This window comes from Polyergus mexicanus, unplaced genomic scaffold (assembly GCF_030449975.1).
Source record: "Polyergus mexicanus isolate NDT 795.1 unplaced genomic scaffold, iyPolMexi1.0 SCAF_14, whole genome shotgun sequence".
NCBI lineage: Eukaryota > Metazoa > Arthropoda > Insecta > Hymenoptera > Formicidae > Polyergus > Polyergus mexicanus.
In genome coordinates this window covers 7565025-7709203 of record NW_027223334.1, presented here as the reverse complement: position 1 = coordinate 7709203, position 144179 = coordinate 7565025, and the positions used below count along the sequence as shown (strand labels likewise).

Genomic DNA, 144179 nt, shown 5'->3' with positions numbered 1-144179 from the left:
AACCTACACCTTAACCTACACCTTAACCTAAACTTATACAGTAGCCTAAACGAGACGTTAGGATCTAAATAGTGTCCTAAACGGGCAGTTAGCATTTAAATAGTGGCCTAAACGGGACGTTAGTGACACACACTCACACACACTCACACACAGTCACACACACTCACACACACTCACACACACTCACACACACTCACACACACTCACACACACTCACACACACTCACACACACACTCACACACTCACGCACACTCACGCACACTCACGCACACTACCACTCACACACACTCACACACACTCACGCACACTCACGCACACTCACACACACTCACACACTCACACACTCACACACTCACACACTCACGCACACTCACCCACACTCACACTCACACACACTCACACACACTCACACACACTCACACACACTCACACACACACTCACACACTCACACAGACTCACACACTCACACACACTCACACACTCACGCACACACTCACACACTCACACACACTCACACACACACTCACACACACACTCACACACACACTCACACATACTTACACACTCACACACACTCACACACACTCACACACACACACTCACACACACACTCACACACTCACACGCTCACACACACTCACACACACTCACACTCACACACACTCACGCACACTCACGCACACTCACGCACACTCACGCACACTCACGCACACTCACGCACACTCACGCACACTCACACACTAACACACACTCACACACTCACACACACTCACACACACTCACACATTCACACACACTCACGCACACTCACGCACACTCACACACTCACACACACTCACACACTCACGCACACTCACGCACACTCACGCACACTCACGCACACTCACGCACACTCACGCACACTCACGCACACTCACGCACACTCACACACTCACACACACTTACACACACTCACACACACTCACACACACTCACACACACTCACACACACTCACACACACTCACACACACTCACACACACTCACACACTCACACACACTCACACACACTCACACACACTCACACTCACACACACTCACACACACTCACACACACTCACACACACTCACACACACTCACACACACTCACACACACTCACACACACTCACACACACTCACACACACTCACACACACTCACACACACTCACACACACTCACACACACTCACACACACTCACACACACTCACTCACACTCACACACTCACACAGTCACACACACTCACACACACTCACACAGTCACACACACTCACACACACACTCACACACACTCACGCACACTCACACAGTCACACACACTCACACACTCACACACACTCACACACACTCACACACACACTCACACACTCACACACACTCACGCACACTCACGCACACTCTCCCACACTCACACACACTCACTCACACACTCACACACACTCACGCACACTCACGCACACTCACCCACACTACCACTCACACACACACTCACACACACACTCACACATACTTACACACTCACACACACTCACACACTCACACACACACACTCTCACACACTCACACACACACACACTCACACACACTCACACACACTCACACACACTCACACACACTCACACACACTCACACACACTCACACACACTCACACACTCACACACACACACACTCACACACACACTCACGCTCACTCACTCTCACTCACACACACTCACACACACTCACACACTCACACACACACTCACACACACACTCACACATACTTACACACTCACACACACACACACTCACACACACACACTCTCACACACTCACACACACACACTCACACACACTCACACACACTCACACACACTCACACACTCACACACTCACACACACACACACTCACACACACACTCACTCTCACTCACTCTCACTCACACACACTCACACACTCACACACACTCACACACACTCACTCACACACACACTCACACACTCACACACTCACACACACTCACACACTCACACACTCACACACACTCACACACACTCACACACACTCACGCACACTCACACACTCACACACTCACACACACTCACACACACTCACACACACTCACACACACTCACACACACTCACACACACTCACACACACTCACACACACTCACACACACTCACACACACTCACACACTCATACACACTCACACACACTCACACACTCACACACACTCACACACACTCACACAAACTCACAAACACTCGCACACACTCACACACACTCACTCACACTCACACACTCACACACACTCACGCACACTCACGCACACTCACGCACACTCACACGCACTCACGCACTCACTCACACTCACTCACATTCACATACACTCACACACACTCACACACACATTCACACACACACACACACTCACGCACACACTCACACACACTCACGCACACTCACGCACACTCACGCACTCACGTAGTCACACACACTCACACACACTCACACACACTCACACACACTCACACACACTCACACACACTCACACACACTCACACACACTCACACACACTCACACACACTCACACACACTCACACACACTCACACACACTCACACACACACTCACACACTCACACACACTCACACACACTCACACACACTCACACACACTCACACTCACACACACTCACACACACTCACACACACTCACACACACTCACACACACTCACACACACTCACGCACACTCACGCACACTCACGCACACTCACGCACACTCACGCACACTCACCCACACTCACCCACACTCACACACACTCACACACTCACACACTCACACACTCACGCACACTCAAGCACACTCACACACACTCACACACTCACACACACTCACACACACTCACGCACACTCACGCACACTCACGCACACTCACGCACACTCACGCACACTCACGCACACTCACGCACACTCACGCACACTCACACACACTCACACACACTCACGCACACTCACGCACACTCACGCACACTCACGCACACTCACGCACACTCACCCACACTCACACTCACACACACTCACACACACTCACGCACACTCACGCACACTCACGCACACTCACACACACTCACACACACTCACACACTCACACAGTCACACACACTCACACACTCACACACACTCACACACACTCACACACACTCACACACACTCACGCACACTCACACACACTCACACACACACTCACACACTCACACACACACTCACGCTCACTCACACACACTCACACACACTCACACACTCACACACACTCACACACACTCACACACACTCACACACTCACACACACTCACACACACTCACACACACTCACACACACTCACACACACTCACACACACATTCACACACTCACGCACACTCACGCACTCACACAGACTCACACACTCACACACTCACACACACTCACACACTCACACACACTCACACACACTCACACACACTCACACATACTCACACACACTCACACACACTCACACACTCACACACACACACTCACACTCACACACTCACGCACTCACGCACACTCACGCACATTCACACACACTCTCACACACTCACACACATTCACGCACACTCACGCACACTCACGCACACTCACGCACACTCACGCACACTCAGGCACACTCACGCACACTCACTCTCTCTCACACTCACTCTCACTGACCCACACTCACACTCACTCACACACACTCACACACACTCACACACACTCACACACTCACGCACTCACGCACACTCACGCACACTCACACACACTCACACACACTCACACTCACACACACTAACACACACTCACACACTCACACACACTCACACACTCACACACTCACACACTCACACAGACTCACGCACTCACACAGACTCACACACACTAACACACACTCACGCACACTCACGCACACTCACACACACTCACACACACTCACACACACTCACACACACTCACACACTCTCACACACTCACACACACTCACACACACTCACACACACTCACACACACTCACACACACTCACACACACTCACACACACTCACACACACTCACACAAACTCACACACACTCACACACACTCACACACTCACACACACTCACACACACTCACACACACTCACACACTCATACACACTCACACACACTCACACACTCACACACACTTACACACACTCACACACTCACGCACACTCACGCACACTCACGCACACTCACGCACACTCACGCACACTCACGCACCCTCACACACACTCACACACACACTCACACACTCACACACACTCACACACACTCACACACTCACACACTCACACAGTCACACACACTCACACACACTCTCACACACTCACACACACTCACGCACTCACGCACACTCACGCACACTCACGCACACTCACGCACACTCACGCACACTCACCCACACTCACCCACACTCACACACACTCACACACTCACACACTCACACACTCACGCACACTCACGCACACTCACACACACTCACACACTCACACACACTCACACACACTCACGCACACTCACGCACACTCACGCACACTCACGCACACTCACGCACACTCACGCACACTCACGCACACTCACGCACACTCACCCACACTCACACTCACACACACTCACGCACACTCACGCACACTCACGCACACTCACGCACACTCACACACACTCACACACACTCACACACTCACACAGTCACACACTCACACACACTCACACACACTCACACACACTCACGCACACTCACACACACTCACGCACACTCACACACACTCACACACACACTCACACACTCACACACACTCACGCACACTCACGCACACTCTCCCACACTCACACACACTCACTCACACACTCACACACACTCACACACTCACACACACTCACACACACTCACACACTCACACACATACTCACACACACACTCACACATACTTACACATACTTACACACTCACACACACTCACACACTCACACACACACTCTCTCACACACACACACACTCACACACTCACACACACTCACACACACTCACTCACTCACACACACTCACACACACACACACACACACACTCACACACACACTCACGCTCACTCACACACACTCACACACACTCACACACTCACACACACTCACACACACTCACACACACTCACACACACTCACACACTCACACACACTCACACACACTCACACACACTCACACACACATTCACACACTCACGCACACTCACGCACTCACACAGACTCACACACTCACACACACTCACACTCACTCACACTCACACACACTCACACACACTCACACATACTCACATACACTCACACACACTCACACACACTCACACACACTCACACACACTCACACACACTCACACACACTCACACACTTACACACTCACACACTCACACACTCACACACTCACACACTCACACACTCACACGCACTCACACACACTCACACACTCACTCACACTCACTCACACTTACTTACACTCACGCACACTCACGCACACTCACGCACACTCACCCACACTCACCCACACTCACACACACTCACACACTCACACACACACTCACACACTCACACTCACACACACTCACACACACTCACACACACTCACACACTCACACACACTCACACACACTCACACACACTCACACACACTCACACACACTCACACACACTCACACACACTCACACACACTCACACAAACTCACAAACACTCACACACACTCACACACTCACACACACTCACACACACTCACACACACTCACACACACTCACACACACTCACACACACTCGCACACACTCACACACTCACGCACACTCACGCACACTCACGCACACTCACGCACACTCACCCACACTCACCCACACTCACACACACTCACACACACATTCACACACACACACACACTCACGCACACACTCACACACACTCACGCACACTCACGCACACTCACGCACTCACGTAGTCACACACACTCACACACACTCACACACACTCACACACACTCACACACACTCACACACTCTCACACACTCACACACACTCACACACACTCACACACACTCACACACACTCACACACACTCACACACACTCACACACACTCACACACACTCACACAAACTCACAAACACTCGCACACACTCACACACTCACACACACACTCAAACACACACTCACACATACTTACACACTCACACACTCACACACACACTCAAACACACACTCACACATACTTACACACTCACACACTCACATACACTCACGCACTCATTCACACTCACTCACACACACTCACACTCACACACACTCACACACACTCACACACACTAACACACACTCACACACACTCACACACACTCACACTCACGCACACTCACGCACACTCACGCACACTCACACACACTCACACACACTCACACACACTCACACACACTCACACACACTCACACACACTCACACTCACACACACTCACGCACACTCACGCACACTCACGCACACTCACACACACTCACACACTCACACACTCACACACTCACACACTTACACAGACACACACACTCACACAGACTCACACACTCACACACACTCACACACTCACACACACACTCAAACACACACTCACACATACTTACACACTCACACACACTCACACACACTCACACACACTCACACTCACACACACTCACACACACTCACACACACTCACACTCACACACACTCACACACACTCACACACACTCACACACACTCACACACACTCACACACACTCACACACACTCACACACACTCACACACACTCACACACACTCACACACACTCACACACTCACACACTCACACAGTCACACACACTCACACACACTCACACACACTCACACAGTCACACACACTCACACACACACTCACACACACTCACGCACACTCACACACACTCACACACACTCTCACACACTCACACACACTCACGCACTCACGCGCACTCACGCACACTCACGCACACTCACGCACACTCACCCACACTCACCCACACTCACACACACTCACACACTCACACACTCACACACTCACGCACACTCACGCACACTCACACACACTCACACACTCACACACACTCACACACACTCACGCACACTCACGCACACTCACGCACACTCACGCACACTCACGCACACTCACGCACACTCACGCACACTCACCCACACTCACCCACACTCACACTCACACTCACACACACTCACACACACTCACGCACACTCACGCACACTCACGCACACTCACACACACTCACACACACTCACACACTCACACAGTCACACACACTCACACACACTCACACACACTCACACACACTCACACACACTCACACACACTCACGCACACTCACACACACTCACGCACACTCACGCACACTCTCCCACACTCACACACACTCACTCACACACTCACACACACTCACGCACACTCACACACACTCACACACACTCACACACTCACGCACACTCACGCACACTCACGCACACTCACGCACACTCACGCACACTCACGCACACTCACGCACACTCACGCACACTCACGCACACTCACCCACACTCACACACACTCACACACACTCACACATACTCACATACACTCACACACACTCACACACTCACGCACACTCACACACACTCACACACACTCACACACTCACGCACACTCACGCACACTCACGCACACTCACGCACACTCACGCACACTCACACACACTCACGCACACTCACGCACACTCACGCACACTCACGCACACTCGCCCACACTCACACACACTCACACACACTCACACACACTCACACACACTCACACACACTCACACACACTCACACACACTCACACACACTCACACACACTCACACACACACTCACACACTCACACACACTCACACACACTCACACACTCACACACTCACACAGTCACACACACTCACACACACTCTCACACACTCACACACACTCACGCACTCACGCACACTCACGCACACTCACGCACACTCACGCACACTCACCCACACTCACCCACACTCACACACACTCACACACTCACACACTCACACACTCACGCACACTCACACACACTCACACACTCACACACACTCACGCACACTCACGCACACTCACGCACACTCACGCACACTCACGCACACTCACGCACACTCACGCACACTCACGCACACTCACCCACACTCACACTCACACACACTCACGCACACTCACGCACACTCACGCACACTCACGCACACTCACACACACTCACACATACTCACATACACTCACACACACTCACACACTCACGCACACTCACGCACACTCACACACACTCACACACACTCACACACACTCACACACACTCACACACAGTCACACACACTCACACACACTCACACACATTCACACACACTCACACACACTCACACACACTCACACACACTCACACACACTCACACACACTCACACACACTCACACACACTCACACACACTCACACACACTCACACACACTCACACACACTCACACACTCACACACACCCACACACACTCACACACTCACACACTCACACAGTCACACACACTCACACACACTCTCACACACTCACACACACTCACGCACTCACGCACACTCACGCACACTCACGCACACTCACGCACACTCACACACACTCACACACTCACACACTCACACACTCACGCACACTCACGCACACTCACACATACTCACACACTCACACACACTCACACACACTCACGCACACTCACGCACACTCACGCACACTCACGCACACTCACGCACACTCACGCACACTCACGCACACTCACGCACACTCACGCACACTCACGCACACTCACCCACACTCACACTCACACACACTCACACACACTCACGCACACTCACGCACACTCACGCACACTCACACACACTCACACACACTCACACACTCACACAGTCACACACACTCACACACTCACACACACTCACACACACTCACACACACTCACACACACTCACGCACACTCACACACACTCACACACACACTCACACACTCACACACACTCACGCACACTCACGCACACTCTCCCACACTCACACACACTCACTCACACACTCACACACACTCACGCACACTCACGCACACTCACCCACACTACCACTCACACACACTCACACACACTCACGCACACTCACGCACACTCACGCACACTCACACACACTCACACACACTCACACACACTCACACACACTCACACACACTCACACACTCACACACTCACGCACACTCACGCACACTCACGCACACTCACGCACACTCACGCACACTCACCCACACTCACACACACTCACACACACTCACACATACTCACATACACTCACACACACTCACACACACTCACACACTCACACACACTCACACACACTCACACACACTCACACACTCACACACACTCACGCACACTCACGCACACTCACTCACACTCACTCACACTCACTCACACTCACTCACACTTACTTACACTCACTCACACTCACTCACACTTACTTACACTCACTCACACTTACTTACACTCACTCACACTCACTCACACTCACGCACTCACGCAGTCACACACTTACACACTCACACACACTCACACACACACACACTCACACACACTCACACACTCTCACACACTCACACACACTCACACACACTCACACACACTCACACACACTCACACACACTCACACACACTCACACACACTCACACACACTCACACAAACTCACACACACTCACACACACTCACACACTCACACACACTCACACACACTCACACACACTCACACACTCATACACACTCACACACACTCACACACACTCACACACACTCACACACACTCACACACACTCACACACACTCACACAAACTCACAAACACTCACAAACACTCACACACACTCACACACTCACACACACTCACACACACTCACACACACTCACACACACTCACACACACTCGCACACTTACGCACTCACGCACACTCACGCACACTCACACACACTCACACACACTCACACTCACACACACTAACACACACTCACACACTCACACACACTCACACACACTCACACACTCACATACACTCACACACACTCACACACACTCACACACTCACACACACTAACACACACTCACGCACACTCACGCACACTCACACACACTCACACACACTCACACACACTCACACACACTCACACACACTCACACACACTCACACACTCACACACACTCACACACACTCACACACACTCACACACACACACTCACACACACTCACACACTCACGCACACTCACGCACACTCACGCACACTCACTCACACTCACTCACACTCACTCACACTTACTTACACTCACTCACACTTACTTACACTCACTCACACTCACTCACACTTACTTACACTCACTCACACTCACACACACTCACACACACTCACTCACACTCACACACACTCACACACACTCACACACACTCACACACACTCACACACTCACGCACACTCACGCACACTCACGCACACTCACGCACACTCACGCACACTCACGCACACTCACTCTCACTCACACACATTCACACACACTCACACACACTCACACACACTCACACACTTACACACTCACACACTCACACACTCACACACTCACACGCACTCACACGCACTCACACACACTCACACACTCACTCACACTCACTCACACTTACACTCACTCACACTTACTTACACTCACTCACACTCACTCACACAGACTCACACACTCACACACACTCACACACTCACACACACACACACTCACACACACTCACACACACTCACACACTCACACACACTCACGCACACTCACGCACACTCACGCACACTCACCCACGCTCACACTCACACACACTCACACACACTCACGCACACTCACGCACACTCACACACACTCACACACTCACACACTCGCACACACTCGCACACTCTCGCACACTCACGCACACTCACCCACACTCACACTCACACACACTCACACACACTCACACACACTCACACACACTCACACACTTACACACTCACACACTCACACACTCACACACTCACACACTCTCACACACTCTCACACACACACACACATACTTACACACTCACACACTCACACACACTCACGCACTCACTCACACTCACACACTCTCACACACTCTCACACACACACACACATACTTACACACTCACACACTCACACACACTCACGCACTCACTCACACTCACTCACACTCACATACACTCACACACACTCACACACACTCACACACACACTCACGCACACTCACGCACACTCACGCACACTCACGCACACTCACACACACTCACACACACTCACACACACTCACACACACTCACACACTTACACACTCACACACTCACACACTCACACACTCACACACTCACACGCACTCACACGCACTCACACACACTCACACACACTCACACACTCACTCACACTCACTCACACTTACTTACACTCACTCACACTTACTTACACTCACTCACACTCACTCACACAGACTCACACACTCACACACACTCACACACTCACACACACACTCACACACACACTCACACATACTTACACACTCACACACACTCACACACACTCACACACACTCACACACACTCACACACACTCACACACACTCACACACACTCACACACACTCACACACACTCACACACACTCACACACACTCACACACACTCACACACACTCACACACACTCACACACACTCACACACACTCACACACACTCACACACACTCACACACACTCACACACACTCACGCACTCACTCACACTCACTCACACTCACATACACTCACACACACTCACACATACTTACACACTCACACACACTCACGCACTCACTCACACTCACTCACACTCACATACACTCACACACACTCTCACACAGTCACACACACTCACACACACTCACACACACTCACACACACTCACACACACTCACGCACACTCACACACACTCACACACACACTCACACACTCACACACACTCACGCACACTCACGCACACTCTCCCACACTCACACACACTCACTCACACACTCACACACACTCACGCACACTCACCCACACTCACCCACACTACCACTCACACACACTCACACACACTCACGCACACTCACGCACACTCACGCACACTCACACACTCACACACACTCACGCACACTCACGCACACTAACGCACACTCACGCACACTCACACGCACTCACGCACTCACTCACACTCACTCACACTCACATACACTCACACACACTCACATACACTCACACACACTCACACACACTCACACACACATTCACACACACACACACTCACGCACACACTCACACACACTCACGCACACTCACGCACTCACGTAGTCACACACACTCACACACACTCACACACACTCACACACACTCACACACACTCACACACACTCACGCACACTCACGCACACTCACGCACCCTCACCCATACACTCACACACGCTCACACACACGCTCACACACACACTCACACACTCACGCACACTCACGCACACTCACCCACACACTCACACACGCTCACACACACACTCACACGCTCACACACACACTCACACGCTCACACACACACTCACACACTCACACACACTCACGCACACTCACACACACTCACACACACTCACACACAGTCACACACACTCACACACACTCACACTCACTCACACTCACACACACTCACACACACTCACACATACTCACATACACTCACACACACTCACACACACTCACACACACTCACACACACTCACACACACTCACACACTTACACACTTACACACTCACACACTCACACACTCACACACTCACACGCACTCACACACACTCACACACTCACTCACACTCACTCACACTTACTTACACTCACTCACACTTACTTACACTCACTCACACTCACTCACACAGACTCACACACTCACACACACTCACACACTCACACACACACTCACACACTCACACTCACACACACTCTCACACACTCACACACACTCACACACACTCACACACACTCACACACACTCACACAAACTCACACAAACTCACAAACACTCACACACACTCACACACTCACACACACTCACACACACTCACACACACTCACACACACTCACACACACTCACACACACTCGCACACACTCACACACTCACACACTCACGCACACTCACGCACACTCACCCACACTCACCCACACTCACCCACACTCACACACACTCACACACTCACACACTCACAGACTCACACACTCACACACTCACACACACTCACACAGACTCACACACTCACACACACTCACACACTCACACACACTCACACACTCACACACTTACACACTCACACACACTCACACACACACACACTCACACACACTCACACACTCTCACACACTCACACACACTCACACACACTCACACACACTCACACACACTCACACACACTCACACACACTCACACACACTCACACAAACTCACACAAACTCACAAACACTCGCACACACTCACACACTCACACACACTCACTCACACTCACACACTCACACACACTCACGCACACTCACGCACACTAACGCACACTCACGCACACTCACACGCACTCACGCACTCACTCACACTCACTCACACTCACATACACTCACACACACTCACATACACTCACACACACTCACACACACTCACACACACATTCACACACACACACACTCACGCACACACTCACACACACTCACGCACACTCACGCACACTCACGCACTCACGTAGTCACACACACTCACACACACTCACACACACTCACACACACTCACACACACTCACACACACTCACACACACTCACACACACTCACACACACTCACACACACTCACACACACTCACACACACTCACACACACTCACACACACACTCACACACTCACACACTCACACACACTCACACACACTCACACACACTCACACTCACACACACTCACACACACTCACACACACTCACACACACTCACACACACTCACACACACTCACACACACTCACACACACTCACACACACTCACACACACTCACACACTCACACACACTCACACACACTCACACACTCACACACTCACACAGTCACACACACTCACACACACTCTCACACACTCACGCACACTCACGCACTCACGCACACTCACGCACACTCACGCACACTCACGCACACTCACCCACACTCACACACTCACACACTCACACACTCACGCACACTCACGCACACTCACACACACTCACACACTCACACACACTCACACACACTCACGCACACTCACGCACACTCACGCACACTCACGCACACTCACGCACACTCACGCACACTCACCCACACTCACACTCACACTCACACACACTCACACACACTCACGCACACTCACGCACACTCACGCACACTCACACACACTCACACACACTCACACACTCACACAGTCACACACACTCACACACTCACACACACTCACACACACTCACGCACACTCACACACACTCACACACACACTCACACACTCACACACACTCACGCACACTCACACACACACTCACACACTTACACAGACACACACACTCACACAGACTCACACACTCACACACACTCACACACTCACACACACACTCAAACACACACTCACACATACTTACACACTCACACACTCACACACACACTCAAACACACACTCACACATACTTACACACTCACACATACTTACACACTCACACACACTCACACACTCACACACACACACACTCACACACACACTCACGCTCACTCACACACACTCCCACACACTCACACACTCACACACACTCACACACACTCACACACTCACACACACTCACACACACTCACACACACTCACACACACTCACACACACATTCACACACTCACGCACACTCACGCACTCACACAGACTCACACACTCACACACTCACACACACTCACACACTCACACACACTCACACACACTCACACACACTCACACATACTCACACATACTCACACACACTCACACACACTCACACACTCACACACACACACTCACACTCACACACTCACGCACTCACGCACACTCACGCACATTCACACACACTCACACACACTCACACACATTCACGCACACTCACGCACACTCACGCACACTCACGCACACTCACGCACACTCAGGCACACTCACGCACACTCACTCTCACTCACACTCACTCTCACTGACCCACACTCACACTCACTCACACACACTCACACACACTCACACACACTCACACACTCACGCACTCACGCACACTCACGCACACTCACACACACTCACACACACTCACACTCACACACACTAACACACACTCACACACTCACACACACTCACACACACTCACACACTCACACACACTCACACACACTCACACACACTCACACACTCACACACACTAACACACACTCACGCACACTCACGCACACTCACACACACTCACACACACTCACACACACTCACACACACTCACACACTCACACACACTCACGCACCCTCACCCATACACTCACACACGCTCACACACACGCTCACACACACACTCACACACTCACGCACACTCACGCACACTCACCCACACACTCACACACGCTCACACACACACTCACACACTCACACACACTCACGCACACTCACACACACTCACACACACTCACACACAGTCACACACACTCACACACACTCACACACACTCACACACACTCACACTCACTCACACTCACACACACTCACACACTCACACATACTCACATACACTCACACATACTCACACACACTCACACACACTCACACACTCACACACACTCACGCACACTCACGCACACTCACGCACACTCACGCACACTCACTCTCACTCACACACACTCACACACACTCACACACACTCACACACACTCACACACACTCACACACTTACACACTCACACACTCACACACTCACACACTCACACACTCACACACTCACACGCACTCACACACTCACTCACACTCACTCACACTTACTTACACTCACTCACACTTACTTACACTCACTCACACTCACTCACACAGACTCACACACTCACACACTCACACACTCACACACTCACACACTCTCACACACTCTCACACACTCTCACACACACACACACATACTTACACACTCACACACTCACACACACTCACGCACTCACTCACACTCACTCACACTCACATACACTCACACACACTCACACACACTCACACACTCACACACACTCACACATACTCACACACACACTCACACACACTCACACACACTCACACTCACACACACTCACACACACTCACACACACTAACACACACTCACACACACTCACACACACTCGCACACTCACGCACACTCACGCACACTCACGCACACTCACCCACACTCACACTCACACACACTCACACACACTCACGCACACTCACGCACACTCACGCACACTCACACACACTCACACACACTCACACACACTCACACACACTCACACACTTACACACTCACACACTCACACACTCACACACTCACACACTCACACACTCACACACTCACACGCACTCACACGCACTCACACGCACTCACACACACTCACACACTCACTCACACTCACTTACACTCACTCACACAGGCTCACACACTCACACACACTCACACACACACTCACACATACTTACACACTCACGCACACTCACGCACCCTCACCCATACACTCACACACGCTCACACACACACTCACACACTCACGCACACTCACGCACACTCACCCACACACTCACACACGCTCACACACACACTCACACGCTCACACACACACTCACACACTCACACACACTCACGCACACTCACACACACTCACACACACTCACACACAGTCACACACACTCACACACACTCACACTCACTCACACTCACACACACTCACACACACTCACACATACTCACATACACTCACACACACTCACACACACTCACACACACTCACACACACTCACACACACTCACACACTTACACACTTACACACTCACACACTCACACACTCACACACTCACACACTCACACGCACTCACACACACTCACACACTCACTCACACTCACTCACACTTACTTACACTCACTCACACTTACTTACACTCACTCACACTCACTCACACAGACTCACACACTCACACACACTCACACACTCACACACACACTCACACACTCACACTCACACACACACACTCACGCACACACTCACACACACTCACGCACACTCACGCACACTCACGCACTCACGTAGTCACACACACTCACACACACTCACACACACTCACACACTCACACACACTCACACACACTCACACACACTCACACACACTCACACACACTCACACACACTCGCACACACTCACACACTCACACACTTACGCACACTCACGCACACTCACGCACACTCACCCACACTCACCCACACTCACACACACTCACACACTCACACACTCACACACTCACACAGACTCACACACTCACACACACTCACACAGACTCACACACTCACACACACTCACACACTCACACACACTCACACACTCACACACTTACACACTCACACACACTCACACACACACACACTCACACACACTCACACACTCTCACACACTCACACACACTCACACACACTCACACACACTCACACACACTCACACACACTCACACACACTCACACACACTCACACACACTCACACACTCACACACACTCACTCACACTCACACACTCACTCACACTCACTCACACTCACACACTCACGCACACTCACGCACACTAACGCACACTCACGCACACTCACACGCACTCACGCACTCACTCACACTCACTCACACTCACATACACTCACACACACTCACATACACTCACACACACTCACACACACTCACACACACATTCACACACACACACACTCACGCACACACTCACACACACTCACGCACACTCACGCACACTCACGCACTCACGTAGTCACACACACTCACACACACTTACACACACTCACACACACTCACACACACTCACGCACACTCACGCACACTCACGCACCCTCACCCATACACTCACACACGCTCACACACACGCTCACACACACACTCACACACTCACGCACACTCACGCACACTCACCCACACACTCACACACGCTCACACACACACTCACACGCTCACACACACACTCACACACTCACACACACTCACGCACACTCACACACACTCACACACACTCACACACAGTCACACACACTCACACACACTCACACTCACTCACACTCACACACACTCACACACACTCACACATACTCACATACACTCACACACACTCACACACACTCACACACACTCACACACACTCACACACACTCACACACTCACACACACTCACACACACTCACACACACTCACACACTCACACACTCACACACTCACACGCACTCACACACACTCACACACTCACTCACACTCACTCACACTTACTTACACACACTCACACACACTCACACACACACTCACACACTCACACACTCACACACACTCACACACACTCACACACACTCACACTCACACACACTCAGACACACTCACACACACTCACACACACTCACACACACTCACACACACTCACACACACTCACACACTCACACACACTCACACACACTCACACACACTCACACACACTCACACACACATTCACACACTCACGCACACTCACGCACTCACACAGACTCACACACTCACACACTCACACACACTCACACACTCACACACACTCACACACACTCACACACACTCACACATACTCACACATACTCACACACACTCACACACACTCACACACTCACACACACACACTCACACTCACACACTCACGCACTCACGCACACTCACGCACATTCACACACACTCACACACACTCACACACATTCACGCACACTCACGCACACTCACGCACACTCACGCACACTCACGCACACTCAGGCACACTCACGCACACTCACTCTCACTCACACTCACTCTCACTGACCCACACTCACACTCACTCACACACACTCACACACACTCACACACTCACGCACTCACGCACACTCACGCACACTCACACACACTCACACACACTCACACTCACACACACTAACACACACTCACACACTCACACACACTCACACACACTCACACACTCACATACACTCACACACACTCACACACACTCACACACTCACACACACTAACACACACTAACACACACTCACGCACACTCACACACACTCACACACACTCACACACACTCACACACACTCACACACTCACACACACTCACACACACTCACACACACTCACACACACTCACACACACTCACACACTTACACACTCACACACTCACACACTCACACACTCACACACTCACACGCACTCACACGCACTCACACACTCACACACACTCACACACACTCACACACACTCACACACACTCACACACACTCACACACTTACACACTCACACACTCACACACTCACACACTCACACACTCACACGCACTCACACGCACTCACACACACTCACACACTCACTCACACTCACTCACACTTACTTACACTCACTCACACTTACTTACACTCACTCACACTCACTCACACAGACTCACACACTCACACACACTCACACACTCACACACTCACACACTCTCACACACTCTCACACACACACACACATACTTACACACTCACACACTCACACACACTCACGCACTCACTCACACTCACACACTCTCACACACTCTCACACACACACACACATACTTACACACTCACACACTCACACACACTCACGCACTCACTCACACTCACTCACACTCACATACACTCACACACACTCACACACACTCACACACACACTCACGCACACTCACGCACACTCACACACATTCACACACACTCACACACACTCACACACACTCACACACACTCACACACACTCACACACTTACACACTCACACACTCACACACTCACACACTCACACACTCACACACTCACACGCACTCACACGCACTCACACACACTCACACACACTCACACACTCACACACACTCACTCACACTCACACACTCACTCACACTCACTCACACTCACACACTCACGCACACTCACGCACACTAACGCACACTCACGCACACTCACACGCACTCACGCACTCACTCACACTCACTCACACTCACATACACTCACACACACTCACATACACTCACACACACTCACACACACTCACACACACATTCACACACACACACACTCACGCACACACTCACACACACTCACGCACACTCACGCACACTCACGCACTCACGTAGTCACACACACTCACACACACTTACACACACTCACACACACTCACACACACTCACGCACACTCACGCACACTCACGCACCCTCACCCATACACTCACACACGCTCACACACACGCTCACACACACACTCACACACTCACGCACACTCACGCACACTCACCCACACACTCACACACGCTCACACACACACTCACACGCTCACACACACACTCACACACTCACACACACTCACGCACACTCACACACACTCACACACACTCACACACAGTCACACACACTCACACACACTCACACTCACTCACACTCACACACACTCACACACACTCACACATACTCACATACACTCACACACACTCACACACACTCACACACACTCACACACACTCACACACACTCACACACTCACACACACTCACACACACTCACACACACTCACACACTCACACACTCACACACTCACACGCACTCACACACACTCACACACTCACTCACACTCACTCACACTTACTTACACACACTCACACACACTCACACACACACTCACACACTCACACACTCACACACACTCACACACACTCACACACACTCACACTCACACACACTCAGACACACTCACACACACTCACACACACTCACACACACTCACACACACTCACACACACTCACACACTCACACACACTCACACACACTCACACACACTCACACACACTCACACACACATTCACACACTCACGCACACTCACGCACTCACACAGACTCACACACTCACACACTCACACACACTCACACACTCACACACACTCACACACACTCACACACACTCACACATACTCACACATACTCACACACACTCACACACACTCACACACTCACACACACACACTCACACTCACACACTCACGCACTCACGCACACTCACGCACATTCACACACACTCACACACACTCACACACATTCACGCACACTCACGCACACTCACGCACACTCACGCACACTCACGCACACTCAGGCACACTCACGCACACTCACTCTCACTCACACTCACTCTCACTGACCCACACTCACACTCACTCACACACACTCACACACACTCACACACTCACGCACTCACGCACACTCACGCACACTCACACACACTCACACACACTCACACTCACACACACTAACACACACTCACACACTCACACACACTCACACACACTCACACACTCACATACACTCACACACACTCACACACACTCACACACTCACACACACTAACACACACTAACACACACTCACGCACACTCACACACACTCACACACACTCACACACACTCACACACACTCACACACTCACACACACTCACACACACTCACACACACTCACACACACTCACACACACTCACACACTTACACACTCACACACTCACACACTCACACACTCACACACTCACACGCACTCACACGCACTCACACACTCACACACACTCACACACACTCACACACACTCACACACACTCACACACACTCACACACTTACACACTCACACACTCACACACTCACACACTCACACACTCACACGCACTCACACGCACTCACACACACTCACACACTCACTCACACTCACTCACACTTACTTACACTCACTCACACTTACTTACACTCACTCACACTCACTCACACAGACTCACACACTCACACACACTCACACACTCACACACTCACACACTCTCACACACTCTCACACACACACACACATACTTACACACTCACACACTCACACACACTCACGCACTCACTCACACTCACACACTCTCACACACTCTCACACACACACACACATACTTACACACTCACACACTCACACACACTCACGCACTCACTCACACTCACTCACACTCACATACACTCACACACACTCACACACACTCACACACACACTCACGCACACTCACGCACACTCACACACATTCACACACACTCACACACACTCACACACACTCACACACACTCACACACACTCACACACTTACACACTCACACACTCACACACTCACACACTCACACACTCACACGCACTCACACGCACTCACACGCACTCACACACACTCACACACTCACTCACACTCACTCACACTTACTTACACTCACTCACACTTACTTACACTCACTCACACTCACTCACACAGACTCACACACTCACACACACTCACACACTCACACACACACTCACACACACACTCACACATACTTACACACTTACACACACTCACACACACTCACACACACTCACACACACTCACACACACAGTCACACACACTCACACACACTCACACACACTCACACACACTCACACACACTCACACACACTCACACACACTCACACACACTCACACACACTCACACACACTCACACACACTCACACACACTCACGCACTCACTCACACTCACTCACACTCACATACACTCACACACACTCACACACACACTCACACATACTTACACACTCACACACACTCACGCACTCACTCACACTCACTCACACTCACATACACTCACACACACTCTCACACAGTCACACACACTCACACACAGTCACACACATTCACACACACTCACACACACTCACACACACTCACACACACTCACACACACTCACACACACTCACACACACTCACACACACTCACACACACTCACACACACTCACACACACACACTCACACACACTCACACACACTCACACACACTCACACACACTCACACTCACACACACTCACACACACTCACACACACTCACACACACTCACGCACACTCACACACACTCACACACACTCACACACACTCACACACTCACACACACTCACACACTCACACACTCACACAGTCACACACACTCACACACACTCACACACACTCACACAGTCACACACACTCACACACACACTCACACACACTCACGCACACTCACACACACTCACACACACACTCAAACACACACTCACACATACTTACACACTCACACACTCACACACACACTCAAACACACACTCACACATACTTACACACTCACACACTCACACACACTCACGCACTCATTCACACTCACTCACACACACTCACACTCACACACACTCACACACACTCACACACACTAACACACACTCACACACACTCACACACACTCACACTCACGCACACTCACGCACACTCACGCACACTCACCCACACTCACCCACACTCACCCACACTCACCCACACTCACACTCACACACACTCACGCACACTCACGCACACTCACGCACACTCACACACACTCACACACTCACACACTCACACACTCACACACTTACACAGACACACACACTCACACAGACTCACACACTCACACACACTCACACACTCACACACACACTCAAACACACACTCACACATACTTACACACTCACACACTCACACACACACTCAAACACACACTCACACATACTTACACACTCACACATACTTACACACTCACACACACTCACACACTCACACACACACTCACACACACACTCACACATACTTACACACTCACACACACTCACGCACTCACTCACACTCACTCACACTCACATACACTCACACACACTCTCACACACTCACACACTCACGCACACTCACGCACACTCACACACACTCACACACACTCACACACACTCACACACAGTCACACTCACTCACACACACTCACACACACTCACACACACTCACACACACTCACACACACTCACACACACTCACACACACTCACACACTCACACACACTCACACTCACACACACTCACACACACTCACACACACTCACACACTCACACACACTCACACACACTCACACACTCACGCTCACTCACTCTCACTCACACACACTCACACAGACTCACACACTCACACACACTCACACACTCACACACACTCACACACTCACACACTTACACACTCACACACACTCACACACACACACACTCACACACACTCACACACACTCACACACACTCACACATACTCACATACACTCACACACACTCACACACACTCACACACACTCACACACACTCACACACTCACACACACTCACGCACACTCACGCACACTCACGCACACTCACTCACACTCACTCACACTCACTCACACTTACTTACACTCACTCACACTCACTCACACTTACTTACACTCACTCACACTTACTTACACTCACTCACACTCACTCACACTCACGCACTCACGCAGTCACACACACTCACACACACTCACACACTCACACACACTCACACACACTCACACACACTCACACACACTCACACACACTCACACACTCACACACACTCACGCACACTCACGCACTCACACGCACTCACACACACTCACACACTCACTCACACTCACTCACACTTACTTACACTCACTCACACTTACTTACACTCACTCACACTCACTCACACTCACGCACTCACGCAGTCACACACACTCACACACACTCACACACTCACACACACTCACACACACTCACACACACTCACACACACTCACACACACTCACACACACTCACACACACTCACACACACTCACACACACTCACACAAACTCACAAACACTCACACACACTCACACACACTCACACACTCACACACACTCACACACACTCACACACACTCACACACACTCACACACACTCACACACACATTCACACACTCACACACACTTACACACACTCACACACTCACACACACACTCACGCTCACTCACTCTCACTCACACACACTCACACAGACTCACACACTCACACACACTCACACACTCACACACACTCACACACTCACACACTTACACACTCACACACACTCACACACACACACACTCACACACACTCACACACTCTCACACACTCACACACACTCACACACACTCACACACACTCACACACACTCACACACACTCACACACACTCACACACACTCACACACACTCACACACACTCACACACACTCACACAAACTCACACACACTCACACACACTCACACACTCACACACACTCACACACACTCACACACACTCACACACTCATACACACTCACACACACTCACACACTCACACACACTCACACACACTCACACACTCACGCACACTCACGCACACTCACGCACACTCACGCACACTCACGCACACTCACGCACACTCACGCACCCTCACCCATACACTCACACACGCTCACACACACGCTCACACACACACTCACACACTCACGCACACTCACGCACACTCACCCACACACTCACACACGCTCACACACACACTCACACACTCACACACACTCACGCACACTCACACACACTCACACACACTCACACACACTCACACACACTCACACTCACTCACACTCACACACACTCACACATACTCACACATACTCACATACACTCACACATACTCACACACACTCACACACACTCACACACTCACACACACTCACGCACACTCACACACACTCACACTCACTCACACTCACACACACTCACACATACTCACACATACTCACATACACTCACACATACTCACACACACTCACACACACTCACACACTCACACACACTCACGCACTCACGTAGTCACACACACTCACACACACTCACACACACTCACACACACTCACACACACTCACACACTCACACACACTCACACACACTCACACACACTCACACACACTCACACACACTCACACACACACTCACACACTCACACACTCACACACACTCACACACACTCACACACACTCACACTCACACACACTCACACACACTCACACACACTCACACACACTCACACACACTCACACACACTCACACACACTCACACACACTCACACACTCACACACACTCACACACACTCACACACTCACACACTCACACAGTCACACACACTCACACACACTCTCACACACTCACACACACTCACACACACTCACACACACTCACACACACTCACACACACTCACACACACACACACTCACACACACTCACACACACTCACACACACTCACACACACTCACACACACTCACACACTCACACACACTCACACACACTCACACACTCACACACTCACACAGTCACACATACTCACACACACTCACACAGTCACACACACTCACACACACTCACACACACTCACACACTCACACACACTCACACACACTCACACACACTCACACACACATTCACACACTCACGCACACTCACGCACTCACACAGACTCACACACTCACACACACTCACACACACTCACACACTCACACAGTCACACACACTCACACACACTCACACAGTCACACACACACACACTCACACACACTCACACACTCACACACACTCACACACTCACACACATGCTTACACATACTTACACACTCACACACACTCACACATACTTACACATACTTACACACTCACACACACTCACACACTCACACACACACTCTCTCACACACTCACACACACACACACACTCACACACTCACACACACTCACACACTCACACACACACACACTCACACACTCACACACACACACACTCACACACACACTCACGCTCACTCACACACACTCACACACACTCACACACTCACACACACTCACACACTCACACACACACTCAAACACACACTCACACATACTTACACACTCACACACTCACACACACACTCAAACACACACTCACACATACTTACACACTCACACACTCACACACACTCACGCACTCACTCACACTCACTCACACACACTCACACACACACACACACTCACACACACTCACACACACTAACACACACTCACACACACTCACACACACTCACACTCACGCACACTCACGCACACTCACGCACACTCACGCACACTCACCCACACTCACCCACACTCACCCACACTCACCCACACACTCACACACGCTCACACACACTCACACACAAACACTTACACACTCACACACACTCACACACTCACACACACTCACACACTCACACACTCACACACTCACACACTCACGCACTCGCACACTCACACGCACTCACACACTCACACACTCACACAGACTCACACACTCACGCACACTCACGCACACTCACGCACACTCACGCACACTCACGCACACTCACGCACACTCACGCACACTCACGCACACTCACACACACTCACACACACTCACACACTCACACACACTCACACACACTCACACACACTCACACACACTCACACACACTCACACACACTCACACACTCACACACACTCACACACACTCACACACACTCGCACACTCACGCACACTCACGCACACTCACGCACACTCACGCACACTCACTCTCACTCACACTCACTCTCACTGACTCACACTCACACACACTCACACACACTCACATACACTCACACACACTCACACTTGCTCACACTCATTCACACTCACTCATACTCACTCACACTCAGTCACACACTCAGTCACACTCACTCACACTTGCTCACACACTCGCTCACACACTCACTCGCACTCAGTCACACACTCACTCACACTCACACACTCACTCACACTCACTCACACTCACTCACACTTGCTCACACTCATTCACACTCACTCATACTCACTCACACTCAGTCACACACTCAGTCACACTCACTCACACTTGCTCACACTCACTCACACTCACTCACGCTCACTCACACTCACTAACACTCACTCTCACTTGCTCACACACTCGCTAACACACACTCACACTTGCTCATACACTCGCTAACACACACTCACACTTGCTCACACACTCGCTAACACTCACTCACACTCACTCACACACTAACTCACACTCACTCACACTCACTCACACTCACTCACACTCAGTCACACACTCGCTCACACTCATTCACACTCACTCATACTCACTCACACTCAGTCACACTCACTCATACTCACTCACACTCACTCATTCACACTCACACTCACTCACACTCACTCACACTCATTCACACTTGCTCACACACTCGCTCACACTCACTCACACTTACTCACACTCACTCACTCTCACTCACACTTGCTCACACTTGCTCACACACTCGCTAACACTCACTCACACTCACTCACACATTCACTCACACTCGCTCACACTCACTCACTCTCACATTCACACTCACTCGACAATTAACTCGCATTCACACACTCACTCACACTCACTCACACTGACTCACACACTCGCTCACAGACTCGCTCACACACTCACTCACACTCACTCATTCACACTCACACTCACACACGCTCACTCACACTCACTCACACGCTCTCTCACACTCACTCACACTCACTCACTTACACTCACACACGCTCACTCACACTCACTCACACACTCACTCGCACTCACTCACACACTCACTCACACTCACTCACACTCACTCACACTCACTCACTCACTCGCTCACACTCACTCACACTTACTCACATTCACTCACACTCACTCACACTCACTCACACTCACTTACACTCACGCACGCTCACTCACTATCACTCACACTCACTCACACTCACTCAGCCCGACCTTGCCCGACCTTGCCCGACCTTGCCCGACCTTGCCCGGCCTTGCCCGACCTCAACCGTCCGACGACGACAAACGGCGACGACACGCGACACGTAACATACACTTAAAAAAAAAAAAAAAAACCTGTTGATACGGGCGCTCTGTTACACGCTGTTCGTATACCTGTGATTCCTATCCGCTTGAGTGTTATCTCTACTATCCCATGCAGCGGAAAATGCGAAAACGGCCGTGCGAGCCAATAATGTGCACTATTCCGATAGATACAATGAATGAATTTATAGGAAAGTTCTTGTTGATCGATAAGCGCAACTTGCGTTTCCGCGATTTCCGCTCCATGGGACAGTAGAAAATATATTTCAGCGCAACGCAATTGGCGGAATGTCTTAGCGATTGGACGGATTTTGTACCGCCATTCCGCGTTGCGCATACGTTCCGTACCATGGGATCGCACCATAAGAGGTAGCATGTATTCTGCATTTTATGATCTTATCAAAGACTGAGAAAGTTGTTACGTTTTTGTTAGAAATATATTTTGTATTTGCATCATCTTGTGTTCTATTACGTACTTTGAAAAGCCCTGAGTAACGGTAGCCGCTACAAGTCTATTGTATAAGTCTATGGTTATTTCTCGCTTCTGACGTCATCATTCCAATATGGCCGCGGCGACTCGGGAATCAGGGGTTTTAAATGCTTACTCGTTTCGTGAATAAAGAATATTATAAAAGCACAGAATAATTGTATAGACTATCACCATATTATTTTATTTTTATTTAATAATGGATATTTTCAGAAACATAAATAAAACATTTAGAGTATCCATAAGAACAAAATATATTCTTCTATGTTCTTATTTTCCATGTCCAATGATTTTACCGCAAAACCCATGTGTGTTTTCATATTTCAATTTTTTATACAGTTCAGAAATCAAATGATAGATGATTAGGAAGACCTGAGTGTCATTGATAATTCCTAATGCTACATTAAGATTACACATTAACATTATTGTTTAATTATTTACTTATAAGAAATAAAATAAATCAACATATATATATTTTTAAATAATTGCATTGCAGATCTTATCTAGTATTTCAACAATGTTTTTATTACCTACCTTAATTAAAATTTCGTATAGTATATTCTTAAGATAAAATAAAATGTGCGAATAAAATTATTTCTTTTTCTTCTTAGGAAAAAAAAATCTTTTCCCATTATTAATAATATTCGATCGTTACCAATCAATTATCATTTTGGTTTTTTATATCTAAATTGTCATGTTTTTTTTGCATAAGAGTTCGCAATTCATCCTAAAATTATGAATTATTTATTACTTATGTATGTATAAAAAGAGTACAGTTTTATTTATATTTAAACAAAAACAAAAAGATGAAAACGTGCAAATATTAATTATATCCCGTATAATAAAACAACAGAAAATAAACAATAAAAATATGTATATAATATAAAAAATTTTACCCCCCAGCCAAGTTTATCCGCCAGTAGTTGACAACCTGTGTTGCAATCACCGAGCCAAGCTATATCGCGTCCTCCTTGCGTGTTCTTGGTGTCGAACATTAAACCCTGTCGTAGTCCTAAGAAACGCGATAAACGATCTTGCATACCTACTTTTTCATTGTTGATAAGCAGACGTGGACAAGTAGCTCGCACTCTTAAACAAAACAATTTTTAATATTATATATATATATAATGCATAAAACATGAAAACTAAATATTGCCGAAAATATACTAATGTTATAATAATGTAACGATAATGATAATATGAAGAAAGAATTATTAACGAAACTTTTTAGACAGTTTAAGTGTTAGCAAGGGGACACATTTTCGAGTCTATTCATATTTATTTGTGTAGTCATATTAATTGTGTATTTATACTCAAGTCAAGGACAAGCTTTGGTTAAAATTTCAGTGCAATCGGAGGTTTATCGTTTTCGGAACTTTATCCAATATAATATAGATAAATTCATTAATGCTATTTATAAATTATATTATTTATTCTAAAAAAATCTTTAGATTCCTTTTCATTTCATTGCCGAGTTTATTGATATCATATATTTATATCCTATCGATAAAATATATATGCTATCGATAAAATCTTAGATGTTATAGAACATAAAAAAAAACGCATATTTCTTACACATTTCTCGCGTGTTGAAACAACTCCTTGATTGTATCGAAAAATTCAATGTGTTTTTTCTTCGATAAAACAAAAAGTAAAGAATAAAAACAATGTAGATATAAAATGACACAGTATTATTTCCTTATGCATAGACAAATCGTTTATCATTATATTGTAAAATGTGTCGTACATTATGCAGACGTACAATTAAAAATATTTAGCTTGTGGTCATTGAGGTAGGAAAAATTGTTATTGCATATTGTGTGGCATAAGCGCAACACATACATAAGCATATATAATGTGTAAAATTAATTTCTCAAAAACGCAATTTTGTAAAGCAATGTTATAAACACATAGATTTGGCATTAAACGCTCTCTTTGCTTTTTGTTCTAATACAAATTTTAAAATCTGCTCAAACAATAACAAGGAAATATACTAAAAAATATTTTTAAAAAATCTAAATATGCAATTATGAAGTACATAAAATATCGTAAAACTTGTCTGAAATATTTTTTCATATATCACACACACAATGTTTATGATATTCGATAAAAATCAAATATACCGAATTAATTTCGAAGAATTGTTTTAATTTCTAAACATGCGAGAACGCCTACAAAAAAATGTATCTTTTATTTTTAGTTGAAACATATCCAAGTCCATCAAAATCAATAACAGACACACACAATTCCGACCCTTTTCTTGTAAAAGCAATTATTCGTCAATTTTAAGCTTTCCTTAATTCTTTGCGATCCTATGTCGAGTCCGATTCGACATCACATCACATTTCATTTCAGCGAGTTTTATGTCAAGTCTAGTATAACTATTTTAGTAACTTCGAAAATATCTCTCGTAATATCATGATTGCGCATATACTTCTGTGCGACTTTTCTCTTTCTTTTATACATTTTATGTAATCCAAGAGATTACTAAAATATAAAAAATATACAAGCCGTATAGTAATGTAAATAGCTGAATTGTGCGTAGATCTATTGATACGAAATATCAGAAACAGTCCGGACCGAAAGATTAAAAACTTGCATAAACGCAATTTTACCAGAAAAGAAAAAAAAAGAAAAACGTACTTTTTTACAGAGAATTGAAATATGGATTCTGTATGCGCTTGTATACATCCTGTATATGACATCCTACAAGTTTTAAAAATATTGTTTTTAATATTTATGCATACCTGTCTATTAACGATGCAAAAGGTTGTACTACCAAACTTGATCCCATAATAATTAAGAGATCAGCTTGTACAAAATCTTGATCAGCGAGTACTTGAAAACGTTCAGGTAACGCTTCACCAAAAAAAACTATGTCAGGTTTTACAACACCTTCATTACATTCTTCGCATTTTGGTATCATACCTTCTAGGATTTTTTCTACAATTTAAAGTCATATAATAAGTATTTTTTGAAATTAATATCTTGCTAATATCTAATTTGTTTATAGATTTTTTTGGAAAATCCAATCTACTCAAAAGCCAGAAATTTTGCTATACTTCCTTATTAAAACATTTAGTTTCACATATTCAAAAATAATGTTATTAATTTACAAAAACAATAAAATTAAGTTAAAGTTGTATATAAATATAAGATAAAAACCTGGGAAAGAATCCCTTAATGTAACATACTTTAAAGATTTAGTGTGTAAAGCAAAAGAATATATTTAATTACTATTAATTATATAATTCACGCGCGCGCACACACACACACACACACACACACATATGCACGCACGCACGCACGCACACACACACACACACACACACACACACACACACACACACACACACACACACACACACACACACACACATATGCACGCACGCACGCACACGCACACACACATGCACACAATACTATTAAATATTATAATTATACTATTAATATATAATTAACTATTGAAGCTTCATAATATAAGCTATAATATATCTCAAATTTTAAATCACACAGTTCTAATATGATAAATATATATATGGGTAATATGATAAATATAAGTAATATAGGTAAATATACCTTTCATCCATGGAAGCATATATGGCGCTCGGCATTTAAGACAACGACCAGTATGAAATGTTCCATGAGCTTCTACTAATTTCTCAGAAGGTAATCCAGCTATACGTTCCAGTGTATCAATATTCTGTGTATAATGTCGTAGTAGTAGACCTTTTTCCCATAGCAGACGGATAAAGTAATGACTAATTGTAGGTCGAAACCCTTCTGGCAACAATTCTCTTGCAAGTGTGAAGAATGGTTCTGGATTCTTCATAAAAAAATCTAACTCAAAAATAGCCTGCGGATAAGGTAAATTATATTTGTCTAATTTATGATAAAGTCCACTAGATGGAGATCGAAAATCTGGTATTCCAGCAGCTAAAAAAATATAAACATTACTTATGTACATATTTGTTATACATTCATATATGTAATATATAATATAGCATTAATATATTCTATCATTTCATATAACCAATGAAATATGACAAATCTAAACATAACAATTATATATAACTGCCATTGATACAAGAGAATAAAAAACATGAATATCTGATGAAAAATAGTAAAAAAAAAAAAAAAAAAAAAACAATAAATATTAAAATAAATTGAAAAAATTATTATGAACTAGAAATAGAAGAAATCTATTATAGAAAAGTTATATGAATATATCTTTAGATATATACTAACAGGTAGAGATTCCAGCACCTGCCATAGTAATGATTTTGCAATCTGGTTTTTCTTTAATATATTCGACAATTCCATCTAAGCTAAGTTCACGAAGAACTCTTTGTTGTGGCTGATCATTTTGATTACTCGTTGACAAATCAACAAGTCTTAACTTCTGAATTAGATATCTACGTAATCTTTCCATTTCAGAATCCTCTACTTCTGATGATCCAGAAGAAATGTTTTGTTTTTTTTCATTTAAATTATCGTCTAAGACAGAAAAAAAACTTGATATACAATACATTCAAACTATGTATTGTATTCTAATAATAAATGTTTTTAATAATCATGAAATTTATATGCATATTATTTTTATGTTAAAAGTGGCTTATAAAGATTATTACAAGTTTTCTATATGTTTACAATTTCCAAGATATAAAATCATAGAAAAAATAACAATGTTAATTAAATGATAATAATTTTCTATTGTTCGACCAACAAATCATTTAAAGAAGATCACTCAATAATGTTCTATTTAATATGCTAATATACTAGTTTGCAAACAAATTTTATCTTTAACCGACATTTTATGAGCTGCTTAAATAAACCCCATACATTTTATGCTAATATATGCAAAATTCAGAAGTTAGTTTGCACAAGACGAGTTTGTTATTCTTGGCTGAACTTTTTACATTTCTCGTTTTTCCTTTTTTTTATATAATTTTTGAATATATTTCTATTTTATTTTATTCTCTCTCTCTATTCCAGTTCAGCTTAAAATAACAAACCTCATTCACGTTTACAACACCATTATAAGAAAAGATATAAGGTTACAATACAAAAAGTAGACATTTACATGATACCGTAGCACATGATATCATAGCACATTATTCTTTGTATATTATTTCTTGTTTATTTGTGATTGAAGAAGAGAATGTGGCATACTATCGTCTGAAAATTACCTCTTCGATCTTCTTCGGTCTTCTTATCCATAATGCAACTTTAATACAATTATTTATATTTATACGATTAATGTATGATTTTGTAATTGCGTTTTATTAAAGCTATCAACGATACATCACTTCGTTTGATACACACATGATTCGACACGATCTGATCAAGAAATTTACAATAGAACGAAATCTATGCGCAATGCGATTCTGATGTATGTACTTCACTCTTTGAATTGTACATAACTGGTACTGGTACCTGGTACTCATAAATAAAATAAATTGCAATATGTGCAGATCTACATTCGGAAAAATCACCCGTTTACACCAGTGATGCGCTGCCGTGGAATTTTTTCCCATGTGGGAACCTCCGTGCGCATGCATAAACTGACATCACAGCCACAGCTCACGAACTCACAGCTAAACGTCAGCTGCATCCACGGATGTATCTAGCTGCAACATTATGCCCGTATCAGACTACGCATTGAAGATTGAAATTCAAGATTCAAGATTGTAATTTGACCAATCAGGATAAAGAAACTTTAGTACCTTTTGTTCTGATTAGTCAAATTCCAATCTTTAATCTTCAATCTTCACGTAGTCTGATACGGGCATAACCCCAACCGCAACCGAGCCCGCAACTCGTAACTCGTAATGTAATACGGGCTTTTTACGCTGAAAATTCCATACGGTTGAAATTTTTAAATCTTATGTCTTAGGCCGGTATTCATAGTCAGTTCTTATTTCAAGGCCTTCTTAAGTAACGTTTTAAGATGTTAATACGGCTCTGTGATTGGTTTAGGATATCTTAAGATTTTTCTTAAGACGGTCTTAAATATAAGAACTGACTATGAATACCGACCTTACTACTTAAGTTTCTCTATGTTCACGGCCCTTAAGCCCGTATCAGACTACGCATTGAAGATTGAGATTAAAGATTTAAGATTGAAATTTGACCAATCAGGACAAAGAAATTTTAGTTCCTTTTGTTCTGATTAGTCAAATTCCAATATTTAATCTTCAGTCCTCAATTTTCAATGCGTAGTCTGATACGGGCTTTATTCATTGGAACGGACTCTATGTGTATAGAGCAGTGAAATACATACACATACACCATCAAATACACAGCATACACATATTACTGCGCAATATTCTCGTCTCGATCTATTCTATTCTATCCTATTCGCATAGAATGACAGTTTTGTGTCACGTAAAAGCATATGTAAATAAGATGTATATCGCTTTAAATTACTTGAAATAATGTATCAAAGTAATTCTTAATCTGACATGTACTGGACTTTACGATAGAAGTGTTAGAAGTTATTACAACATTCGACAATTGTTAATGAAACAATCGTAAATATAACATATATGCGTTTCACGTATAATATAATTATACAATTTGATTTTCGTTTAAAAGTTGAGATGCATGATATTAGCATATTCTTTATAATCCATGAGCATTTTTAAAACGTGTTTAATATCGAAACATAAATATTTTCAATTACATTATGTTGGTATTATATGCCAAATAAAAACTATACTTTTAATTATGGAGGTTATTAATATTGATTAAATCTCATATGTGCGTATGGTTATACGAATATTAGGTATATGTAGAACTGTTTAATAAATTTGTGCAGCAAAAAGCTCGACCGATGGCATTATGGAGAAGTTTGTGATTGACCTGGATAAAGTTCTCAATGATTTTGAATTCAACGAAGGTAAAAAATTTTCAAGCTAAGCGTATAATTATACATAGATATTTTCGTCTCTTAATTTCTAGATTTTATAATTAAACCTTAAAAGAGAGAGTCTTTATCATATAAAGTTGTTGAGAGAGAGAGAGATAAGCATAATCTCTGGTGGAAATATTTTTACAACAATTATATATTTCCACGAAAACTTAAAATTTTCTACAAGTTTGTGAAAATTGTAGAAATTCACGATAAGTTGTAGCGAGTTGTAGAAAATATTAACAAATTTTTACAAGTTTCTATAACTTTTTACAAATATTCTTATAAGCGATGTAGTAAATTGCAAAACTTGTAGATTATACTATATAATGTAGTTGTAAAAAATCTCAACTTTCTATATAAATTTATGATATTGATAAGCTACAAACATGGCCCAAATTATAGCTTGATATAAAAATTACATAGAAATAATCTAAAAAGTTGTAGATTATATCATAAAAAACTATAGTTTTTACACATAATTTTTGCAAGTTATTTTGGAAAGTTATAGGATTATTTCCGTCAGAGATGTGCATATTAAGAGGCAGATAGGGAGGTAGAGAGGAAGGAAAATATATTACATAAACTATGAATGAGTTTTCATTTTGTATATATGTTGTAATATAACATTGTGAAATATGTGTAATTTCTTGTAGATTGTGCAGAACAAGTAGCATCAGTAGCAACTTCTACAATTAATGCATCTACGGATAAGCATGCAATTGAATCTGTGCCTCCAAAAATGTACAATATTAACCCTGGAAAAAGCATAGCGATTGATACAATGCCACCTCTTGAAAAACACAGAGACGCTCAACCAATAGATGTTGATTGCAAATATTTATTAACTGAAAAGGGTGTAGCGGACAGTAAAGATTCTATAAACAATTTTTACACGCATGATTGTGTCATTGATAAATCAGGACAGAAATCATGCGTTCATACTCATACTCTTGATCAAATGTCTTTGACAATATACAATGACATATCGTGTAACATAATACAGAAACAGCAGAATGGAAGTAATGATTCAAAGGATAGCAATAGATATGATAAAAAGTTAAATCAACCAAGTTTCAAGCCTAGTATTAGCAATGTTTTTAATAGTTTAAATGAATATATCAATGCTCCTACTGGAAGCTTAAGTTATGTTCAGCCTATGTTAGATGATATACCTAAAATGTCCATAGATAATGTAATGGAGAAAGATCTTATATTGAATAAAGATGTAGCAACCACTAATAAATATCCAGTTTCAAAGAGAAAAGATATAATGGATGTAACTGATAAAAATGTCTTAGATTATAAAAATATCTTACCAGTGGAACCAAGTACATTTGTTGAAGTTGAAGTTGAAGTTGAAGTTGATAACAAACAAGATAATGCAATGCAGAATGTTATATCACAAGATTCTACTCTGATACAATCAGAAAAAAATAATAGTATTACAATCTTTGTACCGAGCACAACTATTTCAAAAAACGAACATGGTAGTATCACAGATACAGAAATGTTTAAAACTGATGTTAATGAAAAGGCTTTGGTTAATGATGGAATGTTTAAAGAAGTTTATGGAAGTATTGCTAATGAACATGAGCATTTAGACTTAAAGGATCAAAATTTCATTGATAAATGTGTATTTATCGAAAATAAGGGAAGCAATTCTGTATTTGAAAATACTACCAAATTAGATACAAGTATAATGAACAGTAAAGATCATAATGAAAATGCACAAATGATTAAAAGCTGCAACATCTTATCCAATATGATACATACAATTGATACTAGTGATGACTTTTCCGAGGAAAAATTAAATCAATATTTGTTAGAGTTGGAAAAAGAAGAAAAATCTAAAATGGAAGATATATTACGTTTGGATGATATTTGGTCGCTAAAAACACATGACAAAGTAAAAGATAGTAAAGAAAATATTGCAAGTCAGTGTCTTCAAGATGATATTAATAAAGCACCGATAGTTGAGAAAATTATAATTGGTGAACTGCAAAAAATATCTGAAGAAAATATTCAGGAGAAAGTAAAAGAATTTCCTGTAATTGATTATATAGATGCACATAATGAAAATATAACAGATGTAGAATATAATGATGCAATAAAAATTGTGTTTAATGAAAAAAGTAATTCAGACAGACAAAATAATGAGCTGGATAAAATAATAAAAGATAAGGATGTAATTAAGACAATTGATCAAGATATACCAGAGGATACCTTGCAGTCTGAATCAAATATTGCTGTTGAAGTCATATCAAAATTTGAAAATGTTAGAAAACAGGATAATCAACAGAATAATATCAATACGGCACCGAAATTACAAGATATCATTGAAGATACGCGATTACAGGATAACAATAATGTAGAAAATTTTTCACAAAATAAAGATTATAACGAGAGAGTATACCAGCAAGATATTACTGAGGATAGTGAAGATGTTCCATTAAATGATGACAGAATATACGATAGTGGTTTGATTTCTAAAATGGAAATTGCTGAAATTACTGATGCTTGTACAATCTCTTATATAAATGAAAATAATCAAGAAACCGGAAAACCAGTTCGTCCTCAGACATTGGATATTATTTTGACACATAATAAAAACGACTGCCATACTCTTGGTATGTTGCTGTAAAATTTTAGTTTTATATTTCCACATACACATTATGTCATTTATTATATTATATTATAGTTTTATATTTTCATTAAGCTACTTATCAGATTGGTGCATAATTGCATAATATTTAAGTGAAATATATATATATATATATATATATAAAGAATGATAAGAATCATTGTAATAGGATCATTAAGTACTACACCAGGGGAACTCCGACATTCAGAAACCGGAGGCATTGATGAAGATCGGGGTGCTTCGTCAGATGTTTCTGATAATTCCTTAGTCGAATGTAATACCATATTGGGAAAGCAACCTCCGTTTTGGGTTCCAGATAGTGATGCACCTAGTTGTATGTTATGCGATATTAAATTTACTGTACTTAAAAGACGTCACCATTGTCGGGCTTGTGGTAAGGTATGTGAAACTTGATAAAAAATCAATTTGGCATCTATTTATATCATTTATTGAAATATCCTGATAATATTGTTGATAATATTTTTATTATTTGATTTTAAAAATTTGCAATATTGGTTTTTCATAATAGTTTGTTATTTATTTGCAATATTGGTTTTTCATAATAGTTTGATATTTATTTGCAATACATTTCGCAGGTGTTATGTAACAAATGTTGCAATATGAAATACAGATTGGAATATCAGGGAAACATCGATTCCCGCGTTTGCGTCTCGTGTTACCATTTACTCACAAAAGGTAAATAGAAATAGATATATATCTTGTAATAATTTTTTTTATTGCTAAATAAAGCAAAAATAATGAATTTGTTATGCAAAAAAAATTCTTATACATAATATGTATTTGCACTTTTAGTTGAGAACGGACAGGGAACTAGTTATAATTGGTCAACTAGTTATAGTTTATATGCAGATTCTAGTGATGTCAATTCTTCACAGGTATGTTATTTATTTATGATCTTTTTCGATTAAAAGCTGTAATGAAAACTATAATATATTTTTAAAGTCTTTGTTTATTGAAATTTAAACAAATAAACAAGTTATATATTTAAACTTATATTGACAAATTATTTTTATAACTTTATCTACTGGTATATAAATTCCATCTAATAATATTAACTTCTAAAGCATTAAAAAAATATAAGTCTGATTAGATCCTATAAGAACTTGTTGAATACTATTTTTAAGTTTTATGCTATTTTTTAAGTTTTATTGTATAAACAATTTATTTATATCAAAAAAAACAGATTAAATTAGTAGATATTTCATATTTGTTTTTATAACAAACTATTAATATATAAATACAAATTTATATTACAATATTTTTTTGTTGTAATATGAAAAAGAGCTCTTTATAATATAATAGAACATTTATATTAGAGATTATAGATAATTTTTTAGATTGGTAGTTCTTTATATATATATATATATATATATATATATATATATATATATAAAACAAAGATATCTCTATTAAATATAAAGGGTGTCTCAGACCACCTGTACACCCATTTTAAAATGAAAATAAATGGCTTTTATCAAAAATCGCGAACATTTTTTAAGTATATCGGATATGTTCTACCGAATGATGATATTTCCAACTTTTGATTCCGACCGGAAATACGGACCGGAAGTTGAATTTTTTTAAGGGAACATAATACTTTTTATTGCAGATTCAAATTGTACGTGAAAAAAATAAGAAACTTTTGTATCAAACGTTTTTTCTGAAAGTGCCTTTATCAACAATCTAGTAATCTAATTTTAATAATGGCTTAATTATTATTTATTAGGTTCATTTTTCTTATAATATCAAAAAAGACATCAATTCGTTTATCGAAATCGTAGAGTCTTTTAAACAAAAATTCAGAGATATAATGTTCATAGTTATTTTTTTGAGTACCAAAACGTGGTATATCACAACTGTTTATATACAAAGCGCTTGTAAAGAAAAAGTAAACAATATTGTTATGACTGTTCATATATATATATATATATATATATATATATATATACTTGCAATTCTATCTATACAGTATCAAAAATATGAATTGTACCTATATATAACACTTGTTTTGTTAATAATTTTTTAATGGGTAACGGTCAATGGCTAAATCCTTTTGAAGGTCACTCAGGATGATGACCTTGACAATATATGTCAAGGTCAAGGTCATATGAGGGGGGGGGGGTCCCCTTTTATGCAGGTTTACCAATACTTATTTTATTAAAATGAAATATACGCAGTATATAATTAAATCTCTATTCTGCAATAATAAAGTCTGATTGTGATGTATCGTGATAAATACTAAAAAAGCGAATGGTACTTACAAATAGCTGAAGTTTAAATATTTAAAGAGCAGTGTTTTAAAATTTAATCTTTTAGTGATCAAAATTATGTTATAAATATGTTAAGGCACGGATGATAATATCAATTCTTTTAACAGAATAATAAAATTTTTTTCACTGACATTATCATAAAAATTTAAAAAAAGAAAATCACTACTGTTTTTGTATGCGAAAGAATAATTTATATATATATATATTTTATACTAAAGTTGTACTATTAAAAATTGTTTAATATACAAACTCATATATTTCATATTAGCTACAATTATATAAATTTGTAAATACATAACACATTTTTACACATATTTATCTATAAGTGTGTTTGCTAAACAGTTGAACAAATGTCGATATTACAAGTATTTAACAAATGGTTATAGGAAAGGCAGCCTAATCCAAATAATCCCATGGAGTACTGCTCAACTATACCACCCTTACAACAATTAGTCGGCGGTTTACCGCCACCACCAACAGTGATGGTACCTGTCGGCGTTCTAAAGAGAGAAGGTTCAAAACATCGTACAGAAGGACAAAAATCTGTAATGTTCAGTGACGGTACGTAGATGTTTATCTTATTAGGTATTTTTAAGACGTTTTTTTTTTAACTTAACTTTTTCTAAAAATTATATATTATACATGTTATATAATTTTTAAATAATACTATTTTGTATTAAATATACAGGGTGACCAGTAATGACCGCCCACTAAGTACATAGCGTTATTCCTTACCAAAAACTGAGACGAAAAGTCCTGAGCTATTTTTTTTTTTTATATTTTTTTTAATAAAGGAGTTATTATTGAGTAAAGTTGGGCCAATCAGCGCCGACCTTTAACTGGGCGCAATGAGCCGCGCTCCTAGTAATATGTATGAGCACTCCGCTGCTAGCATAGAATATTCTTATGGATCATAATAATAGCAATAATTCTTTCTTGAAGTTTTCTTGTTTTACAGAGTAGACGAAGTAAAGCGTGACGAATTTTTATCTCTAAAAATATTGTTTCTAGAGAAATATTTCGAATAAAAGTTGCAATATTTCAAGGGGAACATAAGTCAATGTTATAGGAATGTTTGTGGGTGACGACTTTCAAGGTTATTTCAAGGTTAATTTAATTTTTTTAATAGAAACTCTGTTTTTTTATCGCATATTCTTATAGCTTTTCTTGAGACCCTTTTAAAACACTATAACGAAATATTTTTTCATTGAATGTTTCTAGAGTTATTTTATATTTTATATGAATATGATTTTTAGTACAAGAAAAATTATTTCTATTATTATGATGCGTAAAAATATTGCATGCTAGCGGCATGCGCGAAGGGAAAATATCGCCGCACCATTATAGCGGCGGAGCGCTCACGCACACTATCAGGCGCGCGGCTCACCGACGTGCGCCCCCCGGTTAAAGATCGGCCCTGATTGACTAGACTTTACTCAATATAATAACTTTTTTATTAAACGTTATAAAAAAAAATAGCTCAGAACTTTTCGTCTCAGTTTTTCGTAAGAAATAATGCTATGTACTTAGGCGGGGTCACCCTTGTATACATACACAATTTAAATTGTTATATTGTATATACAGGGTGGGGCATTTATATTGAGACACCTAAATATCTAAAAAATAAAGCAAGATAGAAAGAAATGTTTCAGATAAAAGTTGTTCGGTTTTAAGGGGCTCATAAAATAGTGCCATTAGTTTGACTTTCGGTGGAGGCGCTTCGGACATTTCAATGTCAATCTTGTTTTTTTAAGTGGAAACACTCCAATTTTTTTACATAAATCAATTCCTTGCAATATTCCGCATAAAAAGTTATAGAGGTATGATGGCCAAAAGTTTAATAGTTTATGAGATATTTTATACTTTATTTTATTACTTTACTTTGACATAATTTTACATAAATTATGAAACATCTCATAAAATTATTTATTTTGCAATAATGTTATCTTAATATTTAAAACTCAAAAAATGAGAGACATCAATTGGTGTAAAGAAAATAAAACAAGATTGACATTGAAATCTCCGAAGCGCCTCTACCCAAGGTAAAACTAATGGCACCATCTTATAATCCCCTTAGAATCGAACAACTTTTATCTGAAACATTTCTTTCTATCTTGCTTTATTTTTTAGATATTTAGGTGTCTCAATATAAATGCTCCACCTTGTATATTGGCCAAAATTATAAATTTATGAACATATAGTAATTTTCATGTCTTATAATGTGGTAATTAGGTATTACACACATGCACACGCGCGCGCGCGCACTGCGTGTGGGATGGAGGTGTGTGAAGTTGTGGATGTGAATATATGTAAAATTTGTTATTTCTATATACAATTATTTTATAAATCATATATAGCACTTTTCCTGTTATATTATATTTTGAGTTTTGTTTCGTTTGTTATTCCTTCATCCAATACATCCGATACAAAAGTTATTAGCTATTTATCTCTGCCTCTTTGGAACGTGTCGTCACGTTGTCAGTCCCAATCTTTCCTGTTTGTTTTATTTTTACGCACCTATAACTAAAACACAGGAATAAGGCCTGGCTGTGACCTGACAGAGCTAGACACGTGTTGGGACCCGAAGCCATCGTATCGTAAACAAGGAATTAAACGGATTTTTGCGTCGGAATCCACGTTGACAGACACCGCCACGAGGAAACAGAGTCATCCTCTTCTAGACAATACGACTAACAGTTATATACCGCATGATCCTAATTTATTGCCCCCGAACGTCACTATACACAAAGGCCGTAAGGATGCTATATTGTATGAAGAATTTCCAATCACAATAATATATATATACATATATATATATATATATTAATATTGTTTTCTTTTCTTTTTTTACTAAAACAGAAATTACGTATCATCCACCTATGGATGAAAGTGTACTTTATAAGACGCTAAAAAATGAATGCGAATCACCGGTAATGTTCGCGATTAATCGGAATCTGTATGCGTATGTGAAAATAATTAATTGTAAGTAAAAGGATATTTTTAAACAATATTCTCATTTGCTTTATTGTAGTAGGAGATTTTAAAAACGCTATTTTTAGTAAACTGCTGTGTAAACAAAGTCTGCTGGAATCTGACATCAAGAGGTCTTGCTTGCGTTGGCCAAGACGAAATTATTTTATTAATCGAGATTTTACCGGATGAAACGCGAATTCCAAGGGATGTTCTCGTATATATCAATCAACTATATCTCGAAGCTATTAAAGGTAACTTAATATATCGTATATATCTTTACATCTAATATATAAATGTATCTAATATCTCAATAATAACTTAATACTATTTGCATTCTACATTGCAATGAATTATCTTTGCTGTCATAGGTAATACAATAACGGAACTCGGATTTTCGGTATATCAAGGTAGTAACCTGTTGGGTTCACGCGAGCATTCGGGATTTCTTTTTATTCGTCAAACATTACAATGTTTACAAAAAATTATTTTACCACCTGCACCTTTCCTAATTGGACTCTTGATTCATAGGTAAAAATAATAAAATATTACTAACATACACAGCGCATATTTTTATTTTGTCAGATATATGAATCTGTTCATGTTGTAAATACATACATACGTAGTATTTTTATATATAAAAATTTTAGTTTTGGGATAATAATATATAATTAATGTCAATATTTAAACCGAGAACACATGCAAACACGCATTCGTGCACGCATGCGTGCACGCATGCATACAATCAAGTATTGATATGTAATAAATCTGTTCAATTTTTTCTTCCATCTTTTAACTCTTTAAGTATTTCATTAATGTAAATCGATTTATATAAATTATTGTATAATTTCTCCTTTTTACGTATTTATCACATTATTACTTTTATTATATGTATGGTTTATATATTTATTTAATTATTTATGTTACACAGGGTGACCAATAATGATCGCCCACTAAGTACATAGCGTTATTCCTTACCAAAAACTGAGATGAAAAGTCCTGAGCCTTTTTTTTTTTTTTTTTTTTAACGTTTAATAAAAAAGTTATTATTGAGTAAAGTCTGGCCAATTAGGGCCGATCTTTAGCCGGATGCACGTCGGTGAGCCGCGCGCCTGGTAGTGTGCATGAGCGCTCCGCCGCTATGGCGGCGCGGCAAACATTTTTCCTTCGTGCATGCCGCTAGCGTGCAATATTTTTACGCATCGTAATAATAGAAATAAATTTTTCTTGTACTAAAAATCATATTCATATAAAATATAAAATAGCTCAAAAAATACTTAATGAAAAAGTACTTTGTTATAGTGTTTTGAAAAGATCTCAAGAAGGACTATATAAGAATATATGCGATAAAAAATCAGTTTCTATTAAAAAAAAAAAAATTGACCTTGAAATAACCTTGAAAGTCGTCACCTACAAACATTCCTATAATATTGACTTATGTTCCCCTTGAAATACTGCAACATTTATATGAAATATTTCTCTAGAAACAATATTTTTGGAGATAAAAACTCGTCACGCTATATTTTGTCCACTCTGTAAAAATACTGCAAGAAAAGATTATTTCTATTATTATGATGCATAGAAGAATATTCTATGCTAGCAGCGGAGTGCTCATGCATACTACTAGGAGCGCGACTCATTGCGCCTAGTTAAAGGTCGGCGTTGATTGGCCCGACTTTACTCAATAATAACTTCTTTATTAAGCGTTATAAAAAAAATTACTCAGGACTTTTCGTCTCAGTTTTTGGTAAGGAATAACGCTATGTACTTAGTGAGCGGTCATTACTGGTCACCCTGTATATTTATATTTGTTATATAATTAGCTGTATCTATTTTAGCTATTTTGTTGTTTTAAATTTGAAACCAAATAAAATTACAGTTTATGGTATATTATGAGAAAATTTAATAATCGTAAATAATAATAAAATATAAATATTTATTTATGTGAACAATAATATATATATATATATATTTTTTTTTTTTTTTTTTTTTTTTTTTTTATCTACATATATAATAAATCTTTATGTATTATGTGATATCACAAAAAAATTGTTAGTACTTTCTTTATGTTACAATTTATTTGTAAGATTATATTAGATATTATAATATTAAAATATGTTACTAAATTATATTTAATATTATTAACATTTTTTACAATTAAATATATAAAAAGTTAATATTTTAATTTAGAAAGAGAGAAAGATACGGTGTATGTATAATATACTTTTTAATTAGCGAATATGATTGAATGTTTTGTCATAAACAAAATTATAATCAATCTTGCAGTTTGTTTTAATTATATGATTCTGTTTGTCTGATCATAATAATTTTATTTATATTTCTTGTTTATTTTAGGTGGGAAACTCCATGGGCTAAAGTATTTCCATTAAGACTTCTTTTACGTCTTGGTGCGGAATATCGTTATTATCCTTGCCCATTGGTGTCTGTTCGTTTCCGGGACGCGTTATACTTCGAGATTGGGCATACCGTCATGAAAGTATTAGCGGATTTTAGAAATTTTGGATATACTTTACCAGGAGTAAGAGGTTTAACAATTCATCTCAAGAATCGAACGACGGACGTTATGCTTCCTAGAAATCGATATGACCAAGTTATAAAAGGACTTTATAACTCGAATGATCATGTATTGGCTTATGCTTCAAATTTTAGTATAGCCGCTGATTCACATTTGGTTTGTATACAAACAAATACTGGCGACGAAAGCAATTATCAAACGCAAGCGATAAATATTCACAACAAACCGAGAACAGGTGAGGTCATATACAAAATTTCTGGTGATATGTAGGATGTTTAAAAAAAAATCAACAGGAATTTATAAGGTAGATAGTACAATACTTACTAAATCAAGTAAAGGATGTTCAATGAACATAGATAGAAAAATCAATTCTGTTAAAGTTAAAAGCGATATCTGATATTTACTAAGGTAATGATCTTCCTATTTTTATTTATTATCCTATTATCCTATTTTATTTGCAAGCGATGTGAAAACAGAATTATTTTACATATTCTCACTTGGATCTTTATGAAAAATTAGCTGCTTTCAATTCTGCACGCCTTATAATAAAATATTATCTAAATGTTTTGTTTGGCTGCTTTAATCCCCGATTTAAATCTGTTAAATTTTTATATTAATAAATGATATTACAAGGTTTACATTAGCAAATTCGGAATATTTGTCAAATGTAGAATTTTTGAAAAAATTCGAAATTCTGGGTTACGTTCTGAAACTGTTCTTAGAGGAAACGAAAGGAGTAAACGAGGGTAAAGCAGCTAAAGTGCATGAGGAAAACGAGAATTATTCAGTTTTGGAACATGCTGAATATAATTAAAAGAAAAAAAAGTTAAATTCAAATATTAATGGGATTTATATTATCCATTTCGTTACAATTAAAAACTTCAGACATAAATGTAATTTAAACTTGCACTTTTCTTTTTCTGCCATTTAATTCCTCGTCATTCACTCATGCAAAATGTAGATGAGAATTTTACACGAATGAAGGAAACACGAACGCTTTCTCTCAGTTTTGGAACGTTCTGGATCGAAATTAATCGGAAACGCTTGAAAAGACCAGGAAGTAAATTTTTTTTTTGAACATAATCTTGGAGTCAAACAATTTCATTACTAAAATTCATTAACAACGAAAAGTTTCCGCACCAATGACCACGCCGTGATTCTTATTTGCCAGTTTCTCCATATTGTATTGCTTGCACTCTGAGTCTATTACCGATGTTATTATAGAAATTGTAACTATAACTTTGTAGAAGAGCTGATCAATTTGTTAGAACATAAATAACATTCATTGTCAGTAAATTCAGAAGAAATTGAATCAAGACAACGCACTGTATTGAATGATGTGACTGGTACGACGGGTGGCGTTCGAATCTATGTGATAAATAAAAGCAAATAAATAATTTGCTTTATTAAAATTGAAAATCGCTTTTGATTTAGATAAAGTTGATTTTTTGACTCATGTTTACTCAGTATTTTCTACTCTATTTAATATTACTAAATATTACTTAATACTCTCAATTCTACAAGTATTTTTAACACATATAAAGAACATTGTTTATATATTTTTTCATTATGCAGTAACCGGTGCTAGTTTTATTGTCATCAATGGTGCTCTGAAATCATCAATGGGACTTTCCGCCAAGTCCAGTATTGTAGAGGATGGGTTAATGGTAGAAATAATGCCAGAAAAAATGGAAGCGTTGAAAGCTGCTCTTAAAAATATGCAAGATTTTTCAATTGGTTGCGGACGTCAGGGAGCACCGGAACCGGATGAGACTGTGAATATAAAATGGGTCGATAACGATGTGCTGTTTAACTTGGGGTAAATTATCTCGATAAATCTTATCATTGTATGAAATAATTGCGTACGAATTTTATAGTCAATTTTTTTCTTCTTCAATTAAAGTGTTGTTTTTTTTTTTTTTTTTTTTTTTTTTTTTTTTTTTTTTTTTTTTTTCCCTCCCTCCATATAACAAATGCTGTCTGTATGTATATTTGTATGTATACACATGTGGATGTATATTAATGTATCTTTTATATTGCCTTATATTGTGAACTTTTTGTTTCCTTAATTAATAAATAACATATAATGATTTTTTATTGCCAGAGTCAAAAGTCCCATTGATGGACAATTAATGGACGGTATACCATCTATTAGAGTACATAATGGCACCGATTATAAAGGTGTAACCCGATTTATACGCTGGACAGAAGTATTTATTATAAAAGTATGTATCAATAACATAAAGAATATCATTATTATATACGTATATAAATCAGATAATTACTAAAATAACATTATTTTAAAAGTCGGATGATCATTCGAATGGCGTGAATGATCCTGTGGATATAAATAAACTATCTGGAAATATAGCAAAAGCAACATGTGCGGCATTGGTTAAACTGTTGGATCTTCTAGCGACAGCAGGTTTAACAAAGCTTGGAGTGCGAGCAACTATTCATTCAGACAACGTAAATGTATTTCCTGTTTCTTATAGTTTATCCAGCAAACACAGATATATAACTGTAACATTGCCATAATGAAACGGAATGTAACGAGTGATAATATAACGTGATCGTTACATGAAACATTATTAATCGCCGACATCATGCATAGATCAAAAATAGACGTCATTATGTCATCTTTTGACGTTACTCTGCTACTTGGGCTGTTACATTACATATGTTACATAGCAGTTATATTCTGGTGTTATATTGCATAAATAAAAGACAGTTATATAATCCTAATGTAAATTAGGTATAACAATTGTTACATTATGTGTTACTCTCATGTGTTACATAGCAGTTATTCCCATGTTATATATATATATATAGTAGTTATATTCTGTGTTTGCTGGGTTCTTTGTTAAGCATCGCAGAAAAAAATAGTTCAGGACTTTTCGGCTTATTTTTGGTCAAGGTATATTGCTATGTATTGTATTTAGAGAGCGTGAATTAATGAACACTGTACACATACACATGCGTACACGCACACGCACCCGCAAATACACAGAATATATCGAAAATCAAGAATAATAAAATTGCAACATAAAAGTTTGTGAAAAATTAAGTAATGAAAAGTGCATGCTACTTTTTATCGCAAAAATATAGTTTTTTAAATATTAAAGTTTAAAATCTTTGGCTAATTATGAGCGTTGTTTAAAAAGTCATCTATCTGTGAAACGCGCCTATAGTATTAAAAGTTGGCAGACACTTCGCGAATACTAAATAAAAGATTGTGCCGCCATTGGCACATGGTCGCTAAATTTTTTTAACCAACGTTCATGATCATATTTTAAGTTCTTTTATAAAAAATTATTTAATTATGAGCATATTCTTTCTTTACTATATTTTTCACAAATTTTTGTGCTATTATCTGTTATCCTATTATCTTCGAATTTCAGGATACTACACATACACATCACACAAAGCACACATATAACACTGGAGTTACAGCTATATTATTATAAGTTATTTCAATGTGTTATGAAATTTAATTTCTATTGTATATAGGTGGGCTATGAAGCTGGAAGCGAGGGTATAAAATTGCCGCCTATCTATATGAAGAGCTTAGATAATGAATTAATTCAAGTTTTACATAAAGCTGCACAAAATAGTCAGGATGCGCATACAGTGCTTGAATTGATATTCTATGTACTTGAAGATTGAAAAGGTAATATGTATTCTATATTTTTTTTAATTGGTGATGTTTTAGGATAACATTGAATAATTTTTATTCAGCGGGAAAGATGTGCAATCACTGAACATTATGACGTAGCAATTATATGATATGTATGTTATTTCTTACTGTGTATATACACTTCGTTTTATAATTCGAAATATTATCTTCCTAATTTTTTTTTTTTTTTTTTTTTATCTAATTTCTCTATTTTTCTAATTTTAGTTTATCAAATCACAAACAAAATATTGCGACTAGTACTAACCATCTAGTGTTAACCGTCGAGAATGGGTGATGCATCTTGCGAAAGCAACCGAATTTCGTACACCCGTGTCGCACGAACGGAACGGAAAGCCTTAAGACGGTGTATACCCGGTGGCATTTCGTAACGCGAATCCCATGGAATTATGGCAACGGCGGCCGGTATAATGACGTCGCCTTCGATGGCAAAATCCTCTTGGAGGGAAAGATGAATATCTTGATATGGGAATCCGAACGGGCGTCGTGTGAATGCGAACGCTCCGTGCGAGCGACAAAGTACGTCTCGCAACGAACAAACATTGTAGTCCCAGATGAGGATCGCGAAATTACAGACGGCAAGAAGACGCAATTCTTCTTCCTCAAGTCGAACCGGGAAAAGAGAGTCTCTCGTTCTCAAGCGGACGTTTGCCGTTTTTCGTCGATAAAGCGCGATAAGAGATATCAATGATGATGTATGGCGAGCAGTTATATACTATCATCCACAGAAAAGGCGTGGGGGGGGGGGGGGGGGAAGATTATAAATATAAAGAGATTACAAGGAGAGAAGATCATTGATGAAAAAATAAATGTATTACTGTACTAAATACTTTCAAATTACTGAATATTCTCGCAATTTTCTGAATTTGTGATAAATTTGAAACCTATTATACTTTTTTAGCGAAAGCTTTATAATTATTATTCTTACAATTAAATATAACGTGCATTGTTGTCTTTAATATTTACGATAGTCTTATTGTCAGAAAATTTTAAGCTTCTAAGGCATAATAAATAATTATTTTCTATTTATTCTTGCAAAGATTTATAGAAAGACTTGATATTTTTGTAGCGGATGTTGTGCGGGTGTATGAGTGAAAATGATGTCTTATACATATATAATTTCAATGATTATCGTTAATTATGCGTGCATAGAATGTATCTTGTGAGGGATTAGGTCGGGCGACATCGAGGACGATGTGTCCTCTTTCTCTCTTTCGGCACGAGTTTCACTTTTGTTGCCTCCTTTTGTGTTCGCCGTTCATACACGCGAAATTAATTCTCTAATCCAAAAGAATCGGTAGTCAAGTATGAAACGTGTAATCTCGATCGATTGACGATCGGCTTTTCAAGATGCTTGATGCTTGATGCTCTCCTAAGTCTGTCGGACATTGGGCGAGGTCGGACCTCGGCGGAATGGTTCTTCCACGATAAATTGACTTTGTTTACGAAACGGCTTGGCTAATTCACGCATCGATGCAATGATCACGATTGTGACGATGTTCATGCTCACGCGAGGAGAAAAAGGCCGAGCAATCGGCGGCCTTGTAATAAAAGATTAACTTACCGGAACCTTTTGTAAAACACAAGATCGCAAGATCTTGCATGCACGAAATTCCGTCTTGCGCAAGAAGGCTAAATACGATCGTGAAATTGTGTTATTCCGGTAGGTAACTCGTGTGAAGCTTGAAAGGAGATAATTTTACGGATCTTTAGAAATTTCCACGCAGACAACGCATTGTATTACGGTAATAGTTTATGTAATAAATAAAGAAAGAAGCTATTATCTGTGCCAAATTGAACTAACTTTCATCTTAAAACTGTATTAAATTTTAAACCAATTCTAAGTTTATAATTTATAAAATATACCATATACCGAAAGCTTTTTTTATCGCAATACTTGTGATTATGCGGCGTGAAAGTGAGTTAAGAAGATTTTCACGATTGTAAAGACGTTTTTAGGTCGCAATTTTCGGCCGTGTCCTCCCACAGCAAGCAAGAATCAGATGACATAAGGCCTCCAGCTCTTGGGACCACGTCATTCGCGCGCGGAGATTTATGAAGCTTTCTCTCTCGGCGGCGAATAGCAAATGGCCTGGCCTGTTCCCTCGATTTGCTTTTATTCCGACGTCGATAATGCTCAGCGCGGTCGAAGCGCGGACTTATGCAAGGACAGGTCCCTCGTGTCGGCCAAGGGACCGTCGTCTCTCTTTCTCGGTGAAGAGGTAGCACCGCGAGAGAGATCCCATGTGTATACGTATGCATATGTATATATACGCTACTATCGCGGCTTGTAGTACGACATGATACATGACACAGGCCGCGATAATAATCGTCGAAAGGTATTCCGAGCCCCTCGACGTTTCGCCGCGCGGCCTTCGCGCGGAGGCGGAGAGGAAACGAATAAAAAAAAGACCCCGAGAAATGCCTATCGTCCTGCTCATCGCAATCCGCGTGCTCGATAACCCGATGACCGTGTAATATTTATCGACAGCCGCGTTTCTCTCTGCTCGCATTTCTTTCTTTGTCAGTGCTGCATCGCGTATTTCTTAAAATTTTTGATCTTTTACTGATGATGATAAAAAAATTCTTAATTTAAATGACATTAGTAAGCATATAAGAAAATGTTTTCACATTTCGCACATACATACACATGTAAAATTTAGAAACATTATGGGAACATGATCGATATTGCACACATTTTCGCTATTGTTCGCGTTTGTGTTATCGAAGCCGCCTTATTCGCGGCGCATTCAAATTCTTTCCTGTCACAAGTTATTGTCTCGCAGACACGTTATCGACACCTTGTGCAACTCACAAGGTAAAAATTTTTCGTACGTTCGCGACCAGTATATCGACGCCTCCGATCATTTGATTGAATTGACTACAGCTACGCCGTAGTTCTACAATATATGCCGCGCGAATTTAAATCGTCGGTAGATTTACGCGTTGATATGGCAAGACGAGTCAATAAATTCGTACAAGTCTGTACAGAGTCGATGCGTCACACACATATGTGACTCGACTTTCGCAATTTTCACGCTCCGATGACTTTGCGGTCAATCGCCGATATAAACGTATTCATTGTTATTTTTCACTTAAATGTAAACTACATGAACTTTGAGATTTATAATCACTACACAAATAAAATCTCGCAGGATATATTAATTTAAAATTATTTTTGCTGTTAAGCATGACAGTGATGACGATGATGTAAATAATTTTTTTAATTTTAAAAATTTTGAAATTTGGAGAAATATAAAAATATAAAAATAATAAATATTGAAAGATTTTAAATCAATTAAATAAAAAGGATCAATTATTTTTTTCATGACGATTGTTCTTTACGATTGACGATGAATTATCACTATTTTCAACAGCTAAAACAATTATGTGCGTGTAACGCGTTCGCAATGCTCGATTGAGAGAATCTATGAGAAAGATTTTTAATTTTTACGCATCTGACATGCGTGGTAGAAGCGTTGCGGAGCATTTATTCAAGGCTGATAAGAATTTCTAAGGAAAAAAAAAAAAAAAAAAAAAAAAAAAAAAAAAAAAAAAAAAAAAAAGGAGGAAAAAGAGAAAGAGAATTTCATCATTGTATCGCGGTCGTTACTCTTTCCCGAATCCCGAATGTTTATCTGTCTTTTAGTGCGGAAACGATTTACATTTTAAGATTTACATAGAGTAGACGGGTGAACTGCGATCCTGACAAATATACTCTTACGGGGCGTACGATAAGCAACATGTGGTCCACATGTGCTTGAGGGATGAATATCATCCAGTTGAAGATTAAAGAGGTTCACACACAAGCGTGCATTTGCACAAATATCCATGTATAAATTTTCTGTTTGATATATTATATTAACATTAACATTAAGTTTTAGGAAGGCAATGCGAGAACAGTCAGTTAAACGTGCTAGGAATGTGAAGAAAGTTCATCGTGAGTGTCTTATTATTTACTTGTCAAACGTCAACGGGTGAACAACCTATCTCCGACTTGGTCCAACTGGTTTTTGCGCGGCTCAATATATTCAAATGAGTTTGGGCTGATCTTGAAAAACCCAGGTCATCGAACTACTGGACGCGAATGTGATTCAAGTATGTATATTTTAAAAACAATGTTGTCCATCTTGCTATAGTATGACACGTCTAAATAATTTCTTATAAAATTTGCTATATATAACTCGCTAAATCTAAATATGTTTTTATCAATCTTGTTAATCTCTATATGCTTTTATTTACAAATTTGCGCAATAATATATGTAATATATGTATTGTAATATATGTAATGTAACCTTTTACTAATAATTAAAATTTTTTTTTTTTTTTTTTAATATATTTTTTAGAAAATTACATTTCGCATTTTATTGTATAGTAATAGCAATTTATGTATACAATGTCAGAGACATATCATTCCGTGCTATAAATCCATCTGTATTTTTAAATATTGCAAAATTGAATAATATTTTATAAAGAAACGCGATTATATAACAATAAGATAAATTATAACTTGTCGCGGAGTAGCCACTGCTCAAAGTCATGACAGCAAGTATCTTGGCAAATTACAAAATACCGCGCGAGCTTGCCAAAGCGCTCGAATGCAAGTTTTCTACCAGAAGCCGCGCTTTAAAATCCCGAGGAATCATGACTGAGAGTTCACTCCTGCGCTTATATTTAATAGCGCAGGGTAATCTGATGAGCCCGGTGCACAAAGTGCACTTATTACGCTCGCTCGCGGACCAACAGGTGGTTAACGATTGTGCCGAGGGCGAGTGATTAAGCGGCGCGACCTTCGGGCCAGCCTAGATAGTAAATCAAGTTAATCTGCCCGCAATACCGAAAGCCACTCCGACTAATTATCTATACAAGTGGTAGAACGCCGATGATTGGATATGCGCTTTAGCGAGATAAAGCGAGCGGCAGGAAGAGAGAAAGAGAGAAGAAGATACAATCGAGGGAGAGATAGAGAGAAAGGGTGCAGAACCACACGGCGATACTAAATGGCTTAACGATTCCGTAAGGCTACCACTATTTGTCGATTTAAATCACGCTAATCCATTCGTGATCCTGCAAACGGTAGCCGCCGTCTAAGAACAGATCCGCAGATCTCCCCGAAGAACTCGTTAAGAGCATTCCGCAGGCGGACCAGCCCCGAGATTCGCTCCTATCCACCAGATATAGCAACCTGCTAGATACAATCGAGCTGATACACGATGGCTCGGTATATCGCGGTCTCGCGCAATCTCGTCGTCATTTGTCCGCATTGTGTTACGAGCGTACTAGGATCTTTGTGTTACGTCTACCGAGATATGCGCGCTCGCGGAATATTAAATATTAAAAGATGGTTACTTATTTGTATTATGATCGCGGTATTCAAACGGATATAAGCGTCTTTCTCTCCACATAACGAAAAATATTAATCCTAGAACCCGACCTGTCTCTATACAATACGAACATAATCTCGACTATGAGAAGATATCATACGTAAAACCTGCGCGTTTTCTCAAAGTATTATTATCGTATTATTTGTATTTATGGAATAATGCATTTATGGAATAAAGTACAATAATATGATAATTATCATTTTATATTTCCGATTACGTTCTTCGCGGTCGTAAGCTCGAAAATAAACCAATATCGAGATTTTATATCGAAAGTTGTAGCAAAATATACACATGTATCTTTAATTTAATTGAAATCTACAATGAAAGATCATCAAAATTAAGCTTAATATTTTATGGTAGTTAACGTAAAGATGTCTTAATCTCGTATTGCATAAATGTATCGCTATTGCAGAAATGTCGAATGCCCGTCCTTGATCGTTTTTCGACGACTCACTTACGTGGAATGCGAGTGACGTTACGTCGCGTCGTGCGCTTCGCCACGCGATCGGTGATACATTATGCGAGCTCCGGATTGCTGGGGAGCGCAATGCACCCGGTCATTTGTCGATCCTATATCAGTATATGGCGAATAGCGAAACGCCGAGTACTGTACCGATGCGTGATTTATTGTCCCGACACGGAATCTCTGCCCACGAATGATCGGTTAGAGGCCGGAGTGTCTGGCATAGCGTGGTGCGATGGGATTGAGAGCGGTAACGGATTTAACGATAAGTCGTTCTAAACGATTGTTTAGAGGGTCTCGATTTCACTTGGAGGCATTGAACGATAAACCATTCTGGAAATTCTATTTTCCAAAAGTCTGCGCTATTAATAAACACAGTCGCGGCGAATAATAATTTTGTAGATTAATGGGTGTAATACGAGTTGTTTTATTTTCAAGATTCTTATAAGATCCTTATAAGATGGGAAGTTCTAAATATTGTATAATACCGCTTAGGGCTCTAGAAGCTGTAAATCCACTACTGGCTGAAGGCAGGGAGCGCAACGCGTATATACGTATGTATATTATACGCTCGCCGGGAACGACGCGCGAACGGCGACGGAGCGAGTTGTATCGCATGTTGTGGGACAATAGCTATATATCAAGCGGCATAAGTTACTAGTGACTAGTTCGGCGAACATGAAATCAACCCCTGTACACGCCTGTATACAGGCGCGCGATACCAGGCCGGCGTAGCTGGCTGTCACGGCGCGCAGGCAAAAGACAAGGATAAGAGCGTGAGGAACGGTAGAAACGAGAGCGAGAGTCCGGGAGATATTTGGGAATGCGTACACGCATCGGCGTATAACTCGGCCGGCCAGTCAATCTGATAATTGGAGGCGGTCGGCGATTCCTTGCTCCGTCGCTCCGGGTCTAGTCTCGTTCAGGCCCACCGGATCTCTCTCCTGCCAACTCCTTCCCGCGATCTTTCTCACGCGGCCGATCCGGAGCCGGTTTCGCGCATTGCTACCGTGCTAAAATATTGTTCGCCGTGGGTGGCTTTATGAGCCCTGCCGATCTAAAAAAAAAAAAAGCCTCTTCCGATGCTTCTCTCTTTCTCAGATACGAACTTATTGAGTTGCAGTCTAGCGAACGGGGTATCTCAACCCGGTATGCTCGGCGCGACTGCTATCTTCTCGCGCGCTAGCAGTTGAAAATATACGAGAAAACGAGAAAAGAAAGAGCCAAGTCCAAGTGGCAGAGGAGAGAGAGGCGATGTTATATCGTTCTGTGCGCGCCTCCCCGGAACGAAACTGAATTTATGTCCTACCGTGATCGTGGCACCTACTCGTCCTTCGAACCTGCCACGCGGCCGTATCTCGCGCGAAACCGACTCACGCATTGATCTATCCGTGAAAATCGTTATTCAAACCGAAGTGATGAAATTAATTATTATGTATTCTTGCAACATAGCTATTTCTTAGGGACAAGAATCCAAATCACAAAATAATGTACAAAAAAAAAAAAAAAATACTCGAAAGTTTATCGACAAACTAGTAAAGTACTTACAATTGTATAAAAACGACTTATGTGCAAAATTGATCTTTTCAAAATAAAGATGCTAAATGTTAAAAAGATATAAATGTGTCGCGAATGTGTTAATCGAATTTATGCGGTATCGTATAAAAACATCTGGCATTTAAGCTTCTAGCTTTTTTCTAAGAAACACATCGTGAATGATAATAAGTCATGGCTCGTGCTCATCTGTTTCCGACGGAGTATGAAGTATGATGAGCGCCAGAGTGCGGATTTGCATAACGCAGAGAGAAGGGGCAATTAGATCGCGGGGACGCGTAAGTAAATGCGTCGGAGGTAAATGCTTCGAGCACGGCTACGGCCGCGCTGCGGCTTGATTATGCCTTTGGGCGAATGATGTATAGCGCCAATTTCATCCGAACCGGACATACCCCCGAGGTGCGAACGAGCCTAACGGGCGACGGCGACGGTCGGCCTTGCGCGTGAACGCGCCCGGGCGTTTATTATGCGCGCCGATCCGGACGGCTGACATCCACAAATTTCGCGATCAATGGCGCGTCTCGTTTCGCGAGCGTGTAATATCGCGTAATGGCGATTAATCGCGGCCCCTTGAAAGACGTCGGTATGATAAGGATCGGCGATAATAATCGCCACCTGCCGCGTGCCTCTTTTAATCACCGGTATTCGGCCAGTGCGATGCAACCTGGTCGGCTTCGCGCCCGAATATTTATATTATCTGCACTCTGGTTTTTTTTTCCGACGAGCCGTATATTATTTTAAGATGCGTGTCAACTCGCGATAAATCTGATTCGTTTATCAATTAACGTGCGCTGCGTCAATATAATCGTGATCCTTTTCGTAGGTGGCGGGAAGGGGGGGTGGGTGGGAGGGGTGTTGATTGGAAGAAACAAGTTTTGTTAGTGCAACGAGCAGACAAATTTTTGTCTATTATTGTTTATAAAAGCTGAATAGTGCATTTTTTGTGTATAATATTTTATATATACCAAACCTAAACATATAATATATTGTATTTTAATAATACGCCGTGAGCAGTTCTCATCGAGATATCCACTTTTAAAAAGATATGTTAAATCGATACTCGCGCAAGTATTGTTACCACTTTTCCGTAATGCTGATTGGTTACCTCAACGCTACGCTATGCATTACTTTATATAAAAGCTTGTCATAAGACTGAGCAACGCATTTGACATTTCAAACGTTAAGTGTGTGTATAATTTTTATTTAATTTTATAATATTAATTTGACATGCTTTTTTTTTTAAAGTCGAATAGATTCAAGAATTAAAAATATTTAAAATTATTTTCCTCGGCAATGCTTAACAATTAACATTCCTTTATTAATCCACCGATTAATTATGTTTTCTTCTCTGTCTATATAATAAATTGGATAATATTTTAGAAAAGGACAACGAGAATGGCCAGAGTTTAAAATTGCTTAAGGCAAAGTTATCATGGTATCGCACATGCTGTTAAAAAAAAAAAAAAAAAAAAAAAAAGTAAATTTATTGCCCTGTTGAAAGTATCTGATTATTCGGTAAAGGATAATCGGCGGTTTATTTTGCGCAATTTATCACTTCAATCGGAACTTGATTTCGTAATCTTTTTTTTTTGATGTTTGCGAATCTATTATTGTCTCTGTCGGTCGATTTTCGAAGTCTCGACATCGCGATAACTTTCAAAAATTATCGACCGTTAAAATCTCAAACCGAGATCTCGCATAACTCGAAAATGGATGTATGGGGCGTTCTGTGCGGGTGCGCGCGCGCGCGCGCCAAGGAAACATTATTAAATATCGCCGTTCGGCGAAGTTTAAGTCTCTTCTCGGCGAACCGGCAATTAACTTTTTCGATTAGGCACAGTCCCGACGTTCTTACTGGGAGTGGTTGTAGATGGGTAAGATCCAGTAATATACAGGATGTCCCAAAATCGTTGTACCGTAAATTTAGTAAGAGAAAGCCTGTGGCCTAATTGGAATAATATAATAATTTTTTAATTAAATATACTATCGTAAGAGAAACTTAAAAAGATTTCGAAAAAAATTATAAAATTATAAAATTGCAAATTGTACATACAATAATATCTTTATTTTAAAATAGATTTTATCTTTAAAATTTCTTCGCGAGATATTCAAGTTCGAGAAATAACAACTGGAAGGAAAAAGTTAAAGTGTTCATTTATAGTATATTTCAAACACAGTTTATAAGAATAAGAGAAAAGAGGATGAGACATTTGTTGTGGGACATCCTGTACAGATACACTCGCGCCTACAGTCCGATGTACATCGTGACGAGAAAAAGATGATGGGAATACGAGAAATGAACCGGGAGGAATGGGATATTTCTCGCAGTATCCTCGGATGTAATCAATCGGAGTTTTTGCCAGAGCGCTTGGCTCCGCGCTTTAACATGCTGGCATCGCTATTATAACGGATCACAGTTTTGCTAGAAACACGCGAGAACACGCGTCGGAAGTGAAATGCACAACTAAACGAAATCAAATCCTTGCTAAATGATTGATAGGCAAACATTTTCGTGCAAAGACCATCATACGTCATCATATTACGATGATCGTACAATGAATTTAAAGAGTATATCCTTGAAATTTATTTCTATAAATTATAAAGCGCTTCTTTCTTACCTCGTAAATTGATGCTATCAATATGAATTTTTATTGACCATAATCGCAAACTTATACGCAGCTTTCAAAAAAATTTTTCTCATGGATTTTTACTTTCATCAGACGCAAAAGATCGATAATTAATATTTAATGCCAACATGTTTGCCATCGCTTACAAACAAGTTAATTAACTTTAATTACTGTGTAATCGATTTAAATATGGCTCGGCGCAAGTTCTTAGCGTACGACGCGTACGTGATACGCACAGAGATACATGCGTGTACCGATTACTTGGCGCATCAAATAATGATAATTTAAAACGCGACGTTGCTGCGTAATCAAAGATTTGTCTGGACAATTTTATCGAACATTCAAAGATTTTACAAATGACTTTAACTAGATTTGAAAAATTTAGTACAAAAGAATATATTTAAATCCAAGCATCATTGAAAAACCAATTATTTATAATTTCTATTCTATTCTTTATAATTTTGAGATATATACAATATTATATAGATTAATGTAGTGTACTACAACTTTGCCGTTGCGTATAATAACAATAAATGATAATCATTTCTCATTCCATATATAATTTTAATAGAGAATTCACATCGCGCGATCGTGATCTTCTGAGCAAGACGTTTATTTCGCGTTTATTTATCGTTATTTTTTCGTCTTGTTGCAAAGAATCGTGGACATATCGGTAATCAGTAATCAGCTAAGTGATGAGGTTTATTATAACTTTATAAGATAATTATTATCCGCCATTCACACATACATTCTTCTAGCGTCGGCAATCGCAAGACTCCGGTATTTTTGTGGCAATGCCCTCGCCAACATTTATTCAGGTATTTGCAATATTTCACTGACATATTGTACGCGCGCGACGCATGTAAGGATCTACTTGGCAAGATTCGATCTTGTTGGCGATTCCTTGTCCAATTTATTCTCTAATATACAGTTACAGCCGGCGGGACTGATCGAGGCGGTAAGGTTCCTTTGGTCATACTCAAGATCAGACTATCCGATTCGTGAATTCCGAATACCATAGCTCATTTACGAATGCCTTAATAAGTATATCGTTGGCCTTGTCCTGAACGAGCCTCCCCGCCGATAATTACTCGCTATCGCTAAAATGCGACGGCCGATATACATCCTATACTCACAACATACATCAAAAAAATGTACACACATAGATATACATATTTAAATATATAACCCCGCGTGTTACGAGCGAAATGGTCCGCGTGCGAACGTTAATATGCGCTAAAATGCAAGGAGAAAATGCTCGATTATTATTATTAGCACGGAGCGCACACGTCCCTTAACAAGCCGTAATCTATTTGGCCTGCCAAGTTCTCGACAAGATGTTCGCCGACGAAGAAAGTTGATGAAGTCGCTGACCCCCCTACGAGAACGCGTAGGGTCGTAGGTGAAGGCGGTTAGACGGTAATCGCGCCGCGTTCAATTACCATATACTTCATTACTCTATGATCGACGTTGTGGTCTTCATCAGTGTTTCGATCCATACCACTTCTAGCCGATCGTTAACGATGCCAATGTCGAACGTGATTCGATACCCTTTATTCGAATCATTTAAAAATTCTTCAAGAAGTGATAAACGCGAAAAATATTCTTTTTCCTACACGTCAAACATGTCAGGACATATTTAGAGGATATTTGTATACGTTAGAAACGGAAAGATGAATAAATCTCATATTTTTTTTAAAAGAAAAAAAGAAAAATCGTTTATCGCGATTTAGAAAAGGTGTCGTTGGGCCACTTTGAACTATTTTTGCAATATTCTCCCCATCATTATTTGAAAAACCTGTACTCGAATTCATATAATATACACTTGATTCGTTTGACTGTAAAATCTTCTTGAAGTGATTTCGAACGCAGATGCCTCTCGTCGCATCTGTCTCGTCTCGCGTACATGCATCGATGACGACGTAGGCGTCGGCGAATTAACTGGTAGGGTGTGCACGCTCGTGGACGCTTATTAGAAGTCTAGGAAGTTGTTACGTCATCGCACAAGTCGTAGGTCATCTCTATTATATCGGAATTTTGCTGGTGAAGCTGATGCTGAGAACCGCGCGACAACCTTAACCGACGGATACTCGAGGCGGATACTATGGCAGCGCACAATGCTTATTAACCTCGGTTTCGTCGTCAGTAAAACGCCGCCTGTGCGAAGAATCTTATTAATAAATAAACACGTACGTCGACGTCTTCGCCGTACACCGAGTTCCAAGTATAAGTTTCCCCCCCCCCCCTCCCCCCTCTCCTCGCCTCCCCTTGTCATTCATCACGCTGTCATGTTTTTATGCGGAGATCGTAGATGAAAACTAAAATGCTAATCGACGCAAAAAATTTAATAATCCGTGTATTTTCATCGTCCTATCGTGACAATTACTAATAAATTGTTAATATGGAATTTTTTTTACATACTATTTCATAGATATAATTGTGTTAAAATGGAGGAAATGTTGAATTGCAATTGTCACGATCGCGTTTAGAAGAGGTATTTATCGGAACTTCCTTGTTTTCATTCTGATTTCTTCGCGTGCTTGTCGTTAACTAACAAATAGATAATTCACGCGGCAGGTGAATAATATGTTTTGAACTAATTAGGGGTGCCCACACAAAAAACATCCATCCAGGTAGCCACATTTAACATCCGGGGATAAGGGCCTTATGTATAAGCGTATTAAGAATGTATAAAATGCTCAGGACCTTGCACTCCCTCGCGTACGCGACCTTGAATCTTTCCGTTCGGGTTTGGGATATTCCATGATTGCACGTGTGCACACTCTACCTACACGTTCCTTTTCCTCCCGATCTGATAAAAATGTGATGATATGCATTCAACGCATGCTCGGCCGCACAACATCGTCTGCCGAATTGCCAGTACGCACTCAACTATCATCGATGCTCGTATAAGAATTCTCCATTAGTCGTCCAAGTTCTTTTCACCGACCCCGAAAGAAATTGAAAGAATGAAAAAAATGTTAATATATGTATATTCAACTTTTAGGGTTTAGTTTTTTCTCTAATTTCATTCGTTTTTATACATTCGTCTTTCTGATTATTTTTGGATATATTAAAAGAAAATACAGATACCTTTTTGAATATTTTTTATTGCATTAGAAAGAATAACGAAGATTTAAAAAAGAGAATAAAATTAATCTGTTCTAATGCATGCATTTTTTAAATATCTATATGTATATTATAATATATACATTTATCTTTTTAATTTAAAATTATAATAAAATGATTTTAAAAAGTTACTTTTTTTCTTCCCGTAAAGACATTAAAATAGAAAACAGAAAACGGCCTTGATAAACCGCGGCAAGGCCGATCCTTGCGTAACGCATGTATCGCGATAGATACGGGTCGCGCCTCGCGCCTCGCGCCGTGTGATTTATCAAAGCCCGAAAACTATCGGGGCAAGCGAATTGCGAGACGCGCAAGATATATATATATATATATATATATATATATATATATATATATATATATTATAATACACGCGTAGCGGAGTGCCGGGCGAATAACGTTGCGCGAGAGAGCACTCGAATACGATGCCTTAACAGCGCAATTTATCAAACGCTCCTTTCATCCGAACCGTTCTACGTAGCAATTAAAGTGTCCACCGCGGGAACATCGTATTTTAAAGCTTTATGGCATCGATACGCCCATGCGAAATTCGCTAGCCGCTGCTTACATATCACGCTCGCTTCCTCCCCATCCCCATGCGCCTCTCTATCGCACCGATCCGGCGATTTATCGGCTCTGTCGCGATGACAGCATCCAGCAGATATGAAACGAGAGCCGAATAAGGGTCGAACATGACTCGATAGATATCATTCGATCCTTCTTTGTTAGAGACATGTTTCATCCTCCGAGATGCGATAAGATGCTTATTTCGACGCGAGAGAAAGAAGGAGTATCTTTACGATTATTATCGAGAAGATTATTTCATGAGAGAAATCTGATATTTCCAAAATTTTATATTTTTATTATTATTATTATTGTATATTAATAATTTTTTGCGTTTGAATGAAATTATTATTAAACATATTTTATCATCGTAAAAAATCACTACACGAATATGTATCATTTTGTACATATATGTATATATATAAATTTCTAACATCAGTCAATATATAAATATAAAGTGATACACACATGTGTGCCAGGAGCCTTGAAAAGGTTAAAGGTGAATCGGGATGTTTTCTCATCGTCTGCAACGGTACCGACGCCGCTCTGTAATAATTTCTGCGATGTTGAATCCACGTATGCTCGATGTACTTCCAATAGTCCTCGTGCTCCTTCAGTTTAGGAACAGCGGCCATTGGGAGCGCGAGAGAGGAAACATACTTTAGACATTAACATTGCGGTCATTTAGCGTCGGCACGCGTCTACGTTAGGAGGAGAGCGATTTTCGTGCATCCTACCTTCTTTCTAATGACCATCCTTGGGCATGAAAACAATAAAATAGAAGTGGATGTTGACTTTTCGATGTTTGGAGCTGATAAATTTTAAAATAACTCAGCTAGATACGCTAGATACGCGTTATATTCTACATAATATATTATATAAATCAGAAAAATTTTGACAAAGAGAGAAAGATACTTTCAAACAAGATTATTTTGTGAAAAATCTCTTGACAATTAGCAGCCTGAAAGTTTTTTTTATTAATCACAATTAAAAGAGTAATAAAAAGATACGCAGATAAATCATTTTTGTAGTAAAATGTTAAATATTTCTTTTATGATTTTCATTGACATTCCTTCCCATGTGTAAAAATCGAGAAATAAAAATCTTTTCTGCTCAAGAATTTATTTTAAACATTTATGACTTTAAACCAAATACCAACATCTCGTACCAGGTTTTACTTTCCTTACTCATTAGTTTGTACAATGGATGCGCTTCGGCAACAAGAGAGTCTAACGGCGCGAATGTACCTACATACGTTGGACAGGCGCTTATCAATGGCGCGTATTTTCAATGTGAGAGAGACACTCTTGTTGTATCGAGAACGATCGTTTTCTCTTCTTTTTCTTCCTCCCATTAGCGTGTCTATTATTCATCAATTACCGAGTTTATTCGATGGACGCGACAATTTCATGAAACCAGGACTTCATGACGACACGCATCACAATTACTTTAACCGCCGCTTTTACTCTCTCGCACGGATCCTGCGTGCACGCACCGCACGGCCAAGGGGCCAAGCATAACGCGCACCCGCGGCAAAACTATCCTTTTTCTTTCTCTCTCTTTCTCTCCGGAGAGTAACTTAACGCTGACGTAAATATATGCTTCAGGCGTCGTCGCTGTGTCGTTTTTACTCGCACGACTCGAGATCGACATGGTCATTATTATATTCATCGGAACGTGACGTTCGTCATATATTGTATAATTCCTCCTAAATGGTTTGTAATGAATAGAAATTTGGGGACTATCTAAACATGTTCGGAAGAAGCTGCGAATAATCATGTAGAGTTTCACGCAAATTATAATCTCACAAAAGAAGATATTGATATTTTATTAAGAAGGGATAAAAGAAATATCAAGAATCGCTACGAATCAATAATTAACAAATGAATTGATTGAAAGGTTAGTCTTGCAATTAAGATTATAATTAAAGCAGTGAAGAGATTTCGATAGCTTAATGGCGAAATGAAATGAATTTCTATTGTATATAATGATTCGAGGATCATAAATAGCGATTGCTCTCTCTCTCTCTCTCTCTCTCTCTCTCTCTCTCTCTCTCTCTTCTCGCCATCCTTCGCCATAGTATCTATGGTACAAAGAAATCTCTTACGGAACACCCTCCATAATCACGTTTAATTATGAGGATGAAAAAAATTCCAGTGGGAGCGAAGTAATTCGTTCCAAGCCGGCCTCCGAGCGCGCAATCGTTGCTAAATTATATCTCCGCAATAAGTGAATCTGGATCGTCCTTTTTCACATTAATGAGAGCATCGCGATAACACTCCTGCGCGAGACTGCAGCGTAATAGAATCCCCGGGCCCCAGGCAGCCCTTTTCGTGCTCTTACGACCCTCGGCGAAACAGGTTTACCTGTGCGATCCATGAACGAGAACGGGAGAGAAGAATGCTCTCAAGTTAATCGAATGCAAACATTTTAGACTTAACGACCCGCGCGATCATTAGATCGCCGCCGGATCGAATCGACGATGACATCGAACGACCAGAATCGAAAGGCCAGACTTCTTATTCGTGCGAGTAACGCGAGGACCGATCGTTTTGCTCGCTCGATCATCTTGTCTCTCTTCTCTCTCTCTCTGCCTCTTCGAGGTCTATGTCAAAACATTCCTCGCGTTCGCGATGATCTCGAATCGCAAAGTACTTGGGATTCCGAGATACCGAACGATCTCGATTTGGATGAGAGCGGACACATGTATGAGGTACGGTGAAGCTCGAGCGCGATAAGAAGTAAATAGAACTTTTTATTTTTTGTGCATTGGCTAAATGCCACCGAATGCGCTAGAATTGACGCGAATCGCATTGATTTCAGTTGATTGAGTCGCGATATCTCGCTTAACGATGGTATTTATATTCTCTTCTATATTATATTTCCCTCTTATAGGCTCTTCCCTAGTGAATTTACGCAATCGATTGAAAAAATTAATGCAAATCACGTGTACGATAATACCTTGTAGAAGAGTCGTACTGTGTTAAAGACAGGTACGAAGCATCCGAAGATAGCTTTAGTTTTCAATCGATACCTTGCGATCGAGTAATCCTTACGCGAGAATAAATGAAATTTAGCTTTTGCAAAAATCATTAATCAATATTAGTTTCAATTAAAATAATTGGATCTGTTAAAGAATGATGTTAGATGCTACAAAAATGTCAATAGATTTCATTATCTTTTAAAAATATAAATATAGTAATTATTAAATAAACGATATTAGATTACATTAATTATTACAGAAAATATTGTATATACAAAATAAATATAATATTTATATATTAACACTAATGTATTATAATATATACGTATATTTGTTTGATGAATAAGATATTAATATATTCTAATCTAAAAGATCAAAATTAAAGCAGTAAAAAGATGAAAAACTTATCACGAAAAAAGATTCCTCTACAATTCCTATACATATGCAAGCATATACGTCGAGTAATGTTCTTATCCATCGAAACGAACGACCACCACCTGCAATCGACGGGGGTAACGTCCTGCCACAGGAGCTACGGCCACGTGCGGTCAGCCGCGGCCCCTCATCGCGAAGACTCGCGTCGGCGAAAGGACCGATTCGGAGGAATGTTAACGAATCGCGGAATCCCGCGGCAAGATGGATAACGGCTGTGTCGGTCGGCTCGCGACGAGCCTCGCCCGAGCCGAGATCCGAGATCCGCATTCGAATAACGCGTCGTATCGGGCTGTGCTCGGTGCTCGGACCCACCGTTCGGGTCGTCGAACTCGCCGTTCGTTCGGTACCCCGGTCGCTCTGGATGCGGCAGGCGGCAGCCGCCGGCCACCGTCGTTGCAGAAGCGAGGAGAAGGTAGAGGGGAGTATGCCAGTATGTAGAGAGGATCGCGGGTAAAATGTACCGGGAACCGAGAACAAAGTACCAGGTAACAGGTAACCGCGCGACCGCGCGACCGCGCCGTCGCGTCGGTCGTCGTCGCCTCTCTCGCCCGGTATAGTAACACCGTGTCTTGACAGGGATGGGGATGGGGATGGGGATGGGGCAAACGTCCAAACCCGGCAACATCTTCTCCTTCTCGGCCCGTATATATACATACTGTATAAAGGAGAAGAGGAAATCGGACGGTGAATTGTCTCGGCTAATGATGCCGCGCTCGATTGTGAGAGACAAGCGAAACGAGGCGAATTTCGCGTCACGTGTAAAGAATTTGTTTCATTTTCAATCATATTTATATAGGCTCGTATACATAAAGTATCTTTAATCGTACGTTAAGATTCAAACGTTTTAAAGAAATTCGTGTTGAAATGAAATAAATTATTATTATTAAAAATTTTGACATTTCTTAAATCTAGTATCCTTGATAATTGTTCTAGTCTAAAATGATTTAGAAAAATAAAAAAACAAAAACGTTTCAATCGAGAAAGCGAGCGACACACGATACACGATCGAACCGTCATAATTGCGCGTATAGCAATAGGGATATTCCCATCATAAACACAGCGCGTCTTTATTCCCGGATAACCGGTAATCAACATCTGCGTTTCTTCGCGTCCGCTCTACTTCGCAAATAATTGTGTCGTTATCGCGATCGATTCGCGATAACGACACAAATCACAGACCGCAATGGCAAACGGCAAAATTCCAATAAGAGAAATCAGCCTTTCTCACGCATCGGCGGCAGAGCCACTGACTGTGATGACTTTTACGTGCGAATATTTGCGCGTAACCTCGAACGCAGTACCGTCTGCGGAGAATAAAGTTATTATTTATGCGATAGTCAAATATTTAACGAGCCAAACAAACGTATCACGATATAATAACGGCACAATATAATTAGCATTATCAGACGTGACCAAAGTATCGAGTAATGCTTACCTTTTGAATCCCTTCGTACGCGCGTTTCATCTCCGTAACGGTCGCAGTATCCAAGTATATACAACTACATACAATTAAATAATATCGATGTAATTGATATATAGTTTTGATGCTACCTGCATTTTCAAGTTTTCATAAAATGTACTTTCCTCGAAAATTTCATTTATTATTAATTGCATGCCATTTTGAATCATACGACAGATGAAATTTATTTCTCGAGAAAGTCCATTATAATACATAATGAATGAAAATTCCACTTCCTTTTCTCTTTCTTCCTCTTCACAATGCCAGACATTCGTTCACTCGCGACCCACCGGTTACGTTGGAATCCGGCAAGAAGAGCGCATTGTGCAAATCGGCGCGATTCACGAGTCTTCAGATTGTCGGACGATCTCTAACATAATCGCACGGTATCAATTGGCGACGCCTGCTTCAGCAGGCAGCAAGTAACTGTAACTTGATGGCTCCGCGGATCGTACATCATATAATACGAGTCTCTCTCTCTCTCTCTCTCTCTCTCTCTCTCTCTCTCTCTCTCTCTCTCTCTATCTCTCTATCTCTCTATCTATCTATCTATCTATCTATCTAGAGAGACTCTCGATAGAAATTCCCATGCTCCATCTTTTTCTTTTCTCCTATTTGCGTACAAATCAATGTTTAAATTGCAGGAACATAATCTGTAGATAACCGCAGAATCAAACGCTTTTGCGGTTTCGATAGGCGGGACACGCGTGCCGTTAGAATTCGCATCCGTATTCCAATTTATGAATAATCATACGCATTAGTATTAATACTTCGTTAGCAATGATCTGTCGGATTATTATGTCACACAAAATGAGTCCAAGTTTCCTCACCAATAATACAAGTGAATTTGTGAATTTTAAATAATTATAAAATAAAATAAATAATTTCTTGATCCGTACAGCCATTTATCTCTTTAGATTTTTGCATCCATAAAAAGATATTATCGCTTAATAAAAATAATTGTATGCGGCGTTTAAATAAAAAATACTGGAATTAAAGCACGTGTATTTTATTTCGATTTCATTTACGCCTTCCGGCGTATTACCGGAATTCACGATCGACGAATATAATAGATTGTTTTGCGCTCGCTGCGCGAATAGAGACGCGCGAAGGACTTATTATGTCGTGACACGTTATGCATCATTCCTAGTAGTAGTCGCCGTCAGAAGTCTGTCCGAGTCGTATGTACGAGGAACGATGGGAAAAGCAGCGAATACCGTTGCCTTCGATACGCGCTCGTATGTATCGGTGAAACGAACTCTCGTTACGGCGACAGCCGGTCAGTAGCGCATTACGCAAAATTTTAACGATCGTTAAAATCGAGCGCGTTAGCATAGACCGCATAGAACAGAGAAAGTTTATTTCAACGAGAGAGACATATTATATTGGCACGCGCGAGTTTGATCGCTTTATTAAAGCTCTTTTTGGCGTGATCTCGCAAGCAACGTTTCGAGCAACGTAATTGTGTTTGCGTCAAATAAACTCGAAGATTTGATGATTCATGAAGCAATGACAGATTATTAAGATTACATTTATTACTTTATTGCTTAAACGTTCATAAATTATATGACGAACGATACACCGCATGCCGTTGCGATTATATTCCTTGACCAACAACTATACGTACCTACTATACATACCTACGTTAAATGATGTCGCGACGAGAAAACTCGCAGATTGAGACACGCGAGAGCGTGTCAAGGAGTACGAGTTTTTCCGAGAATGCATTTTATGTCGTGTATAAAAAAAACACCGAAGCCACCGATAAACGTCGATGTATCATCTTGTAACGATAAATTCTCGTTTTCTTCGTCGAAAGATTCGCTTAGCTCGCATTATCCGATATTTCGGATAAAATTGATGAGATATCATAAATCTTGCTATATCGGATTTATGTCAATAAAAACAAGAATTTAATACTCCCTGAAAAAAATTATATAATAAATAAAAGTTATCCAATCGATTCGTGCTGTCTTATTCGCGGATTCTTTTGAAGAAAAAATTACCGATAGCCGTGTCAATCGCGACAGAAAATCGTTCGATTACGAGAGTGGTTTCCACTCGTCGGTTAGGTCATCAATTTGATTAGTTCACGAGCGCAATTTAGAGGCACGTGTCCCTTGCGGGGGACTGTTATGCAGACGTGACCTGTGTCGTCGAAACAGGAGGGAGACTCGGGATCAATGAGCTATCGTTTCTTGGAAGTCAGGATTACGCTCGTAGCTATGCATAATGCCTCCCCCGTAGGCTCGTACCGACTCATAACGGTCTTCTCGGTGCACCAGTGACCCGAACGTGATGCACAAACCTCATATACGCTATGTTGTCCTTCCTCGAAGTGTAGTCGGCCTAACAATTTCCTACAGTTGACGATGCGAAACGAATCATGTTGACGCGTGAATAATTACGCGATTGTATAAATATTGTATTTGGCGTGATCATTAAACATTGCATATGGAGATATCTAATTAGGAGCAGTGCCTACAATTTGTAATTATACCGGAGATTAATTGGCAATCGTTCTTATCGTAAACTTTTTTTAATTTTCTTAAACGCGCTGTCGAGTAGCAAGATGTATGATAGGCCCGCTGTCTGTCGGGGTTTCTCTTTCTTCGGATGATCGTTATTTATTTTTGTCGATCGAGCGTCTGATTTGCGCTCTCGACAGGGCGAAATTTTAGCTTTCGGCTGTTGCTCTTCGGTTGTCTTCGGTCGTTCTCGCCACTTGCTCTTTTTTTCGTTCGTCGATGATTCGTAGCGCGCCCCGTATCTTATTGTTAGATTCGTTGGATAAAATAAGAACTCGTACCGAGCCAAAAGATCTAAGCGAGATCTCCGACCGCGAGGACCACTCCCTTCTCTCGAACCCTCGGAAGTTATTCAGAGATGAAGCGACTTTATTCGACACGACGACGACTTGCTGACTTTCTGATAAATGAAAAGTAATGAATTTGAGCCACTGCGCATTAAACAGCCAATGCACAATAATGCATAAATATTGAAAATGATATTCAAAGTAAGAAAAAGCGAAAAGAAAACTTTAACAATTTTACAACTTATATAACGTTCAATGGCATAAATATTAAAAATTCTTGATGAATAAGGTAGTATTATCATTCAATTATCATTATTAAAAAATTAATGTATCTATTACAATCTTATAATAGTTCTCTTCTTCATCTTATTACATTATTATTATATTATTATTATATTATATTATTATATTATTATTCATTGTATGCTTTGGGATAAACCTCCTCAAGCGCAAAGCCACTCTTGGAATTTGAATAATGGAAAAGTACGAAAAAAATAATCAACGAAGAGAATTTTCGCAGACAGAACCCATCGAAATTTCAACGAAGGTCGACTACACTTCGACTCTCTATTCTCTATTCGCTTAGACACGACTGTGCGCGACTCGGTCGTAGCACAAAGGGACAAAACGAATCCTTTGGATCCTTATCTTCCACGTCTTGGGCCGACTTTCAACAGCATCCGGCTATACATTATCACTCTCTGTGTCACAAGTCACAAGAGCGGATATCTATTCAGCGTGTGAGAGACGAGCTGGTTCCTTCTCGTAACAAACGATAAGTCGATAAATCTCGGCGCGTCGACTAACAAGGCCATCCCTTTTTGCGATGAAGTATGCGAGAGAAATTATGTATGTTTTTTCTTAGAAATTCAACGTAGCCATTCAGATGGTTGCGAGCTCGCTAACCTGGTCCTGAACAGTCGCGACAGGATCGCGTAGGCGTCCGCAAGGGCGTCATCCTACGCGGCGCTCCATTTTGGGGTATCTTTTGTAGGGTGCATTAACCTCTCTCTCGTGTTCGGCTTCATTCCGAATCTCTACCGAAAAGAAAAGAAAAGAAAGAGAGAGAGAGAGAGAGAGAGAGAGAGAGAGAAGAGAGAGAGAGAGAGAGAGAGAGAGGGGGAAAACACCGGCAGGGCCTTTACGGCGGCTCGTTAGATTCATTGTGCACCGATCGTCGCGATTCGGTTCGACGAACCGGACCGATCGCTCGATGAGATGCACTTAATCCTTTTGGCTTCGCTCGTCTATTTGTTAGAGAAGAAACGAGGAGAGATCTGAATTTTTCATGAGTTGTTTCCGCATGACATATAGACAGATGAGAAATTTTTGAGCGAGCCAGATTTGAAATTGAACAGCGTTGTTAATCATAAGTAAAATATAGAAAAAGTTTATCTGATTTATTATAACTCTCCAAATTATATATGAGATTCTTTCATTTATAATACTTATTATTTTATCGTACAATCTGATTTCCAAAATATAAATTATTTGATTTTACACACATTGCTTTATAGATATAAGATTATAGATTTCTCAATCTGAATTTTAGAATAATCATTGCAAATTAGAAGGCTTGACTATATAAACGATAAGACGAAAGATTAAGATACGATACGGCGATGCTTGCGGGATATCCCATATGCAACGTTATAGACATGATGCGCGTGCCGCGGACGAGAAGTCCTCTGTTCCGTACGAGGATCTGAGAATTCTCATCGGTGAGCCAGAAGGATCGTCGTAGACAACGCGAAACTCTGTACATCTTCATATATGGACATACAAGTGGACAAGTCAAGCGATATGACACGCGTCGGCATCCTGAAGTGCGGTGCTCTTTTCCGGTCTGCGTCCGCGAGTTCCGTTAGCCGCGTATGTTAGATGTTAGAAAATACAAAGAGAAGAAGAAGAAGGAAGATGCGAAGAGGAGAAGATAGACGAGGTGCACGTAACCGTGATTGTGCTAATGGGTCAAATCGCATCTGTCACTAACGAGCTAGATGTTCGTGGGCGGTCGCCTTGGGAAGACCAGTACGTTATTACGCGCCATGTCCATGTTGTCCTCTCTTCAACCGGATTGCGCTCGTTAAAGCGAGAAATTGGATCAAATGCTAATATCGCCGGGCGCTTAAAGCGCTCGAGTCTCACCCTCGAATGTAAACGTCTCTAAGGAAAACATTAATTAACGTGTTTTGCCATGGAGAGAATTATTAGATCGTTTTGATAATTATTCGAGTGTGACTATTAAAGTTTCCGCGCTATGTTCGAAATGTACAATAGTATAATTTATGATCGGCATTTATCATAAATTACTGTCGTACATTTCAAACACAATCAAAGCAGGTAATAATATAATATTTGTCAGATCATTCGATTCTAAAATATGTAGAGATGTGCAATAAATAAGTAATGTGATAATACAATATATGAAAATTTCTCCGTCCATTTTTTATTTAATATATATATATATATATATATATATATATATATATATATATATATAAATCTATATATAAAATAATTTAACAAGAAACTCCATAAATTTATACAAATAAAAAAAAAATTATTTATTTTTTATTTAATAAAAAATTTGTATAAAAAAAAATTAAATATACTAAGAATCCAATAAATTTCAAGTAGCGTTTAGAAGCCTCTGCCGATATAGATACGCCAATGGTTATTTTCTCCGTATGCATGGTAGCACGGGAAGAGATATCAAATCAGGCTATTGAAATCCCATTAAGATAATCCGAGGAAGCAAATGGGTGCCGCCTGCAACGACCGTGGTTGCGATCGCCTTAGGTAGGTTGTTGCTGACTTTCCGTTATATATATTCGCAATGCAATATGCTTATATTCTTCGATTTATTTAATATACCAATATTCGAACCGACTCGACTCTCGGACCTTTGCGGTTTCGGGGCTTTATAAGGAGACAGTCCCGGCAGGAGCGATAATGCATCAATGAACATGGAAGTCTGGTTATATTGTAGGATCATTGCCAGGCCAGGCAGGTCGATTTGATCGAGCTGATCAATAACGATCGAAACACGATCGAACGAAAGATGCCTTCGCGTGTAATTTATTTCAGAGCACGTGAGAGTTAATCCTATACCATAGAACACCATATAGGCTACCATAGAATAATTGCCAATTATCTCGAATGATCCTATAATTCATTTAAGGCTCTGAAGTCAGTAAATAGATTTTGAAATATCTTAGGGCAATTTCATGTTTTCTATAGTTTTATATAAATAATAGCGTTACGAGAGAAGAGAAACTGTTGTTGTTCAAGTAACGCAAAGGAGACACTTGATACAAAGACACGTTGGAATGGAGAATACAATGGGGCATGGAAATTTACGAGGTGGGCGGAACGCTGATCCCAGCTGGGGCTGACGTAGTAACTAGTTAATCGTGATCATGAATAAACATTGCTGTGAAAATGATGACATCTTCTCGGAGAACCACGAAATGATTTGATGTAAAAGAAAAAACAGGTTCTATATGCGAGATACGTAAATATCTCAGAATCTGCATAATTGAAAGGATTAGACACGTAAGACAAAAAATATAGCTTTCAATAATAATAATAATACTTCAAACAAAGAGAGAGAGAGAGAGAGAGAGAGAGAGAGAGAGAGAGAGAGAGAGAGAGAGAGACATAACTTCCTACATATAAATTTATTTTAAATAAATCTTTTTTTCCTGTATATTTAAATAGCAAATACATATGTTTGTGTGTTGATCTTATTTTAAATCTAGATTTATAAATTTAGATTTCATCGAAGAGGAGAAAAAGATAGCGATAAAAGTGAAAAATATGTATGTCACGTCTTTTGAATTTGTTACCTAATTGGTAATTAAAAAATCATCCGTTAAGAATTAAACGCACAACTAAGCGCAATTATCTACAAAGAAATATAGTTTATCTCACAGATTGTAAAGAAACGAAGGCAGAAGATTCTCTTAATACAATATAGATACTCTTTACTTAAATATCCTTCTCATACATCGATAGCATGTGATGGCCAACAATCATTAAATTAATTATAGTATATATGATATCAAAGTCGCATGCATTGCGAAAAGAGACAATTAATTCTTGAGGTAATAAAAACAGCGATGCAATTCGACGAAGGCAGTTTGAGAGGTATATAACGCGTAGATATTGAAGGCGCGGTTGAAGTGAAACGATTGGTAGGTAGGCTGTAAAAGGTATCGCGTTGTATCGGCAGATCGTCGGTGATTCGCGGTCATTTCAGGCGACGCCAACGTATCCTCTTTTTTTCTTTCTTCGTCTCACCACATTCTCCTCCATCGCAATCTTCCTCTCCTCTCACTATCACTCCAGAGTCCGTACCATTATAAACTCGCAACAATGCAACTGTACACGATCACGCGGATTATAGTAGAATTATGATCGTGACGGTATACGTATCAAAAAAGATGATAGTGTCTTTGGTGTCAAGTGCATTTATAACATCCAATCGAATATAAGAGTAAGAATCGCTACGAGTTCTCTACCGACAACCGATATTTTCTAAAACTACTTAATACGCATTGGACAGAGCGTCGGATATGAGACTGGACACCTGGTCCAGTATATCTTCTCCCGTCATCTAACGGGGATTCCAATGTTGCTGTAACGAGCGACGTGCATCACACATTGCTCTCGCTGTTGCGCCTGTCGGCCGATCCGTTGATAGCTGGTCCGTTTCTCCTACAACTCGATCGTGTCATGCGTAACACTTACGAGTGACGTGTACGCGCGTCCACGCACGCCATATAGTCATAGTATCGCTTGATTAGTATATCACTTGTAATCGCTTTAATTATGTAAGAAAGATTGAACGTGCGTATATTGTGTCTCAGAGGTACTAAATTTGAAAATAATATTTTACGACGCGATAAATCAAGATATGAGAAATAAGTGTGCTTGAAGATTGTAAGAAAAATATAAAATTTTACTTTTTGTCTTGGCAAATTATTATATATACGACAAAAAGTATAATATATTTTTAATTAAAGAAGATCAAGTATCAAGATTATCCACCTGTCGACCGCAATTTTAATCACAGGTTTTATTCGATGCGCATCGATTTTACATGACAGATATATATTACCTACCGATTATCGCCGACGACGTTGCACTTACCATATATGGACTCGGATGCGCGACGCACTTACGCAAAACTCGGCTATACCAAAATAGCCGGCGAGTCTCGCGTTGGTCGATCGCGGGACATTCATAAATAATTGCAGCGCTTAATTTTTGTCGACGTCGGAGTGCGATAACATTGCGCAGTACGGCGATACATTCAGCGACACGCTATTTGTTAACCGTGCTCGTAAAACGTGGCTAGAGTTCAGATATATCTCGCCCGCGGCACATATGATCATGAATAACGATAGAGAGAAAGGAGAAGATGAGGACGGAAGATGAGAGGTGGAGAAAGGAAGGAAGGAAGAAGAAAGAGAAACACGGAGTTTTGTATATCGTGACAGATTGGACAGATATTAGGAGTGCGACTAATTGACTCGTAGCGATTTTTCTCCGCATGTACCATATACGCAAGTCGTTCACAATGCGACTGGCCGGGCCTATCGATGACTCTTGGTTTAATCTCGCTCCGTTCTGCGTCCCTTTATTACATAAAGGGCGTCGTTCATCACCGGCAGATTATGATAGAAGTCAAGCCTGAATGAAGACATTAGGCATACGATAGCTCAAGGATCCGCGTCCTGTTCGCGTATAATCCTCCATACTCCATATGATCCTTTTATAATAAATCGTCATTCGGGTAAAATGTGCACACGTAACGTTACAGATTTAATCCATCGTGCGTGATAATGTTTGCGTTGAAAACAATATAGCAACGAGTAATCCTTGCGATATCGAAGCGATACTCAATTATGCGTGCGCGTGAATAATATCAAATAATATTCTCTTCGAATAGATTAAATTGTTCGACAAAAATTTCTCAACTAAAACACTTCTTAGATTAACTTAATATGCTTAAATTATAATACTAGTCTATAAAGCGCTGCGGAAAGATTTCGTTGAAAGGATTATAGATTAGACGATTTGAAAATCGATCTACGTCCTAGACGGGCAACGGAATAGAGGATAGACAAGGAACAAAATAAAAGAAATATAAAAGTAGGCTAAAACCTTGCGCAGCAAAAACAAATACACAACCTCGTCCTCAGGCTACGGAATGAGCGATGACGACGCGTGCGAGATGCGCCCAGAGTGAGGAATGGTAGACAACGAACGCGAATAAGAGACGAGGAGGGAGTGCTTTATTTGCATTTTAATTTGCATATTAAAACATGCTTCCACGATCGGTCGATCTGGGTTCGCGAAATGCGATACCTCGCGCTCCGTGTCCGTCGCATTAGCCGCAGTAAAGCCGAGTTATACACAACCGCGAAAGCAACCCGACGTCCCTGAGACGGCGTTCACGCATGCCGATCTTGAAATATGCGCTCGTGGATCAGAGATCGCCGGATCTCGATACGCCCTATGCATTGTCTCGATCGATCTACACCGCGTCCGACACAGTATTTGCTCGGGATACGATAGCGATAGTAATAATTATGATAATAATAGCGTCTTTGAGATGTGAAACGGCCGCTCCCGCTATCGCGCTTCTCAATCCACCCTGTATCACGCTAACCCACATTATTAGTCTTGCGCATTGTGCACTACGAGTATTTATTACTCCTTTTTTAGCCTTGTCTTACATAATTACTTTAACAAGAAAATGCAGGCCATTATATTTATATTTAGTACATTATGATTTTAATTTCACATTTTAAATTTAAATTTCATACGAAACATCAATGTTATTATAATATATGTAAAATGTTTTAGCGGGAATAGGAATATTTTTTTGAAGCAAAAGCTTTCGATTCTTATAATGTTCTTCGTCGTATAACAGCATATAAGTTCTTTAGACAGCCTGAGAGAGAGCCGTGAACTTACCCGACGATAAAAATCGTCGTCGCATTTTCCTGGCATTGTCGATCTTCGTGACGAGAATGATGCACGCAACGGTCACGTGAGCTATGGGCGAAAGGGCCGACGTGTTGCACGACGTGACCGTCGAAGAGAACGCTTCTCCGCTTCCCCGTTAGCTCCTCGTTATTATCGTTGTTTCGAGCCGTTAATATTAATGGACGTAAATGCGCATTGCCGTGCTCGAAAGAGAAATAAAGATGAACGAAAAAGACGGCGGAGGTGGACGGCGGAAGATGAGCCGAGGCAACTCTTCTCTAACAATAAGAGAGATATGCCAGGAGGAGAGGGGGAGGGGTCTTGTGTATATCCGAACCCCTCTCTTTGCTATAATTGAATAGACGCAGCCGTGCGTACCGCATGCTCGTAAAAGCATTAACGACCAATAATCGGCGCGAGCGTCGACGATCGTCTTGCGTTATTATTCCTTAAAGCGCGCCGTGTGTATTTAGCCGCGAATTTTCTACGTTCGCGATCGTGGGTGAGCCGGACAAAGTGAATAATGACGAACATGCGCCGGCCGGCGAGAAAGTGGATATCTCCATATATATCACTCTTTAAATGGCATACTTAACGATAATGAGACAAGCGTGATAAAAGAGTTTACCTGTTTTCCTTACGGAACAAATAGGGAAATAGTATTATGATACACGAGATAATCACAGTTTACATTGCATATTTTCATCTTTTTATTTTTCTCAAAATATGAATATGAAATAATTTATAGTTGTATAATCGATGAATAAAATTGTATATTGCAATCGATAACTAATTCGCTGTATTAAAAACATCAAATTTGTATTGATAGTTTTATAAAGTATTAATCTACAATAGCTATAATAAAATAGCTTTTATATAAGTAGAGTATATATAAAATTTATATAAACAGTTTCATTAGATATTACAATGTTGTTATCGAAGATATCATGATATAATTTCATTATTTCTAAAAAAATCACTTACCTGCATATTTCCGCTGCAAGCTCAAGATGATTTTACTTAAATGTCAACAAGGAAGTTGATATAGGGAATACATTTGACGACGCTGTATTTTGTTGTAGAAACGCTCCTTTCTTTATTTCCACTAACGACTTCACTCGAATATACACAAAACCTGCAAATATTACATCATTATCGCGCGCGCACGCGATTTGGAGGAAGGGAATGGAAAGAAGGGGGGTCGAATTAGACAAGATTACACCCGTTAGGATCCTCTGAGAATCTTCAGCAAGCGAGTCCTGGTTTTCTCGCGTTCTCCCGCGTTCTCCCGCGGATATTTCCCATTAGGCGTCCATCGTTCCCTCGATTTTTACGCCCTTTCTTCATCATCCTCGCTCGTACGATGCAGCGACCGACTGGCAACTCCAAGCGCTTTGTCATGCGAGAGAGAGAGAGAGAGAGAGAGAGAGAAAATAGACGAGAGAGCAAAAGAGAAGGGTAGAGGAGATCTGCCGGTTTCCTCGAAGCGTTTCGAACGCGATACCTGCTATGTACTGGCGAGGTTTGTAATCACGCATTTAACAGCCAATCGCGCAACGTCACGCAATCGGGCACGAGAGCGCGCGAAACTTCGGGGTCATCGTACATCGAAAAGGAAGCCAAATGCCATGAACTATGACGAGCTAATGAATTAATCGTTAGAAAATATCGCCCCGATCAAGCGAACGAGCGCGGCTCGGCTCGACACGATTCGATTCGACGATCAGGTCGTTACCATCGACTACCTTGCTCTAAGCCGCAACGATCCCGACGATGACCTAGACCTTCGAAGGACGTTGGTAATTTCCTCTTTCTAAAAAACCGCCGACCGGCTCGTTTACATTCTACCGTCGACTTCTTCGTGCCGCGTGTCGGTTGCGTGCTCTGCGATATATACTGGCTTCGTGTTCGGGAAGTTTAGATCGACGTTCAACGATCCGTTTCACATTCCCCTTGTACGTGATCACATAAAGCGTCATGATCCATCCTAGAAAATTCCACTCGTCGCGTCCTGTTCTTATATTATCATACAAAAAATTGAACTCAAGGTCGTTTTATAAAACGATTATAAAAATTACTATCGATGACAAATTAAATTCGTAGCGTACACCGTGTTCTTGAGGTCTCTAAGTATTTGTACAATTTGTTAAAGAGAAAGGAGAGAAACTTTCTTTCAAATGGAATTTTCTATAATAAAAAATTTGGATTTGATCGAATCTCAAAGTTCGTTTGCTTGATTACTGACAAAACAAATACGTGTTTATTAGAATTGACAATAGTTTATTAGTATCGACAATAATTTTTATATAATAATGAACGGATTATTTTCCAATATTATTATCACCCAACGGCCAATGGCCCGAGTAATCGCGGAGCCCGCCACTATTAACATGCCTCTCGCGAGACGACAGATTGATTCTTCAATGACGGAAGCCAGGAAGAAGCGTTCCTGCGTGCTAGGCCCGGCTGGCTGGGCCCCGCTACATCCGCTGCAGCAGCATCGGGGTATCGGGGCCCGTAATTACGGCATCCTTTTCTTCGGTTCCAACAGCCTTGTAAATCATTCCGCGCGGTATCCCGTAGACGCTCGTATCGGCGACTCCTCGACACGGATCCGCCCGCGACGAAAGAAACTGCTAGCGGAGCAATTTCCTTGGCGACGGGCCGAGCCGTTAATCTCGATTCTCATCTTTGGCAGACGCGATCGTTGTATCGCTTCCGACTCCTGGTGTCTTCTCCCCGACCCGGAAAATGCGCCGTATCTTTCCGTCTAGCCTCCCTCTTTAATAGTAGAACGGTCGAGAATCGGTGGGAAAATACTTGGGAGAACAATTTCCGATTTTGCGTATAAAAATAAAGTAAGTCTTCGATCCATAAAACACTTGATTTTTATATACTCTGTCGTTAAAAAAGCATTTATAAAAATTTACTACAATAGTTTGAACGTTCTAATATTAGAGATCTTCAATCTTTACGAAACAAACGTTGGCCGATATCACTCGCGCGATTATACAAGTCGATATTCTCAACTATGCTCAAAAATTTTCGCCAACTCGCTTACGACTCTTAACGCGTCGCGTCATTTGTTCCGGTTGATCGTAAAGTCAATTACCGCGAGTCGTGAACGATTTGAATCCTGAAACGATTCCATCCCCGATAGAAGATCATCGCGCACTCAACACACGGTATTGTAAATACCCTCTTGATCGTCGCCGATGCTCGCCGACACGTCGGACGCCTCGGAATGAGACAGCGCGAGCTTCACGTAACCCCGATCTCGCTCCCTGGTGCCGGTTTTTCCCGCGGAAGGCAGTTTCTCCTCCTCCTGCGACGAGTCTCGCGATGGATCGCTGACGCTGCCTAGCTCGCAGATTTCGGCGTAGATCTCTTCCGGTTTTGGCGGGGGTGTGGAGGGTAACGGTGTCAGGCTATCTCTAACCTTGGAATAGGGCGGATCCATGTCCGTGCTGCTGGCGAGTACTTCGAGGACGCTGGTCGAGATCGAACGTTGCACCTGTTGCCTGGACGACGCCTGCGCCGCTGCCTGCATCAGATTCGTTTCCGACTCGAGACTGGCATACCTCTCGGGCGATCGCATACCGATCTCCGGTCGTACGGCGAACGTGAAGGACGCCGACTTCTTGGCCGGGTTTCTGCTTCTGTTACCCTGCGCTATCCTCGAGATCCTGTCGAGGAAGCTATTGTTGTTGCCGACACTGCGGCTGTTGCTACGGTCGCGGATCGTCGTCTTCTTGATATGCTCCAAACCCTCCTTCAGACTTTGCAGTATCGGCTTTACTTCGGGCTTCGCTTTAATCTCCTTCAAGTGCAATTCTTTCAGCTGACTATTGTTGGTCGCCGGTTTCGGCGGAGCGACTCGAGGCTCGGTCGCCCGCTGATCTAAGGCTCTTCTATAAAGCGTTATCAAACTCATCTCGTCTTATCTCGTCTTATCTCTCATATGCATTAATGTATATAAGTTATTTGGGACAGTACGAGACTAATAAAGAAAATTTGATCGCATTAAGAATCGAATCAACAAAATTCTTGTTACGGCAAAATTAATAATATATTCAAAATTGAGCTATAGATTAATTGATTTAATTCCTCGCCAAATATAAACCTTAATAAATATTTGAAAAAAAAAAAAAAAAAAAAAAAAATCTCTCTATAGGTATATCTCGTATATAATATTTTCTCGAGCCAACTAATTTTAAAAATGCATAAATTTTATACAATATTAATTTTATCAATTGTAATTTTTAGACTCTCCGTATTAATATCGCATATCTTAAATAATTAATATATCACTCAACGTTTCTCCATGCAATCGCGACTTTTACCTGCAAGCTGAGAGTAATCGTTGCATTTTCGGCGATGCGAGCAGTCTCGCCTCGGAAGGGCATCCCAATCGTGCCCTTTTCACCCTTGGCGCGGTTGGACCGGTAGCGACGAGTTCCAGGAGCTCCGGCACCGTGGAATTTGGTAAAGGTCTTTCGAGTATCAACGGCACCGCGCAGCCGAGAACTATGGGCCCTCTATTCGCGTTCTCCAACTGCATCAGACCGCTGTAATCTCGAGGCAGCGGTATAGGTAGAGGTCCAGCAACCAGACGTACCTGAAGATCATACACGCGAGTTTTTGGTCAAGAGAAAATCAGAGTTTTGTTTAATAAAACATGAAAATAAAATACGCGATACAATATCATTATTAATAGCAATATAACCAATATCAATATAAACAAAAATGTGGCGCAAAAGTCAATAAAAATACAATAAACTTTGAGAAAGGAAATATTAGACACGAAGAAGAAAAATAAAGCGCGCGTATACATAATAAAATATTATATGCATATTTTATCGTGCAGAATTAATTCGTATTAATTCATGCAACGAGAGATTTCTTACTTTCTATTATACTGTAAAATGTTAACAATTTCTTATCGATGTTATCTCTATAGGGAAAAAAACGGGCGACGAGATAAAATACAATAGATAAGAATGATTGCGTTATACGACATTAATTTTAAGACGCGATCAAGTTTACCCTCAGGGGAAGGTCCCTCCTGGCGAGTTGGTGAACTCTGTAGAGCACCGCGTCGCTGCCGGTGTCGAGGCTGCCACTCTGACAGATTGCGTAAAACTCGCCTCTGGCCGAGAGCGGCGCGAACAGCTCGTGCCCATGAGAGTCCAGGCACTGAGCGTACTGATCCCTCTCCGAGGATCTCGAGGATTTGCCTTCCGGGATCATTCCGGACACGCCACTGGCGACCGGGGCCCGACGTGTGTCTTGAAAGACGGCGGTCAGCCGCAGGACCTCGCCGGCGCGTACCGTCGTCTTCGTGTAGTGGGCTCGCAAGTTTCCATTCTCTGCGCGATAGAGATCGACCAAAAATTAACGTACCACTTTCGCAAACGTTCGTAGAATATGTTTCAATTATATACTAATTTTTTATCAGTTATTATCCATTTCATTATCCAACACATCTTATCAGGAAAATCTTGACGCGTTTCTGATGTAATTACCAATATATAGCTTATTGTTAGTCAGCCACTCGATACACATACTACATATTTTGATATTCGAGGAATATCCCGACGAATCTCCGTATGAAATCAACGACGTATGCCTCGATTGCGTACCGTTGCGATCGCCGTCCCAAGCTAGCGAGTATAAAAGGCGAGATGGCGAGCGATTAATGTCAATAAACGCGTCGAATAACGGACACTGACGTGACACGTCGGGAGAAGCGTCACGAGAAGGACTAGGAGGAGTAGAATGGGACGAAGGAATTCCCCTGCGATTTTCCGCCGCGATCATAATTGTTATGGCGCCGGTGCGTATAATGATATAATGCTCGCGCCGCGAGCTGCGTACACACATTGGTATAGTCGTTTATGCACGCGCGTCGCAAGGGACTTCACTGAGCCGCATACCTTCTTATGTTACGCGCCTGTCGCGCGTAAAGCTCGCCTTGCGCCTTGCGTTTAAATGCACTAACATGGCGACGCGCGACGGACGATGCGCGAGCGTACGTTACGAAAACCGTACATTACGGACACATTGACACATTCGTGTCACGGCCAAGTCGCTGCATTCGGAAGAAAATAATCCGAGCCGCGAGGCGAGATACATATGTACGAATACGCGCCTATGCATAGAATTATATAGGGTGTTGAACACCTATATATATATATATATATATATATATATATAATACTATATATAATATAACTCGTGTATAAACTACTCTGCCCGTAAAAAGAAATCACAAGAAACGAGAGCAGCCATTTACAATCGAGCAGATTGGAAGTGTATATATAGTGCATATGTAAGTAAGTGTAAAAATGTAAATGTGTATTAACCCAATCTATATATTGTATATTCTGCCAAATTGTAAATGGCCGCTCTGGCTTCATCTGTCAACATCGCTGTTGGCAGGCAGTCTAGATATAATAAATAAAAGTCCGTGCATTTCTCCAAATATCAATTTCCCCAAAATATGTGAGCAGATCTTGTCTTGTTATTTTGGCAAATAATCTGAATTGTTAACAAACGCGCGCTAGTTAATACCATATATGAATCATGGTTTATAGTTTGTAACGGATTAAATTTTCACACAGGCAGATTGCAGCGGGTGATAATCGCAATCGTAATAGTTGGCCCATGGAAAATGGAAAAGCTTGAGTTGGCCAGAATAATAAACTCTTAGTTATGTCAATATAAATTGATTGTAATAAAACATATGTGCTCACAAGTTACCACGCTGCCTCTTAATTGCTTTTTCCTTCTTCCGTATGATATATATATATATATATATATATATATATATATATATATATATATAAATTAGTTTAATCAAAAAACTTATTCTATATATACTTAATTAATATATACGAAAATATAGTTTATAAGTAAAATAATTTACCCATTTTAGAGTGCGTCAACGTGTAAGCTCTCAATGGCTTCGCGAGCAAAAACGCCGGCACTCCAGCGCGTACCAACGCGCCGACTCTTCTGTACATTCTGGCATTTCCGGTACCGCTATTATTCGGGACCACTGAGAACCAGCCTGCAACATAAATAAGATTACGCGTGAAATATAATAAGAAAGTTATATAAATAGTTAAAAACAGATCTACAAAAATAATAAAAATAAAAATACATAAATATCAATAACGTATTTGTAAATAAATCGATATCTCGTAATCGGTATTTTATATATTTCTTCTATAAATATGGCATTCTTTTTATTTACGATAGATTAAGATTAAGAATTTCTCTATATAGAACAGAGATGCTGTTGTAGTGAAACACGCGACATTTCATTGATGCGAGGAATTTATGGGATTTCGCTTTCTCGTGCAAGGAGATACGAGGCGGCGCCGGCGACGCAAACACGTGTATCGGTCGAGTGTGCAACGTCATTCCGCACCTATTTTCATCTATATCTATAGCGCTCGTTCGTTAGCGGTCCAGTTTGGCTTCATTCTCCACATCTCCACGCGGAACGTGACAAACGTTATCGTTGCTGCACACGCTCTACGCCGTGGAAACTCGTTCCACTTTGAGACGTGCGCTTTCGCATAGCGGGGAGAAAAACCGGCAGCCGACTAGTTTCATAAACCTACCTACCTACCTACCTACGTACGTACCTACCTACCTACCTACCTACCTACCTACCTACCTACCTACCTACCTACCTATCTACCTATCTACCTATCTACCTACCTACCTACCTATGTTCGAGCACGCCGTTAAAATCACCGCGGCCAACAACTAATAATCCTTTACGAAATCGCAATGTCAATTTGACCCACTTTGTTAATACGAACGGCGGCGCACCGAGTCCCGAAACTAACATCGACTATCATTTATAGCCCGGCCTAACGAGATTCTAAGATCAAGTTTCATAAAGGCAATTTAAGTCCTTGTATCAACGCGTAGATACATAACTGATCGAGTTATACCTCTGCATCGTGGCTAACTACAATTTTCGTTAAACCCACAACCAACCGTTACAATGTGCGTCTAACAATAAGGCTATCGTCGCGATTCCTTTCACTTAATCCTTGATAACGCACGATTTAGATCTTTTGTTAAATTCAATATATTTGTACGATTTAAAATACACGGTCTCTTGCACAAATCAATAAATTTAGTACGCTTTTCTAAATCTTTTCTTTCCGTTAAAAAATCTTTATCATTTATAGTCATTGATTAATTGTATTGTATATATTAAAAGGTAATTTTATGTAATCGTAATATTATTTCATCTACGCGAGAGATCAATCGGGAGAATCGAAACTGTGAGGATCTTGCCGGAGGATGAGCCGAGGATCGCGGTGTGACGCGAGCTTCGATTAAATCGCTAATCCGTCGATTTGCGGCGCGACGCAGGAGCAATCTCGCGTGGAAATTTATAGCCGAATATAAACGCGCGCTCGCTCTCGTGTGCGGCACGGTATTTACAATACGAGCATATAAATCGTCGTACCGTTTCGCAAGCGATTTATACACATCGCGTTTTCGCCATTTTCAATTGATTTACAATGAGCCTGTTGCGTTATACGAATCCCCGCAATCGTTGCGTCCTTTCCGCGAATGGATATCACGAATGTTTTATCGGCGCATCCGGACGTTTACAGCCAATTTCGAATTTATCCTTAATCGGCCTTCACGCTGCGCGATAGCCGGATTAAATTGTAATGTTCCTTCGTGGAGGACGGAGATAAATGTGAGACGCGAGTTAACGGCGTGCGATAAATTCACTCAGAATATGCCTAATTAGGTCCCTCCCATTTTTATTCCACGTCCTTTATATGTCCTAGGGATAAATTTGGGAGGCATTATGAGCGATTATAATCCTACGTATTGTTGCGATAAAACATACATTCCATCACCCTCGAGATATGAGATATTACGCTATTACGTCTTTTTCATCTATAATAATTACTTTCGCATAAAAACAAAATATCATAAAGATATAATAAAATATTACAAATGAAGAAAGTATACGAGACAAGTCGCAACTAATTAAGCATGACTAGTTTTGAACGAAGAGAAAGTATCTCGAGCTATAACGAGATCGTCCAATAGCTCGTTAGCACAGAGATATTTCTATTACGGTTCTATTACAGTGTGAATCATAAAATTGTTCTCTCGGCTGAATGTCGGCTATTCTATGTCGGCTGTGAGATATTTTATGTAACCAAGATGCATGTCTTGTCATTAAATGCAATTTATGCGCGTCTATGCGTTTTCGCGTTTTTGCGCGCGAGGCTGCGTACCTAATAAAGATTGAGAAAACGTGTGTAAAGGAACGCGAGTTTTGCGTCTTTCATCGAGTTCCGTAAGGGGCTTGTGACATATAAATTAATCGAATAACTTTCTCGTGGCACGTATCGCCTACGTATACGAAGAAATCGATTCCGATTCTATCCGTTACGACTTTTATCGTGCCGATTCATTCATCGGTAAACTCGCGCTCGCCTTGGCTAAGATCGATCTCGCCCTCGATTTCGCTTGTTACATATCCAGGCTTCCCTTGAATCGCCTACTGTACTCGATGTCAGATACAAAATAGTAATTCGCGTTTGGCTTAATCGATTTAAAACCAAAACGCAATTGATGTTTTCGTAATGTTTTCTCTCTTCCGTCTCCCTCTCATTTGGAAGGAACCAAATTTTCTCTTTCGGTCTTTTTTCTCTTCTTTTCTCTATTCTACAATATATTGTATATTCCAATTGCTTTAATCATTGCCATAGAAATGCACTTTATATTGTTAAATTGCGCATGTGTGCGTCTCACGCTTCTGAGAAATTAATCAATATTTTGTATTTAATATGAAGTTTTGTTATATATAAAAAATACATATAGAAAAAAGCGAAAATATCTGTGGCGGTCGTGAAATAAGAGGACACGAAAAACTATCGTCCACGATTACACAGTTATTTGCCGAGATACCGTACGAATGGCCAATCTCGGAAGCTTGATGATGGTTCGGTACGAACCGTTACTCGAACACACATCGCGCCGGATATCATACATCGTCCGGCTGTTGAATCGACGATCGAGGCTCCCCTGAATGTAATCTTGATAAAAGCTCAATCTCCTTTGCGGTCTGAAATAATTTTTTCTTAACGGATCAATATAAAAAATTTTTATTTCGATGGTATAATATTGCGTTAACTTAACGTAACAACCAATTATCGTCCGAGCTAAAAAAAGACAAGGCTAATGTATAAGAAGAAACCGATCACATGCCTATAAATGGCCAGGCATAAATGACCAATAAACAGCTTTAGCTATAAACGAGATATTGACATTGACAATATTCGGTAGGATCAATTAATTACATATGCATATAAAATTCGTAAATATGTCTCACGAGCTGCTTTGATTAAATATTCATGACTTTTATACTTTGCCGATTTAAAATTTAACTTGTAAAAGACGATGCATAAGCAGCAATATTTATCAATCGATCACCCATATTAAGTTAGCCCCTCCACCAACGCCAAATTAAATCAAATACATCAAATAATTTAGTGCTAATTATGTGCTAATTAGCTGCCGTAGTCCGAATTTTGTTGCTCAAACCGTTTAGCAGGAATTTACATTCAAAGTGGGGGGTGCTAGCTTGACATTAAGCCAGCCACCCCCATAGTGAAAAAAATATATATAAAGCTCGAATCAAAAAATAAAATACACTAGAATTTGTTGCTATTTTGTTGCTCTAAAATAACATAAAAATATTTTTAAAAAAGTATATTATTTAATTAATACCACTATATACTCAGTCTCGCCGCAGTAAATAAAAAGATGTATTGCTCGCATGTATTTGGTACTAAAATAATCTGTGGACAATATACTGTCGAAATATATGAGAAACTGAATTTGTTGCTCGTCTTAAAGTATTAAAAATCGATACTTTGTCGCCGCGGACCCTATACGACGCGCTCTTATATTATATAGATTAACTAAAAGAATTTGTTGCTCGCATGTTTTTGGTATTAAAATAATCTGTGGACGATGTACTATCGAAATATATAAGAAACTGAATTTGTTGCTCGTCTTAAAGTATTAAAAATCGATACTTTGTCGCCGCGGACCCTATATCACGCGCTTTCCTAATATATAAATTAACTAAAAGAATTTGTTGCTCCTCTTGCTTTTTTAAGAATGACGCGTTAAAGATATATGTTAAGATTACAGAGTGATCAGAGTTAAATAAAATGTAATCGTATTAATGATGATTTCGAATGCTAATAAAATAGTAAAATTAATGCGCTCAACGATTATAATTATGAAATCATTAATAATCATCAATGATGAATAATAGAAATAATCAAGGCAAAGATAATATGGTCAGTTTTAATTCTAAATATTTATATGATTATCAGATTATAAATAATTAATCAAAAACAACTCGATTTTTCAATACCATCGTTTCCATAAATTAAAAAATAAATTGACATGCATATTGTTAATTTTGTTAATGCACATGTTTGATAATTTTCATTCTCTAAAGATGACGCGTTAAGGATGTTAAGATTACAGAGTGATCAGAGTTAAATAAAATGTAATCGTATTAATGATCGAGTTCGAATGCTAATAAAATAGTAAAATTAATGCGCTCAACGATTATAATTATGAAATCATCAGTAATCATCAATGACGAATAATAGAAATAATCAAGGCAAAGATAATATGGTCAGTTATAATTCTAAATATTTATACATGAGCTATAAATCATTAATAATAAAAAAAAAAAACCCCGATTTTTCAATACTATTGTTTCCATAAACTAAAAATTATATTGACAATTTTAAATGTTTAATAATAAATTCTACTGACCGACCGATGCACCGCCCTTGCATGTCTCACTTCTTTCCGCATCTGGTCATCGCGAGATCCCTTCCGTTTCCGGTTGCTCCCTTCGCTTCAAATTGAGACGAGACAGTCTATCAATTTGTCCACTCGTGCATAATCACTATTCTCATAATCACTATTTCACTCGTAGTCCAAAATCCGCCATATGCAATGACGCGGTAAAATTATTTCCATGCCGATTATAAACATGAAAGAACATATAATCGCGTATTAATAAATGGACGGAGACGATTTTCCGTGATTCTAATCGACATTCCCGATACTCACGACATCCACTTTATACACGGGATAAACTTGTGATGGATAAAAAAAGGCGAGAAATACGGAAAGAATATTTCAATCTCGCACGCTAATGCAATACGACGGTTACTGTAACGGTTACGGAAAATTTAGGCAGGTTGAGTAGTAGTAGATGGGGAGGGGGGAACGCGTCGTCGAATATCCGTTCCAGGAAAAGGAGCGAGCGCGTCTCTTCCAAGAAATAAACCGTACGCGAAAAATCCTGCGCGAGATAAATCAAACTAGCTCGAGCGACGCTCTTTTGCGATCTCGATTTATGAAATTGTGAATATAACTTTGAAAAAAGGATTACATTTGAAAACAATATTAAAGAATATTAAAGCAGAAACGTGTCGAACGCGACGCGCTTATATTTTCAACGCAATATTATTATATACGACAGCGAGTAAATTATTTCAGCGCCTAAAAATATGTTAAATAATGTATGTCATCGATCGTTGTATCGTATTATAAAGTCGATATATCAAAACTACAAATTACTCTCGATTCGGATATTTCGAATATTCGTTCGGATGCGAAATTCATTTTCGATAGATAAAAGATGCGTGGGAAAAATCTTGTCGTTTGCGAGTATATATATATATCGAAAGATGCCTTAATCACGATTACACGGGTTAATATATTACACTCGGATAATCGCCTGTTATTCGATACAAGACCCCCCCGACACTCGTTCGTACGCGGATCTCACTTTCGACGGATAAAAAGACGCGAGAAACACGGAGCGCGACCGTAATTCGTCTTGACACTCGCGCTTGTGCGAAGAGACTGACACGATTACGGAAAATTTAGGCTGGACGGATAGGTGAGGAGAGGGGAGGACCGCGTCGCCGAACGTCTCGGTACAGAAGCGTTCAAAAAAGTTGGATGAAAACATTCAGATATAAACAAAGAAGCGCGGCTCGAGAGAAAGAGAAAGAGAGAGCTTATATTACAAAATCTCGATCAATTTTCATGGCGAAACGATAATACAACGAGAATAATCGTTGAATAGAATGTGTAAGATTCAAGGAGGAATATATCTGAAAAGCAGCTCACACATCACATATGAACATTCCTAATAAAATATTCTTATTTAAGAGAAAAAAAAAAATGTGTTCGGTTAGTCGACAGTTAGTCGACTAATTTTACACGCCAGGTTTAATAATATTCATGGTTGTAAAATTGACCAATCACGGTCATTCGATTCTTGATTGGTGATTGGTTAGTTTTAAAACTATGGATGTTACTGAAATCCAATTAAGGGTGACATGTCAACGTTAATCAATGTCTCTGAAATGCCGCGAGAAACCACGAGTACCAACAGCTAAATGAGAAATTTTACAATTGGTGAAGCTTCGCGTCGCGTTTTTCACACGTTTCGTATTTCAATATACTTTAATATTCTTTTAAAATATATGATTCTTCTTCAATTATATGTATAATTTCGCCAGAAAATAATCGCGAGATTGCAAAAGTATCGCTCGAGCTTCGTTATCTTATCCTTGTTCGTATCGCGAAGGTTTTTTGGCGCACGATTTTTTTCTCGCAAAAAACTCGCTCGCTCCTGTTCTTGGAAGAGATATTCGACGACATTCCCCTCCCCACCCCCCACCTATCCGTCCAGCCTAAATTTTCCGTAACGCTCTTCACACAAGCGCGATTATCGAGACGTATTATTTGTTGCTATTTTGTTGCTCTAAAATAACATAAAAATATTTTAAAAAAAGTATATTATTTAATTAATACCACTATATACTCAATCTCGCCGCGCCGTACCATTCACTTGCGCGAAGTAAAAGTAAATAAAAAAATGTATTGCCCGCATGTATTTGGTACTAAAATAATCTGTGGACGATGTACTATCGAAATATATAAGAAACTGAATTTGTTGCTCGTCTGAAAGTATTAAAAATCGATACTTTGTCGCCGCGGACCCTATACGACGCGCTCTTATATTATATAAATTAACTAAAAGAATTTGTTGCTCTCATGTTTTTGGTACTAAAATAATCTGTGGACAATATACTATCGAAATATATAAGAAACTGAATTTGTTGCTCGTCTTAAAGTATTAAAAATCGATACTTTGTCGCCGCGGACCCTATACGACGCGCTCTTATATTATATAAATTAACTAAAAGAATTTGTTGCTCGCATGTTTTGGGTACTAAAATAATCTGTGGACGATGTACTATCGAAATATATAAGAATCTATAAAAAAGAAGGAACGCGAGATAGTCGTGCGCGACGCGGATCCGATGTCAAAACAAAACGTGCCTTTATCTACTTTCAGACGATACAAAGCGCTGCCGAACATTTCGGCACGATGACATGATAAGGCTTCTCTTTTCAAGAAACATATATACTACATATTGGCGTAAGACACTGCTATGTCTTTTTATATATATACATATATGCAAAACTGTTTGAAATTAACAAAAATGAAATTTCGAGATATAGAACGATAAAAGATAATCATATGTATTCTGTAAAGAGCAACAAATTCAGACTTTTATATATCTCGATAGTATATTGTCCACAGATTATTTTAATACCAAAAACATGCGAGCAACAAATTCTTTTAGTTAATTTATATAATATAAGAGCGCGTCGTATAGGATCCGCGACGACAAAGTATCGATTTTTAATACTTTAAGACGAGCAACAAATTCTTTTAGTTAATTTATATAATATAAGAGCGCGTCGTATAGGGTCCGCGACGACAAAGTATCGATTTTTAATACTTTAAGACGAGCAACAAATTCAGTTTCTCATATATTTCGATAGTACATCGTCCACAGATTATTTTAATACCAAAAACATGCGAGCAACAAATTCTTTTAGTTAATTTATATAATATAAGAGCGCGTCGTATAGGGTCCGCGGCGACAAAGTATCGATTTTTAATACTTTAAGACGAGCAACAAATTCAGTTTCTCATATATTTCGACAGTATATTGTCCACAGATTATTTTAGTACCAAATACATGCGAGCGATACATTTTTTTATTTACTTTTACTTCGCGCAAGTGAATGGTACGGCGCGGCGAGACTGAGTATATAGTGGTATTAATTAAATTATATACTTTTTTAAAAATATTTTTATGTTATTTTAGAGCAACAAAATAGCAACAAATTCTAGTGTATTTTATTTTTTGATTCGAGCATTCTATATATTTTTTTCAGTATGGGGGGGGGCTGGCTTAATGTCAAGCTAGCACCCCCCACTTTGAATGTAAATTCCTGCTAAACGGTTTGAGCAACAAAATTCGGACTACGGCAACTAATTAGCACATAATTAGCACTAAATTATTTGATGTATTTGATTTAATTTGGCGTTGGTGGGGGGGCTAACTTAATATGAGTCAATCGATCAATCTTTTCATCGGGACGTGACGCCGTCATCATCTAATCTGAATATTATATAAGTGCGTAATCGAACACACACACACACACGCGCGCGCGCGCGCGTATGCTAAGCCTTTGAAAAGCAAAAGGCGGAACGTTCAATACTTATTAAATCGGTTACGGGTCCATTGCCAAATACGCGCCGAACCAGATTATTCAGATCGCTCCCATTATATCGGAGGTCAGGGCGAAGTCGAAGTAAGAGTGAATTCCATCGACGACTTTCACATTGCGTAATCGTTTGCGTTGCCCTCCGGTCTCGCATGCGTACGCACGCACGTGTTCGTATATATATTCTCCGTTTGTATAATAAACGGTGAGGAGCGGATTTATATGGAAATTAATAGAATTAAATTTTTTGTAGAATGCACAACTTTCCTCTTTCATTAAAGCGGAGGAGGGGAAGAGAAGAAGATGAAAGAATATTTTTATAAATTTTAGTCTAGTTTGTCATGTACACACGGTGTAGTTTAACCTTTCAAAATTAAATATTGAATAGATGGTATGTTTAAGATGTGTGATATTTTTTTTTTTTTTTAACGCAATCCACTTAAACCTATGTAAAGAGAGGGAAAGATTTGGTTCTACTAGAGAGTGAAAAAAATATATCAATTTAAAAAAATCAGTGTCCGATCCTGCGAACCATCATTAATTCTTGAATGAGAAACGCATTTCTACAAAGGTTCTACGATACGATCGGCATCGGGCGAGCTTATAAGAATCGACGCGGAATATTGTCGCGCAATTAACGGTTTTCGCTCGCCTCGATCCGTTTCCCGGCGTTACGTTACAGTTGTTAGTTCGCGCATTCTTAAGCGGCAGATAATAATCACTCCGCGTAAACTTTTTGATTTACAACGCTCGACGAACAATTCGTTTAGACCCGCCGGAACTCTCGAGTTATTTCGCTACCGCTTCGCTACTCTCGGTGCATGAAATTATCCATGTCTGCAGAGATTCTTGATCACTCTGCCGTGTTCGATCTGCCGATGTGTGTTAAGCCAGCCACTATGTTGGTAAACTGGAGCAAATCTCTGATTAAGTAATGATAGACCACCGTCGCGGCGATCGTTATTCATTCGTTACCTCGACAATTCTGTCTAACAATAAGATCGTAACAAAATTATTGTCGATTAATACAAAATGTTACGTATGTTAATAGATTTCTATTGAAGAGCCTGTTTTTTAAAAATAAACAACTGTTTTATACATATAAACTATATATTTCGGATAAAATCAGATATTATACATGTATGGTATAAATATATAAATAATATACATATTACATTCTTTTCTCAATTAAATTCTAATGTTTCAACAATAATTACTGGCTTTATTTGAATAATTCGTCGAAAATGTAGATTTTAATTTGCATTATTATAGAAAAGAGAGATTAGAGTAGGGATATAAGTCCCATTAATTTTACATTTATTTAATTTTCTAAAATATATATCGAACGGACGAATGCTATTGTAGCATATCTTTGACTGCGTTTAGATTGATTTTCCGCCGCGTATATGAAATTTTTACGATGGTATTAACCGGCATGGAACTTTGCTCTCGACGGCGGGCACGCGGACGGGTCCCCGATCTATATTCCACTACGACTGACACCTTCAATTTACCGCGTTCCTGGCCGCGAGTGACGTGCAAAACGGCGGACGAAAGGGAGAAACGGGGGGCAGACCCCCGCGTTTTTTCACCGCAGACCGCTCGCTCGCGCGGCCCATCTTCCACGGACATGATGAGGTATAAATGGTACGTGTCAACGTGCCAACACGGAGAGACGCGGCCAATCCCTGACCACTGTTCAACGTACAATTCCATAAGGCAGGCCCCCCCCCCCCCATTTTCTTGCTCGTGCGTCCGATCGTGCGTGAGGAGATTCATGCCCTTATGCCATCGCCAATTTCGCACGCAAATGTCCGGTCGTCCGCCCGCGTAGCACGAGGATTACAATAAATAACGATCAACGGGCAAATTACCGCCTTGCGCGACTTTTTTGCGCCGATATCTGAACAATCTTCCTCGCGTCCTCTCTCCCGCTTCTTTCCGTAAAGCTCTCTGATCTGCATCATTTTTTTCTCTTTGAGCTTTATGCGCATGTATGTATATACGACTCGTTACGTGCGCGTATCCCTGTACTATAATATTTTCCACAAGAGTGCGTATGTACCGTAGGTGTGTTATGTGTGTATTTTATACAAATAGAAATTTTATCAATAAAAATTTAAATATTAAAAAGATATTATATTTTACAAGAGAAATCGGATGTGTTATGTAAAAATTAAATTTTGTGAAATTATCGCACATAATATTTATGAAACATACAAGTTCTCTCTCTGCCCCTCTCTCTCTCTCTCTCTCTCTCTCTCTCTCTCAATAATTTTTATCTAAAAATCTAAAAACGTTAATTTTTTTTATATTTAATAACAATCCAACTTTCTTTCCTTTTTGCTCTAAGGACTGTATAATGCAATATTGTTCTCACGCTGTCGTTCTCGCGCGGATCGCGAATTCTTGCGCGCAATTCTTCATAAAATATCGTCTGTATCTTCGCTTTCACTTTCATTTTCCTCACCAACGGCATTTTGTTCAGCCGATGATGAAGCGACATAAGAAAGTGATAATCCTCGTCCTGATACACGCTTTAAGAATCTATGTTATCGCTGTTTGCCTCGTCGCCGACGTTCTTTCCTGATTCGTGATTCGAGTGGTCCGAGCGAAGGATGTAGCCGTTGACAGTTTAGACGGCAAACGTTCGCATGCCATCGTTATCGGAATCGAGAAAATAGGTGTCCAATTGGCGAGAAACATTTCGCGAATTTGCGACTTTTGCGTGCTAAACGCGGTCAAATGATTGAAAGTGTTGATGATTGATAATTGGTCCGATTTTCTTCCTTTGTCTTCCTGTCGTCTTCCACAAGTTTTTTTCCTGCAAAATTCGAGGTGTCTCGAATCAACGGCGTACTTGAATGGTGGGGGTAATCATTTTCACTGGTTATCGACAAATTTTCAATTACATCTTGCACGACATTTGAATTCTTTGGAACGTCATGCTGAATTTCTGCGGAGTCATTACTTTTCGCTTTTAGCTTTCCCTCAATACCCGAATTTCTCCTATTTCTTTCAATTTCCATTAAAACATCTTTTTCCTCTTTTGTTGGAGAATATGCTCATATACCATAGAGATAGAGCGTAACTCGCTTTCGCAGGAGAGTTATAATCTCTCTTGCAGTTAATCTCTCCGATTTTTCCATTCTTATTTAACTCTGTGAAATTCAAATCAAGAATATCCATACTTTCATCTTCACTCTCGTTTCGTCTTTAAAACTCTCGGAAATACGTGAACTTTAACTTCTCTCCGTCCTTCGAATACTGATCCGTTGTCCAGCAATGTTGGTCAGTATTTTCTTTGAGCTTTGTACCGTATATCATATATTATATATCAAACGTATATCACTTCATTCGAGCGTAAATATCGAATTGAAATCTGCCCGTCGATCTCCGATATACTCGAAAGTGTCGTCGGATTGAGAAAACTGCAGAAGCGATCGTACTACAATCTCGACTTTCTTACCGCGAACACGATGATGGAATGCATATGGTGCTTTTCTTCTCGATAACAATATATCCATGTACTGATCCAACTTTGATCTATGTGATATACGAAATGGATGACACGTAAAAATGACAGCAAACAGATTATTGATTAATAACATATAACTTTACGCAGGCTTCTCTTATTAAATTGTAACGTTAAATTTAACTTTGAAGCGATTAAATCTTATCTACGTAATTTATGTAATTTTTTTATAAACTCTTTACGAATTCATTATTCACATTTTAATACATGCTATTATCTCTTTTTTTATTACCTCAATATGTAAATTTCTATTGATGCTATCACATAAATCTGTATTACGGATAATACTTTCCTTGTCGAGTTCTCTCTCTTCTCAAGGTAGTATTATATACGTATAATCCATCCGCCGCCGATCTGATAAACCGCGAAAGAAGCTTCCGTGAAACACTTTCCAACAAGTTCTATACCGGTGAATACAGGAATTCAAACGGTACGGTATTGTGTAAGAGCGCTTCCTTCTTTCCTAAACCGTAAATCAAATAAGTCTTTGTCGCAAAGAGCTATTCAAATTTTCAAGTGGAAAAACTGGCAGATAAAAGCCAAAGCGCGGGTATTGGTGCGCCAATTTATTATTATTAAATTTTATTTTATTATAATGTGCATTAAAAATGTATGTTTCGAATCGTTTTTTTTATTCATCTCTAGCATGGATATAGATATGTATATAAAGATTAGATTGAGATTTCAAAACTTGACATACACAAGAGTTGGTGAAACTTTAAATTAAAATTAAATTAATGAAAAGGAAGGCTCACTAAAATCCACGTGGAAGGCTTGCATTTGTGACAATAGTAAAGAACTTGTCAAAAATTAAAAGAGAAATAAAAGATTGATTCGGATATTTAAATTTGAATTTAGATTTGAAAATTTAAAGATTAATTAAGCTTGTCGTATTTGCCTTTTGCCATTACTTTTGGTTGTACGACTTGTACATAATTTTTCTACAATATAATATGGTGAACTTGTCGTAAATTTTAAAATTAATCAATTTAAAAACTTGAATTTGAATTTGATTTTATAAAGTTTGAATCGGATGTAAATATTATATTAACTAAACTTGCCGTATTAGCCTCTCTCTCTCTCTTTCTCTCTCTCTCATTGTTTTTGTTTTTTAACTTTTGTTTATCGCCAACTTTACGACTGTTGTTTTTGTGATCGTATCGACTGTATCAACATTAGTCATCATCATTATATTGTAAAGCACCGACGATATATGTACGACGATATATACGTAAATTTTAATTCTCCTTTTTGTGAGAGATGGTTAATTTTAATTTGAAGTTTGACCGCAACTACAATGTGTTGCGTACATGTCAAGTTTTAAAATTCTAATCTAATCTTTATATATTTATATCCATGCTAAAGATGGTCCAAAAACGTACATTTTTAATGCGCATTAGTTAATAAAATTTAACAATAATAAGTATAATAATGCGCATCGATAACCGCGCCTTGGTTCTTATATGTATATGTACCAGTTTTCCCATTTCATTGTTCTTACTCTGAGGCTATTGCTGTTATTATTGAAATTTTGTTTGAATTATCTATCGCTAAGCTCGAGAAATGTTTAAAAGAATATTTAAAATATAAAATAAAATTTGGGCGCATCTGAATTTTTGATACGCAGCGTATTATTTTTATTTACATACGTCTAATAAATACAAGAAACGCTTTAAGAACGAGCAGAGCATCGTAAGAAATTTGCAAATGGATTTAGACTCTTATCTATTCATCATTGCGCGCGATACATTGCATCATATCGAAGTAATATGTTTTACGTACTTTCCTTTCATAATTTTACGTATGTAATATACGCGCTACGTTGCAATACGGTTTAACTGTAGGCGTATCGCGATGCGTGACACGACTCACGCACATACGATTGCATAATGGGGCACGCGTATAGCGTAATTATATTCGCATGCGGCTTCCCAGTTAACCTATGAACCTCGCAGTAGACTACACGAGGTACGCGAGCGAAAGATGATTGCGCAAAAGAGAGAGAGAGAGAGAGAGAGAGAGAGAGAGAGAGAGAGCGAGAAAAAAAGAAGAAGAAGAGGAATGTTATTCCGTGTCTCTCTCTCTCTCTCAGGAACACGACAAGCCGTTCGTATATAATACATATAGATACATCGTTGAATGATCACATGTCACGATATCATGTTACGATACTATCAAAAACTCCCCAACGCAAACTCCGCGAAACGGGAAAATCCGAAAGATTTCACATCATTAGCAGTCTGATTTGCATCACTTTTAATATTGCCTTACGTACGCTTTTCGAACATATTGTTTTTGTTACGAGAGCTTTCACACGACCATCGCATGAAAAATATCATGCCAATGGCGACATCCGTTTATACATACAGTAAACGGAAAATATTATCGAGAAAAAGATCTTTCAACGCGCGTATAACGTTTATTAATATCGATTTTAAAGATTGTTTTGATTTCTCTCGTCAATTTAAATTTATTTAGCCTTTTCTCTCATTAATTAATTTAATAACCAAACCGAATAGCTATATAATGAAATTAATTATAATATAAGATTACAAACGTAAGCTTTTCTTGCGTTTACTGTCTAATATACGTATGGTATATTTCTAATATTGATTTAATTTTTTTTAGGAGAGTTAATATTTAATTAATTTTTTCAGTTTTAATATATAATATATAATACTATTTAATATATAATACTATCTCTGGTAATAATATCAATTTACATAAGTGTTATAGCGAAATAATACATTAGCTTTAGGCAAATTTATTCTAAATTGCTACATCGTCTTTTTATTAAAACTCGGGCCGAGTAAAGCCTATTTTTCCTAGAATTGAACTTTGAACGCTGGACAACAGGCGACTTTTCGTTTCGGCCAATCACAGCGCTTCGTTGTCCTACGTGCAGTAATTTCGGTTAATACGCGGGTGAGGGGGGACGAGACGCCAGTCGTGCTAGGACACCGTCGCGAGCGTGAGGCGCGAGGTATTATTCCGCGAATCGTCCTTTGCCTTCGATCATACCCGTATTTATCGCGACGGAATGTACGGTATATTACTCGTATATGTGTGGGATGCTACCGTTTTCATTTCCACGATCGAGCCGCAAGTCTCTCGTTAATACGAAAGGGTGAAGAAAACTTGGATGTGGCGTACGTGATTGAAGGAAGCTTCCACTCCTCCCTTCACGGTCATCGCGGTCATCGCGGCCATCGCGATCACGAGAAAAGTACGCCTCTCTTCGATTTCGTATCGATCGTTTATCATCGCGAGTGTGTGTGTGTGTGTGTGTGTGTGTGTATGTGTGTGCAGTGTAACAATCATATAATGTAACAAGTGTAATATTGTTACGTTTATTTTCGCGATCGAAACACGAATTCGGAACAACGAGGACATGTTCCTGCTTCTTCTCGTTGTAACGTGAAATTTTGAATTTATCTAACGCTTCCGCGAGTGAAATTGTCGAATATCGTGAAGATATTGCGCCTTTTTACCGCAAATGCGACGCTACGAACGATGGTAATATTTGCAATCGCCATAATTATTTTTCGACGCGCGATCATTTTCGTGGAAGACGAGCTCGCGCGTTCCTGATATCGCTTTCCTGGAATCGTCGCGTCTCGAGACTCTCGCGTGTAACAGAAGCGGCCTCGTATTTTATCATCACGAGTACGTAAAAGTAAAAATCACTGTTAAACTTACTTTAGACACAAGAAATTTCGATGCATATGTATGTATTATATACATATAACAGTACAAAAATATTACTGCATAGTTTCGAATTTATACGCGGGACGCGAAAATATAAAAATTGTATCGCGAGTGTTTATCATCGACGCGTTACGGATACATTCTGGATATATTCGACGGAGTCTCGCAACCATGATTTTCTGCCTTAAAAAGGGGAAGAGAACGGTCAGTCGACGATATTGATGCGGGGATGCAGGTGTCTTCTTGGTAAGTCGTGTATAAATTTTAATAAAAGCGCGCATCAGATTAGTTGGCGGTATGAAATTATTTCTGCTACTCGTTGCGGTGAATTTAAAAAAAAAAATACATAAAACTATAAATCTTCAAATATTTATGTAAATTAACAAAGTAAAATAATGTGCGAGAAATTTATTAATTCATAAATTTTGTATTTATATAATGTTAATTCTCTTTCACACATATTACAATTCTATATATTCTGAATATGTTATTATTATTCTCATTTACTGTAAATTTTAATTTAATTTAATTGAAAAAATTTATCCCGAGATAGAAATTTTACGTTGTAAATTTTAAATTCTATATTTATAGAAGGAAAGTACTGCGACGTAACGCGAAACGAATAAGCTTTTTCGGTCGAATCATTAGCTAATCTTTTATCATTAATTTCCGCCAGTGCATTTAGAAAGCAGAGCTGTTTAAAATACTAAATTAATATACTAAATTAAATACCAATTAATAATACTAAATACTTATCTCTTATACGATAACATGACGTTAATAGATTATAACTTCCTTTCATTTCTGACGGATAATATATATATATATGATTCTTTGTATTTTTTTTGTACAATTAAAATTTAAATAAAAAAAATTATACCAATTCTATGATATCTGATTAATACATTGAAATTTTCATTTATGCATCAAAAATTATGCGAGGCAAATATTTAGATATATATATATTAATAATATATTAACGATAAATATATTTGCGATAATTTCGTAATGTTAAATAAAATTTTTATTTAAAGATAATTTGATCGAGCGATTTTTTTTTTTAACTCTTTTTAGAAAAAAATATTTTTTGAATATCAGAAGAGAACAATTGATTTATAGATTGAAAATGTTGATATAACGCATCAATCAATGATGGTTAGTAGTTATAAGACAGGAGCGTAATTCGCGGTTTCAGCGTATACTTGGCGATTCTATTCAACGAATAAATCTTGAACAAAGTAACTGGCGTTCGATCATCGCTCCTGACTCTTCGTAATCCGACACGTTCGAGACACCTGGCTTTTCAAGAACGTATAGTAGTAATTTGCGTTTGAACCGACTCGATCATTTGTCAATCGCGATGCTGCGCTAGTCGACACACAGGGTGTCTCTCGCATCTTTTCGGTCAATTTCGTTTCGATTAATTTAGGAACAACTTTTGCAAATTTATTTTAATTGTTACAAGTTATTTAATTTCTATTATTAAAATTAATTTAAAGTACACATTTGTAATTACTTGTAACATTTAATTTATCATAGAATGTGTTAATTTTCCATATGAAAAATTTAGATATTTTTATAATAATTTCAGACAATTTAAATAGAGACGGATTTAATATTTGAACAACACATTATAGAATATATTATTATTTAATAATTTTATGTTTGATATTATTGAATATTTTATTAGAGAAATAGTGTAGACATTTTTGCTTTAGTCCTCATTATCGGTCGAGTATAAATACTGAATATTATAGATACTTTTTTTATTTTTTTTTAAACACTCGCGGTTTGACGAGCCAACGCTCACATAATCGCGCGGAAAATTCGTGACGCTCGACCGCTCGGTGCGACCTTGACGGGATCCTCGCGATGCCAGGTCGTCAACCTCCGCATCCCACGCTCGCATCCGAGCGAGAGAGTGAATCGTCTGGACTGGACCATCCATCAGTTCTCTCTCTCTCTCTCTCTCGCTCCCTCTCTTTCTTATTATCGTACTCGCGTATCTTGATGAAATATAAAATATAGTGGCGAGACGCGATGTCGACTTTTTTTCGAACGTATCGAGCGGTCGAGCGACTTTTACGATATTGACAATCTTTGTAAATTTCGTCGAGCGACTCGCAAGATACAAATTATAAAGATAATAGAACCGATTATACTCGATCGTTTGCCTCGTTACGTCAGATGATCGAACGCGGTTACGCAACGTTCGATACTTTGGAGAAGTCAAGTCGCCGGGGAATCGGGAGAGCTAAATGCTTTCTCTTCTTTCCAACCACGAGATTACGACCTTGTCCTGGCTCTCTCGGAGCCACTCTCGATTTCTTCCGGACAGGCCGGTCGCGACACTGTCTACTGACTAATCTGGTGCGCCTTTCCTTTTCGCTTTACTGCCTTTCGGAGAATAGCTTGCATGACATCTCGCATGCTATGATTTTTTTTTCTCATATTTTATTTCACGTTTACGATTATACATTGAGAAACGTAATTATTTATTCAATTGTAATTAACATTGATATATTCGAAATACGGAGAAATACAATATATTAGATTTTAATTAAAGAGATACGATCAAAGTGCGTCGAAAAATTTTGGAAAAATTAAATTAAAAAAAAATTAAAAATATTATTAGACGAGTGTTTAGACGTTTAGACTATTAGACGAGACATAATATAAATATTATGTATGTTTTATTCCATTATACATATACATATATAATGCACATGTAGAGTTGATATCATTACATCTATAATATATCTCGCGTGAAAATTTAACTCTATCGTTTTTCATAATCTTTCAGACATTTCGATCCTGTCATTGAATTAATTTATATGACATTATTAAACGTGAAATAGAATTTGTATATATTTTATTTATTGATATTATTTGTACCAACTGTGTATATCATTGTTGAAATTAAATAAGTTTAAAAAACGGTGAGAAATTTATAGAAAGCGATTTTCAACTTGTATAAAAATCAGTTTCGTATAATTTATATTTATTATAACTGTACATTTTTATATGACGAAACGTATAAGATGCTTTTTTCCATAAATATTACATATCGCTTCTTTTAACGATTATCCAAGATGAATATTATATCGTCACATTTTTTTCGCCAATGAAACTTTCCGGAACATTGTTTATTTTTATAAAGAATCGTCGAACTCTTCGAACTATCATATCGTTATGTGAGTGAATGGTGTAAATTCGCTTTTATACGTCTAATGCACGATCGAGGTGTATTATTAGCGGACAGGCGGAGATGGTCTAACATTACCTCGCGTGGCTATAATACTGCAGGCAAGTTGGCGCCGACGAAACCGGAAACGATTAGTAGTCGGATTACGCGATGAGAGGCACCGTTGGCTCTCGGTACACTGGACCCGCCGCGACTGGCTCGCTAAGTACGCGATCGCGTATACGCGCGTACCCGATCTCATTCGGCCCTAGCACCGGTATAATCACACGGATGCTCATTTATACGGGGCGGTCTGCGGTAGCAGCGATGGTGAACTCGTTTGATCGCGTTAAGTCGGCATTACCGCTGCTCATCTCGTATCAACGACCGCGAGAACGACCACTGTGTGGCGCCAAGCCGCGCCACCGATCAACCGATCCTGATTCTGTCGGATTACACGTGGCGCTATACTGCCAAGTCGTACGTACACGTTCCGGTGCCGTTAAACACGAATAAACGAAATAAAATTGATTCTCCGCTCATCCGCCGCGAGTCTCGAAGGCGATCTTGGGCGATTTCGAAAACGCTTCGATCGGAAAATCATTATTTTTTATTTTTAGACCAACATACGAGATAATTAATATTATCAAATAAGGCAATAAACAATGGCGAGCTGGTAAAATTAATAATCGTAAAATTAAAAAATTTCATTTAACTTTTCATTTAAGAATTATTTTTAATCGACTCTCCGAATCCACTGTGAAGGTAGAATTTCTTATACATATAAGTTTTTCTCCGCATGAATGATTAATCATACGAATGACTGTTTTAATTTCGCTGCTTTTCTTCATAAGTCGAGAGGAGTTAAAGACAGTAGATCTTGATCTTTCCCGATTGCGCGCATCAGCGGTACACGAAGTATTGTATAATGCTATTGAACCTTATACCGATAACTGGTAACAACGTCGTTCGCTTCTCGATGCGGAGACTCGCCCTTCCTGAATTAATTGACAAATGATCCTCTGCGCATACCACGGTATATAGGGTTTTAATTATTCCTAATATTTCTCATTTATCCAATTATCTTGGAATTCCAAAGAAGCGACTATCCTTATCAGTTATCACGAGCACGATTGCACAGTAGCAAGTTTAAATCGAATCCGGGCGATATCGGATACATTCGGTAATATAAAAATTTGCGATCAGAATCTTAAATTTTCGCATAAAATGCGACAATTATTTTACTCTTAATAACGCAAGAGTTTTAATACAATTCGAGAATACTTTCCATCCATTTTTTTTTCTTTTTTTTTTTCTAATCGCCTATTCGCGATAAACAAGGTTCGAGTGTGATGTTTTTTTTCTTCCTCAGCCAATATAATAATTATAGATTAATATTAATGACCAACGTTGCATGATATGACAATACGGGGCCGGCAAAGTCAGAAAAAGATGTAAACCCACGCACGACGTTTGATTCTACACGAATAGGCAGCATTGAAAATTTCAATAGTCCGACCGACGAGACAAGGTGCTAGCGCGAGATAAGACCGCTGGCGATTTTATGCAATCGTGTTGCTATACCTATACGTTGCGTCCTACGCAAGAGAGAAAGAGAAGAGGCGTAATATATTATTTTCCTCCATATGTATACATATATATGTATCTTAAATACATTTCGCGATAGCTTCGCGATATTGTCATCAGTGAAATTGCAGGTGCTCAAACAGTTTTACGTATTTACGAAAAAATCGGGAAACGATCTATTCTAAAATTCTCTCTTGAAATTCTCTCTTATCATGGAATTGCGAGAAAATTCCACACTTCATAGAACTAATAATAAATAACAAACATACGTAATATATAATTGGAGAAGGATGGATGAAGAAATACGCGAAGAATATTCTTTATTCGTCGATTTTCGACTTTAGGATAATAATCTCAAGAGAGACAGACAATCCGCGGTTCTTGCCGCGGCGATAGAGCGATAAGATTTTGTTTTATAGCGGTTCATCGAAAATCTCGAGAATTACGACCGGCGAGAAACGACGAAATTTACGTTCTCGATCGTATCCTTTTTACGACTGCAGTAACGCAGCCGTGTTTACGACTGACGGCGGATCTCTCTCCGGCGGGATCGACATAACGCGGATTTGCAACGTAATCCTTCGCGATCTAACGACAATATGCGCTCGAGACTTTGCGCGCGGAGTCTCCCTCCCTCTCTCTGCCTCGTGGTATCCTTGTAATTAAGGCGGCGGCCGCCGCGAGTGTTGCCGTCCGCGTCGATGCGGAAAAGTGCGGACCGAAACGGATAATAATTGCCCGGGGCCGCCTCGATACGACGTTACAAAGTCATCATGGGCGAGGGGGCACGCGCGCTGTTCTCAGCCCAGGCGATTTTTTCCGGGCAACGTCGATCCACGGAGATCTGGATCCTTGACACGTCGCTCATCAATTATGAGTTACGATCGCGCCTCAAGGTTTAACCGGCAATCTCGGGCTCGAATCGAATGTCCTCTGCGCGCGTCTCGCCGCTGACGTTAACTACAAATTGCCTATTCTACCTTTTGGCAAGCGAGTAGTAACGATATCCTCGAGTGTTTACTGTCTACCATAGACAGGGAGTCTTTTTTTTTTTTCTCTCTCTAGAGTAAAACATGGATTGCAGATAGCTTCGAGAAACAGTTAATCATGTGTTATTTCATAATAGGCTATCTTTTATTTTATCATCTATTTAAATAAAATACAGATTGTAAATAAAATCGTAGATAGTAGAATAATATGCGTTTCAAAAATAAAATAAAAAAATATGTTTAAATAATTTTTTTATTATAATTTTTCATATAAAAGTATTATAAAAATTACATACAATAATTATAGTATAATTACAGTATATACGTTACATAACGTAGCAAGATAAAACATTGCTTTTTAAAATAGAAATTTCATACATAAAAAAATACTGATTCTCTATAATATCTCATAACTTTCCACAATACGAGAAATGTTGGAAAATTTTTAACGTTTCCCAGAAATAATTACGAATATGATAGAGATCTCTAATTTGACAATTGATAAACGTTTTCATTTCCATACCCGTAGTTGTACTATCGAGAATCTCTGAGAGTAAAGTGGACACGCGAGTTAACTAACGGAAAGGATTCTCTTAGCGCTAGCGATACTATTCGCCACGGTTCGACACTTTGATGATATTACACACTGTGTACAAGATCAGGATTACGATGAATGCACACGCGCATGCATAGCGCATCATTAGGGCGTTTCGGCGGCGGCGGCGACGACGCATCGTCGCCGTGAATCTGCCCGGCGCTGAGGAAAATGTGCGGAAAATGCGGAATTATAGAGAATTATATTCCTCACGACGCGTCCGCGTGTTTCTCTGCGCGAAAGGTGTTTGTTGCATACATACGGCATAAACAGGTTACTTTATAAATAACATGCGGCGGCATTGAAACGATATCATGATCGCTTAGCGATCTTATTCATTCCTATGTATAGTATTTTAACAAGTATTTATATAAACGAGATTATAATCAAATAAATTTAATCTGATTAAATTATCACGTTTATATCGTGAGAAATATTTTCGAATAATTTTGTTAGGGTAGTTCTCTCCACAAGACTTTATTAGTATTCGCGTGAGGCAACATGTCGGCAGCACGTGTCTCTCTCTTAACGCCCACGTCGATCAATGCTAGAGGGAGGGATGGAGGGAGGGAGGGGGAGAATTGTTTAATCGAGAAAAGAAGCTCTTACATAATGTATCGATGCCGATATATGTTCGCGCCCCCCGCCGTCCCAGAAAAGGGAACGGTTATAATAATAGAGAGACCTCGTGCTCGTATCTCTTACGACCTGACACCGCGTCATCGTGCATTATAAGATGCACGTAATTGCGCCGTAATTGCATCCCCATTTTCATGCATGTGTATCGATCAAGATGTAAGTGTGGCTTGATGTATGTGGTATGCTATAAAAATTAAATTTCCATTCTACCTTGTCAAAGTGAGATCTAATGTCGTTAAATGCATCGCGATATTAGTTTCTATATATATATATATATATTAGATTATTAAATTGTACTACTATATTATGACGAAATACTCCGTTTATGTTACAATGTCTTTCTATTTATAACTTGAGAAGTAATAAATCATAGTTCTGTGTATTAGATATAATAGATAAAGTTGTGAAAATATAGGTAAAGAATCGTTCGACACTTTAACTAGAGATTTATTACATGCTATACTTTATTATATAGATTTTCTCTCTCTCACTCTCTCATAGGCTTTTACACGCATGCGAGTATCTTAAAATTTTAATCTCATTTAATCTCATTTAATCTCAAGATACAATTCTGGTTATTATGGCAGATTTTTAGTGCATATAGCCTAAAGATATAATAATTAATATAAAATGATATAAACATAATAAAAAAATTATACGATATATTGATGCTACCTTTATAGAGAATGTGACTCGCAATGTCTATCATTTTATATGTTAATTCCCAATGTCAGTCTTTTAAGATTTTTCTAGCGCTACGTATATATATAAACGAAGCGAAATCGAGAGTAAAAGGTATCGCGACTTGATTTTCCTAAAAAATAGAGCCACATTTTTTAGATTGATGAGCGCAGCGAGCGACGGGTTGGAATAAATTATGTTAACAGCAGGTGCAGCGGCAGAGTTCTTTTCTCTCTCTCTCTCTCTCTCTCTCTCTTTCTTTTTTTTTTCTCGTCGCGTCGAGTTGCGCGAAGGGTCACAAAGAGAGAATCGGCGCGGTGCGTAGGGTTTTAATCGGCGATAAATAACGATAAATTCCTCCCACGTATACTCGAGAGAGTACGAATGTTGTGAATACGCGCGCACAGCGCGATACCTTCCTCCTCCTCCTCCTCCTCTCTCTTCGGGAGATAATTTCAATGGGCTCGCGGACTGTGCGCGTACCATGCGCGCGGCACAAACGTGCTCGCGAAGCCGATGCATAAATACCTATAAATATGACACGGCGGGGCCCGCGGTGTATAACGTTGCATATTAAATTACATTCTTAAGCAGCCGCATCGGCCGACGCCGGCAGAGGCCGGACAGTATGGCGCGTATCAAATCAGCGGGGCTGATTAAACGCAACCACGGAACATGGTATATCTTCACAATGAGACGGACGAAGAGAGAGAGAGAGAGAGAAATAACCGCCGTATCGGTGAGCAAGAGAAGGGGAGATACGCTCATTCTGTTCTGGGCATTCCCCAGAACGTGCAAGCCTGATTCAAGCGCTAGAGTTGCTGAAAAGGTATGGGGAAGGGAGAGAGAAGAAAATAATACGTGAGAAAGACGAGGAAAACGAGATAGTGAGAGAAGGACAGAGGAGCGCAACGCGAGTAGACATATACCACCGGAGGCTAGGGATGCTAATTATTCTGGTTCATGCGAGCAATTTGTCGAGTACCCGGGGAACGTATGTTTAATACCTGCAGGGCTCCCGGCTGCCCCGCGGGTATTTACATCTGCAGCGAATACCGCGGCTATATAACGCGGATAGATCGAGAATTATCCCAGGATTACAGTGTGTGTCTTCGTGAGCCAGCGAGAAAGAGCGGGGCTCTCCGCTCCGTGGCGGAATTGCGAATATGCGCTCGCCTACATAAGGGTAGCAATCTCGGGAAGATGCGCGTACGGAAGGGTTAACAGGAACCGCGATTTTCCAAGCCGCGCTTCTCTCTCTCTCTCTCTCTCTCTCTCTCTCTCTCTTCCTCTTCTACCGAGATGTGTGTTATCACGCGCGCGCGCGGAGGTCTGTAACGTTCCTTTTTTTCTCCGCTCTCTCGACGGAAATTATGCGCTAGTCATTTTACTGGGGCCTTGTATCTGGAATATTAGCGCAGTTTGCGGAACGTGTATTTACGAGCATATGCTCCTGCGGGAACTGCGCTTCGATCGCAGATATAACGTCGACTTCACGCTTGATAGCACTTTTTCGAATAATTTTGACGGCACACGCACATTCGCGCGCGGAAAAGGGATTAAATGTTATATCAATTTAATCATAACATTTTTTTTTTTTTTCTTTTAAATATAATATTTTTATATTGCGTTATAAACTATGTCTATGTACATTTTAGTAAATTCATGCGTTAATTGAAACAATCCAAGGGAAGACATGTAAAATATATTTAAATTAATTATTTACGAAACAAATTCAAATTAGATACATCGAATATATGAAGCGATACGTAAACTTTAGACTTCTCTAAATCCTCTAATTTGATCTCCTCGCGGGAAGCTTGTATTTTGCAAAAGGATAAAATGATATTAAGGGATAAAATGTTATATGAAGAACGCAGCATCGTGAAGGGTTCGAGAATTATTTCTGCGTCGACGCGTGCACTCAATAATTTTTCTAAACCGGGGCCCCGTTCGTTTGTAGTGGTGAAGGCTCTCTCGCTAGAGTAGCAATCTGCGGGATGCACGTGGGGTTAACAGGATCTCTACTTTGATACTTCTTCCCGCTACGAGGAAGATCGCTCCAATTTCACAGTAAGAACACGTGATATCAAGTCGTGGTTGAGTACTTGATCGCCGGAAGCTAAGATTTAATCGTTCCTTCGGGAGCACTCGTTACAAATACACATTCCTCGCAACGAGAAGGGAGGGAGATTTAATGCGCCTGGCGAATATGTGTTATCGTGTCTCGGAATGAATATTTAGTTGATAAAAAACACGGGCTTTCTCGACGATCAGTCAAGATCAAGACGGGCCTTCCTTGAGCGAGAAAAGCTTTCTCTTTACATTTTTCTTTCCGGGTAATTTTTTTTTTTTTATCGAATACGAATCGTATATAACCTATTTATTGATTTTCAATTGTTAAACGAGATCTGCGCGGGCGTCGAATCCAGGTAGATAGCTTCATAAGCTTCACAATATTAATCGAAAATTATTATTGCGAAAGAGACTCTGTCGTTCCCGGTGTCGAAAATCAATCGATTTTCGCATACCGATGAGACGATAGGACTGCTTTATCGAAATTTTATGGGTGTGGCTATATTAAAATCGATTATGAAAGGCAAGTAGTCGCTGAGAGAGTCCAAAGGCATGAGCCGCACAAATTATAAAATTCTAACAAGTCGGAATGATTCGTCGTGTTGCGTAAACCTAACGTATTGTCATACCTTCTGTCTGCTCGACACAATAATTTATTTACCGAACGATGAACACGGACTCGAATGCTTGTATGTAGGAAAGCTTCTTTTCGCGCCTTTGCGTAAAGAGTGCAGGCGTAAAAGACGGCTTTTGTCTCGACAAAGAATACGGCTATTCATCTTCAAAATTTTTACGCTAACGTCTACGTAGGAAGACGAAAAACACGATGACACGCGAATTAAGCAGCTTGTAGGAAAGATTTATTCGAAAATTCCATTTTTGAAATGGCTTCGATTAGGTTTAATAGATATTATACGTGTGATTAGTGATCTTTTATTCAAATATCTCACAGTAAAATTTTTCATTTCATTCAAATGGATAGAAACAGTGAATACATTAATATATTAATCAATCGCGGAATGTATTTCAAGGCTCAATTCACGCGTAGTTCATTATTATACGTTCTAAGAATTATACCGCTCGATTTTCTCAATAACGTGATTCTCGACTTGTGCATTATATATATACGTTCAAACGGACTTACTATACACCTATCTCCTTTCAAACCGGTGTTTATACACTTGTACCTTGAACTCTGTCCCGATATGTAAGACGCATTTCAAGGGTGTTACATCGTATAATCGTGACGACGCTATCGCGTGATTAAAATCATACATCTCGTGAGATAATAAAGCGACGAGCGGATTACGAGTAAATATATGGTATATACAATATATAATAACAAGAATATATTTAAGCCTGCATGTGTATCCGAGTCTTACAAATTGTAAGACTAACTAAATGTCATAAAATGCAACGGAGCCATTAAAGTACTACCTTCGTGGAAAACGATTATGGCAATTAAAACTATAATCTGTGAACGCGCAATCGCGCATAAATCGTCTGCGGTGTCAACTGCCTGGCAAAGGTGGTATATCGTTAGAAAAGATATCGGAATAATTTGCGGATATCAGCGATGCTAAATCATTTGTGAAAAAGTATAAAGAAGTCAGTTATATTCTTTCTCGCGGAATCGGATGATAAAATAAACGTTGCGCGTCAAAAAACTTTTGTCCGCAATTTCCTCTATCTGTTGATTCGTAAATATCAAAAGCGCAATTAATTGCTGAAAAAATGAAAGTTATAGTCTGCGTGGAATAATACAATACAATTGCAAACGCGAGGGTGTCGGCGAATCAAAATGGGGATAGAGCCACGGATGTGCATTGTCTTTTAACGAGATAACACGCTCGCGAGATATCCAGGTCGAGATAACGCTTAGGAGATCCTATATAGATTGGATTCTAAAAGCTCTTCTTTCTCCGTTTAAATGCATATTGTGAGACGAAATTGCGCGCAAAGTGCTTATCGGAGTACGACTAATGCGAAATACCATATACGTAAGCGACAATTAACCCGCATTTGAATTTTTCGCTATTCGATTTATAATAATATCTGATATTTAAGGAGATAAAACGCACGCGATTGTGTTGGTGAAGAAGATAAAAACTTTGGATAAAAAAAAAAATTATTGAGATAAAATCGAAAGTCAAAAGTGGAAAAGATACAATAAAATTAATCATATATTTCGTATTCTCTATTATTATTTCTTCTTTTGAATGATTTTTTAAGTTTCAATTTTCTTGTGAGTTTTAATAATGCAAATTACAATAGTTTATATCGTACGGAAGACCCGCGCGGTTCATACGATATTTCGTTTGCCGCGAGACTCTGTTATCAAAGGACACTAATGCGAGATGTGAGTAAACGAAAATTAATGCGCCGTTGAATTTTTCACAGCCGCTATAATCTCATCGCGATACCATCCGCGAACCAATCGCGGAAGTTCGTATTCCTCGCTATCCATTAATAGACTAATTGACAAAAAATCGTGGCGATTACTGTCGCCATATGTGTACGTTTAGTTGCATGCAATATCGACCATTTAAACTCGATAGAACTTGAAATAGCGAGTTTTATAGATGCGGCATCGAATGATTAACGCTTCATTAATAAATTTCGCAATTAGAATCTTTCTTATATATACGAATGCATATTATTTCGCGGAATTCAATCGATTATATATATACAATATAATATAACCTAATCATTATTTTTATATACAACAGAAACAAGAGTTGAAACTCTTCGATTTTATTTTCGCTATGAAACGTGTTTTCCATGTTTCCAGATGCCAGCGGATTATTCCGGCGGCTTTCTTTTGCAGCTTGCGTCGCCGGAGAAGAGATCGTCTTCGTGTCGAGGAGAATTTTACGTAGGTGACGATCGTAAAAGGCACGAAAGTGCTAAAGTTTCGATTTCGTATCTTCTTCGCGTTTTCAAGATTTATGTAAATCTAGAAGTGCGTGAAAGACATATAGATGAGAGAGCAGCGCGAGATATGCAACAAACAACGGATTCAAGATCCACGGAGCAGGCCGTGTAATAATCGCGCGCGCGCGCGCAATTTCTGGTTGTAAATCAACGGGTTATGCATAGAAATGGCGCGCGATCGCCACTTCCGCCCGACAGCGTGTTTAACATTCAGCGTTCTTCTTCACCCACTACCGAACTCCGACACTTCGAGTGACTTAAATCGCGCTCGAGGCTGTGCAAGACGGCGTGTAATCGCCGTTCACGATGAATGATCCTCGACTAAGAGTACTATGAACTATTTCTAGCATTTTGCGATTGGCAATGGAGCATAACTTTCTTTATTACTTATGCGTTTAATTATCATGCAAAGGTGGCTTCGAGCTGCGTAAACTCGTTAAGTCTGTGTTATTAAAGTATTCGAACGTGAAGTCATCTGAAGAAAATTTATGGGAAAAAAAGTGCAATATATGTGAAAAATTATTTAAAAAATAAATTTAAATTATATGCCATGTGTAAATGAATGGTTTTTAAAAAATAATTTATGCACGATTGATTTTATATGAATATATATTATAATATCACATGAAACTTGGAAAGAAAGTTACATTTTTTTATCATAGTTCGCTTACTTTTATTGCCGATCGCGAGAAATTATCGAGTTTGCTCTAATAAAATCAAATATTAAAATCTCGAGATATTTAATGAAGCAATCTTGCAGTTTCAATCGTTTGGGACGATCGGAAGAAAGAGAAAATCCATTCACTGCTTATATCAAACTGGTATCTTCTCTCACATACGTAAACACTCATTATCAAAGTCTAACGTGCGAAAAGCGACATGTACTTTTGGTGAAACGTAGAAAAATATGAGCGTACGTTGGTCAATGCTAGACGGAAACATGAAAATTCATCGTTCTATTCATTCATTTCTACTTATCTACTATACATCGGCGCTCATGATAAAATATATTGTACAAACATGTGATTGAAAGTAAATAAATATTCGTATAAGAGAAAATCTATATAAAATGATAGATATAAAAAAAGTTAGGACTACTTTAATAACACAAATAAAGTAGAAGGAAATTAAATCCTTGCGGAGTGGAGATCGTGCTGTTGTGTCAGCAAGAAATATCTTGCGAGTTGCAAATTCAAAACTTGTAGGTTTAGTTTTCAAGAAAAATCATTCTCACGCAACTGATTATACTTTCGCGTAATCCGCGCACGATTAAGCGCTCACTTGTATGCATTTATGGTCATCTAACGATTAATCCGTCCAACGCATTGACCAATGCCTTGACACGAATACACAAGATAACGTGCAACGGACGGCGGGGTCGCATCGGGATTAGGAGCGAACTTCGTTAGCGAGCAATTGTAACTGAACACGTGATTAATGCGGGAAATATTACGAAATGAGATAGAATTTAAAATTTAAAAAGAAAAAAACTTTATATATAAAGAGTCAGAAAATGTTCTAGTTAAAATATAAAGATGCAAAACACAAAAATCTTATATTATATCGAATATTAATTATTGAGGGATATTACAGTAATCGGTAATCGGAACTAAAGATATAACTACTCGGATTATTTCATTATTACTTAATGCATCTTGCAATATCTGACATCTTTTTTTCTATCGTTTTATTTATCATCTGATCGTTTTTACATAATAGTATTTCAATCTTTACCCTCTCGCGCGCGAACGTGAATCCTCGCGTTCGACGACGTAATTTCGTCCCACGCCAGGTCCGACGTTTGCGCATTTCTAATTCACGTAGCTTCGTTGAAAAAAAGTCAGCGTTATGCTAATGCATAAGCGGGGTATTATTCACGATTAGTATATCACTGACCACCTACCCGCGCTGAACGTAACTGAATAATAATATTGCTCGTCTCTCCTGTCTCTTGCTGTTTTCCTCTTTCTCTTTTCGCGCGAATCAAGATTAGATTTCTTGCGCTGCCTATTTCGGTTGGTCAACACATTGGATGAGGAGGATCATGGCGAGATTCATAGGTTTCCGCGAGCTTATAGACACTCTTGATGTATTACTAGGACGATATTAAATTATAATTCACGGCACGCTCTACTGCGTTACCACCTCATACTTTCCTTTACTATTTATAGGCCGACATGATTCGCTTTGCTCGTTCCTTCCTATTCCTTGCTAGCGAGAGCTACGAACCGACGCCGAGAAAGCACGCTGACACGCTCGCGAGGCACGATTACGGTCGTGAGAAATCGTTGTGGCGGATGCAACAACGTGTATAGTATACGTGCGGCGTATCAAGAAAATTGAAACATTTCTATGCAGCTTACGGGAGATATCGTGTTTTCGAAACTGCGCGTTGAGTAATATCTGACGAATGATCCTCGCTAGATCATCACGACGCCGCATGATCGTCGTTGCACTTTGCAAATCACTTTGTTTATGATGAAATATCTATCGGCTTAGAAATGAATCTCCTTCGCGTTTTCTTAATATTCTCTTGGAAAAAATTATTTTTAAATATTAAAAAATTTCTTTTTCTTCATTTTATATCGTATGTTTGCGACTTATTTCGACTTATTGATCAAACTTGAATCCGGTTTACTTCGTTCTCTGTCTTTCAGAGTACAGTTTATAAATTTACTTTCATTGTTAAACCGTCACTCTGCTATATCCACGATCATTTGTTACTTTCTTTTCGTGGGCTTAGGTTAAATTATCACTGTACCTATTACAACCTGGTTACATATGTACGCAGCTAGGCGTGGGGAAATAAACTCCAAGTCGCGGCATGCATTGTTCGCTTTCCTCAATCTTGAGAAAATCTCATCGATGTCGTAAGCGATATTCGAGCCGCGAAATAAATATTGTAATAGAAAATACAATTTGGAATTTTCAATATGTATATCATTATCTTTCGATTGCGATCAATGTATAGAATACATCGGCATGGTTAAACGAATATATCAGAAATAATATTTCTAGATTTAAATAGGAAGGAAAAGAAACGTTTTTAAATCTCTTACAGTTGTGTTGGTGGAGAAATTGATTTTCCAATAATTGATCCATCGATTATAACGCTGCGTACACGTATATTCTTACGCAACGCGCACCGCAATCGTTTTAATTCCAGATCGAATTTCCGATACAATTCCGCGAGCATAATCGATCATGTGTGTACGACGACGTGATCGATACGTCGAGTCAAAGACCGGAATGCGATGGGTAATTAATTCCATATGCGGCTTTGTGCGATTTGTTAATTGTGTTTTTTATTAAAAATTTATCTTTTTTAATCATCTATTTTAGAAGTATAAAATATTAAATTTTATTTTTACAATATCTTTATTAACGAACAAAAATTTGTCTTTTAGAAATTTATGATTAATAGAGAAAACGAGAGAAATAATAATTATTAAAAATATATATATATATATATATTTTTTTTTTTTCCAAAAAAATATTACGCACATACATTTTCAATTAATTTTATGTGTGGAATGTTTGCTTGGAGAGAAACTTTGCCTAGTTCCGTGTCTTATTAAATTTACTTAGAAGAATAAACGCAAGGGTATTTGCAAATATTGAGCATAATATGTGAAATTGTACTTACCGGGATAACCTTCCGGGATGACTATTTCCGGTCCCACTTTGACGTCGTGACGGTAACGATGCATCAGCAGCGTAGCTGTGACTCTGAGCGATTTCTGTTGTTGCTTATATAGCAGTATCGGCCTTCCACCGGCACCTTCGACCCTCACCACTCTCGGCAGCGAGAATCTATCCAGGAACTCGCGTAGCGGCATGAAGCCGCCGCCGGAACTCGCGGCCTCGGCGGTCGCCTCTCTCGAGCTCGGTAACGAGTCTTCGCCGGTTCCGGTTGCCTCACCGCTCGACAGAGTCGAAAATTCACCACTCGATGACATCGCGCGGCACACACGGTGTCTTTCACAGTGTCTCGTTTCTCAGATCTCGCGGTCTCTTTTACATGCCGGTGAGCGCGGTATGCGTTTCACGTTGCCGCATCTGATTTTAAAACTGTCCCAAAGTGATTAAATCAAATGATTGATCTTTTGTCCGCATGCTCGATGAAGACACGTACCGCTGCCTAAAATTGTTGACATATCATTCGTTTAGAGATATTTATTTATTTTAAAAATCTTTTAAATAGAATTATAAATTGATTTATATAAAAATAATTATATTAAAATCTCTCCAACATATAATATAAGGGAAAATATTTTAGTCGTTTTTGAAACAGTCACTACATTATGTAGAAAGATTTATAATGCGATGAAAAAGCTTGAAGAAATTAATGTAGCGGAAGGAACAATTCTCGCAATAACACGAGCAACCTGCTTGCTTCCTGCTCGTATATAACGATATGCACCTAGCCTAGCGATGTCGGAATACAAAGCGTATTCCTCTCCTTCTCTCTCCGCTTGCTCCTCCCTTTCTCCCATTCTTCGCTACCACCATTCTCAACCACCCCCAATAGAATTCATCTTTTCGCGAGTCGTGACACGAGAACCAACAGCGAACCGCGCAAGGTAATGAATGATTACACTTTGGGCACCTTGACGATGATGATGGCGATGATGATGATGAATTTATGATGATGATTATAGTATATCTCCCATAGTATACCAGTACGTTGCCATTGGTGTTGTTCGCCTTTCGAATGAGCAGCCGACTGGCTTTACGTCGCGAGGAAACGTGAGCAGAATGATGAAACGGCGGCGGCACGCTCCGCTACTTGCGAAATGTCACCTTTAAAGCGATAACAGAAATGCGGCATAGTTATAGCAAAGAAAGGATAATACAGTAATGAATGGCCGATTATATTAAATATTACTACATATTGCTCCTATTAATATTTTCTTAATCTTTAATTAATAATGACAATAGAATTTTATTCAATAATTATACCCCTTTGCTTCGATCTATTTTATTAATTCTCTTGTGATCGCGCCTCTTAAAAGATTATTCTCAATATGTTTAACCTTATATTTTCTCTCGACTATAAATTTTTCTTTCTAATCCGATTTATCTTCCGATCCTATATTCTTAAGATTTTCACATAATTAGGGACGATGATTTGTGTGTCTATTAGGATCTCCTAGAGCGACGTAGAACATAATTTATTCAAGCTCGCTGTCGCACGCGGTCCATAATGCACTTTCTTGGGTGACTCGCATCTGTGGGGCATTCCACTGCTTCGCGGCGATACTACACGTACATCGCATACGAATGACGAGAATTAATATTCCACATATGTAAGATACGATGCGCGCGGAGACTCTGGGCATTATCCGCGATTTCCGGCCATGAATACGCACGAAACGGGGAATTGTCTTTTTTTATAAACTCGCGGCTTCTTCCTCGTTACTCGCAACAGAATGTTTCATCCGTGAAACTTTTGTAATCGCCATGTAATGGAGTTTTAATTACCTGCGACTAAAGCGACCGTGACGAAGGTATCGTGAATTATTACGATAGCTGACTATGGACGCATCTTAACGAACCTTCATTTTTCTCACGTTCGTGTTTTTTCTTCTTACGTCCTACGCGGATTTTTCGCGTTAGTATGCGTGCTGTATTCGCCGAGCGAATACTTGCTGCTCGGTTCGTACGCGCCATCTTTTTCAGAAATCGCGTTTCCCCTTCCTTTTACACACGTACGTTTGCAACGAGCAATTACGTGTGTTTCGACGGAAACTTTCAAAGAGACTCGCGACTTCACGGAGCGACTCTGCGACGGAGCGTCTTTTTTCTTTTCGAGACTTTTCGAGACTTCGCTCTCCGTCTTTTATTCTTGTCCGCTGTTTAACGATGACATTCGTCACACGCGTGACAGCCATCGAATGTCAAAGTGTGTCGCTTTGTCGAACATAATATAAGTAAAAGTGACAAGTAAACGAATTGCGAGAATTCTCGATATCAGATAATTAAGTTACATTCATGTCAAGCTAAAAAGTCTCATCGCATTTAAGTCCATAATACAATAGATGGTGCGAAGTGAAAGTGTAAATTTAGCAATTCGCCTATTAGCGTCTATTCTAAGCTGAAAATGTCTTGTGTTTTCCACGCGGCGTTACTGCAGACATTCCTGACGTAATTTTCCTACGGAAGATGTATCGCGACGCCAAGAACGTAATCCTGGCAGCGATTTTAATCAAGCTTATGAAAGTTTCTGCATTACGTGCAACTTTCTACTAACGATACGATGATTAATTAAGTATCAGGAACAAAGCAGGGAATTTTAATCATTGCTTTAATTTAGATAAGACAATAATATGAACGGGGTTTACTTTAACACGGTGAAAGCTCGAATCCAATATTGAAGATTATCGATAGTTATTATGTTTTACACGCTTGCAAGGCACGACGAATACTAATAATTCCAAGAATTATAATTTAGATTCTACGTTGCAGGCTCTAATAAAATTTAGCAATATATATTAATATTATAAGCATGCGATATATAATTTTCCGTAAAAGATTAAAATTGTGATACTAGGTATATATTTTCTATCTATATATCGTCTTATTATTCCGTGTCTCAATACGCAAACAAAAATAATAATAACGATTATGATTAACGAAGGAAACTTTAAATATTATAATCCATCCTAACGCTGTAATATCCATTAGCTTCACGATCTTCGGAGCAAGATCGCGCTATTCGAAATAGATTTCATTTCATTCACTGTAATTATCCTTATCACTCACCTCGTTGATCGTTTAAACTCAATGAAAACTTTTTCGAAAGATCTATTAAAAGTGTTCGTACAAGATATTCGATTCACTCGTGTGTTCCTTTTTTTTTTCACTCGTCCGTGCAAATAACATTGATGCGCGTATCAAGATGCGCGATGCAAATCTGTATCTTCTCTATAAAGATACACTCAAACAACCGATAGGAACAACGTTAAAACAAAAAAAAATGGAGTCATTCGTTGAGTTTTCTCGCGATTTAAACGCGATCCTGTGTATAATTTTCGGTCGAGTAGCTCGATCCTTCTCGAGAGATCGGGGATGCACCACGACACGGTCGAACCCGGCATTGATCGAGCGATCGAGGCGTAGCTGCGAGAGAAGCGCGACGAAGAGCGAGCGACCCGACGCTGCGGACGAGATCGCGCGACTAAAATCTCGCAGACCACAGAGACCGCAGAGACGCGGCGGAGCGCTAACTAACGCCGACGCCGAACCGCCGAACGCCGAGCCGTGTCTCCCCACTTGGGGATCCCCAATCCCCCCGGTTCAAATAAACTGTATCGCGCAGGCTCGCAGTGCTCTCGAGAGATTCCCGTCTCTCCCCGAGTCGTCGAGACTTTTCTTTCTTTTTTCTCCCGCAGCTCCTTTCCTCGATCAGTTTGAAACTTCCGCTTCCGCACAATTTTACGATATATTTGCATAAAAATCTATGCATTTACCGATGAAATTAGTTATTTCAATGTGACGATTAGAGAATTTACGTAAGAGAGAAAATCTATATACGCGTAGTCATTTTTGGATATTTAAAAATTTTTTATCGCAATGTTTTAGAATTATTTAATCGTGGAATATTAATTTTTAAATTAGTTACAAGCTTTGACAGCATGCGCGGTATGGAACATACCATATGTAATACATGTATATACGTATATCATTCGATAGGCTCTAGAATCTTGTGAGATGATATAAGATTTTTGAATTCTTGTATGATCTAGATTTCTCCTATTTTTTCAATCTGTACAATATTTCTTTCAAACTGATTCGGAAAAGTCGACATTAAGTCTATCCGGTTTGATTGGCGGAGCCAAATCACGAGCGGTATATGTTTGCCCGTATAATTAATAATTACGTATGTTATGCAATGTGCGCAACCAATTACTGTGCATTGGTACCCCGTAATTTGAAATTTCACGTTGTATCCGAGATATCCGTGACCGGTAACGGTGTAACCTTCGTATACCTTGACGAACTGGCAAACTGGGATCCAAGATCATACTCGTGTCATTTTTCGCACCGTCCTGAATTTCTCACCGACCAACGACGACGCTCTCGCGTAGCGCGACATCGCTGGCATCCAGCTGCACGCAGCATCGTCCCGCGTTGTCGCTACATCCGAGACAGTCGGCAATTACAAAGACGCGCATAACAGTTAATACCGAGTTATTATAGGTATCGAGGTAACTCGCCGCCAACTTAAATGACTTACGCTATGTTTGCCATATGTTCGCCGAGCAGATGGCGTGCCACTTTCCGCGAATCCGTGAGATGGACCGCTACACGGCCAATTGCGCAACAATGGTCGCCGACGCCGATCAAAAATGTAAACTTTTCTCGCTACCGTGGTTTTTGTATCCGAATAAGTGAGCCACGCTGGCCTGATCTTTATTCGTTTGAAACTAGCCACTAGTCGGAGGACGACGACGTGTCCTCCTTCGCGCAAATTATTATTTTATCGTGAACTTATTCGCGACTCGCGACTCGCGAATAAACTCCGCGTCATTAATGTATTTTAAGAAAGATTTGTCTCCGATAAACGAGAAATCTCAGCGCCGCATGGCTGTTGCACTTTTTCATAATACACATAAATTAATATATGTCTCGATTATACAATATTTGCTGTTTTAGCTGTTTTATGGATAAGCTATGATAAATTTAATGAGATGGAAGCTTAAACTCAAAGTTCTTATTTTATATATTTTTATAAGAATGTTCTTACAACGATCCGCGTTTGTTACGCATTTTTATATACTTTTAATTTTGTACTCTCTCGTAATTACGTTAAAGTTTGAAAACTTAAGCACAAAGACAGTTTACGCGTGCAAGTTTCTAGATAGGCACTTTGCGCTTCGTTAGCAAGTACTTTCACATGCCTAGTTGGAGACACCCAACTATCCAATAATTAGCCTAGAACGCGGGAATATTAATGTCTATGTTTAGGGAAGAAACGTTGCGCGAGTGTCATTGTCTTCGTAATTGTCGCTCTCCAAAATGATTATTGACTCGAGGACTCATTGTTTTCTCTACGCGGTGCGTCATTAATATCTTTTCACTCTACGCCAATCCGGGTGAGAGGTCGGGAGGAATGTCGGCGCGTCATGAACGTTTTGAATTTCATCCAGCGATATGGCGATTGTACGCGTTTTGTCTTCGATAAATATGCCCTGCATTTATGAACGATGCGCGAAGAGGACGACTCAACGTTACGAATAAATAATGAAGGAGCGATAATCTCAATTTTCTATGAATGTAAGAATATATACGAGTTTTATAATGCAAATACATCGCTATCAATTTACTCGCGTATCGATGACAAAAAATCACGAGATGCGATTACAGCCATTGTGCGATAAGTTTTCAAATTGCTTGGCTAATTATTTTTATCGACTCATCCGTCGCGTTTCGTTAAATAACTACGATTTAATTCGCTGTGCGTGGTCAATATTCTTTAATATTCCGAGTATCGCGTCTCTACTGCTCTACGTCTTCTACACGGAAGCATATCGTACATCGCTGCAAGACGGATGATCTTCCGAAGGTCAGCGCCTTTACTCCTCGCTGTCGATGTGGATACCGCCGTACACACATATATACATTCGTACAATATATGACTATATGGTATATGTGATACACACACACACACACACACTTGTCTATATATATATATATATATATATATATATATATATATATATATATATATATACTTTCTCATAAGGCACGGAGAAAGAAACTAATTGACATCTTTATCAAATATAAAAAAATAGCAGATCGGTATAATGACATAGAAAAACGGCGCTTGAACGATACCAACCTTTCTTCCGCATGCGTGCCTCGTCATTAAGTGACTCGGGTATACCAATCGTTAGTCGCATAGAGTAACTATCGCGCGATTGATTAACGGCCGGATGATGATACTCGAACCGACCAGAGTCGGTCGGTCGTTGTCGTTATAACTGTTTGCGTTGGCGAATTAATTCGCGAATTAACGGCGCATTGTTTCGCCAGTGTGTATCTAACGCACCGGGATCTCACGACCGGAACCTTTATGTAAACGCTCGTGACTGGTATCCTCGAGACACCTCCGAGATGATTGCCGAAGGATATCTGCTTCTCTCCGGTTAGTCCCGTCTAATTAAAGTCAGGTAGCGGTAGTCGTTGCACTAGATTGCCTTCACGTGTACATCGTCATTTGTTATTTCCAGCTGATTATTATGCTCCTACCTAACTCTTAGATCGCGCTCAGTTATGTTCGAAGCAGATTGCGCAACAGAACTCATTACGGCTTCTTATTAGCTTAGATTATGAAGAAATCAATATCGATAATTGCGATAACTTATACTATTATACGTTAAACAGCAATAATAGGAAACAATGCTGGAGAATTCTGCATATAATCTATATAAATATATAAATATATATAATTGATATATAATTCTGCTTATTGCATACAATGTACCATTCTTTTAATTGAAATTGATATAACGTTTTTTTTTTTTCCGGGCGATAAAACTTTGTGTGTGTTTTGGGGATATTATAATGAGAAACATTAAATAAATCTTACAACATAATCGTTTTATGATTCGTGACATATTGCGTACAGTCATTAAAGGACCAATATACATATCATCGAGCTTGTAATAAAATACGCGCGGCCGTTGTTCGAGCTCTCTTTCTCTTTTTCGAATATGGGAGAAGAAGAATCAGCATGGCTCGAGGCTCATTGATCATCTTATAAATAACCATGATGATTGTAAAAGGACAACTCTTTCTTAATGAAAATGTCAGAGATTGGACAAAAACTTATCGGCGAACGGAATCATTCGATACCTCGTTGCAGTGTCCACCGAGGGGATACGCCTCATTTCTTGTCATCGATTTTTCCTCGTTGATTTGTACCTCTTGTCGATGATATACTTTTCGTCGTGGACGCTTCTCGTCTCGATCGTGAAAAAAAAAAAAAAAAACGTTTCTACGTTTCACGAGTTTCTCCGGCTTGCGACATTCTCACCGGCGAATCATCATGCGAGTGATTCGGATTCTGCGGTATATATCGCGTGTGACGATCTCCTATCGATCTCTTATATTGTAATTCACGAGACGTACCTTTCCAATTCCGAGGTGAAACCGGCAACCCGTAGCGTTACAAAGCGACACGTCATCATTTCGGACGCGTTGTAGATTATTTTATGCTGCGACATTGCCGCGAAAATTATAGTAATTTTGTATTTCGTGTTTTTACAAGTTTTTTCGTGTTTAACTTGCGTTTTGTCACGGTGGCGTTAGGAGTATTCTAGGAATTGCCGTAGCGAAAGGAGAATTAGCGTTGAAAGAGAAAATTATACAAGTATGCGGTGTGTGATGAAAAAATAACGCATTTTCTCTTATTAAATTAAAAAATAATGCTTAAACCTCATGTCTCGAGGAATTATAATTACGCGCGTTAATTACTTTTGAGAAAATTTTTACAAGTTTTATAAAATTTCAGATAACTTATTTTCCATGTCATGTGAAGACATGTAATTGAATTGCGCGCAATAGCATTACTCAATTGCACTTACACACTGTAGTGTATATTCATGAGCATCTCGGGTAGATGTGATCTGCGTCTGCTGGCCTTTTAAAGATTTCTTGTCGCGACAGTCCATGGTAATCCGTATAGAAATTAACACGTCTTGGAGAATAAACGTCACAAGACAGATTTATGTTGGCCTTGGCTTTACTTTTATAGAAACCACGCTTCTGCAAGTAAAAGCATGAGTCACTCTTGCGACTTTTTTTGCGCGTTTTATTTACTTCACTATAATTACATATACGTAAAGTCATTTATAAAAAGTTGCAGCATGGACATAATAACAAGATTGCTACATCTCAATTTATATGGTATATCAGTACGTGATTTCTATTCATCTGCATTATAAATACAATATTATTCTTACATCTCTTATGCACCACAAATAATGAAACGATATTAGAAAATTTCAAATGGGAAACTGGCAGATAAGAGCCAAGACGCGAATATCGGTGCGCGAACCTATTATCGTTAAATTTTATTTTACAAATGTGGATTAAAAATTTACGTTTCAGACCGTTTTTGGTCCATTCTCAACATGGATATAAATGTATAAAGATTAGATTGGAATTTTAAAATTTGATATACGCAATATTTGCAGTTGCGGTCAAATTTCAAATTAAAATTAATAATGAAAAAGAAGGTTCATTAAAATGTGGAATCTGTACGAATAAATGGACAATGTCCGATATCGCTTCACGTATATTGTCAGTGATTTACAATATATAATGATGACTAATATTGATACGGTCGGTACAGTCATATAAAAATAACAGTCATAAAGCTGGTGATAAACAAAGGTTAAAAAAAAAAGCAAAGACGACATTGAGAGGCTAATGCGAGGCAAGTTTAGTTAATCTTTCATCCAATTCAAACTTTGCAATCGAATTCAAATTTAAGTTTCTCAATCCATCATTTTTTAAATTATTGGCAAGATCCATTAAAGAAAAACTACGTACAAGTCAGGAAACAAGTCGTAAAGTCATAAAGACAAAGTCATACAATATTAAATATGTAGTAGGAAAAATCAAAAGGCGGTGACTCTTATCTGTCAGTTTCCTATTTGATTGTTTTTATCCTGAGCCTGCTACTAGAAAATACGTAATAATAGTAAACAATATTATATAATTATTATTAATATTATATTAATTTTATTAAAATTATATTAATATCATATTAATTAATATTATATACAATAATTATATAATTCTAATATCTATAACGGAAGAAATGATATTCGAGATCCTATTAGATTAAAATTCCGTAACGCGTAAATAGTAGAGTTTTTTAGAGCTACTTCTGGCATTACGTATCAAAAGTTTATGCTAATACGTCTGTAAGAAGCATGGGAGAAAAACTTGAATTCTCTCTTACGTCGAGCGGCCGTTTTCTCGTCGTTGCGCGGCTCTAACGACGCAGCGACGCAGAAATAAATGCAGCGCCGTGCGTGAATCGATCCAAGGCTCAGTGCGCACGATCCTTCCACGGATAGTCTTACAATCGATAGTATACAATTGGCATCGCGTTATTACGCGAAATACTCGACGTATATCTAAATCAGTTATAATCCGATGAGAAATTGGGATAAATATTTTCTCACATAGAACTCACTGGTATGTTCAAAGTTGCGCGTAGCGATAAAAAGGTAGCTTGAAATTATAATTCTGTAAGACATCGGAGTAGATAACAGTTTTTCAATTAAAACGTTCTCAGTGTATAGTAAAAGTCGTAAATAATTTTTAGCTTTACATGTATATACAGTAGTATTACCCGAACATGTAATTAACTTTGGCTTTCTCGACGATGTGTTATATTACGTAAATTGATTTCATCCATTAGCGACATCAAAAAAACACGGTAATATCCCGATGCTAAACACATATGCGAAAGTAATGACAAGCTGGCTGGTGATTATATTCGTGTTATTATTTGTCGTACAAACATTACATTGTTCCTCTTAATATAATATAATATAATATAAATATAAATTAATAAATTAATATGAATTAACGATATATGAATAACAACTTGGTTAATTTTATTAATCTTTCATCTATTTTAAGCAGTTAATTTTTTGACAGTTTAACAAATTTTTTACTTTTTTTATTTCTATTTGTTGCTTATATAAATTTGGATATTTTTTTGTACATATATATCTTTTACTTTTTATATCAGAAAAATCGTTTTCTCAAGATATATTGTACTTTATCATGATTTACTGCAAATTTAAATGCAAATTTTGGTCACGGCATGTCATCCGTTTTCCTCTGCTTTGAGTTTTACGAGTCAGTAATATTTATCTGACATAAATGTGCATGGATTAATTCTCTTACAAGGCAGCAAAGTTTTTTTTCAACGTGTCGTAAAACCTCAAATGGCGACGACATGGATTTCGTAAAGGTGCGGTAGCGACAGTAGTTTCCCTTTTGTTCGCGCATTCTAAACTGCATAAGCGCGCGTGGGCGAGTATATGGTAACCGCACGTGCTGCACGTGAGCACATGTGTCGGAACGTGTACGACATGACGTGTAGTCCGCTTGCTCGCGTGTCAATAATTCGGCGAACGAAAATTCTTTTACATATGGATCATTTTCGCAAACGACGCGTATCGCGTAATTTTACGCTCATAAAATTTATGCAAAAATTTCAAAACTATACCCGCGAAGAAATAGAGTCGATACAAAAAAATTTATCTAATAATGCCAATAATAGTTTCTCGAAATTAAGAACGTAGATCAAAAGAAATGAGACAAAAAAATGTAACACATAGTTTTTGCAATACGTAGCATAAATGGAGTTAATGCAAAATACCAATATGGTAAATATTGTAGTAGCGATTAAGTTTATGGCGTACTTGCAGTAAGATTGTGCAAACGTCGCGGCTGATCGTGTTGGCGAATTTTATAGCTGATAAAGATCGATGCTTTTATGTAGAAACTTACGTAATCGCGAAAAGACAGATGATCGTGAGAGATGCGAGGACGAGAGTCACCTTGCTTCTCTTATGCATTTATACATATTAAACGCCTCAATTTTACCCTCGGCCATGTACGCGCCATTTTTGGCTTCCATATTCACGTTAAATTGTGCAACTGCACCAATGATGCATCGCGTACATGCATTTCTGACCTAACCATGCTTGTTCGTCCGCCGTGCTCTGGTCGTTTGATGCAATTAAGATAAACTTTTCATCGTACTCGTGAAAAGTCCTAAATAGGGAATAATTCCGTAAATTTCTATTTATTTATATGTGCACATATGTATATATATATATATATAATAAAAAATTTGGCAAATATTTAATTTCGCAAATTTGCTTATGCACATTTTCAGAGCATGCAGTTACGCTTTTTTGACTTATAATAGCCAAATTATTGTTTATTGTTAGACATTTTACGATGAGTGAGATAGAGTCTCTTCCTTGAAAGTTGCACCAGATCAGAGCGATTATTGAGGGCAGTATTATGTTAATATTGTATAATTCGTACAATGTTTACTGTATAAAAGTTTGTACGCGCACGTGTACACACCACTACCTGACTAATATTACTTCGGCATTGTTCGTGTTTTTTATCCGCCGATAAATGCGGAGATAATTCGAGATACGCCAAGTTTTATGAATGTATTGTGGGGGGCAAGTAAAGAATGTCTAAATGTCTGCTACGATCCAGCCATTGGTTGCGATCGTGATTTATTATTATGCATTTTACAAGATTTATAAATCGATTAACCGTTCGTTTGTATCTGATACAAAAGTGAGCCTACAATTTTATTTAGAACAATAAAACAACTTATATTTTTTTGGATATTCTCAGAGATCGCGTCGAAAATTTGTGCGCCGAATCACTTTCAATCTCGTTAAAGTTGGTTCTCGTATATGCTTAATATACGAAATTAAAACAAAATCAAAACTTCCGCAATTACGCAATTTTACGGTACACAAATAACACATATTTTATATTATATATTATAAAAGTTTTTTTTTGTTTGTTAAAAAGATATATAAATATCGTTAAAAAAATCATGTCATACTACTTTTAAACTTTAGAAGGAAACACATTGGAGTGCTCGAAGTTAAATGGAAAGTGAAACCGCGGTAGAGCTATAGGAACATGCGCTTTTATTGCTGCGGAAAATTAATATTGCGATCGATAAGGATCGATAACACGAGTTCGATCCACGAATCAGCGGCATAATTTGTCATAGCGCCGATCGGCAATCGGATTGGCCATCGACGCCTTCGCGATAGAGCGACCGGTTGTGTGTTCCGCGTGCCCAGCGTGTCTGGTGACCAGAGCAGCGTGCAATCGTTTCTAATCGACGGGGAATATAACCGCAACCGGATTGTTATATGTATATACGATGCCGGTTTTATGTACTGCTACGAACAAGCGCGCGGCGCATTAAATTACTCGTATCCGTGTCAAACGCGTCGTTACGGAATTACTTATAAACCATTAAAAACGGCGGATAATGCTGCATCGTTCGACGATTTTCTTAATCCGCCGACGTGAGCCGTGCACAAAAACAATCGAGGGATACGACGGAGCGAATTGATGGTGCCGACGATTACGATATTTCCGTTTTCCGCCACATACTTTTAACTGCGGATTCTGCGAAGAACATGAAAATACAGCTTTTCCTTAGCGAAAATTTTATGATCGCCTATCGTACATTTTTCATTAAATTATTCGTTACATTATCGAACATTCAAGTTTTGAATCGCATTTTCGTTTAGATAACACGCGATTATTAAATTAATTGAAAAATAAGTATTTTAAAAACAAAATACGGAAAAGTTTAAAACTTTCGATAGAAAGCTGACGATACGCGCCATCTCGATTTTACTGCGACGTGTGTTTAGAGTGTCGCGAGGCTTTACATTACATCATAAAACCGGATGGTTGCCTAATATTACGATACCGCGAATCGCGCGGAAATCTCGGATTAACGTGAGAGCTCGGCTCGAATAATCCCGTGAGAAAAGTCCCCGTCTTTATGATCCATATCATAAGGACCCGCCGAGGTTTGTGGCCTCCGGGTCTCTGAACGATCTTACGAGTCATCCCGGCAACACGCCGGCCGCATAAGAGATCATCGAACGAATGTCAGAAATGATCCCGGCAAATGACAGTGTTGCACCCGATAAGAACTCGCTTCCTGGTATACTAAGAAGGATATTGCGGGAAACGATACGCGCCATGTTTCCGCAGCCGGGTTCTTTGACAGAAGATAGTCGTTAGAGCACCTTGTATTGTACCCATATTAAGTTAGCCCCCCCACCAACGCCAAATTAAATCAAATACATCAAATAATTTAGTGCTAATTATGTGCTAATTAGTTGCCGTAGTCCGAATTTTGTTGCTCAAACCGTTTAGCAGGAATTTACATTCAAAGTGGGGGGTGCTAGCTTGACATTAAGCCAGCAGCCCCCCCCCCATAGTGAAAAAAAAGTATCGATTTTTAATACTTTAAGACGAGCAACAAATTCAGTTTCTTATATATTTCGATAGTATATTGTCCACAGATTATTTTAATACCAAAAACATGCGAGCAACAAATTCTTTTAATTAATTTATATAATATAAGAGCGCGTCGTATAGGGTCCGCGGCGACAAAGTATCGATTTTTGATACTTTAAGACGAGCAACAAATTCAGTTTCTTATATATTTCGATAGTACATCGTCCACAGATTATTTTAGTACCAAATACATGCGAGCGATACATTTTTTTATTTACTTTTACTTCGCGCAAGTGAATGGTACGGCGCGGCGAGACTGAGTATATAGTGGTATTAATTAAATAATATACTTTTTTAAAAATATTTTTATGTTATTTTAGAGCAACAAAATAGCAACAAATTCAAGTGTATTTTATTTTTTGATTCGAGCTTTATATATATTTTTTTCACTATGGGGGGGGGGCTGGCTTAATGTCAAGCTAGCACCCCCCACTTTGAATGTAAATTCCTGCTAAACGGTTTGAACAACCAAATTCGGACTACGGCAACTAATTAGCACATAATTAGCACTAAATTATTTGATGTATTCGATTTAATTTGGCGTTGGTGGGGGGGCTAACTTAATATGGGTCGATAATGAATAGCCCAGACTAGAAACGAATTAACGTGGAATGAATATTACAATACAACATAATAAGCATTTCGATAACTTTTCGCGCGATGAGCTCTTTAATCACGCGAGCAAACGCGAGTTTTCGCTACGGATGAGTAAAGCGCAAAGAGCCCGCGTGCGTTCACTCCCGACAAAAATGAGAATGAGAGAGGTAGTTACCCCCCCCCCCCCCCCCCATCTCCTCCTCCTCTCTCTCTGTGTCTCGTAAAAAGAACACAGATAGAGGAAGATGGATTAAAAAGAAAACGCATGCAATAGTAATTGTCGGATTATCGAAGATTATCTTATCGTATCGAACGCTAGAATCGCGCAATTCTTTCGATTTAAATTTTAATTTACGATTCCAAAGACTGAAAAATAGGGAATTTAAATTACTTTCCTATTGAGAAATTTCAACTCGCATGTATTTTATTCTCATTCGAATTTTGTTCATTGAAGGATTTTAAAATGCGAGAGGGCGACTTAATACACACGTCACTTTTTGCAATGAATGTCACGAGACATGTGGCAAATATAATAATTATTATAGCCAAGTAATTCTCAAAGTAGCGCGAATGCATCGTCAATAAAAATTGACAATTATATAAATAAATAAAATCATTGACAAATTGACTCACCAGTCGATGCGTTGCAAACGTCACTCCATTCCGCTCCTCTTTGCTCCTCGTCCTTTTGCTTTCGCATTTGTACAAAGTTCTGATTAAGACCGGATTAACGGACGACGTACTTAAATAATCGTCCATTGTTCCATTCATCACTCCCGACGCTTATTCGCACGCAAAATTCACTTTCGATGGATGAAAAGATGCGAGAGATACGGAACGCGACCGTAATACGTCTCGATAATCGCGCTTGTGTGAAGAGACTATACATATAATCGAAGAAGAATCATATATTTTAAAAGAATATTAAAGTATATTGAAATACGAAACGTGTGAAAAACGCGACGCGAAGTTTCACCAATTGTAAAATTTCTCACTTAGCTGTTGGTACTCGTGGTTTCTCGCGGCATTTCAGAGACATCGATTAACGTTGACACGTCACCCTTAATTGGATTTCAGTAACATCCATAGTTTTAAAACTAACCAATCACCGATCAAGAATCGAATGACCGTGATTGGTCAATTTTACAACCATGAATATTATTAAACCTGACGTGTAAAATTAGTCGACTAACTGTCGATTAACCGAACACATTTTTTTTTTCTCTTAAATAAGAATATTTTATTAGGAATGTTCGTATGTGGCATGTGAGCTGCTTTTCAGAGATATATTCCTCCTCGAATCTTACACATTATATTCAACGATTATTCTCGTTGTATTATCGTTTCGCCATGAAAATTGATCGAGATTTTGTAATGTAAGCTCTCTCTCTCTCTCTTTCTCTCGAGCCGCGCTTCTTTGTTTATATCTGAATGTTTACATCCAACTTTTTTGAACGCTTCTGTACCGAGACGTTCGGCGACGCGGTCCTCCCCTCTCTTCACCTACCCGTCGAGCCTAAATTTTCCGTAATCGTGTCAGTCCCTTCGCACAAGCGCGAGTGTCAAGACGAATTACGGTCGCGCTCCGTGTTTCTCGCGTCTTTTTATCCGTCGAAAGTGAGATCCGCGTACGAACGAGTGTCGGGGGGGGGGGGGGGGGGGTCTTGTATCGAATAACAGGCGATTATCCGAGTGTAATATATTAACCCGTGTAATCGTGATTAAGGCATCTTTCGATATATATATACTCGCAAACGACAAGATTTTTCCCACGCATCTTTTATCTATCGAAAATGAATTTCGCATCCGAACGAATATTCGAAATATCCGAATCGAGAGTAATTTGTAGTTTTGATATATCGACTTTATAATACGATACAACGATCGATGACATACATTATTTAACATATTTTTAGGCGCTGAAATAATTTACTCGCTGTCGTATATAATATTGCGTTGAAAATATAAGCGCGTCGCGTTCGGCACGTTTCTGCTTTAATATTCTTTAATATTGTTTTCAAATGTAATCCTTTTTTCAAAGTTATATTCACAATTTCATAAATCGAGATCGCAAAAGAGCGTCGCTCGAGCTAGTTTGATTTATCTCGCGCAGGATTTTTCGCGTACGGTTTATTTCTTGGAAGAGACGCGCTCGCTCCTTTTCCTGGAACGGATATTCGACGACGCGTTCCCCCCTCCCCATCTACTACTACTCAACCTGCCTAAATTTTCCGTAACCGTTACAGTAACCGTCGTATTGCATTAGCGTGCGAGATTGAAATATTCTTTCCGTATTTCTCGCCTTTTTTTATCCATCACAAGTTTATCCCGTGTATAAAGTGGATGTCGTGAGTATCGGGAATGTCGATTAGAATCACGGAAAATCGTCTCCGTCCATTTATTAATACGCGATTATATGTTCTTTCATGTTTATAATCGGCATGGAAATAATTTTACCGCGTCATTGCATATGGCGGATTTTGGACTACGAGTGAAATAGTGATTATGAGAATAGTGATTATGCACGAGTGGACAAATTGATAGACTGTCTCGTCTCAATTTGAAGCGAAGGGAGCAACCGGAAACGGAAGGGATCTCGCGATGACCAGATGCGGAAAGAAGTGAGACATGCAAGGGCGGTGCATCGGTCGGTCAGTAGAATTTATTATTAAACATTTAAAATTGTCAATATAATTTTTAGTTTATGGAAACAATAGTATTGAAAAATCGGGTTTTTTTTTTTATTATTAATGATTTATAGCTCATGTATAAATATTTAGAATTATAACTGACCATATTATCTTTGCCTTGATTATTTCTGTTATTCGTCATTCATGATTACTGATGATTTCATAATTATAATCGTTGAGCGCATTAATTTTACTATTTTATTAGCATTCGAAATCATCATTAATACGATTACATTTTATTTAACTCTGATCACTCTGTAATCTTAACATCCTTAACGCGTCATTTTTAGAGAATGAAAATTATCAAACATGTGCATTAACAAAATTAACAATATGCATGTCAATTTATTTTTTAATTTATGGAAACGATGATATTAAAAAATCGAGTTGTTTTTTGATTAATTATTTATAATCTGATAATCATATAAATATTTAGAATTAAAACTGACCATATTATCTTTGCCTTGATTATTTCTATTATTCGTCATTAATGATTACTGATGATTTCATAATTATAATCGTTGAGCGCATTAATTTTACTATTTTATTAGCATTCGAACTCGATCATTAATACGATTACATTTTATTTAACTCTGATCACTCTGTAATCTTAACATCCTTAACGCGTCATTTTTAGAGAATGAAAATTATCCAACATGTGCATTAACGAAATTAACAATATGCATGTCAATTTATTTTTTAATTTATGGAAACGATGATATTGAAAAATCGAGTTGTTTTTTGATTAATTATTTATAATCTGATAATCATATAAATATTTAGAATTAAAACTGACCATATTATCTTTGCCTTGATTATTTCTATTATTCGTCATTGATGATTATTAATGATTTCATAATTATAATCGTTGAGCGCATTAATTTTACTATTTTATTAGCATTCGAACTCGATCATTAATACGATTACATTTTATTTAACTCTGATCACTCTGTAATCTTAACATATATCTTTAACGCGTCATTCTTAAAAAATGAAAATTATCCAACATGTATATTAACAAAATTAAGAATACGCATTTTGTCTAAAAAAGACGGGAGAAAGAAACGGTGAAATTAATGCGCTTTTAAAGCTTAAATTACATCTCCAATATGCAATAATAAATTTAAAATACATATAGCGAATATATATAGAGTTTAAAATAGCTCGTGATTGAAAATTATATTTAGACTTTAAGTATTTGTTTTTTAACATACCGTAAAGCTTTTTATTATGTCAGGTATTTTGCATAATTTATATTTAAACTCTATATTTACATGGTTCTATATTAAAGTGCATTTGTCTGTCCCCTAATGCATTTGCATTTTTCTTCTCATGATGATCGAGCAGTTTGACGAGACGTAGTGAAAACAATGAAGGAGAAATTTTTAATAACGATGTCAAGTTTTTAAACGAGAGTGATGTTATGAAAAAAATTATTAATTATCAAGTAATTAAAAAATAAATTGAAAATTTATAATACAAAATTTTTATAATGTATACATATCTAACTATATATACATATCGTTATTCTAAATATATTTTTTTTTCAGTTTATTGTAGTTTATTTTTATATAACGTACTTTTATACGTATAATGCTGTCCATTTCAATTGTAGATTTTAGATAAATTTTTCATTTGTTTCACAGTAAATCAAAACGCGATAAATTACATATTCAGAGTAAAACGAAACAAAAGAAAATATTACTTAGATTATTATGTTGTATTGTAATATTCATTCCACGTTAATTCGTTTCTAGTCTGGGCTATTCATTATCGTACATATCCGACGATTGCGTCGACTGTGAAACGACTTGTTTGTTAGATACATTGCGTAATTGTTGTAATAAACGATCCTTATTATCGTAGAGAGGCGCGCAACAAGCGAGGCGTTAAAAAAAAAAAAAAAAAAGTAATCACGCGCTGCCGTAATACGCGTTAAGCCTGGGCCAATGTACATCCGGAAATGTTTGCCATGAGTCGTTTATAATTTATTTCATCTCGATTTACTTCATCATTGATTAATGTTACGTATGTAAAACTCATCGTATTTTTTGACAATTATTCGAGTCGTTAATACAGTAGTTTATTTTAAAATGAGCGTTTAAAATCGAATTAGCAATGCAATTTTCATCCAACAGATGTAAACTTAAAGATACATCATGTATTGTATGTTTCATTCATTATTTGCTATATTATGACGTATGCGCGATGCGAAAAAATTATATGCGATTAAATTAATTTAAACAATTTTAAAAAAACTGTATAGAATTTTTAAATAAAATAAAAAAATTTTTAAACGGACATTCTAGAGAATACTACAGCTATAAAATATAAATGTTTAAACGTCTTCTCTGGAACTTAAATTTAGGAAATTGCGCGCATGTGGACTTTTGTCTCCTCGCTTTGTATTATAATTCTATTGCGAGCACGTTAGCGATGCATTTTTCTTGGTTTGACGCAAAATGTCGGACATGCAACGTACACATAATGATAATAATAAACCATCCTCGTAGTATCAGCCGTGAAAGCAACGTTGCGAGATAATTATTATTGCAGCGTATGCGCTCGCAAGACTCTAGGAGAAACGTCGTGAAATTATTATCTAATGAAAATAAAACGTCGCACACACAGGCGTCATCCGACGACCATCGTTGCTGAATCGTTGCGGAAAAAGTTTGCCGACCTCACCGCAATATCTTGCAACGTGAAACGCACGGAATACATTTACGCAAGAATTCACGTTTTACGCTTGAGGAACGCATAACGGGTAGGCCCGAGTTATTGATTTGTTTCTATTTTTAACGATACGTATCGTTGGGCGAAAGATACGCGCAACGAATAACATGATTGTGAAACTTTATATTAGTTACAAGCGTAAATATTTCTATTCTATTATCTGTGCGTTTGTCAGTTTTTGGAAAGTGATAATATTAAATACAGTCGAAGATTATATCTGTATTTCTTCTAAAGAAATTATACAATTAAAATAATGACAATGTGTCAATATCTAAAAGAGTACTTTTATTTTTTTTTTTTTTTTTAATAACAATTATATAAACGCGAGAAATACTGCGTATTATTTGTGTATCAAAAATTAAATTATTATTAAAATATATATGCTACTTTAATCTAAAATACATTTCAGCAGCCTATTCAAACATTCGTGCAACTCATAATATACCATATATACACATAACGAAGTCAGGTTTACTCAACATCAATAGTGTACTCGTGTACACGTGACTTTACACGTGAATACCGAAGCCGGTAGCTAGTAATAGATTTATCTTCGTTGCCGACAAAGTGTGGCAGGGTCTCTCAGAGATTTTAATTACTCGACTTAAGCACTCGTTAACTCCGCTCAATTATAGGAAGGAGAAACGAGGAAGTGGAATATAAAGTTAACGCCAATCGTTCCGCATTGCTGGGAATCGTTGCCGTTGGACATTGGCGGATTTCATTTATTTATCGCCTCTGCTTGACAAGTTGATATTCCAAGTGTCATAATACACTACTTCAAATGACGTCGAGTTTTGAATTACTCGATAACAACTCGGTCTAATGAATGGAGATGTCAAGCTTTTTTATCCAGTATGAATTGTAATCAACGAATTGACACAAACGAAATTTGGCGTTGGTCCGATCCGAATTTTAACGCGCCATATGCGCTCGTATCTAATTTTTCTTAAGCTTCGCGGAAAATTATACGGAAAATAATAAATCATAAAGCGAACCCACTTAATGTAACCTTGGACGGAAAAATCGGATAGAGACTGAAAGCTATCGAGCCTTTAGATCGAAACTGAAAATTGCCGCGTAGGTTCGAGTGCTGACACATACCTAATAAGACAATGTAGCGGGCAACATCGCTGGTAACCGGCTTCGATACGAACGCGACACTTTCGCTCCATCCACGATTCGGGCGATTCATTCGCGCGACAAGACGCGCGTCGCATATTTCCAGGATAGAGACGTACAAAATGCGGCCAGTCTTCCGCGCGCGAGTCCCATTATGCGATTCGGTTTAAAGCCGCGTTAAGGAATCCCGGCAAAGCGAGTCCCGCGTAAAAGCAACATAGTACCAATACGACGCTCACACGCGAGCCGAGCGCGAATAAAATATTTTCGCTCGTTTAACGGCAACAATCGCGTTCTCACTTTCGATAAAACCGCGCTCGGACATAAATAACGACCGCTGCCCTCGTATATACGCAAGAACGTGGCCTGCTGCGCTGCGTGCGTAGCGCTTGTGCAACGTACATCTCGCTTTGAAGAATTCCTGATTGGCGCTATAACTTATCGGTAAACGGATACGTTCCGTGCCACGAGTATAAATTATGAGATACATGATTGATAGAAAGAGCGAACCCTTATCGATGCATTTTCAAGAATAGATGCCTGCTTACAGTCTTTGTATAAATATACCGCAAAAGCCTTAACTCACTTAAAATTACCACGATTATTCCTAATATTAATTGAATAACGTGTCGCTTTATATATAATTAATAATTATTATACTATCTTAATCTGGAAAAATATTTTAAAATTGTTATAGAAATCTTTGATATATATATAATTGATTAAATATAATATACAATAGTATTTTTTTTCTTTTAATTATAATGATATATATATATATATATATATATATAATCTTGTTTAAGCCACTATCGCGCATTGTAATGATAAAAATAATCGTAATAAAAAAATTAAGGATCGGACACAAATCGCACATTGTGATCATGGCTTAACGGGCAAAAAAAATTACGATTTGTTTACTCCGTGAGACTGGCCAGAGTGTAGAGTTTTCAAGAATTCCTGTTCCTTCAATAGTAAATAGAAATTTGCATTTATGAGATACTTGTGCGCCGCGTGAGTGTTCGTGTGACAACGCCAACGTCTCGATTATCAAGCACGGTTAATTCCAACAACGAGTGAGTTGTATGACTGGAAAAATATTCCTTTTTACGTTGAAAAAGATACGAATCGTTGAAATTTTATTCTCGTTCTCGTCGTTAGAAACAATTCTCGCTGTGTGGCTGTATAGAGATTTACTCAATTATCTTGCTACTTCGAAATACATATACTGGACAAGAGAAAGGGACAGAGATATTCATTCTCGAATCACTTTATTCACAATTGATATGAAACTCTGTCCGAGATTTATCGAACTCGAGCAACTAAAGGAGAAATCAATTATTCAGATTATTGTCGTAAGATTTATTATGCCGTTATTAAATCTTAATTAACGGTCCAACGTTTGCGCTCTTATTCCATGATTATCGGAATAATTCTGTCGGCTACACTTTTTCGCGCCTCGATGCTGCGGAACGTCTCCCTTATTATTACTAACATAAGCCTCGCGACATCTCGCCGCGCTGCATGTTCGTCGATGTTGGACGATAGCTTGATCGCGATCGAGAACGAGCTCCGGGGCCGCGGGCGATCGTTGTGGATAGAGAAAAAAGTCGCAAAGGAAAAGAGAGAGAGATAGCCGTCTTTCGAACTTAGCGAGACATTCATCCAAACTGGATCTTGATCTGGGCGGGGTCGGCTATCGAATCGATCTGAAAAGAAACATCGTCGATTTCTCCACCGCAAAATATCCAAGCCGCAGCGCGTCGCATCGTCTCGATTCCGGTCTCTCTCGGGGAGATATATTCGCGGAATGAAAGGTACGATCGAGAAGCGAGAGAGAAAAGAGAAAAGGAGGAAGCGCGTCTGGAAAAAAAGAACGGGCCGAAGAGGCGCGAAATGCAAATTGATCGTATCGTGATTGGCTTCTATTCATGCGGTTGACGTTTGCGGTTGTCCTTTCCGATCTATCGATTGATGCATCGTGTGAGTTTGGGTTCGTTCAATATCTGACCGAGGTCGATCCGTCTTTCCTCTACGAGTTGCGCGCGTGTAGCGCGTCCTAGCAAGGATACACATACCGTATGTCAATGCGCACGTGGGTGTACGCGTTTAGGTATGCGCGCAATAGAATATGCACTTTGCTCAATGAGGAGACACATGAGGGATCGTGTATTATGGACCGACCATGTGCCGTACTCGGCCGAGGCTCTTAAATCCCCGACGACGAGACTTAAATCAATCACCGTAATTAACATGCGCTTTGTACCGCTAAAGTACAGATTAAAGTATTCTTATTGCATACGGCAGGATACGAGCGTTCGCGCTTGTTCGTTAAATCGAGTAGTGTCTGTGTCTACCGTTTGTTGATTCAGCCATCAAAAATTCGAAAAAATTCGAGGCTTCGTTAATTGGAATTTAGATTCCACACTTCGTAAGAATAAATCATAAATTTATCAATATTCTCCCTTTCTCTTTTTTTTTCAGCATACAATGTGTCTTAAAATTCTTTACATACTATTTATTATACTCTTTATTACGTTCTTTGTTTTGAAATTATATCGATATTATTAATATCGTATAATTACGTATAGAGATTTTATCTACGTGTAGTCACGCGATATTAAAACGATAAACATCCAAGACAACTTACAATTAGGATTTACAATAAATTCCGTTATGTTAAAGTTATTAATAGTAATGGGATAAATGCGATACGTGAAGATTGGCAAAAAAAATCCGCGATTATTGTTTCACGATACACAAGTATCGAAAATTTATAGTCTATCTCGTGCACTATCTCGAGTCGATAATTAACCTCTCGACCTCAAATTAATACAGACACGGCGGATAATCGGTCGCGCTCTGATAATCTCGAGACACGGGTGATACTCGACGCTCATAAGCCGCGCGTACCATAGAGAAATTTTAATTTTGACAAATACGATCGATCGGCAGCTAGAACCGAGTTTATTGTTAACCTCATTTAAATCACTTTTGATTATAGGATTGTTGGGTTCGATTACTCTGAAATCAATTTTTCACATACGATTCCAGCGGAGAATTAAACTGCTCACTGATTCAATTATAGTTGCTCCAATAGACGAACGCGTTGTTTACGATCGGTGTTAACGTTTATCTCTCATACGGGTAGACGGCACGCGTGACTAATAAAATTCGCGCGAGGAAGTAATAAAATTTTATTTTCGTAATGGGAGAAAACGATGACGCTCGACGATACCCCATCGGTGGAATTATCGCGAAAATAGAGAGAAACGCTACTAAAAAATTGTCAAAAGATTTCGTTACACTTCGGAGGAGTTTATTTTTATCGCGTTCTTGCGCAAAGTTCGCAAATAAATATATCCAAGGCTCTCGGAGATCTCTAACTTGTTAATTAATCTTGGTAAATTCAATCGCACTCTATACTAGCTCTCATTATTTCTTTACGGTATGTTGAAGGTAACGCGAGCCATTATTGTATTCAAACGCTTGTGCTCCGAGTTCCATTTCTCTCCAGCGATTCAGTTCTCTCGCCTCCGCGCGGAACGGTATTTTAAGTCGGTCGAGAAAAAATCCGCTGATACTCATCATCGTATTTCGCACGTGACGCAAGAGGAGGAGGAGGAAAAAAAAACTGTGCAGATTTTTCGCGAGTTAACAGCGGTCTGGTGCCCTTCGGGATAACTGTAATCTCTATTCCATTCTTCGGGCGCATGAACCGTAACGACGGTTGACAAGCTTATCAAATTGCACGCCTATTTGAGATTCTCATTACACGCATTACAATAGATGACGTGGTGATATCTATCATTATGCACACATACATACATACGTAAGTTAAGGAAGGCCAGCAGTCAGTGCTTTCATCGGATGGCGTATGCACGCGAAAACTCGAGAACTGCAAGGTCATCAATGATGATATAATGAATGTTCGATAGTCCATACCGATAGATCATCGTGAAACGTTTATCTTTTAATCGATGTCGATTAAATGATTATGAATAATTTATTAACAATTGGTAGAAAAATATTTTTATAAATTTTATTTATACTTTACATTTTCTGTGACATTATAAAGAAATCATAGAAAAGTGTTTTATTAAGTTGTATACATATGTTTTATATTTTATGTGTGTGTGTGTGTGTGTAAAATTTAGAATATAATATTTTATAGTTTTAATTTTCTCTATATAAATAAATGTGTATCCTGCACACACATATACACACATATTATATCTAAAGAAAATTCTCTTCGCAAAAATGTAGGGATACAGGATTTTAACATAAATATTTTAATGACGCGTTCAATATCTATTAATACGACTTTGCGCCAATATTGTGCTCTCGCGCAAATATTTGCATTTTGATATGCTAATTATGTCAAATGCAGCAGCGTTGGAAACTCGAGTCTCGTTAATTTTGTCGAGCCGGTAACACTTAAATAGTCGGAAAGCAGCGACCACGATCGGCAGCTTCAGTCGTTTATCTATTAGCTATTACCAAGCTAGAAATCGTACGGGAGAACTTATCATCGCGTGTCCTGGCAAAGTCCAGTAAAGCCTACTTCTCCCTTTTCGATACAGATTAGATCGATTAAATTTTAATCAGTTCTGATTTAAAGCTTATACTAGTAGATTACTATATGTATTGAAAAATATGAGTATAATTTATCGATGAATTTTTATAATTTGATACTTGGTAAGCGTTTTATCTTGTTAAACACATTTTTTTTTTATTCGAGGATAGGAATTTAAAAGCATTTATTTTAAAAAGAAAACGGAATAGTGTTTTTATTTTTAATGATTTCTATTCTTAACATAAATTTACATTCGTGTTTTCTTCTTCCACAATTTCAAAGGATTCCTCTCCTTCCTGAATCCGCGGAATCCATACGGATAGGCTATTCCGGTTATATGTGCGAGTATATATTTACGTGCGAATATATATTTACGCGCATGGCGTGCATGTGTGACAG

The 144179-nt window shown here is 39.5% G+C and overlaps 3 protein-coding genes across 12 annotated transcripts; 1 reads left to right on the top strand and 2 right to left on the bottom strand.

Annotated features, from left to right (window-relative positions):
• Window positions 1–30084: 30084 nt before the first annotated feature.
• Sirt2 (Sirtuin 2) lies at window positions 30085–35447 on the bottom strand. Of its 3 annotated transcripts, XR_011447822.1 has the most exons (7): window positions 35038–35447; window positions 34097–34345; window positions 33428–33784; window positions 32596–32791; window positions 30745–30937; window positions 30383–30575; window positions 30085–30246 (listed from the first exon to the last, which is right to left on the bottom strand). XR_011447822.1 is itself a non-coding variant. In XM_070306812.1 (6 exons), the coding sequence occupies exons 1-6, from the start codon at window positions 35066–35068 to the stop codon at window positions 30507–30509; spliced, it is 1095 nt and encodes a 364-aa protein (XP_070162913.1). In that variant the 5' UTR covers window positions 35069–35447; the 3' UTR covers window positions 30085–30506. The 3 variants fall into 3 exon arrangements, 2 of the variants coding, with proteins under 2 accessions (XP_070162913.1, XP_070162914.1); XM_070306812.1 differs by having other exon boundaries at window positions 30085–30575; XM_070306813.1 differs by lacking the exon at window positions 35038–35447 and adding an exon at window positions 34932–35005 and having other exon boundaries at window positions 30085–30575.
• A 774-nt stretch (window positions 35448–36221) lies between these two features.
• On the top strand, window positions 36222–52684 carry Sara (Smad anchor for receptor activation). 5 transcript variants are annotated; one of them, XM_070306864.1, is made up of 17 exons: window positions 36222–36247; window positions 36669–36749; window positions 37418–39391; window positions 39575–39804; window positions 40002–40101; window positions 40219–40301; window positions 42083–42257; window positions 44231–44449; window positions 44556–44678; window positions 44756–44920; window positions 45038–45197; window positions 47022–47437; window positions 48778–49021; window positions 49307–49427; window positions 49510–49671; window positions 50713–50872; window positions 51104–52684. In XM_070306864.1, exons 2-16 carry the CDS (start codon window positions 36692–36694, stop codon window positions 50866–50868), a joined length of 4386 nt encoding a protein of 1461 aa, XP_070162965.1. In that variant the 5' UTR covers window positions 36222–36247; window positions 36669–36691; the 3' UTR covers window positions 50869–50872; window positions 51104–52684. The 5 variants fall into 5 exon arrangements, with proteins under 5 accessions (XP_070162965.1, XP_070162964.1, XP_070162966.1 ...); XM_070306863.1 differs by lacking the exon at window positions 36222–36247 and adding an exon at window positions 36260–36381; XM_070306865.1 differs by lacking the exon at window positions 36222–36247 and adding an exon at window positions 36324–36337.
• Window positions 52685–80388: 27704 nt separating this feature from the next.
• LOC138939265 (uncharacterized) lies at window positions 80389–122143 on the bottom strand. Of its 4 annotated transcripts, none has more exons than XM_070306907.1 (7): window positions 121701–122143; window positions 119545–119738; window positions 118582–119076; window positions 86240–86383; window positions 84358–84680; window positions 83655–83929; window positions 80389–83222 (listed from the first exon to the last, which is right to left on the bottom strand). In XM_070306907.1, the coding sequence occupies exons 3-7, from the start codon at window positions 118892–118894 to the stop codon at window positions 82487–82489; spliced, it is 1791 nt and encodes a 596-aa protein (XP_070163008.1). In that variant the 5' UTR covers window positions 118895–119076; window positions 119545–119738; window positions 121701–122143; the 3' UTR covers window positions 80389–82486. The 4 variants fall into 4 exon arrangements, with proteins under 4 accessions (XP_070163008.1, XP_070163009.1, XP_070163011.1 ...); XM_070306908.1 differs by having other exon boundaries at window positions 119616–119738; XM_070306910.1 differs by having other exon boundaries at window positions 119622–119738.
• Between the last annotated feature and the right edge of the window lie 22036 nt (window positions 122144–144179).

Bases quoted from the DNA above. Each gene is read 5' to 3' on its own strand.
- Sirt2 (XM_070306812.1), bottom strand. From the start codon at position 35,068: ATGGATAAGAAGACCGAAGAAGATCGAAGAG. The intron at 32,792-33,427 runs GTATATTTACCT...TTTAAATTGTAG, and splicing joins TATGCTTCCATGGATGAAAG to AAAAAATCCTAGAAGGTATG. The intron at 30,576-30,744 runs GTAAAATTTTTT...TCATAATTTTAG, and splicing joins CGGATAAACTTGGCTGGGGG to GATGAATTGCGAACTCTTAT.
- Sara (XM_070306861.1), top strand. From the start codon at position 36,550: ATGCCAAATAAAAACTATACTTTTAATTATGGAG. The intron at 39,392-39,574 runs GTATGTTGCTGT...TCATTGTAATAG, and splicing joins AAACGACTGCCATACTCTTG to GATCATTAAGTACTACACCA. The intron at 42,258-44,230 runs GTACGTAGATGT...ACTAAAACACAG, and splicing joins ATCTGTAATGTTCAGTGACG to GAATAAGGCCTGGCTGTGAC.
- LOC138939265 (XM_070306907.1), bottom strand. From the start codon at position 118,894: ATGTCATCGAGTGGTGAATTTTCGACTCTGTCGAGCGGTGAGGCAACC. The intron at 86,384-118,581 runs GTAAGTACAATT...TTTATGTTGCAG, and splicing joins CATCCCGGAAGGTTATCCCG to GCTGGTTCTCAGTGGTCCCG. The intron at 84,681-86,239 runs GTAAATTATTTT...TCTATCGCGCAG, and splicing joins GTTGACGCACTCTAAAATGG to AGAATGGAAACTTGCGAGCC.